The 144,179-nt window shown below is 38.1% G+C and overlaps 1 protein-coding gene and 1 long non-coding RNA gene across 5 annotated transcripts; one reads left to right on the top strand and one right to left on the bottom strand.

Moving 5' to 3' along the window:
- Positions 1 to 4,404: 4,404 nt before the first annotated feature.
- MAP3K7 (mitogen-activated protein kinase kinase kinase 7) lies at positions 4,405 to 50,405 on the bottom strand. 4 transcript variants are annotated; one of them, XM_017824874.1, is made up of 17 exons: positions 49,913 to 50,405; positions 38,547 to 38,657; positions 36,844 to 36,909; positions 35,884 to 35,929; positions 35,094 to 35,232; positions 33,860 to 33,984; positions 31,504 to 31,632; positions 29,503 to 29,633; positions 29,031 to 29,112; positions 27,771 to 27,922; positions 26,970 to 27,129; positions 24,344 to 24,424; positions 18,018 to 18,085; positions 11,829 to 11,937; positions 8,995 to 9,056; positions 8,333 to 8,448; positions 4,405 to 6,297 (listed from the first exon to the last, which is right to left on the bottom strand). In XM_017824874.1, the coding sequence occupies exons 1-17, from the start codon at positions 50,000 to 50,002 to the stop codon at positions 6,117 to 6,119; spliced, it is 1,848 nt and encodes a 615-aa protein (XP_017680363.1). In that variant the 5' UTR covers positions 50,003 to 50,405; the 3' UTR covers positions 4,405 to 6,116. The 4 variants fall into 4 exon arrangements, with proteins under 4 accessions (XP_017680363.1, XP_017680371.1, XP_017680389.1 ...); XM_017824882.1 differs by having other exon boundaries at positions 18,018 to 18,082; positions 49,913 to 50,095; XM_017824900.1 differs by lacking the exon at positions 24,344 to 24,424 and having other exon boundaries at positions 18,018 to 18,082; positions 49,913 to 50,095.
- Positions 49,640 to 101,292, top strand: LOC108502217. The gene is made up of 4 exons (XR_001876377.1): positions 49,640 to 49,750; positions 87,753 to 87,816; positions 99,761 to 99,850; positions 101,251 to 101,292. It is a non-coding gene; the product is annotated as an uncharacterized LOC108502217 (long non-coding RNA).
- Positions 101,293 to 144,179: the final 42,887 nt, after the last annotated feature.

Consider the following 144,179-nt stretch of genomic DNA (forward strand, 5'->3'; position numbering starts at 1 on the left):
GCTTGGCAGCCCCGTGGACCCCAGGCAGCCCTCAGAGGACAAGCTAAATTAGCTTCACCTCCTACCTCATGAACAATTCCTGGCTATGCCCTACCCACATTGCTAATGATGATGACAACGATGATGTAAGAAACTTTAATAAGAATCTGATTTGCACATACCAGGTTTAACTTTTTGGAGACATCTGCTTGAGGAGTCCTCCAGTGACAGGCACAGGCAGGCTCCTCTGGGACCTTGGAGAACAAAGATGCTCACAGGAATACTTCCACAGCACTGGTTCCACTAATATGGATATTCCCGGATGATAGGATGATTTATTCCCCCTTACAGCCTAATCATCGTAACTTTGCCTGCTTTTGGAAAGGAGTCTCAGAAGTCTTAAACACCTACTGTACAGACACCAGCAAAGCCGCATAAAAGGCTCTCCTTTTCTTAAGCACATTTTTGGCCACCCCCCTTTTCACACTGCAGGAGCTATGAGGACAGTGATGGTGGCTTTGCAGATCAGTCAAAGATGCCCCAACATGTGAAGTCCACATTGCTACTCTTCATGACAAAGGAGAGAAACAGACCTAAATAGAGTTCTCAGGCATATCCACCTCAACAGAGAATGGTTCAGGTCGGAAGGGACCTTAAAGATCATCTAGTTCTAAGAGCAGGTTACTCAGAGCTCCATCCAACTTGGTCTTGAACACTCCTAGAGATGGGGCATGCACAACTCTTCTGGGCAATCTGCTCCAGTGTCTCACCACCCTCCAGGCAGAGATCATATAAGATCATATGATCTTCAATCTGCCTATAACTAGGATTTTTTTTTTCTAATTTTCTGCTATAAACTAAGATTTTGTCCCATCCCATATGTTGAGCCCACAGGTTATAGGAATGCAAGTCACTCCTTAGTCCTTTGCCTAAATATTAGAGGAGAGCAGCCTATATGCAGTTGTCTCATAGCCTCTCCTGTTCAATACTAGTGTGATGGAAAAGCATGGTCAGGAAAAGGGAAGACCCTTACATTTCCACCAGTTGGCATGTGAATGCTCATCCAAGTCACTGATGTGTAAGTTAAAACTGGACACAGTATCAACCCTTGGGAGACAGGGCTAATGACAGCCTCCAACTAGACCAGGTGTCACTAATCATAACCCTCTGATTCATGTTGATACAGGGACCACTCACTGCTTAAGGACAGAAACAGGTCCGAGAGAAGCCAAAACTCGCACATGCAGTCTGCACACTGCTGGGGAGACACAGCCGGGGCTGCATTATCCCCTGCCTCTCCCCCAGCCTTGGCCAGGAGCTGTGGTCTCACACAGAGGAGGTGGGGGTGCTTCCACCTGCTACCCCTTGCTTCACACAAAGCTGAATATGCTTTAAACTTCTTATAATGCAATGATCTCAGGCGGAATTTCTTCACTCAGAGGGTGGTTAAGCATTGGAACGGGCTGCCCAGGGCAGTGGTGGAATCCCTATGCCTGGAGGCATTCAAGAAATGACTGGACGTGGCACTTGGTGCTATGGTTTAGTTGACAGGGTGATGTTCATTCAAAGGTTGGACTCATGATTGTGGAGATCTTTTCCAACCTCAGTGATTCTATGATCTGCTCCTCTTCACCCACCCTTAAAAGGCAACAGTTTCCATGTGTAGGAGTAGGTGGGCTGCCTTTATCCAAGTTAGAAGGCAGGTATCAACAAATCATGTGTAATTATGCAAACACAAGCCCGTCGTATCCCTTGGGGTATCTCAGATTTTTAGCTACTTAGTGTAAAGCACCCAATTATGAATAAAACCCATTTTTTCATGAACGCTTGTTTAAGTTAAAGCCCTAGGATTAGTAGTGGTAGTATTTTAAGACAGTATTTTATAAATAATTAAAAATTTAAACTATTTGGTCTAAATTCAGTTTTGCTCTTTCATTAAGTACCTCTCTCTGACCAGAGTCATGATGTAGGTTCAAAGTGAAAACATTTGTAGCAAATCTCTCCAAGTTCAGTGGAAGATCTGAACTGTCCCTGCAAGAAGCAGAAAACCGCTATAGGGGCATAGAAAATAACTGATGCACTCTCAGATACACACAACTGTATTTATCTGCCTCTAGAGAAGAACTTGATCTTCACAGGTGTAGAGCATAACCCACTTAGTGACATTATTAAAGTAAACGAAAGTTAACTACAGAAAGGTCTGATTTCGGAAAGAAAAAGAAAACTATCAATTCTGATTCAATATGTGTATCTCTCTACACCTACATAGAATCACAGAATCAATTAGTTTGGAAAAGACCTCTGAGATCGAGTCCAACCTATGACCAAGCACTACCACATCAACTAGACCAAGGCACCAAGTGCCACAGCCACTCTTTCGTCAAACACATCCAGGGATGGTGATTCCACCACATCCCTGGGCAGCCCATTACAATCGCTAATCACCCCTTCTGTGAAGAAATCCCTCCTCATGTCCAACCTAAACCTCTCCCGGGGTAGCTTATGACTATGTCCTTTCATCCTGCCTGGGAGAAGAAGACAACCTTCACCTGGATACAACCTCCTTTCAGGTAGGTATGACCGTGCAAGTACATAACTGTGTTGACGTGTGCATATACATGTACACAGGTTTTACTTTCATAAGATCCTCCTCTTCAACCAGTTCACCAGGGATATCTGTATTCTGAGGGCTTGAGTATGCCACACCTTTTTTTTTTTTCCCTTACCCTTTCAAACCTTCCCTGCAGGTTACAAGCAGCGCACCTAAACAGTTGAGTTGTTCAAAACACCTCAGAACAGATCTGAAGAACAATTCTGTGTTCTTCAAAGGCAGTGAAACAGCTAAGGGGATTGTTTCTCTCTCTGGCACAGAGAGAGGCACATAAAATCCATTATGAACAAAATAAAGAAGTTCCAGGGAATCAAATTTGTCTGAACAGAAGAACGGAAGATGAGACCGTATCTCTTTGCAGAACATCCATAAGGAAGATGTGGCATTCTTAAAATATCTTGATACTCACTTACGAGTAGGACTATTCATCCTACACCCTGCTTCTCCACACAGGAAGGGACGAGCTCATAGCAGAAGAATTTTTTTCAGTAGTGGGAACAACTGCACAATGATCATCTTCCACCCAGTGTGGGATTCCATCAGAGAGTACGGATGCCCCAGCAAGTGTTGGGGCATCACTACGTATTTGTGGAAGGCTCTCAGCTTTTACTAATTAATTCCTGATAAAGGAATAAAACCCTGTAGCAGAAAGCCACACTGCTCATTCCTGAATCATATGAAATCATTCACCATTTTATGTACAAGTTTTGAATTACAATCTTCAACTCCTCATCAGAAAAAATAACAAACCAAAAAGCCTAAAAAAGCATTTTGGAAGAACTGCATAGTGTACAGAAGCATACTTTCCATTACAAAATATCTTACAGAACACATACTGCAACAAAAAGCAGAGCCTATTACCTTTTCTGAGAAGGCAATGCCCAGCCAAAACTAGATGTTTCACCTCTATTATTAGAGGAACAGCTTTAACTGGACAGAAGAGTACATGAAAAAAGTCCAGATACTTTAAAGGGAAAAATACAAGTACATTTGTAAACAACTTTAAAACAAGAGCCTTATGAAAACAATAAAGGTCACTGAAAATTAAGCTGTTAAACTCTTAGCCCAAACCACTATGTTCTACCCTTATAAGTTTTTTTGTTATGATACACAAATTTTGCCACATGGAAATCTTCGGTGAGAAATTTGGGCAAATATTTTTTTCTTTTTTGGTGGAATTAAGAAAGGGATAATTTGAAGGCAAAAGGTCAAACTCCAAATTCCCTCTAAAACTTACAAGAGCAATATAACCTAACTATTGAATGGAGCCAACAGTGCACGGTAGCACAGCACTTATTTTATAATCTGAGACCCTTTATAATGTAAACCCTGAAAAGTCATAAGTAACTGCTAGAACAGACTTTTGTATTATGTACCATTACTGAAACCTTGCCATAAAGTGACTTTTCACATACAAAACTGATTTACCCTAAGCGTATCGGTTTTATGACACTGAAATGTAATAACTGTCCTAGTAAATGATTTTGTGTAGGTAATTATCAACCACGCATCTGAAGCTGAGCATCAGTATTTATGCTGTTCTACTTAATGCTTCAGCATATGTTAAGTAAGCTACTGATCACTGAGTGTCTCCATTTTGGTAGATGGACAGATGTATGCGAACAGCAATGCTCTGGATAACTTGTGCTATTCCTAATACTACAGTTATTTTCTCTCCCAATTACATTTTGCTAAAAATATGTGTGCCCTTAAGTTGATCCCAATATCAGTTTCAACTAACTAATCAAATTATCTGCTAAGGTTTTGGAAATGATAACCCTTCCTTTATTTAAATAAAATGAGGGAAGGGTTTCTAACTCCCAAAGGTTTGCCAACAACAGATTTATTTTCAAGACAGGATGACACTGTTTAGTACATTGTTCATCATCTTTGCTGTTCACAGATAAGCACAACAGTACTAATGGTTTTTATGAAGTAGGCAGGAAAGAAAAGAGAAAATACTGTGAAGTTTTTACCCTTAAGGTTTTTTCAAGTTCTGCTCATGGGCTCTTATAAATAACCATTTATTTGAAATAAGTGCAAGTAAAATTTCAGATTACCTTTCTTTTATTTGGAGGGCTCCACAGCTAAACTTCAATTTTCTACTTTTCTTTTGCAAAGGAGTGTTATTAAAGCCCTGCCCACAACTGGGTACCTCAAGAACTTATGCAAGGAGTAACTTATCATTATATTTAGAAGTGCCTCATTTTTGTACCAGTTAATTCATAATCCAAGTAATTAATCTGCAATGTAAAACAAGCAGTTATTTTCTCCCATGTAATAATGGTGAATAACAACACTGAGCATTACATATTCTGCTTGAGTTCGTTAAATGCAACTCTTCAGTCACAAAGGCAGCAGGCATTCTGTAATGGACTTCCTCTGAACTATGTTCAAATGAGTAGAATAACTGAGATTCCTGATGGAGATCTAAGCCATTTCCCTCATGTTCTTAATAGCTTCCGCTATTTGCACACTCAACTCCATTTCATAATTTGCTATTTAAAATAAATTCATTTCCCCAAACCTTTCTGTCCCTATCTAAAACAAACTTATTTACATTTATGGTAAATGCTTTTCAGCGAATAAGTTGTAAGAAAAACAAACAAAAAAATCAATAAGGGAGCAAAAACATAAAAGGAGCAAGTATTTCAAGTTTTGTAATAATTCTCTTTCTGAATTTCCATCCAAAGATGCTACAGGGACAAAAGCTTTAAGGGTTTAAAACATGCTTTCACACATTTTTGATTCTTCCTCTTTACACAAGGGACCAACTCTGCCCAATGAATCACCTTCATAACTTTTGCCCGGTAATTAAGCGAAACTGCATGTCATTCACCCCAAGAAAGTAAACAAAATACAGTCTTTTACTTCAAATATTTTATGAAAGCAAGATTACAAGAAACATATTAGTCAAAATGCAGGGCTATCAAGCACTGAACCAAGGATGCTGGCATCAGTTTGCCTACCATTTTGCATGTGGAAAAAATACACTATGTCTACAGGTAAAAGGCATCACTAATGCATCATGAATTACTGTGGTCAGCCAAGATCACCTCTGCAGCCTGGAGCCTGTTTAAGTCTTGAAAACAATCATCATAATAATAGTATGAGATGAGACACTGGAACAAAACCATTCTTAAACAGGAAAGTTTTGGGTTTTTTTTGCTCTTATCGAGGTAACACCAAAAACTAAAAATAAGATCTTAAAATTTAGCAGCCTCCTTAACACTTGTTAGGCTAGCCTTCACACAAGGAGCATGCAAGCAGCCACTCTTCTTGCTTTAAATTGAGGGCTGTTGGTTAATTCAAGTCATCGTTTTCTCACCTTATTCGATTAACCTGTTGAACTGGATGTCCACCATAGGAAAAAGAAAATTAAATGATGTTAAGTGCAGCAGACAAGTACAGATCACACCAAGAAGCTAACACTCATGAGCTGTCATAATAAGGGATAATAATAACAATTAAAAAAAAATAATCAGTCTTTTCTGTGCATATTTTTCATTTGAAAGGTCCCAGGAAATCATGATGTGCCTGGTCGTTTCTGTTGCTGATTTCTGATTACCTCTAATTGTTTTTTGCATTGCTGATAGTATGTTGAGAGACTTTTGTTTTCATCTAACAGCTTTTTATGTTCTTGTACCAGACGGGATGTGTTTTGCTGGTCTTTTTCATCCTGGTCCAGTTCTGCTATTAGTTCTTGTCTAAAATAATAATAAAAAGAAGTAATTGTCATTTATAATCTATTTCTATTTGTGTGTAGACGATTTCAAATATTTCAAATCAGTAACTGATCATCAATCTGAATTCATAGCTGGTGGTATTTTGCGCAAAAAAAGTCTTATTCTTTAATGTAGTCTGGGGAAAAATTCTCTTCCAAATCAAGTCCACATTTGAACTTTAAACTAGCTGCAAGACATAGCTCCAATCTCTAAAATTGTCCTTTAGATAATGTCTTTCAGACATAGTTCTAAAGGTCACAGCAAAACGTCCAAGGAGCTACATAAAATTTCATATATATATATATTCAACTCTAATTTTGCATATAGGCACATTTTAAATATCTAAAGACAACTTAAAATATAAAATTGCAGTAATTTTTCATAACTTTTTAGTGAAGTGCTATTTTCTATTTGTACTTGAACTTACGAAAGCAGTGGAAAAGCAGAATCAAGGAAAATATTTTTGTAACTGGCATTTCACATAATTTACACCATAAATGTACACTGTTTTTTAGCAGCAATTTTAGAAGAGCAAACACGCTGATAAACTTGCTATAATTTATCCTGCAAAACTGATGTAGCAGTTTGTTTTACTACTTGTTTACAAGGCAACAAGAAGGCAAGCTGCCAGCAATATTTTTCAAACAAAATAGTAAAGGAGAAAGTTCATGTTAATTAATTGTTGCCATATGGTTTGTAATTACAGTTGAAGAAAACTTAATAATTCTTTGAGGGCTGAACTAATAACTACCTTAACAAGCATTAAATTCATCCATCACAACACTATTTTTTGTTTTAACACCCACGGACAACTACATTCTGACTAAGAAAAAACAGTTTGGAAGAAATGTCAATACAAAATTACTACAAAAAACCCTAGTAGGAATCTAAAAGCAGAGAATTAAGAGTTTTGAAACAGAAACACATTTTTATATAAGTTATTGACCCTTAGAAATAACACAAAATCAAAATTAAGATATTCACTCTAGCTTCAGTATCTCCTCATCGAGTCTAAAAATTCTAGTTGCATGTGAAAAAATCAAATTGTTCTCAGGATACTAAGCCAAAGGTGAATACATGATAGGAGTTCCAACTTACAATAACATTTTCCCCCCATTCCGTATGCTATTTCTAATGTACAAACGGTTTACAGAACACATTTTTCTCATTAACTAATCCATAAACTCCAAGGCAAGCCCCTTGTTAACAACTGCTTGCCTGCGGTGGCTCAGACACTGATGGGTAACAAGCTGATAACTTGGTCTAGCGTGGGAGTATAGATGACCTCTCAGAACTGCTCTCCAGCGTCATGAAACAGAAAGGGTAAGTAGAGCACAACAGAACTTATTGTGAACTCAAGTTCTGAATCTGCAGTAATTTTCACCCTAATACAAAAATACATGCAGTTGCTTCACTTATACATGTACATAATGTAAGAGGAAAGAGTTTATTTCTGGTGCACAAGGAGAAGGTACATAAAAAGGTCAAAGTATTAGGTCCTAAACCCCTGGCAGAAAAACATAAGATGTGTGTTGATACTATTGTAAATGCAATGCTTGACAACAGTCAGATAAAGATAAAAACTAACTGCAAAATGAGTAACACTGACATATTACTAAAAATTCTACAATCCATTAACTGATTATCTACAAATTACAACTGAAAACATGTTAATGGACAGCGTTGTAAATAAAATTCCAGGGTTCTTTAGCAGTCCAGATCTTTCCTTTGATATGATACAAACAAACATTACTGTTTTGTTACAAATACAGATGTGCCACACACTTATCTAGGACTTGTCCGGAAGAAGTGTCTTGACATTGATCAAAACTTTCAATTATCTGCTCTATCTCACCTGTACTGAGCAGCTCAGTATTTCTGAGATTAAGGCTGGAAAATAATTATGCTCTATGAAATGTTACTTCATAAAGCCAGATATAACAGTCACAGAGAACAGACTTTGTGTAAAAAAAAACCCACACAGAAGAACAGAAAAAGTAAACCACATTTTACTTACTTCCTCTGCAACAGCAATGCAATTTCTGTCTGAACTTTCATATATTCTTGTGCCATTTTGCAGTGCTGTTCAAACACAGCCATAGATTCTTTGGAGTTTGGGCACGGTGCTAGAGGCTGAAAATAAATCAGACATGTTAAAGACTAATGAACTGATATCTTAGTAAATAGTGTGTTAGAATGTCTCTGCAGTGTATTTATAACATCTTTTAAAAACTGGTAAGCTTTTAAAAATAAGTGTTAAACCATGCCCTGGAAAACGTTACAGCACCAATGTCAAAGATGACTCAAACCTCAAATCTGCGGTTTTTAATCTGACACCTGTTACAAAAATCAAAGTAGTGTCTGATCCCATATACAACAAATAAAGTGTATACAGCAATTTAATTCAGTAACACTCAAGCAAATAATGTCTTATTTTGACAGTCAAACTCAGCTTACATTTGGTTTTAGGAATCATGTTTCCCAGGGCTTGTTTTTAATAGCTTGATCAAATCTGAGTCAACCAATCTCAGATTACATAATATATTTTTTTTAGCCTTGGTCAAAAATTAGACAGAATATAAACCCAGGTAAATATGTGGCACTATATTTTGCAGCCCAAAAGTCACACGTTAGAATGAAATGCAAGCTTAAGAATCTAATAAAGTGTCTATTTTTTACCTGTAACTGATGATCTAATGTAAGATATGCCATTGGGATGGAGTTATCTGACCCATTGGTCTCTGTAACAATACCAAGAAAATTTTAATGTATTTTCAAGAGTTAATTCTATTCTTATAGAACAAAAACAAGAATTCTAAGTAATTTCACAAAACACAATCTGAATGTGGACAGGCAGATGGAAATAGCAGCAATTCAATCCCAAGGCAGATGAGTAATTTTGTTCTTCTGACAGTTAAAAATTCAAAAGTATGGTCTACCATACCAAGAAGAAATAAAGATTATGGTTATCAACCTACATTTCTAGAAGCCATGTAACAGCATACAGATTTTAAAAATACTATTTTTGTACAGTTTGCAATCATTTCTGTTTATAAAAAAATTGCCATTTCATTCTTGTTTATGAAGGATCAGCCAGCCAGCCAGCCCATGCATCTAATCACTTTAAAATTAGAAGCTGTGCAAATCAGCTCTGCCAAAATAAAATAAGCACAACCTCCTGCTCAATTTTGAAACCTGCTCCCAGTGAGGTCTCTAAGTTTCTTCCTCACAACACGCTCTAGGGCATCTTCTCTGTTCTGCAGAGGTACTTTGTGGGTAGCATGGAACCCAACCTGTCTCCTGGGCCAGGCTGCTCTCTTCTTACGCTGCAGTTACTCCAGATTTCTCTAGTACTTTCATTCCAGATTTCACATGTTTCTGAATTCTTACAGATCCTATCTTTTAGTAGCCCACAATCTGGGGATCACAAGGTTACTGTTAAGCTTTAAGAGACATAGAGTGAAGACACATGGAGAAACTACTGATTTTACAGCCGCATTATTGCTACTAGAGGATTATATGGAGGAGGGTAGGTGGGAAAAAAAAGGGGCTGCTTACCCATACCCCAAAAGCACCTGCCACAGAGTAGTCGTGGTAGAGAAACTAAGGTGTTGCCCTCAAAGACTATGCTATCTCCAAGAGCAGCTTCAAAAGGAAACAGAAATAAGAGGGTGGGAATGGAGAAAAAGTGGTTAAGTGTATGCTTGTAAGGAAACTGGAAGGTGGTAAAAACAAAAAAAGGAAAAGAAAACAACCTAAAACCAGAGACTTAATCACTACAGTATCTTAAATCTGATCAATATAAAAAATCCTTCCCTACATTAGACTGTTGCCGTAAATGGATACTGCTAAAACCACTGCAATGCTTCAAATACATCAATACATGCAAAATACTTCAGATGACATTTTTGAGCATTTCAACAGTGTCACAGAACTGCAACTTTTCCTGTGACTGACCAGATTCAGCTATATCCTTGTTTTATCATTTTGCCTCATTAAATTAAAAATGTACCCTGTTTTAAAGAAAACCAAAATTATTTCTCTCTTTAGAAGCTCAAACAATTCTTTGTTCATGGACTGCATAAACCTAACAAGAAAATATACATATGGCACATTCCGTATTTACCTGAGTGTAAGGTGAGGGATTTCTGTGGGCCAGAAAACAGACCTGACTTTTAGCTCTAGTGCATGCATTTAAGAACAAAGATTTGGCACAAACTGTCCTTGCACTGGCATAGGATTAGCAGCTTTCAGTTCCCAATGAACTACTCACTGGGTAAGACCTTGCTTTCATGTGAGGCAGCAATTCCCATAAGTGCTCACTGCCCAAAGAAACTCAGGATCCATGCTGCACAAGAAGGCACAGGGTGGGCTGTAGCAATGGGCAAGGGCTTTGGGAAATTATGAGTGATAGGGCACAGAATGTGATCAGGCAAAGTAACAATGGACAGAAGGAAGAAAACACAGAAGCTAAATGCAACGGTATGATCTCCTCCTCCCACTAAAGCAGGGGGAAAAACCCCAAAGTACAAGTCTTACAAAATCACCTTATATTTGGTGAAATACAAGTGTGCATATATACATACAAATGTATGTATATATACATATGCCTATGCAAGAGGTAGTCCACATGTGAGTTTCCATTTTGTACTTGGTTAGAGGAAAAGAATAAAAGTGACTGATCAGCCAGATGAAATGGATCACAAGAAAAAGATTTCAGAATCTGACATATTGTGAAGTACCAGCTTGAGTCTAAGTTTAAGATTCAATATGTACAGTTTGGTAACAAAATTGTAATTTTCATTTATATTCTAAAGAGAAATTTGTGGGATCCATTGTTTTCATGCAGTCCAGTATTGGTTCTTTTCATTATGGAATGCATTATGACTTTTAAAATCGAATTCAACTATTCAATTATGTTCATTCTTAATCCTATTTCATAACAAAAGAACAGTGATGCTACAGTAGAGTATTTACAACATTTCTGCAGACACGTGTTAGTTCATCTAAAAACAGTAATTTTATGTACACATGTACATTCTGCATAAGCAAATTACAACAGAGATGATAAACAGAATTAACCTATTCCTGATACTCACCTACACGGCATTTCACTCCAGATGTCAGAGCAACAAAAGTTTTAAATGTACATTCATAATATGAATGCACAAGACTAAAATGTAACAAGATGTCTATTCCTCTAATTTTCCAAAACCACACTATAGTAAAAAACTGGTGCTAACAAGATCTTCATTAAGTATTAGTACCACTGCATATGTACAGTGCTTTCTTACAAGCAAAATACTAACAAGTTTATGTAACTCAATATAATCTATAAAAAAGTGTTCTCAAAGCCTACATGAAAAACAAGTCATAATGTAATGATTTAATTTAAGCAGAACTAAAATGGACCTTGACTTTCATTGCTTACCCTTATTGTCTAAGTAACCACAACCAAATAAATATTTTATATTTTTTACAGGCAAAAATTTAAGTAAGGAACAAAGGATTACCTGCATCATCAGGTGTCCATGGATTACGAGTTGGCTTTTCAGAGGTTGGTCCCGAGGTAGTGATCATTCTCACACTAGGACTAGATGATCTACTGCTGTTTCTACTCTCCTGAAATGACAAAGAAAACAAAATGACAAGTTAACAGAAGATTTTTGAAAAGTTCATTAAAAACAAAAAAAAATGAAAGAAATCTGAACCCATAAACCTCCAAAATACCCTCCTCCCCAGGCTTTTACCCTGAAAGCTGTCCTGACAGTTTGATCAACTTTACATGCAGTGCAGGGATAATTTCATCCCCATTTGTACTCCATCTGTACTGTGTAAAATAAATTGATACAATTTTGCTACTCAGCATAATAAATGCAATGCTGAACAATGTGTTCGAGATCTTTACAGAAAAGCATGACAACATGTCTAGTAATTTTCACACCACCATTCAGTGAAATCTAGCAACTCCATAACATAAGGAAGAAATAGTTTGTTTCCAATGCTTAATCAGCGAATGAAACTACATTCAGCTAAAGGAACATAGCTTAGTAACTGCACTAGACTGCAGTGTATTAATTTACAGTTTTCTTATGGTTCTTTTGTTAACTCAGAGCTTATGTGATTCATCTTCAGAAAACACGAAATAAGTGTTTAATCAAAAAGGATCAATCAATTGAAATAAAACAATCAGAATGAGTACATTGTCCCTCATGAAGCAAAATAAGAATTAAATCAAAATTCTCTAGGATGTTCTTTTATATACCGTTTGACTCCTCCAATCCTTTTGTTTACCGAAGCACAAAAACATAATACAGACTTCATTATTCTACTGAGCTTCTTTTTCAGAATAATTATTTACAATATGTATGCTTGTATTTCACATACCCCCTCACTGACATAAAATTAACATAGTAAAGGACTTAAGACTATAAGCCCCAATGAGTTTTGCAGAAAAAAATGAAGTAAAAAGATGCAACTAAAATACAACTATTTTCAAGATGGTGTATTTATCATGAAATGATTAAATGTCTCCATTTTTCAAAAGAAGCATTCAAATATACATTTCCTGGAAACCATATTTCTTTATGATCCTTTATGATTTCCAAATATCCTACCTTACTTTAGGTTTTAAAAGCCAGGATTTCAGTTAAGTAACAATCCAGAGTAACAAGATTCTACACACCAAAAGATCCATTATTTTGATTGCATAGTGTTTCTTTTGTAATGTTTATTAAGCATTTAGTATGGTGGATTAGTGGGATTTGGGGAGACCTCCAGGCCTTAGGATGCTGGCCCCATAACCTGCGAGGTGAATGCCCTTCCCCCTGCCCCTGCACGTGGCCCAGCAACCCCGCAAAGAACAAAAAAAAAACAAAAAAGGAAGGAACGAAAAAAAAAGAAAGTTAATGGGGGGGTGGGGGTTAAAAAGCCTTTAAGAAGGGCAAAAGGGGCCAAACAAAAAGTCAAGGGCAAAAAAAAAAAAAAAACAAGGAAAAGGGTCAACAGCCAATAGAAAGGGGTTAACAAAGGACCAATGAGAAACACCCCAAGACACCTTCCCAGGACACCTTGTGTGAGACAACAGCTTCACAGGGGGTGTCGGGAAGAAGGAGACAGTGACACTGCAGAAAATACAAAAAGCCATTCTGAAACATGTTTAAACCACAGTAAAAACTTCTGTCTCCATAATGTTTGAGCTGTTTTCCTCACCAATCCATCTCTGACAGGAGTTTTTCCATCCTGCATATGGCAAATCCATTGCCACAATTTAGTGTTTTAAGTTAATGGCCAGACACACTGCAATAAACTACTCTAGAAATAATCTGATGGATATTTCAAGATGATGGCATCAGACATTTTGAAAAAGCTTTTGTGTTGGTGTCTTAGTTGATATTAAGCAAGATTTAAGTTGCTGAGCTTACTGTCAGCATCCTCAGATATGAATGATAAACATCCCCTGCTGATGTGAAAGATCAGAAGACAGATCACTTTTAACAGCATGCAAATCCTCTAAGCAAAAAGAGATCTACAGTTGATAGCAAAGGGCACTTGAGAACTACTCTAGTTACAGTAACTTCTCAACTTGTTTTGGTCCATCAACAACAACAACAACAACAAAAAATTTCCTCGATAACATTATTTAGATGAAATAACTAGAGATAAAAATGAAGGATTCCTATAGGAGGCACATCTAAAAAGTACTACAAAGTCAAAGGGAAGTTCCCAAAACTGAACACCTGTTAAACTGCAGTGTTTCAGTGCGTGTTGAGTGAGATGCTTTAAGCCTCCTGGTCATCAGCCCCTCTGATTGGAAAACCAGTGCCTGTACTTTAGCAATCAGTTTCTGCTACCCCTTCACCAGTATCCTTTCATCCTTGCTTCCTCCAGGTATCTCAGTATGCTTAACAGACTTGTTAGCAGGTTATTCTCAAATCTTCTCTTCCAGGCACTCAAACTCACATGGCATTCCTAGCTTTTAGCTTCCACTTCTCAAAGACTTGCAGCCTGGAAAAGCTCACGTGCTCTGAGGAATAACATCCCGTGTCCCAGTTTAATTTAAGTGGGCAACACAATTTAAAGAAATTATCATTATTAGCTCTGTCTCCTCATCGCCTTATCTGTGAATTTTATCTCAGCATGAGAGAAAAAAAACGAATGCGCATCTGTGACAAATTTCACAATCTCACAGAAAGAATGAGTCATCTGTACAATATCAGATCCCCCAAATTATCCCACTTAGTTTGCATGCATGTGGGCATGTACATTCTGACCTTGCTTCTCAACTGTTCAACACAGTACATGGTTTTCTTTAATACATTTTTTTACACTTCAAAGTAAACTGTAAGAATTATGAAGGCAACTGCTACGACACCTCCCCTCCCTCAAAAACCAACAACCCCAAAACAAAACAAAACAATGTTTAAAAAAGGTAGTAGGTTGTTTTGAAAGATATTCTGTGAAAGATGATGTATCAAAGCAACCAAATCAATACATAGTACACAGGGAAGGAGATGGATACCTTACTAGGTATCTGATCAGTTCTTGCATGATTATGCCAGATGTGTTTCTCAGTATCTGTATAAAACTTCAAGTTCTGTTAAGACTCTATGCAGTGTAAATACCAGTTAGCTGTGTTCCTTCAAGTCCCCAAAAGTATGAATGGCTGCAAAAGTATTAATGTGCAGTTCAGAGTCTGCACATGTGTTTCTGTGTTACAAAGGTGTTTAGGCAAGAGCAGTAGTGCTGGACAGATGACACAATATAATGGTTTAAAATGCATGTACAGGGAAATAGAAAGGCAGAAAAAACAAATCAGTGCAAAAAAAAATTATGTGGAAAAATGAATAAAGCATCACAATATCTGGATGGAAAGAAACAAAAAGGTAGCATTTGACTTTACAGAGACAGTTGTGTCAGTGCCGCTCCTGTCACTTGGAATAACAACCAGTCTAAGGTCACCAAGTACTAGAGAAACTCGTGCAAATTCAGACTTAAACATATATTCTCAATACCAAATCACTCCAACAGCTGATCCCATGATAGAAAACCTTTGACTTACCATATTTGCCTACCTAAACTGTTGATGCTGATTAGTAAAACCATCTGCAAAGCTCTATTACTATCTGCTATTGAGAACACCAGTAGCAGCAATACCAGAAAGTGTCTTAAGTGTCTCAACAACATATATATAGTAATCAGCAGCCATACAAACCACACAAAAAATTCTTATAAGAGTACACAGAAATAAAATATCCATAAAATCATAAAACACAAAAGGTGGTTGAATTAAAACAGACAAGCAGTTAAAAAGGAAGACAAGAGTCTTGGTCTACGTGTTCAGGTAAGCACCCAAAGTTCAGTATATTTATTATTATCAAGCCTGGTGTTTTCCTTCACCTTAAGAGAAAAACCTTAAGAAAACCTTCCTGATTAAAACCCAGTAGTTATAACAGAATCATTTGCTATTAACACAGCACCAATTTTCAGGAAAAATACGTTCAATAAAAAGATTTCTGATCAGCTTTAGTGTATCAGTCAAACAGTTAAAAACCAGAAAAGAGGCACCGTGTCAGTCCTTCAGTTCTGAGTGGGATAGGGACATACACAGCCTGGGTGCAGGACTAGAGGCACGCAGTGCCATGGCTGCTTGGTGAAGAAGGCCGTGCCACAGGGTGGGTGCAAAGGAGAATGCAACGCGGGGAAGAAGGATGTTTGCAATGAAGGGAGGGAGGGGGAAGGGGATTTTCACATTAGAAAGGATACCCTATATATGGTAGGGTGCATGTGGGAAGATAGGATGAACTGACCAGAGCAACGCTATTCAGATGTTTTTTCAGCTTTGATTAGTAGATTGCTATACTGATAGCAGTTCAAGATTGTTAATAAAAATTCAAGGCACTGAGGTCCAGAGCTATAGAAATACATAGAGAATAATCTTAAGTCTTTAGGCATATTACTTCCTTCATTTTCCATTCCTTTTTTTTAACATACAAACCTACATACGTCAAAAGTTAGCATTAGCTTCAGTGGATTTTTCAATCCCTTCTCACACCAAAAAGGGGATAAAAATTCACTATTTGTTTATATGGACAGCGCAAAAATATCTTTGAAAGCGCATTTTTCCTGCCTGTTAAAATATTATGTTTTCCAGATTTACCATAATGTTTCCAAAAACTGCAAGATAGAAACAGATAACGGCAATTCTTCTTCACATATTTCCAATATGTACACTATCAGAAGCAAGAAAGTAAAATGTGATTCTGGTACTTCTACAGACCCACATATAAAATTGGTGAAGTAAACATAAAAAAAAAAAAATGTGTATCCTCCTGGTCACAAGGACAATTTAGCCTGAACATCCATGCAAGCAGTAGAACAACTTTCAAAGAAAGACTGTTATAAGTTATTAAGATATGAAGTAAATGCTGAAATTCTATATTTTTAAATACTAACCATTCATTAAAATGAACGGAATGAAAACTTCTAAATAAAAAAAGCTATAATTAAATATATCCATACCATCAGCACAATTTGGTGTAACTGATGTACTGTCACTTAATTCCCCCCCCCAAGACTTACATAATTTTAGTTCTACAATTAACTGAATAGGCTAATATATTTCTTTCCTCAATTTTGCAGACTCATTTCTTTCCTTTCTAATAAACCTCTCTTCTCTGAAGATAGTAAAATGTATTTAAGACTCATCTGTTATTTTCTGATAGATACACACAGTAAGTTCTACTAATACCTATAGGATTGATGAGGTTTCTGTGGCTATAATACTCCACCGAATTAAGGATCAAATGTTCATCTCCCTGATAACTACACACCCCAAGAATTACCACCTATTTTAGATTATTGCAGTCGGTTGTTTAGTATGCAAACCTGATTAACCTGATGAATATGCTAAGCTTCAGTATCCCACATCCAATTAATAGTAGGGATCTCAAAATTGCCCATTCACACTAAGGACCAAATAGGCCCTGTGAATTATTGAAGCAATTAAAAACACAAAATAAACACATCTGAATGAAGAATTAGCTGTACTTCTCTCATTTAAAATTGAAATTAAACTAAGAGCATGTTATGTAGCATACCACCATTTCTGTTACCATGGCAGTTAGAATACCAGACAAGGAGCTATGTTATTATAAAATATTTTTTTGAAACAGTCTTTTTTTAAAACAAAACTTTGTGACAACATCCTGCTGTAAATCTTTCACAAGAAATGGAGAAATTTTACTGTAAGTTACTATTCAGGATTCAGAGACTGACAATAAATAACATTTATAATAGTGATGCACATGCTTTTTGTTTTCATGCAAAAAATTAGTCTAATGTATGTGTAACTGCTTCAGATAGTAAGTAGTAATTATAATTGTCTTCTACATATAGAGAGAAGAAAAGGCTTTCCTGAGTAATATCTGCCCTCAGACAAATTAAGTGGTACACAAAAACCATGTGTATGTAAAAATGCTAAATACTGCATAAACTACATAGAAAATGCTTCTCATCTAGAGCTCATTCATAGATTACCCTCATGGAATCATTTAAATTCAATACAAGCAATCCTACGGTCTGCCAAGCTTCCACATCATTTCTACAAAAGCATCGAAGGTGAAGATTTCCAGACCAGTTCCCCAGTATGGATTTGGTGCTGACTGTACTGAAACGCAAAGAAGTGATGAGAAGCACATTACCTGACTGGACTCTGTTCCAGCAACACTAAGATCTTGAATGGATCTGCGCCTCTGCTGTCCGTTTCCTGCTGGGAAAAAAACAAAACAAAAACAAACCAGTGAAATATATTCAGAACAAAATAAGAAGGGTGCGACTGTTGCAGAGGAGCTTGGAATTTGTACAAATCCACAGAGACAAAGTGGGAGAGGAGAGAGACAGCTGCAGAATTTTAACTCAAAACATGCTGGCCTGTCAACAAAAAGTATACCCTAATACAATAACCACTCCTACCACATGAATAGCTGCTGCACTCTACTCCACCATCTTCTGTCACATGTATTTGGTCAGGCTTAGTACTTGGGGCAGGAGCTGATGACGACATCTATTTCAAGTGCGTTACGTTATGGGGATTTCTAAAAGCTAAACCGCGAAGATAACAGGCTGCCAGCTTTAACCTGTTGCTCTTTGGCTTGCTCAAGGAACACAGCAAGGACTTCTGCCTGTGTGCTGCTCCCTTCAAGAAGATGAAGAAATGAAAGTGCTTTCTTCTGGTCTTCTGCCTCCTTCAGAGGAACGAAACTATGTCCTATTCTCATGCTCTGAGAAGTGTGAAAAGGGGACTGTTCAGCTAAATCACATCTCACCATCAACCTACGGAGCACAGTGCTGTAATCTTTTCCTCTTCTCCTTCCACCTGTTCACAATTATCCACCAGTGACAGCTACATAAAACAGTTTAAATTTTAACACTGACACGCAATCAAAGGCATTTCCAGGAAACAAAGTCTTCTTAAAAATAAAAGGAGATTATGCAACAGAATCTCCCTGGCTACTTTGATTTTTATTACAGTGATTGTTTATATTATCTCTTGAGAGCAGGTCAGCTGTCCAAAAGGAAACACCAAAACGTCCTGAGTAACAGCTGACAATGCTCAAAATTCTTGCTCTTAGCTCTGCATTACGTAACTTTGCTACTGGAGGGGAGCATCTGAAACATGTACTGCAGCCGTGGCAGCCCCTCGCCCAGCAGTCCTGCACTCAGCAACCAACCCAGCTCACTTAAAGCCCTGGAAAAGGCATCGCATTTTTAACCTTTTAGAGACTTCTCATTCAGCATCATTTCCATATGACTCCACAGCCTATCCTGACACATGTTTTGAATTGCAACAGTTACTACAAAAATGTAAGACTATTTAATACTGATCAATACATTTAATAATCCATTAAATTTTTAAATATAGGTACTATTACATGTAGGAACACACTACCCCAAAACAGCAATAAAAAATTTTCAGTGTCACTCTACCGACTTGTCATGACATTTTATCATCTAACATTTATAGCATAAGAAACAAGCATGTAAGAAAATCAAGCGGTATTTTAGAACAGGAATATATTCTTTGCTCTGCCTACAAATGAATTTGAATTGCAACTGTTCTGTGGTCTTGATCTTTTGCTTCTGAAATTCAGGGAAAGTATATACTTACCTAAGCAACAACAGCTAAGTTATTTTTAATACTTTGATACTAGGGATCATGTGAATGACTATTCTATGTCAAAATGTCTGAACTTGTTCATTTGCAGTGAACTTTTTCACTGTGTAATCGTTTAACAAACAAGATTATACATTTAATAGAATTCTGTGCCATGGATACTTCATCTGGCTGCCACAGCTCATCTCAGTATTCAAGATATGTGCAATCCACCCACAACTGACACAAAATTATGTGCACATTTCATTCAACAACACTGTTATAAAATTAGCTCAGCTGAAATAGGCTTGCAAAAATATCTGAAATTCTCATTTCAGATTAGCAACATTTGTGAATTTAAAGAACCCAGCACATCTGTTGCTGAAATATTAGAACGTGGCTGCCAAAATGTTAAAATAATCAGGGTGGGGTGCAAGAAAGAAAAGAAAATGCCTTGGGTTGAGGGGGAGGGGAGAGAGAAAAAGGGGCCAAAACTACTGTGTTGTAAAAAATGAACACCTTTAAATGAAATATCTTCAATTTAGTAGCATGAGGGAAGAGCAAGCTCTACTAGGCAATGCCATTTTAATTAGTGTAACTACTGCAGACATCTGGCAAATAGCTTAGACAAGGCAGAAACAGACTACAAATCAACAAATACTTATTGCTCCAGATTCAAGAAAAATTTCAATTGAAAAATATACAACACAACATGAAATATTTATTTGAAATGATCATTGCTACTTCTTTATGCTTTCCTCTCACAGTTATGATCTTGTTCTTACTTCTGTGTCCATTTAAAATGGATTTTTCCTCATTATAAAAACTAAGAGATTTGTACATGCACAGAAGTTCATCTACAGTAGCTTGATGCCCAGTGTCAGGCTTTTAGTAGTTCACAGGATTTTAAGATTAAAAAGCAAATGTCACAAACATACTTCCTGGCCACAAAAAAACCCATTTTGCACACTGTTGTTTATTTTCTAAAATTAAATTCTAAAGGAACAGGAAACTTCCATTATGTCCTGCCCCACATACTGCAGGCAAAAATAAATTCTACAACTTATTTGATCACCACCCCCACCCTACCGCCAAACATCCAGACCAGCTATGACCTCTTCTCCCTGCCCTTTAACAGATACTGGCATCTCCTTTTACACTTTCTTATTTACTCACAGTACTCTCTCTTCCTTACACACCTACAAGACTCAAACCTCTCTCACACTGCAGGATGATCAGTAACTGTAACAGTGCTAGAAAACATTCTGAGGAAGTTAAAAAATTGATCTGAACTCCACAACAATTAAATGATTTGGGAAGCCAAGGGTGGGATTTTTGGTATATATTGGTTTTAAAAGTAGATAGCAAAATTACAGACCTAAAGCATCCATAATTCCTATCCCCTTTCTAAAGACCCTCAACAAAATGTGTCTATCTTGAGTAATCACTTATGCAGTGTCAATGCTATAAAAATCATAACGCTGTGGCAGAATTTCAGATGACAAAATTATAAAGCCAAATGCACACATGCTAAATGCACGAGATGTCTAACACTGCCAGTGAAGAAAAGACTGTACTTGAAGGTTTGCTGCTTGACTGGTTTGTATTGAAAAGGTATGCAAACTATAATTCAGATTTTTTTTTGTTTCTTTAAACATAAAGCTACTTAAACCTTTTGCACTTACTAGGGTTTTCATTTTTCATATATATATATATATATATATATATATATATAAAATAAAATGTTGGTGCTTATAAGCTATGCTATATATACATCGTAAATTAAAAAAAAAAAGAATTGATACATCATTTGTCTACCTGATTGTAGGAAACCACCACTGCAAACTCCTGCTATGCTGTTAGACAAAGAAGGAATTATTTGATCCATTTTGCAGTTTCTAAGTTTGTAAGCTAGCAATACAAAATAGCATCTTAAATGAACAAAAAGTTCTAGTCACCCTTATTGTACTAATTTAGAAAGAAGAGCAAATATATATTAGAAACTTCCCCTTCTGCCAATATTTTACCTTTAATTGATAAAAACGTGTATTTTACGACCTTGGTAGCATAATCAGTTCATGGACGAAATGCAGTTGAGGCAACACATTACGAAAACCCCCAATGATAGCAGATGTAGTACTCATACTTCTAAAATAGCCCTGCCCTAAAGCAGCTGACTCACGGTAACATGCCTGCGTCGTGCCTCCCCTCCCTGGGCAGCAGCTGCTTTACCATGTGCTCAGCACAACTCCAGGCAGCAGCACAGACCGGCACTTGTGCTGCTCCAAGGACCTACATGAGCTGCTCGCCCCACCGAGGGACATGCCCAGGGAAGTTCGGAGGAGCAGGGTCCGGGGCAGAAGTGCTATGGAACATAACGGGGTGGGATCGATATGGAGGTGACAGTTTGGGGGAACTGAGAGAGTAAGAAAAGGAAAGCAGTGAGAAACACATTGTTTTTAAAAGAATAACCAAGCAAGGTATTTTTGCATAACTGCTTTAAGTATACAGATGAATATAACTAGTTTACTAGGCAGATAATCATGTCCCTGTCATGTAATGATTAATCTCATTTTTTTCTGGCTTTGGGATTATTACAGGAAAGCTGTTCTGACAACCAGGAAACTTTCAATATACAGCCCAGATGTATTTGCAGACAATTTAAATATTTCTTCTGTAGTGCCAATATTGTCTTTTAGCTTAAGTAGTTCTCTCTTCCTAGTTTTTAGCTGGAGATTCATCTATAGAAGATAATTATTAATTTCTTAGTTTTCATTTTGTGGGCTAAAAAAAGCCATGCTTTCAGATTCTTCTTTATACTCTCCATAACATCCTATTAGCTCTTCTTGATATTATTTCAGAGTGCATGTATGTTTCTTTTATACGACTGACCACAACAGTATATTGAATTCCTGATTAAAATTCAACAAGGGCCTATAAATAGCATCAGTGCTTCTTCATTCTTCCTGGAAATGAACGTTAAGATTTCAGTTTTTCAGAACTGCATTAGATTAGTGGCTTATACTACCTAGGATTCATCTGCACACATCTGCTATGGTCCCATGTCATCTTATTAAAAGAAACAGTTGCTAGTGTGTGAGCCACAATGCATGACCCTGGATTTTACCCCATTCCTTTTCGGTCACAGCAAAATTCACTTTATGTAATACTCTAATCCTCCTCTTTATGAATAGTTGCTTCTGATAAAACATTATCAGTGAATTTCATTATTGTTTATTTGACTTAAATACCTTAAAATTTGACTTAAATTTTGAGAAAATTGATTGATATGCTTGCTCCAACCCTTTAACTTCTTTCATTTCTACAAGTTGCTATTTCTTTCATATGTATTCCAAATAATTCATCTTGGAATTCCCATCTTGTCCAGTTCAATTAATATAGACCAGGTGAAAAATTTCTAATGACTCCTCTGCCTAACGAAGAAACCAATAGACTGGTATAATCTATTTTGTGAAAACAACATGGCATTTCATTTAACTTGACTTCATCATTCCTTAAAAGTTTCAGGGTTTCTTGGAAGCCTCGGTGTTGTTATGTGCAGACTGTGTGCGCAGAAGAGGAACTCATTAGCGTTTAGAGCTTATTTAACAGGCTCTCAGCATGTGGTAACACTGTGAAAATTGACAGATCTCTCCACTTTTGCTTTCCTTGCTCTCTCAGGATTTCATTTATGCCATTGCAGGCCAGGACCCTTTGAAAGTTACAGTGGAAAGCTACCCTAGCAAACTCTTTTGCCAATTTGTTAGACTCAATGCCAAAGTAGTTTTCTTTTCATGGGTTGCTCAATTTTTTCTGTATTTTTATACGTAACCTTCAATAAAGTTATTTGAAAGAAACTTTTGTACAAAATTATCTTCTGCATTCTACTTTAAAATACCAAACAATATCAAGATTTACAAGGTAACTTCCTCAGATGACACCAATTTAGACTGAGAGGTCCACAGTTTCTAATGTATTTCTAAATTAGCAGTAGATACTATCATTTGCATCTCCTGTCTGTGACAAATAATTCTGAAGTGACTTGCATACTGCTAATGGTATACATATCACAGTTTGGGATTGATTATACTTATTTTTAGGCTTTGAGAAGTATGAAATGAAAGAAAGAAATCCACTTTGGTTGCAAAAAAAAAATGGAAAGGGAAAGGAAAACGTTATGCTACTAACTAAAAATAGACCTGGGATACATGAGAATTATTCATTAAAGTCCCAAGTGAAATTATCATCTATGGTGCCTGATTATACTGATTTTCTTCCTGTCAGAAGCCTCTTCTAGTAATTTTAGTTTGCATTTACTTAAACACAACAGAAATACCTCACGCAGACACATTTTAGATCTAGAACAGTGTAGTCAAATATAAGGATTACACAGATTAAGTGTTAATGTTTTAATCACAGATATCACACGGATTTGAAATTCTGTACCTAATGTATTTAAGTTTTTTGTTCTACTAATATTTGATTAAAAAATAGGAGCCCAAACACAACAAAGATCAGGGCAAAATAAATACCTAGACAGGAATTTTTCAACTTAAGTCCATTTTTACCAAATGAGGCGCTGTAATAAAAGACTGTATATATAGATTTCCTCTATAAGAAGATTCTAAACATCAAGATAATAAAGGAAAAAATGCTTTATCAACAGAACTAAGTTTGAACTAGAAGACTGAATCCTTTACTGATAAAAGTAAGCTTGTAATAAAATATTATGCTTCTCTTTACAGAAGCATTACGAAAAATTTTGTGGGATAATTTCTAGTTCTGTCCTACAGCAACTGGAGCAAGAAGTATTTTAGCAGTCTGATCATTATTCCGGCATCTTAACCACTGACCCGTTCACCTGGTCTGCGATACCTGGTATGATGATCTCAGGGACATCCAGAATGTTGCCAAATGAAGCAGTTTTACGATGGCCTCGTTTAGGCTTGGAATAGGCTGAAAAAATACACATATACAATACACATGCAAAACACTAAAATGGCAATAGCAAAATTATTAAATTCCTAATACTGCACTTTTCATATACTTGGTTAAATTAGAGTTCATGCAAAAATGTGTCATGCAGAATAAACTGCATTGCCTTCCACTCATGCTTACACGTAATTAAGCAACGGTTAAAAAGCAAAAAATGCAGAACTAGCCATCATTACAACACGGTGTAATTAGTTACAGTTAGCAACACAAAAGTCAAACACAGAAAGCAGCATGGCAACACGGAAGGGAAAACCAAATGTAATTATCCAAACAGAGAAAAAAATGAAATTATTTCAGTTCACCTGTACATTCAGAATAAATTCTTGACTCTCTGAACTTATATAACCTTTTCTCTTTAGTGTTGAGAACAAACTATTTTATAAACAAGTTTAATAGTTAGATACTTCTTTAAATCACCTCCTTTCAAAGCAAATCTCATCTGTCTCTGAAAAAATGCTTACTCTTACTACATTTGATAATCATTCTTGCTGCTCACTCTTTTGTCCCATTAGTGACAATTTTGGAGCTGGATATCACTACCAACCTTGTAATTTTTGATTGATGTTCAAGAAATGTCATACACTATGAATTAAAATCTAATCATACTTTTTTTTTATTTTGCTACTTTTGTAGTTTAAGATAAATAGTTCCTATTTAGAGAAAAACTGAATGCATCTCCCAAAACCAGAACATTGTAGCATATTCATCTCAGTAAGTAATGGTGATGTGTACTACATGATTTACTCTTACACTTAATCTAATGAAAGCTGGAACAAGATTAACTAATTCTTGACTTGATTTAACAACAGCCCAATTCTCACCCAGCCACACAATTTTTTTTCAGGTTCACAGCATATTACTTCTGTCACGCAGTTAACAAGATTGAAAAAACAAACCAAAACCAACACAGTGCTGTTTCAGCTCTTTCTGAAAAAGTTATGGTCAGATGGGTTTGACCCTCATTTCTAGTAGTCTTCTACAGCCTTAAGAGATTTTTTAAAAAAATACCCAAAGAACCCCAAACCAAAAATATATATATACTTTTGTTTCAAGAAAAAGAAACCCTACAGTGCTAACAAAAAAAATTATTAGAATATTCTGAATAGTAATTATTATTGTCTTCCTTAATGTATTTAAGGAAGACAAAATAGAAAAACTAAAAACTTGCAAAAAGAGGAGGGCCAGATTATCTCCACTAATGTAAAATACTTACATTAATAGTGTCAGTGACCAAAGTGAGTCCTGACATATTTTAAAATAAAACCAGCATGGTGTTATTACTAGGTAAGTACACAGATGCCTTCTGTGTTAAGAAACCTTTAGAGATATTCAGGGTGAGATGTGCTACACAATCATCCAGTCAAAGACTGACAATACAAAAGACAAATTTTGGAATAAAGCTTTAAAATAAGAACATGAAAGTAAAATGTGTTTAGGGCAAAGTAAATATTATGTCATGAGTAACTTCAGTATTTAGTAAAACAAGATCTTGGAGTAACCATAATACAATGAAGAACAAAATGAAATAGTCATGGAGCACAAGAAAGCCAGAATTTTGATACATAATTCCTTATTAATTGCATCTACTCAATTACCCTAATTTTCAGATTGGTAGAAAAATACTTAAACGGCTAAATAACCCTGAACTAACTAAAGTAATTTTGTTTTATTATTTAAATGTGTGGTTATATACCATAACAAACCAAAACTTTCACATATAGAACTTAAAACCTGAAGCTTACATAAATTAACAAACAATATCTTTGATGAAGAAAAGAGACAAGAAAGTGTTTGCCAAGTATACACATGTTTATTAATTCACTCTTCTGGGAAGAATAGATATTGCTTTCACCATAAAATTATGTACTTATACTTACAGATAAATTCCAATTCTCTCAAAGATTTAATGTTTAGAAATAACAGTTTATAGCTGAAGCAAACCTGGCAAAACACCTGTAGCTTTTTTTTTTAAACAGAAGACACCAATGCTTTGTTAATCTCGTGAATAAAATCTAACTATGCTCCTCTTTCTGAAATCTGCCGAAGTGGATTTTAAAACTTATTTGGGAACATGCTGAACTTTAAACCTACCTCTTAATTTCAAAAATATTATAGAAATAACCTTGAAGAAAATGTTATTATATAAATAATTATGCTAGCAGAGATAAAATAACACTATTTCAGATGCAAAAGTGAAAGTTGTGCATTTGGAATAGGATTGACACTTAAAAGTCTTATAATGTGTTTTTAAAAAAAGTAAAAATCTAATTCAACAAAATCTCTTCTACCACCTTTAAAATACTGAATTACAATACTCAACATTGCTGACTGTACAACCATAAATAAAGCCATTTCCCTCCCACAATTAATAAAAGACAATAAAGACTACATGTAAAGTCAAAGTATTTTCATACAGCTACTGGTATTAACCTTTTGTAAGACTATGCACATTTCACATTTTCCTTCCAATTCCTTAATCTACGCCCCAAACATCCTTTAATTTTACCTGTGATGGAAGCTATTCTTGCTTCTATTTCAGACATATCAGCACTCATCCTTTTGGCTTCTCCTGAAACAAGGGCTGACGGTGGTCGTGCGCGAACATCTGACAAGCTCTCCACGCTGCTCCCACGAGATGGGGGCAAACTCAAACGGCCGGGATCACCCTGTTGCAACAGTCACATTTTTAAAAAGAAAATTCTGCACAAGCCCCTCCCTGATATGCACCAGTATGTAGGTTAAAATACATTTTTATAATGTGCATTTTAAAAGTGAGAAGATTTAAAATTTGTAACAATAAATGGTAATAATTGAGCTATTTGGCATATAAAACTGAAATATCTGCAACTTTGAAAATAATCTAACTATACACAGATAAAAAAATCAGTAGAACTAGGTCAATATTATCAGAATAGAATCTTTGTATTTTTGCATTCTACTTGAAATAAAACACAGTATTTTCAAAATTCACATAAATGTTTAATCCTTTTATATCATACTACCATTTTAGACTTAAATTAAGGCAGCAATTTTCAAACACATCTTTTTTTTAATCTAATAAATACCTTTGAATAGAACGAACTATTTTTTACATTTCATTGGAGATCTTAATAGAGCCTTCCAGTTTACATTTTTGGAATTATTCAATATATTTCCATCCCTTTTCATGTTCTTCTCCTATAAATAGCTGGGTCCAATTTTGTATGATTTTTGAAGGAGGACACAAATGTTTCAGAGCAGATACAACACTTTTGTCTGCCCATGTCCACTTCATTATTATGGTTCAAAATTGCACAATTCAGCTTACCGGCTGCTTGGTTGTGTTTTTGATTTGTTGTGCCAATTTTGACTCTAAACGTTTAATAGTGTCATTGGTAGAAGCTCCTTGGAAGTCACTTGGTTCCATGTTAGCATCACTCTTGTTACTCGTGTTTGTAGAAGTGATATCCATGAATGAACCTAGAAACCAGTTACAAAGAAAAACATTTGGGAATGTCCACTGAAAATACTGAAGCGCATCTCTTCACTACAGCATTCTCAGAAGTCTAACTTGGCTTTAAAACAACACTTTTCAAAACTTTTAATGAAAGGCAAGTTGCAAGACTGCAACAGATCCATTACTGTAAGAAGTAAGAGGAGTGAAAAAGAATACACAACTACCTACTACGGTAACATTCAGAAGTCAATCTTTAGCTTTCTTTGAAATTGTTAGGGTAATGTCATATTAAAAATACGACCAGCAATCTCATTCACAATTAATGACAAAGACCATCATTAACCACAGAAGAGCACAAATACCTGATAAATAACAGTCAATATATATTCACAGTTTAAAATGATAAATTATGTCTTAAAATCATGTGCTGAGAGGTGGAGAACAACTAGTAAAGTCAGTGCAATGCTAGAGCTGCAAAGATTTTGTTAATATACAGGTCACTAAATTGTAAAGTAGCCAATGAAACTTTATCCAAAATACCAGCAATTTCTTCGGAGATAGAAAATAAACCAACCAAGCAGAGGAAGTTGAAGGCACCTAAGATTAAAAATTACTTAAATGGAAAACCTGTACTCTAAAAAATGAGGAGACCAAATGATCTTCATTTTCTATTATTAAAAGGATTTATTGGAGAGCAAGACTACCTGAAAGTCTAGCCCACATTTTGTTCCATCCACCTTTCTGGTTATTTTCTTGCACGTAATTTAAATTACTGTATTTAATGCCTCTTAACATAAAACAAATGCAAGTTTAAATTCCGGATATTGTAACTGAAAGAGGTGCAGCTTTCAAAAGTAGTGAAAAATTTTAAATTGACAACTCCTACATATTACATATTAGTGAAAAGGTGTTAATTGTTAGCAACATTCATGGGAAAAAAAAAGGAGACTTTAAACCTGGACATTTGGAGACAGCTTTTACCATAAACTTGTTGTCCATTACATGTAAACTTCATCAAAACCATTTGACTGAGAACACTGAATATGATGTGGTAAGAAGTATTAACAAAAAAAATAGATCCCTGTCAATGCTTATGTCGCTATTCTTTTTCTCTAACTTACACAAATGTACCTGTACTAGTGGCAGAGTTGCTTTGGCCTTCATCTGAATACTGGCAAGGATACTGCAGAGGTTCATCAGCTCCTGGAAAGTACTGTGAAAAAAGAGTTGATAAAAAAACCTAATTAACCATTGGTTTAAAATTATTTTAATAGTATCTCATAATTTAGAAATACAATTTATATATTTATAATAATTTATTTTGAAGACACGTAAATGCAAATATTTTTAGTCATACATTAAAATACACCTATGAGTATTTTTTTAATTTTCTCAAATCTGTTATGAGTTGGTATAGCCCCCCATAAAGAGATTAATTACTTCCCTTCTCCACCATAATCGATAATTTTTATCAAAAAGAAAGAGGAGAAAGAAAACATGTAAGCCCATCTTTAGAGTGTGATGAAAGGCATACCTTTTGTAATTCAATTTCCTAGCTTAACAGATTAAGAACTGATTAAGATACTAAAATAAATTTTTATACCCGCATCAAGTGTGTCATTATTTTAACAATTTCCTCCATGGATGGTCGTTGAGAAGGATCCTTGGACCAACAACGGGTCATTAAACTCTCTATTGGTTTAGGTAAGTTTTTGATCAGTGGTGGTCGAGTACCTGTAATTGAAATTAGAAAAAATCCTTAATTTTTTAAACAGACTATAATAAACAACTGACAGTGATTGATCTCTCTCCAGTATTTTGCTAAATAAATATAGGGAAAGGTAGAGTTAATCGTAGGCTGAAAGAACTGGCTTGTACTTAATTTTCTCTCTTACAAACAAAAATTGATCAAAAGAAAAGTTACTTTGCACTACATAGAGGCTACAATTACATACAAACAAGTAGAAAAAAATTACACTTCTCCTTCAGTAGAGGCCTGAATAAATACAGCACATTACAATGGCTAATGTTACTTGTCGCTGAAGAATAAAGCTCTAGAACAAACTAGGAAGCAAGTAGTAACAGTCTTTGGTTCCTAATGCTGTATTCACAAGAAAAAAATAATGAAAAAACCAAAACACCTGAAGTATTTTTGAGAGCTGATTTTGCCCTTATAAACTTCCTTAAAAACTACAGGCACTGGAAGTACCAATTCTGTGCAACTTTCTCATGCCTACACACATTTGTAATAACATATTTTACTTCAACTATTGTATAACTATTCAGCTGTTTTTTGGTTCAAGGTTCTCCTCTTTTTATGATTTCAACAAGGAATACAATTAATGGACAACCGCTTGTGTCTGATATATGAGGAACAGTGACAGTTTGCAAAGCAATCAGCAAGTATTTAAAAATATATTAAACAGACCGAGTAATACATGAGTGCCACAACAGTTTTAAGTGAGATGAAGTGTACTAATATTTCCTCTTAAGAAGGAAAAAGAAAATGGAAGAAGATAAAAAGGATAAGTTTTTAAAGCAAAAGTAGCTACAGATGGGGAATTTTTCTGTCCCTAAAGGATATGCCCGCACCTTATTGAGGTTTTATGACTATTAGATTTACACTTAGTTTCACAGTTAATGCTTTTATGCAAGGCACTCTTTACTCCTAACTTTAAATGACCTGTGTATTTGAAAAAACAGCCTTCATTGCTTGTTTGTTATTTTTTTCTTCCAAACAAGTTTGTGCTTGCTTTGATGTTGTCTCTCACAAATGGCAGAAATTCTTTGCAGTCACTGAACTACTTCACTATCATTACTTAATTGTTTGTAAAACTGTTTTGCCATGGTACTTAAAAACACAGCAGTAAAAAAGTTACACCACTAGCATGAAGATACTACAATCTACTATCCTGACCAACATTATACCACTGCTTTAAAGAAAAAGTCCATTTGAATACAACCATTGTGCCCTGTTTATAGTCTAAGCTCACAAAACTCTGTTCTATATAATACCTAGCACAGCAGAGTGCTGCCCCATGAGTGCAGGTGCCTAGGTAAAAAGGTAAAACCATTCCAACAGCAGAACAAAAAAAACAAAACCCAAAACACCACAGATGAAAAACAAAGTGACATTTTTAATGCTTAATGGTCCTGCAGGAGTCTGACAGTTTCCAGCATTTCTAAACACAGGTCAAGTTACTTCAAGTTACACATTTATTGTAGACATTTAACTACAAAGAGTAAAAAAAATAAAAGAGACAACTTGGCTAACAAAAATCACTATTCATCCGGATAGAGGGGTTGTGGGTTTTTCTATAGCACCTCTCAGACCACTTTTAAAATGGAGTGTCATAACAAAGAAGACATGGCTCTTTACCCTTCTTTATTCATATGCCAGTTACACATAGCAGCCAAATAACACAAAACCCACACTGACACAGAAGTGGCAGTGTTTAACTATGTAGTCTTTGTGACAAAAGTGTATATTTAATGAAGCATAAAATGGAAACACTAGTAATTTAAAGCTGCATGGTTAAGAGTGTTTAGCAAATTTATAGGTCAAATACACAACTTCAAATGGAATAAAGTATTTTCAACTCACCATTGTGAACTGCCCACATTATTCGGAAAGCTGGACCACCAATCTCATCAAAAGGTTTCCTACGGGTGATTACCTCCCAGAGAATAATACCCCAACTGAAAACGTCACATTTTTCACTGTAATTGCTACCTGGAAGAAAGTCATCAATATAATTTGTGTCTTTTCTATGTAACACATTAAAAAGAAGTACAGTTTGAGTTGATCATAGAATTATTAAGGTTGGAAAAGATCTCCAACCTATGTAAACAATGGCAGATCACTAAGGGAAGCAAAACAGTCTCATCTATGCAGTCACAGCACTTCTGTGACACTAAGCCTATGAAAGGAAAGGAGCCCTATTCTCCTGTTGGCACAAGGAAATTCTGTTTTGAGGCCGAGAAGTCTTGGACTAATTCTGAAAACAGAGTCTAAAGAAAGTGAGAGAATATTCTCTATTATTTTAGTATGTGATAGACCAAGATTGGATAGACACAATCATTCCTCAATCATTCCACAGCAATTTTAAAATGGTTTCTTCTAATGAGAGTTCTGATATTAGAATTGCTCTCTCTAACTTTATCCCGATCTAAATCATGTTATTTTCATTTAGACTATTTGATCTGTACAAGGCTTTAGGTGCCCTAATGTTTAAAATGGGAAGAAAATCTTAATATTAGGGCAACTGCTTCAATAGGTAGTTGTCTTCTACAACAGATACTTCTCATGTCTTTATTGTTCTAATCTAAAAACATTAGTACTAGAACAGTAACAGAATAATATTAGCATCTTTTACATTGTTGAATTCTGATTCGGTAGCTTAGGCAAACAAGTTTTTAACAATTCTGACATTTGACGTGGTTGTTTTAGTAGCTTAATAACTGTTTCTGGAGTAATTTGATATGCTGCATCATAGAAGCTACTAGATTTCTTCCTTTCCTTGATACTTGTCCATTTATAATAATTTGTCTCTTTATCAATAAACACTTTCAGTTAAAAGTACATAAAAACAACTGTAGACTGAAGATTTTTGCTGCTGTCCAAAAGTACAACTGCAATACAAGATTTCTTTGTTCTGCCTTGCTGAATTCATACACCAGAGGAACTAGGATATGCACTGCAAATCCCTACCATAATATACTTATTTGTATTCATTTTAGATTAACATTTTTCACTCAAAAAAAGAAAATCTATCTGTAACACTAATTGTCCAACTGATTATTTCTAAAAGAAAAAAATCTCTATTTGTACAATTTAATTTAATAATAAACAAACATTAAGAAAAGAAGCACTCCTAGCTAGAGTTAAAGAAATAAAGTAGGTATCTGGAAAATTTTCAGGCACCAGAGTGAAACACATAACCCTTTGGTTGGTACTTTAAGCAATATGTGGAAGAAAATGGTACCTTCAAAACAAAAGCTCCAAAGGTGATGTTTGTGAGGAAACACCTCCTAAAACTGTATGGGAACAGTCTCTGGAATAAGGACATTAAAAGAAAAAGAGGCCACTTGGATCCAGAATCGGGGAAACCACTGCTCCACAGAGGCACTTCCTAAAGCAGGAAGATGACTTTTTCCAGACCACTGCTAAATCACTTTGATAATTTAAGGTACTGACTGCCTAAACGGTGTTTAATTTGCAATTTAATATAGACTGGATTATTTCTGTGATAATCATGCAGCAATTATACCTATCTAATTATCAAGTGTCATCAGTCTTTCCCAGTTACACTCCAAGAAATAGCTTATTTTCCTACTTAACTAAATTAACTGGTAATAACAAGTTCCTTGGTACGTAGGAAAGAGGAAGTACATCAAATCTCTAGATTACACAAAAAGCAGACAAAGATGGAGTTACAAGAAAGTGGGGGATTGAAAATGAAGGCAATTATGTTTAATTTAGAGACACTAACAGGGAAACTCTCAAGTTAAAAGCCGATCAGAATAGTGAATGAAAGTAATGACAGTGTATTTAAATGTCAGAAAAGTTTGAAATAATTTAAGAATCTTGGAAACATTAAAATTGTGGGGCAAGAGCCCTCTGTCTGTATTTGATGTAGTTACAAAATAAGAAACAGCAGCTGTCTAGAGTTACTCCTTACGTAAATCTTAGCCATGACACAAATAAATATCTAATACTAATGTGAGAGAGTTGGTTCAGTGCTGTTCTTTAAACCTCTGCATAATTATTTGACAATATATAATTGTACAGATTTTTAAATAAATGTTAAGAGTTCTGCCAAGACTCTTTCAGTTGTTACCTCAAACTTTTATACACATTGAAATAAAGATTATATGATCCTCTGTTTCCTAAACCACATTAATTCACAGTTGTATCCCTAAAAAGAACACAAAATACTGACACTGTGAATTTTTATTACCTTCAAAAACTTCAGGTGCCATCCAAGCAGCACTTCCTTTATTGTTGGTCATGTGTGTTTGAATATCACAGGCTGTACCAAAGTCACAGATTTTTAGAACTGTCCCCCCAGCTACCAGGAGCAAACTGTCAAAGAAAAAAAAAGATATTAAAATTGTGTGATGAAATAGTCTGGCAATAAACCACTGATTTTTTTTTTTATCCCAACAACTATCGTTGTAATATAGTTGAATGTCTTAGGCTTTGATTCTCAGTGCTTTAGTTTTATAATCTGGGAAATCAGTAAGGTCACTTGTTTCTAATGTGAACATATTAAATATTTTAAAATACCCCAATATATATTGTAATTTATTCCTATACGCTAAATTTAATTAAGTATCTTTAGCCATAGTAAATCACTAAGCATATATTGACAAAATTAGTCCTTCAGATTCCAGAGGCTGAAAAACTAGTGCTGTAACAATTTTAGCAAAAGAAGAATGGTCAAGACACCCGCTAATATCTGTCAACACAGATATTTATTTAAACGAAAGCACTGAAGTTACATGTTAGCAGCTCTCTAGATTAAAACTGGGGATACAAGAAAGAACTAAAGATTTAAAGTGTGGCTTCATATTAGGATTTTACCTGGTAATAACTGCAGGCTACTATAAAAAAGGGATGATTCTGCTCATACTCAAATATCTGTTTCTACTTAATCTGTACAGCCAGATCTGAAGCTGTAAAGTGAGTCAGATAGCAAGCAGTGGATAGGAAACTACTAAATTTTGTTTCAGTGGAAAGCGATGGGAGCTTCTGGCAGGGGTAGTAGAACTGGCAGAAGGAGGGGATAAAAAAGGATGGCCATGTGGTGAAAGAGATCTAATATAATAAATATGACATCAGAACCAATCAACCAAACAACCTCACCACGATGTTCTCTTACTGAACAACAAAACCATTTCAAAACTGGAGGATTTTAAGTTCCTCTGATTAGAAACCTTATTTCTAACAAAATCCTCTTCCATGATGAAGGGCAGGAGCAGGACATTTTTCCAGTTTGACAGAATGTAACTGAATACAGTTCATTTTCTGTATCATACACCATCATTCTGTAACTGAAGTTTCAAATGCACAGCTTTCATTTGGAATACAGTACACTCAAAAGTATCAATTAAAGGTTCTTTTCAAATGCAATAAATATTTAAAAATTATTTTAAATTCCAATTGTAAGAAAATATAAAATATGAACCTACTTTGGTGGTTTCAGGTCTCTGTGAATTAGAGCCTTTGGTTTCATGCTGTGGAGATATGCCACTCCTTGGGAACACTGTAAACACCAACTCATGGCATGTGCAGCAGTATAATGAGGCAGAGGTTCAGCACCATGTAGCACTGCAAAACAAAGGCACAAACTAAAAAGAACTTTATTGCATATTACAACACATACGATGGAGTTAACAAAATACCAGTTAGAAAGCTCTATGGAATCTAAGTAATTATCAACACCTCATGACTGCAACTGAAAATATCCTTCTGGAGACTTTTTTAAAATAAATGACAAAATATTTTCTGCTTTTTAGTATGCTTTCCATAATTTTTAATGTCAAAATTCAATATGAAAGGTGTTGCTTGTTCTCAGCTATCCTTGGTAAAGTCTGTCTTAAATAAATGGTCAGGGAATTTACAAATCTTTTCAGATGTTCCACTGGAAAACCTTAAATGGCTTGTATAAAATATAAGAAACTGATACCAAGAACAAACCAATGGACTGAAAACTGGTTTTAAAAAGCAAACTCCTTTCTCCTTAAAACTATTTGAAAAATTTCAAAGAACCAGAGAATGGCTGGAAGGGACCTCCAGAGGTCTATCAAGCAGGGTCAAGCAGGCCACCTCCAGCTGGTTGCCCAGGACTTTGGTGAGGTGGCTTCTGAGTATCTCCAAGGATGGAGACATACATATGAAACAGCTTTATAGTTTAGATCACATTTGCCCTAATACTAGTGCTTTAGGTCCAGCAAGACACTATGTTGAAGTGATACTCACCATTGTATAGAGAACCTCCTTCAGCATACTCCATAACAAGACACACCTTTGCAGGGGAGGGAACAAAAAACAGGGATGTGTTAAATGTAGGGGCAGAAAACAGCTTCTGTAAACTAAAGGAACAGTCTTTGAGAGCAACTGCAAAGCCTCTGTGCCTAAACTAATGGAAAACATATCTATGAAGTAAAAGGTCAGTTTGAAGTGTACATGTTTATGTGTAAGAAACAGAAATGAGTTTTATACTTAGTTCACACTGTAAGTTACAAAAGAAGAGAATGACCTCCCCCTGCCTCAGTCTTAAAAAGCAAATCCTGTCTTCAAACTGCAATTCACTTGTTCTTACTTTTTTCCTTTAGCAATTTACAAAAAAAAAAAAATCAAATACCACATCAAAATAATTTTACTAGTACTTAAAAAAAAAGGGATGCAGCATTATTTTAAACAATTAGATAGCCCATAAAAGAATTAGCTAAGGATATATCAATCCAGTCATTGTACTTGCTTTCCTGCTTTGAGAATTTGTGGGACTGTTTGCAGCTGTGGTAAATCCTGAAAATTGCATATATGAGAATAGGAACTGATTTACAAGGTACAATTGCGTGTTGCTAATGTATTTGCTTTTTGTATTGCTAATTTGCAATTAGTAAGACTGTAAATATGAATGTAACTACATATGTAATACACCAGATGCCGTTCTGACAAACTGAAGTATAATCTGTGCTTAGAAATGGCTTTGGGGTTTCCTTGAAAGAACTTATTTTTCATAGCAGTGGAAAGAAAAAACCCTAAAACCTGAAAACATCAAGCAACCTACATATCTGTACATTTTCTTATTATGACCAAAACATAAAAAATATATATAAAATATACATTTTTAGTATAAAATACATGTTTTGTGCATTGATGCTTGCATATGCTAAGCTAGTCACTTGCTGTTATACTGACAAAGCTATAACTTACTGGGTTTAGACAGGCTCCATATAACTTGACAATGTTGGGATGGTTCACTCGTGACAGCTGTCGAAGCTGCAATACAAATCACACAATTTCAAACCATGGGGAAAAAAGGCTAATGCTTTATTTTCACAGCCACAATTAATACACCACAACAGCAAGTACAGTTTTATATGTCTGAATAACTCTAGATAGTGATTTTAGAAATTACAAGACTGATGTCCCTCTTTGCATTTTAATTTATGTAATTAGGTTTGAGTCTAACTGAACCGTATTTTAAAAGAAATTTTTAAGAAGTTAAATTTAAAGAAAATATTTTGATAGGTTGTAGTAAAATCACTCAAGCCACAAGCACTCTGCAACTGAGACCTCTGTAGGTTCGATGTTCTTCCAGGAGCCTGCAATTTTGGAATCCCAGTTGACTGACTACATAAAAAAATCAGAATCATTTTGGCTTTATTCACAATATAGAATATTACTGTTCAAAAAAACCCCAAGCCCACAACCCTAGAAATTAAGCCAAACAGTTTAATATTGAAGCGACATAGTTCCAAGAACCTAGTCCTGCTTGTACTGACAATTACACTATTTTGGACTAAGTATTTTTTTTCCCAGTACGTAACAGAAGAGAAGGAAACAAGAAATTTTTTTCCCTTTACACAGACTTCTGAAGTAGTTTATGCTGTTCACTGCCTCTGGAACAAATGATACTTTTTCTGTACACTTTAGAAGACCTAAAAAATCAGAACAGAATATTACAACTGATGCTGGCACTGTGTAGGGTTTCCAGAATACCAATAATTATTTAAGCATTTTTAGGATTATCTACTCAGATCTCTTTAGAACACAAAAAATGCTAAGAGATCAATCAGATTTACTGAGTATTAAATTGGACTCAGATTAATAACCTTAAAAACTTACCATGGTAATGAACAAAATATATATATTTACACAGAGGCCTATAACAAACATGCTTCTTTCAACCCTTCAGTGTGTTACATTTTAGTACATTTAGTTCCAAATTTAAGAGATTTATTTTTAACATATTTTGCATATCTTGAATATACTAAATGATAACTGAATAAATATTAAGCAACATGTCACAATATATCCCATTTAAATTACACGGCAAACTTTTGATTCTAATAAATGTTATGTATCTTGGGAAGTTTATCATTATATCTGAACTACTCAAGGTATTTCTGAAGAAGTAGACACGAATGAAAACAGTGACTGCCTTTAAATGAGTTACAGGTAGCAATATATGTAAGAAAAAATAACGAAATTATTAGAACTGCTGATAAAACTCAGAAACAGTTTCAAGTATGGACCTGATTGTATTGAAGAACCTATGCTGTAGCCCCTGAAGTGTTAATTAGCTTCAAGACTTTGGTGGGTATTTCAGTTGCACCCTGATTCCAGACTGGGACAGAATCTAGGAACTGGCATTTCCCCAATTGTGTGCCCTTCTCTCTCTCCTCCTTGCCTTCCAGTTTTTTATGAGAAGCAAAGTAAAGAAGCTGCAATGTTCTCTCACAGGTCTCCTGTTCTGCAAGACAAGGGGTCCAGGCCTGAACTGCGTACCACAGGCTGCATTTATCTTTTAATAGACTTTAGTACTTTAAATAGCTTTTAGTACACTAAATGCATCCATGAATTTAAGAAAACAAGCTCTACCAAACCCGGTATTTCCATCAAACTTACTGTACCTCTACAATGAAGGCTTTTCTTTCAGATTCACTTTCTATTTGTTTAATGGCTACATCTTTAGCTCGCCATTTTGCCTTGCAGACCACACCAAAGGCTCCTCTTCCAACAACCTAGAACAAAATATGAAACACGAGTTAAAACTTGAAATGGTTTGCTGCGCAGGACTTTGCAAATGAAAAGAAATTTAACTTTGAAAACTGAAGACACACAGGCTCAAGTTGTGCCAGTGATTGAATACTATGGCATCAAAGCATAACTGGTGCTTAGCTAAGCTTCCTCCAAAGATCATTTATAGAAGAATTGGAAAACACACAATTTACAAAAAATTGCAAACAAAACAATTTATTATTAACATTCAGTACCAGTATTTCAGAAAAATATGATCTCCATTATTTCAAACAAGATTTGCTCAGAAGAAAATTAGAGGAACGACAGAAAACTTATTTATTTAGATTTGACCAGTGAAGTTATATCTATTTGCTGCATTCCTTTATTCTTGTTAGGAACAGGAATGTAAAGTTCTGAATTTCAAATGCATACATAAACAACACATACATACTCATGGCTATGATGAAGTCGGGATGAGGTGTTCAGTGTGCTCAAAGTTATGCTTTCATTTTCCCCAGAGATGACTCAATAGTGTGAGAACAGTAAATTCTCCTGCAAGTCCTCCAAAGAAGCACAGTGTCTGTATAAACTAAGCTTTCTCTATTTCTGTTGCTTTCTAGCTTATTTGGAATTAATATTGCCCAAAAATATAAAAAAACCAGACAAGAGTCATAACTCTTCATTGTAACTTCACAGAAGCAGTAGTAGCAGCTTCTGCATACCATGTTATTCAAGAAACCTTTACCCTTTGCTGTGAAGGAGCTCCAATGCCACCATTGTTTAGAGCAGCTCTTTGAAACCAAGCATAGAAACGAGAGCAAGATAGAGAGAAGTGTCCTTTTTTCTATGATGTCACTTTTAGTAACTGCTGAGTTACAAACGACAGTAAACTTAACTTTTACTTCCTTTAATCGTGTTCTTCAGGGGAAAAATGGCAACACACAGAAAAAAAGACATGCACGTGAGATGTAAAGTTGAAATGAGAGCATCATCAAAACTGTGACTCCAACTGCTAAGGGAAAGCACGGACAAGCAAGTTGTTACAAAAGAAAGGTGGTGAGAAGGAGAAAATGTAAGGCACACAAAGGCACAGAAGCAGTTAAGGAAAAGCAGCTCATCCAAATCTAAAAAATTCAAGGCAGGGCATATGAAAAGGAGGGGAGGGAAGAAGAGACAAGGGGCTAAGTCAGCTGGTCTTGGATTCCTATTTGGCCCTCGCAACCTTTCTTCACTGTTGGTTTTAACAGCACTCTGTGCTTGTGTTCCTAGTCCTTGATTGCAAGTAATATCATATGTATCCTAAGGAACAAAGCAGATGCTTTTAATGAAACAAACATGTTTCTGAGAGGTGAATGGGAAGGGATGGGAAAGGAAGGGAAATAGGGACAGGGTGAAGTGCAAGCATTGACAAATATGATTATCATAGCAGTTTATTATGGCAGAATTTAACTTGACTGTCTTCCTTAAATGGGCAAAGCACAAACAAGAATATTCTTTTCAATGGAAAAACACACTGCCTAAAATTACAAAGCTCTTCACTAGAAAGTCATAGTTATTTATAATTTTACCCAATAAAAAATGTGAAATATTCTTGATGGGGGGGTATTAAAAATGTATACAATAGATTAGAGGATCTACAAAATTTTCAAACATAATATTGCATCCACATTATAAACACTACACCAATTCTTATGGGTTCACTGGTAAATTCACTTTTTCTTAACAGGATGGTTTCTTTAAAGAAAAGCGTGATTTGTAGGAGATTAGTGAATAACCACATATTCCCAGTGCTGAAACAATGCAAACTGCCTGCTGCCCATAGACTTATCCTCTGAGGAAACTACATTCAACCTTTCTTTTTTTCGAGATGCCCTTCAATACAGCAGCAATTCAGATCATAAATTAAGAGTGCTGATAGAGAGAAGGTAACTCAGTAGCCAGGAATGTACGAGCACCAGACTACTTGTCAAGGCTTCATATGAGAGTAAACTAACTACCGCTTACATAAACTGTGCTTGGGCTAGGTTCTTACTAAATGCTTTCCTAATAAATAAATAAATAGATAAATAAATAAATAGTGAAACTGATTTCCCTTGGGAATGGGGTGGAAAAGGCTGCAGGTGCATAACTCAAGACCTGATAAACTATCATGATGAATACAAGGAAGTCTCAATCAAGACCTCAATTTGAAGAGAGTAAAAATATAAATAATAAAAAAAAATCAAGATCTTGCATTAAGAAAGATGAGAAAAGGGAAATTATGCTCAATCTTTTTGAAAGGTTACACATGGATATGAGAGATGGCTGCCCAGAAATGGTGAGCAATGGCGTTTTCTTCTTCTGGTTTCCTTATTACACAAAATACTATTCTTCTATTATACATTGCAGTACATACTTAGCCTTCAAGGAGTTCCTGCCTTCTCACCTTTACACTCCACAACAGTGGCTCACAGACTGAGTCTGCCACAAGATATTCGCAGGAGATAGACAGGACATGCCCCATTCTGTCCCATGTCAAAAAGGGACCAGTTGATTGTAACCTCCTCCCCTAGCTACAGGGCCTTGACTCTTCTCCTGATGTAACACACACCAACTATTTTCTTACAGTCCACAACTGAGGTCTGAAACACCAGGCCATGCAAATGATAGTTGAGCAGCCTACGAAAATAGTACATATAAACAAATTGGAAATAATGAGTCACTGGAAGACACACAAGTCCCAAATAGTCTCCCTTGGTATTTCCTTTTCTCTCTCAGACCACTTTTTGAACAAAACTGCCTAAATAAAATAAAATTTGAATAGAATTTCTTGGCAGTGGCGGGCCCCCCACCTTCTACTGGCACAAGAGAGTTGTGCATTACAACCTCTTTACCCACCTCACGCAGTGTGTGACCAGATCTGTGGTAAAAGAAAAATCAGTTGGTGTGTGTGCCATAAGTCTACACTTCACAGAAATGCTGATTTAGTGAGCACGTAAAAGTCCATCGTGCAAGCACACGTAGCTCAGCAGCCTGCTCACACCTGGGAAGTACTAGGGACAGTTAAGGAGAGAAGGATGCCACAGAGCAGCTTGGGCAGGATGAAGCATACTGGCAGCAACAACACAGTACATTATGAATGAATCCAAACTAGGTTACCCAAGTAATTGGAAAGAACTCTCCCCTCCATATAACGCATATAAGGAATTCTCCTAAGTGGGTACAGTTGGCCTGTGAGACTTCTTTCAGAAGGTTCCTTTTCTTAACGTACCTTTTCCCATACTTTCAGTTTTCAACTACGACTCTGTAACATTTAATCCAGTGACAGAGACAAAAAAATGCTATTTGAAAACAGTACATATATGTCAGTTAAAAGACTGGTCTTGGATACATATGATATAATTTAATGAAGCAATTTAACTTTTTTTTACTTAGCCTGAATCATTTACAATAGTTTGTGATTTATCAGGCTTATTATTTACTACATAAATTTTTATAAACAAAATATATATTTATTTTTCACATGAATAACAAAAAAAAAGCCCAACTATATCTTGCATTTGATTCCATGTGGTTAAATTCAGTTCATAAGTCAATATAAATCCATGATTGCCAGTTTAATCCTGAGAATTGTTATAAGTATTTCCAGTTAATATACTAAAGAAATCATTACTTTTCAATGTTGATGTATTTTTTAATAACATTTCTACTAAATGAAGAAACTAACAACATCAAGTACATGTCATGTTTTACACTGTGCCATGAATGTCACAATACTTGGGCTTTAATTGAAAAGTGGAATAAATTCCAAGGATCAGATGCATTTTAAGAAGTCCCACTGATAACTGGAAAAAAATAATTAAAAAAAAAATCAGTGTCTAGCACCAAGAGGAAGAGTTTACCAGGCAATCTAAATCTTAATTACATAACAGAAAGCTGCGAGAGACCATCAGGTATGTAAATTTTATGGTTGGTGAAAACAGGTTGATAAATGACTGTGCAGTCAAGGTTTCATAACAATTTATCAGTGACTTGGTGCCTGCTTAGGCAGAGGGTTGAACTTGAGAAGAGGACACGAATGCAGTGAGTATTTACCTAGGATACAGGGAAAACAGAAGAGCCAATCCTCCATTAAAACAGCTCAGCCTCTTGGACAGCAGATGAAAGGAGTAACTGTCAGAAGCAATGACAGATCTGATACAAACTGAAGCTTGCCATATGTGAAAGCCCAGTATATTTTTCCTAATTAATCTGGAAAAAGTACCTTACGCATAGTAAAAAACCCCTTTATAATCAACAGAATGCAGCTTGTGGTGGATTCCATTTACTTATCATTTTCTTCCCTTAAGTTTACGCTGAACTTATTCTTTAAAGGAGTGAGTCTTAGGTTTTGTCAGAACTGTTTAAACACCACCTAGTTTCCTTCAACACCGTGTGCTGGAACTAAGTAACTTAATAGCACAGGAGGGAGGCGCTGCCTGAACTTCAGTTTCTTCATGCTCATTCCTTCTTGTCCCCTGCTGTTGGTGCCACACCATATGTTTGGGCACTAGTGCATATTCGGAATTATATGAAGCACAGTTAATGGAATTATTGACACAACAAATCAATAAACAGCAGTTGATCTGTAGCACCGCGTATGTTTGGAAAATGATCTAAAAATAAACACATTCTTTTGGTAAAAGGTTTTGTCCCTCTAAATATCTTCTGGGAGAAAAAAGGAAAATATAGGGCAGATGACTTGTTTAGAAATAGAACAAGAGTGCTTCTACTTTTCCCACAGAAGAGAACCAAGTTTGTTGAGAACCGCTGAGTACATGACACAAACACATTTTAAAACGGAAGAAATTCTTAAAGAGCTTTAAAGATTGAAAAGTATATCTATTCTTCTCCCTATAAAATTTATACCACTGGAAAGTTATGTTTTCCTGTACGGCAAAGTGACATGGTGAAGTACAGTGCCACTTGCATGTTTTCCAGATAATGTATTTAGAGTCTTATTTAAAGAATATGAACCATACAAGAGCCCTGGAATAAGCATTACCTCTGTCTCTGTGTACAAATAGTATCAAATGCTGTACATAAACAAAGATACATGATACTGACTTCGAAGTATGTAGACTATACTGATTGCTAAGTTATGTAGACTAGAAATCATGCAGGAAATAGAGACTGAAGATATGTTAAGACCTTAAGGATGTATTTTGTCCTCAGGGATGTGACCAATAATTTCCCCTCCCCCAGTAAAGCAAGAAAAATGCATCTCTCTTTACTCAGATGCACCATAATCTCCTATCAAATGCCAAAACTTTGGAAGAATTAATTTCAATTTTGCATTAACTTCAGAGGTTTCTGAAAAACATAAAGATGCAAAGTTTTTGTCTCTGTCCATGAAGTTTCCATGTAAGGTAGCTTTGCATGCTGGATACCTAGTGCTTTTCTTTCTAAAAAAAACTTGCGGGATATATAACACTGCAATAAAATATAATAGCTCCCTGGTTAGCAGATGTAGTATTCTTTGGAGAACTGACTTCATAATTTGCGGTATCTATGGTGTGACATATTTGTTTATGATTTTGGGAGGCAAGACAAGCAGTTAAAAAAACCCAACAACAGAAAGTCAACCTGCTTCCAAACAGACAGCAGGTTCTAAATTATCTTTAATATCTATGTTGCTTTCCTTACTGGTATATTTGCAAATGAAAGGCTTATGAAAACTGAACTTTTGGATCCCTAAAGCTTCAGACACTACGCAAGACAGAGTGGAAAAAAAAGAAATGTTCTACAATGCATTGTAAAAACAGAATCACATTTTTAAATTCAGTTGCTTCTATTCTTTCTAAGAGAGCTCCAGCAGTACCAATACAGCATACTAATATTTTCAGTTTTTCACACATCTGCCCATATGATACAGGGAACATAGAATAAAAAAAAAATACCAAAAGAAGCCATGAACAACAGTTTACAGCTCCTAAAAATATATGCCTACACTTTCTATCATTCATTCAACCAGCCTCAAATTCCAACTTTTGTTCCTCTGACTGTCCTATGCTTTATTAAGTAGGTTGAAGCAAAGCGGCCCTGTGCCACAAATGACTGTGGCCAATACCAAGTGACTGGCAGCACTTTTAGGAAGGAGTTCACATCTGCCAATTCTTACAACTATGTTCTTTGATTTATTAAGTTTATTTGGAGTAATGCTGACCCAATTCTAAATGTTGCCTTCCCTTTCTTGGATTCACATAGCAACGAAAAAAAACCCAAATTCCCTCTGCTTCCCCACCCCCAAAACCCCTGTAAGCAATCCTTCCAATTTTAAGTAAACTAAGTCATTTAGTTTAGATTTAGTTTCCAAGTTTCAACTTTTAAGTTACGCAAAACACTATAGGAAAAATATATCCCTTAATGATGTTTTAGCATGAATCAATTTGTTCTGTTACAGCAGCCCAGACAGCAGATTCTAGTTTTAGACATAAAATGTTGAGTACTCAGGGTGAAGGACTCCAACAGGAGCTGGGCTTGCTGAGCTGGCGCCGTCTAAAATTACTGGTCTTTGAAAAACAAATAATCATTCTACAGTCGGTCAAATACTGCTAGAATCCACTGGGTGCGATAAACAAGGGACATGTGAAACTTGTTCTGTTTTAGTTTTTTCCTTGGGGAAAGGCATTGGACAGGGAACTTCATTATTATCTCATAAATACACATCTCGCGTTCATCACTGAAATAGAAAAGCCTGTGAAGTTTCTTTCCCATGTGCTCTTTAGGAGGGTAAAATATAAGTTTATTTTACAGGACAGACACAAACTGATTCATTGAATATATCTGCTATATATCTGCATGTGTAGAAATAAATGTAAAGTCTCACATTAACAGTCTCACTAGCTTTTCAGCCATCCTCTGACTCACTGCACACTGAATTTCATTCACATGAAATCGGTGTTGTGTAACTTCAGGTATAAATTCACACCCCAGAATGAAGAGAATCTTCCACTGGTGTAACAAAACGAAATTTAAATATTGACTTGAATTAAATCAGGAATTTATTTAGAGTAAAATCAGAGAAAATATTGGCATGTTTTCACCATGTACTAATTTTTTGCCTTTGCTTTTAGGATACTCATCTTAGCACCTTGAAGTCTTATTTACTGAATAAGGTTGAGAAACATGATTGACTTCAAATGAATTCTTAACTACCACCCTTGGCTCTTGAGCACCAATCCTTTTGTACTCATGAAATACCCAAGAACACTGTTCAGATCTCAAATTGCACCTGCAGTTCTTGTCCAAACTTCTTACAATTTTGCAGATCAGTATTCTACAACTACCTGTCTATCTCACATTGGTCTTTTTAGCCACCAGAGCGCTTGTAGCAAATGTGGGTAGAGCCCTTCCCAAATCTTCGTTTGCGAAGCCTAGCCATGAATCATGATTCTACAACTGGACGTGATCTCCCAGGACATAAAAACAACGGAGGTAGAAACAACTCCATGTTCAGCAGCAGCTTATGCATATCAGCTTTTCCTTGTAGTGTAATGGACATAACCAGTCACCACACCTCATGAACTTCTGAAAGTTAAGTGCTATAAAAGGGAGCAAAACCTAGTTGTCTCACTGTATTGCTCATTCTCTTGCCTCTGAATGGCTTTGCTCCATAATTGTAAGGAACACATGCAGTTCTCAGCACACTACTCAGTTAATGAAATTATTCAACTGTGTGAATGTGTCATAAATTGCATCTCCTTAGTTGCTGGGACCTTAAGCAGGTTTTCTAAAATAAATACTTACAAGTTTAGCTTTCCATCTTTAAGAAAACATTACCATAATTCCCTTAGAATTAACTACTGTTGCCCTAGCATATTGTTGAAAATAAATATCAGTGTAGACTGCAATATACCAGCAGTATTCAAATGACAGTTTTCAAATAATTTACACTTCCATGCTGTTCAAAAGTAACTTGCAACTGCACAAATATAGCAATGGTTTTCAACCTGGCTAAATCAGCCAGTGGCTGGGCAGAACCACAGCATACATGACCAGACATGTACCTTTGGCTGTGCGATCCAAGGCATACACAACATCATGTGATGAAGTCGACATTTTGGTCATGTATGGCACTGTTATCCAGTGACATAATGGAGGAAGGGCTGTGGAATTTTCAGGAAAGACTAGCAGGGAGCAGGTTGCCAGAACAATTCAAAACCAAAGTCTGTTGCCTAGATGTGGAAGCTCCTCTGGGAAGAAGAGACAGGAGTATTTAGGCTAGATTTAAACATGAGATTTTAAAATAAGGCTATTAGGCTTGTTATTGTTACCTTGATTTCAGTTATATTAGGTTTTATTTGTTCCGTTTCTAATGATTTGTCTATCTAATACCTAAAAACTTGCAAGGACATTCCCACAGACAAAAACTTGCATGGTAAAATAGGGAACATTTCGGCTGAACGCAATTGTTATGTTGTTTATACCCTTCTTGTTTTGAAGATGCTCCTACTGTGCCATATCAATTTTTATTTGACTCCAACTCATTCATAATTGTCTCTACATTTTACTTCATTTTAAGAACTTGAAAAAACAAAAAGGCAGCCTGAAGCTGGAGACACGTTTAACAGGGGGGAAGTAACACAGACTATATGTGCATGGTAGCTAATGCAAAATATGGTATATTTTTTTATATTATCCAGTAGAGTTCAGGCAAATCTAAATAAAAGTGCACTTACAGATCTCACATTTATTAGCAAGGACTCAGGGCCTGCAAGTATTCCAGAACTTCAATATCTATTAATAAACCAGTGGCAGAGTGGGACTGCTATCTGCTGACAAGACAGACTCGATAATACAACAGCAAAGCTATGATTATAAAAGCATTTGAGTTTCCAGTGTAGATCTCTTGACACTCCATTTTGAAACACCTGAAGTTTGCCAAGCATAAATCTGACCATTTTGAGTCACTACAGCCATTTAGAAATCCTTGAAAACTTCCGAGCCTGAAGTGAGAGCACAGAAAATCCTCAGAAAGGATGTATGTTTTGTTATGACTGCAAAGTTGACTACTTCCACTGAAACTGCATCTTGAGTAAGAGGTGAACACCCACACCTGAGAAAAGCAAGGTCTAAGTATGCTCTCCAATTCATCTGTTTTACAGTAAAGTAGGTCTTATTTCTTCCTCTGTGCAATGACATTTAGACTGTTCAGCACAAGGAATCTCTACTGCCTGTAAGAACTTCTGGTAGGACAGGTATACTGAATGTAACTTAAAATGCTATGCCAGCTGTCATCAGATTTTTCACAGAGACAACACATTATCAGAGTTCTCCTGCTTATGCCACGAGTTTTGTCATTTCCAACAGAGATACTACTTTGAGAATAATGCAACAGTCACATTAAAGAAATTCTTACTTAGGCATCATCTGTACATACATTTTTGTGCATAGTCCTGTCTCTGCAGGTGCTAGGCATGTGTGTGAGATGCAGACAAGCTCCCAATGCCAAACCTTAGAATGATAAAACTCGAGCCACACACTGTGCAAGTCCACACTTCCTATACGTAAAACAGCAGTATAATCCTTGTTAACAACCTTCCCAAGGGTGTTGTGAGGAGTAACGATTTGTATAGTTCTTTACTAATTCCAAGTGCTATGTCTAAGATAGCAGATGTGCTGCTCACCTCTGTGAGCCATCCCTGGGCACCGTTTTATGATGGATAAATTCTTACCCACTGAAATTTTCTTCTTTGGGTGAGAAAAGCCATTTCTCCCAAAACATGTGATTTGATCACTGTCTATCAGTAAGTGTTGCAAAAAGGTTGGCAAAAATACAGAACAGTTAAATGCATAAAGGGAAGCGGACCAATTAGACTTAAAGAGACAAAAGTCTTTATGATTGCCATATTCATAGAAAGGGATAAAGGTAATCTTTTGGAAGATATTGTATTCAGAGAACTTCCAGTGCCTACTATGGTGAAAGCCAAAATTACCATAAAACACTAATACAGCTCAAAGTGCCCTGCTGTTCTATGGAAACATTATAGATTTTATGTTCTGTGAACTCTCCCCAGCCCATGTGAGCCCAGCATGATAATTATGAACAAACCAGGATCTAGCAAACTACTTTAAAAATGTGAGACACAGGTCGTCATACCTCTAACAGCTACTACACAAAACTAAATTCACTTCCACATAAACTTGTTTAGAAAATGAGGGCAATTATTACTGAAAGGGAGAGATGTTAATCTACAAATAAAAGCACAGAGACTGTTTCAGCAGTCTTCAATGCCTGTTAGGTCCAGACTCTACAAGCTGACCTCACCAAATTCATTATAGGTCCACATGAGGCAACTTTTCTTGCAGAGAACTTAGCAGTGGAGGAAGGAAAAAAAAATCAATAGCAGCAATATTTTTGTGTGATTTTAAGCGTTAAACGAACATTGTAATATACATACATACTACTGAGCCCTTTAGTAAAGCATGCAAACTATTCCAGATCACACACATCCTAATTTCACAGGAAACCCAGACAGACAACAGGTACATCTGAAATTCTGTACTTTATCCATTCCATTTAAGCCCCAAAGAATTTAAGGCAACAGTTTTACTGTGAAACTTTCTACAGAAGAAAAACTTGCTTTCAACTGTGTTATACATTAAGTGAATGTCACTTCCCGGGTCACATATCCAGGTCAGAAATGAAATGTTACATATTCATGAGTGCAACATCATTAGCCTGCGTTAAGAAAAAAAACCCTGTTCATCCTTGCAGCTTATAGAGCTGTAAATTTAGGAAACCATTAACAGTGGTATGATGATTATACGTGCAATGGTGGCAGAAGGCAAAAGAAGGGGCATACAGAAATAGAGATCCGAAAGAAACATCAGAATTAAGAGTTCCCTCTTGTGACAGCGCCTGACAACAGTGTTTGCCACCCATACTAAAGTGGGTGGCAAAATGGGCGGCGAAATTTTAACTCTCGAATAAATCTATCTCGCTTAAATAAAACCCCACAGTAAAACCCCAGGGCTGGCAGAAGTAAGTTGGCACGTCCAATCCCAGCCAGACCGCCTTTGTTCGCCGGTGCCAGCCGCTGCAGCATCCAGGGGAGCACAGAACCCCGGCCAGGTACACGGGGGGGTCCCAGGAAGCACCCGGGGAGCCCCCGCGACCCCTCCCGCGGCTGTGGGACGGCGCCGAGCAGGGGAACACCGGGGGCGCTCGGAGGGGCCAGGCTGGCCGCGCCCGGAGAGCGAGGGGTGTGCGAGGGGCGGCGGGGCCCTCACTCACCTCTTCCACCTCGATCTCTTTGTAGTCGATTTCTTCGAAGTTGAGGACCGGGGGGGTTTCAATCATTTCAGCGGAGGCGGCAGCGGACATGCCTCCTCTTTCACCGCGGGGAGGAGAGGCCCGGGCCGGGCCTACGCGAGGATCTGCCACCGGGCAGCCGAGGGCCGGGGCTACGCGGGGCGCGGCGGCGGCTCCGGGCGCAGGTGGGGGCGGGCCTGGCCGAGGCGCCGCCGGGGCCGCATCCGCGTTGGCCGCGGGGCTCAGTGGCGGCAGGCAGAGGCCCCGGCGCCGCCGCTGCGCATCCCGCGCCTGCCCGCACCCCCGCGGGGCGCCGCGCCGGCGGCCCTAGGCCACGGCCTCTGCTCGGGAGCCGCCTCGGCCGCGCGTCCCCGGCGGAGAGAAGGCGGCGCCCCCGGGGCCGCAGCCGGGCGCCTCCGCCAGCCCCAGCGGCGGCAGCGGGCGAGGGGGCCGCGGCGGGGTGGGAGAGCCGCTCACAGCAGCGCCGCGGCCGCCGCTGACATCAGAGCCGCTTCCTGCTGCCCGGCCGGGGAGGGTGGGACGGAGGGAGGGAGCGCCGGGTGGGGGCGGGCAGGGAAGCGCCAGCCCCGGCGGCTCCTCGGGCGGCCGCGGCGGGGCCACGGCCTGGCGGCGGCACCGCCCCCGCCCTGCCGCCCGCCGCCGCCAGGGGGAGCAGCCGCGGCCCGGGCCCGCTTCCTTTGCCTGCCGCCTGCCGGGAGCCGCCGGAGAGTCGGGGGCGCGGCGACGGGGCGGCGGGCGGCCCATCCCCGAGGCGGCCCGGACGTGGCCGTCTGGGGGGCGGGTTTCGTCTGGCGCTGGGGAGCAGAGTCTGGCCAGGCTCCCCAGGCTGCGGGGTTACTGCCGTGCGAGTGCGGAGCCTCACGCCTTTTCTCTGTATATACACCGTTTCCCTATATATACACCTTTTCCCTATATATACACACCTTTTCCTATCTATATATACCTTTTCCCTACACACACAGAGACACACGCACACACATATACATGTACGCATACGCATATTTCTCCAAGGGAAGAGATATCCTGTGGGGCACACGAACCTTGGGACCAGCGCAGCCTTGGGCAGCATGTGCTCTTCAGCGGCGCTTTCCAAGGGGAAGTCTTGTGTGTGGGATGGTGGCTGTGGAGCGCGAGGTGATTAAGCAATTGATGTAAACACATAGCAATAAAGGGATGAATGTGTGCGTTAGCCGCGCCATCTCTATTCTACAACTAAAGGGATTTTCACTCAACCCACTCTTTCCCAGGGCTAGCTCCTGCTTCCCCTTTTGGCTGGAGCAGCGCATCAATGTTTTGGTAGTAAATATCCCAGGCTGACGCTTGAGGCGGTCCCCGGTGTGAAATCAATGCTGGGATGAGTGAACAGAGCTGCTGTGTTCCACTGAAACAGCTGTGCTTCATTTTGATATGTTTAGCCTTGGGGCTATATATAAAAAGTTATGTTATTGTATAATACTATTAATAGTATGAAATTTTAGTAGATCTAGTAAGCTTTCCTAGATCTTCCTCTGCTAGCGTGCTGGCGAATGTCCGTACCTCACAAGGAAATCTCATAAATGTCGATGGATCTGGTTTGCAGAGCTAGCTGGAGAAAGATATTTCAGCAATTAAGTGGGAAAGAAAAGATCAAGGATGAATATGGGCAGTGGCTTAATGTCATGGTGGGTTAATTGCTGTTAGAAAAGCTCAAAGTTAAAGTACCTCTGTCAGAGCTGCTGCACTTTGTGACAGGTTGCCATTACAGGTTGTTTGCTCCCCTCTCGCATTTTTCTGTCAGTTTTTGTAATTGGTCCAGGATTTTCAGATGTGTAGCAATCCAGAAATCCTAGACAAGCAGTCACGGTACAAGAACATGTTGACTGTGTTGCGTGCAAGGTATAACTAGTACGCAAAGCCGGTTAGGTTGGTGCAATTACACTGCCCTAGCGATCTGTGTGTGCGTGGGGAGCAGACTCAGATCCTCAATGTGCTGAGTTCCTGTTGCTTTTTTATTTTCTGATATGGTTTGATGTAGAAAGATCTAAAGAGTTTCCTGTTCTACATGGAAAGTTTCCAGGTACCACAAAATCTGACTAATATCTGCTTCATGTGCCAGTGGGGTTGTTCAGAGCCTCTAGTTTCTCGGGTTGTTTATAGGTTTGGATGTTCATGTTGACTCTGTTGCTCTCTAGATATGTAGTCTCTAGATGATTTGGACCTAGCACCCCCTTATACCCGGAGGTGCATTTGAGTTTCATTTTCTTAAAAGCCACCATTTGTACACATCTTGGTCATGCTGTGACAAAGAGTCATGAAGTACCATGTTTATACCTAGACCTGACAACTTCTTAAAGGAAAGCGTATCGCTTTTGTGTAAGCAGCTGCTACTGTCTCAGCTGCTGAGTGTGCAATATATTGATTTTTGGAAGATGAATATGGATTTCTGAGGTATTGAGAAACTGCAGGTCAGACAAAAACCAGACTGCTCTGAGATAAATTCATACTCCTGGATGAATTGCTTTAGTTCTCTAAACACTTTTAAAAGTGCAGTTCAAGACAACTAACAATCAAGTGAAGCCAAGGAAAAGGCATGAATGAAAAAACAGAAACGGCGTGTGAAAATCTATTACTGCTATTCTTGATACCTAGTTGTGATCATGAGCATGATGTCAGGCAAAAATCTTAAAACTTTGTTTGAACACATGTTATGCATTGGGAAGGTGAACTACTTCAGTGCTTTTTAGAAAGATGGCCAAGTGGGTGGTTGTGCTTTAGTGGGTGGCCTTTGGTGATCTCTAGTAAAAGTAACTGAATATTTGGCTTTTTGTTATGTTTCACAGGCCTCTCTTGAGGATATATATCAAGCAAGTGGCAGTTGCAGTCTTTATATTGCAACTGAGAGATTTTTCTGTCACTTTTGTTATTTTTTGTTGATGAGTATTGAGAGAGCAGAGGATAGCATTCCAATTATAGTTGCTTGTAAGATTCATTTCCTTTCAGAAATTGATGTAGGAATATGTATCTCAAAAATAATGAGCTCTTTCTTTATGAAGACAGAGTTGTCATCATTATCAAAATGTCCATGTTGTGAATATCAGGAGGCATTTTAAGGATGTTGTACTTTTGATATTACTTATCTTTTTTTTCTTTCCTGACTAACACAGTGTTAATTAGCTATGCTGGTGACTGGGTATAAGTTGTACGGCCCCAAACACAGGAAAAAAAGAGAAGAAAAGCTGCATCTGCTGTGTTTATTTTGGCAAAAAGCTGCTCTTGTATTTAGAAGGAAAACCTAGAACCTTGGAAGCCCACATTCTGGGTCTCAGTCAGCTTTCTCTAATATTGGAAAAGGTTCCAATGCCTGGAAGGTGACCACTTAAAGATTATTGGAAATGTCAGGACACCATGGTCAGAGTATGCACAAATGCTTAAACCTGAGACAACTGCTGTGAACCTGTTTGTAGAACCTGTCATAGAGCAGGTTTATGAGCTATGTTTTTCCAGAAGGTGCAGCAGTAGGTCTGTTGCAAAATATAAACAAAGTCTACCTGGCCAATTTAACAGACCTGAGACTTAGCCCTAATTTCTGCATATCTGAACTAAAATTTATCCAACATATGCAGAATTGTACAGTTTAGAATCTGAGCACGAGTACAGACAGAGGTGCAGATACTTTATCCTGGCTACCCTTTGTCCAGCTTCCTTAAAGTTGCTCCATGTGACAGATGTAGGAGTTTTTTTAAGAGGAATGAACCAGCATTATTTTTCACTAAGTTAATTTAGAAAAAAGCTAAGTGATTTCTTTTCTCAAAAAATTTCAACTTGTGTTGTATTTTCAGTATATTTTCAGTTGATTAAAATGTCTCAATTTAAGCGATGGAGGATTGATACTAGAAAGCAGTGATGAAAAGTGTTGGATGTATCTACAACTGGAATACCTACAAGAAGAAAGGTTACCTTCTAGATTTAAATGCAGGAATAATTCATATTTCTGCCAAGACTGACTCTATTTTTAACTTGTAAAATATTGTCCTGTAAATATCTCGTTATGTCATGTCAGTTTGTGGGAACCCTGTGTGATTAAAGATCTTGACACCACCTTTTAGAACTGTTTGAGAGTCATCAGCCTGAACTGACCTGTGCATGGGAAAGTGTCTGGGTGCATTTCTGCTGTTCATAGGAAACCTGCAGGAATTAAAAGGAGAGGAATTAGCCCGGATGACTGAAAGAACTGGTGGATGAACTGTCTTGTGCATTGACTTGCAAGTGTGAGGCCAGAGTAGGTCCCCGGTGACCAGCAATATGGAGCATACTATGAAACACATGTGCCATACAAATTCAGGTCCCAGCTGGGAGGGACTCCAGAGGAGCTCACTGCTTGTTCCAAGGCAGGTACAGTGAAAATATCTCATGAGGACAAATCACTTGATGATATTGAAAGATTTCTTTTGGTCAGCATGGCAAACTCGTTGCCTAATCAACTCTTCTCATGCAACTCCTTTGGCTCTTACATTAAAACTTCCCAAGAGTAGATTGCAATATTTTGTGTGTCAGATTTTGCTATGAGTCTCAATGATTTCTCAAATTCTGTCTTGCATTAAGTGGTTTGGAAATTCTTGCAAAGCAGCACAGGGGCATCTTCTGCCAAATACAGTGAGATAGCAGCCCCAGCACGCTTTATATTTTCTTATTGCTTCTTTCCCTTTCTGGAAAGGATTCCCCATAGTATGTAAATAACTAAAAAAAAAAATAAATCCTCTAAATAGCTATGAATTCCTTCAATTGTGCTGGGCCTTGTCATTTGTGATAAAATGCATACATTAAAAAACAAAACCAAAAAAAACCTTGCAAAATAAATGCATGAGCTGCCTTGCTAAATACCAAACACAGCTGTATGCAAAAAATCATATTCACTTTTGTAAAAGGAAAAAGAAGTTCTCTTGCATGAGTATTATAGAAACTCAAATGGTCACAATTGTTTCTGGACCTTATTTTGCCTTCTAATTTGAGGTCTAAACCACCAAGAGAGCTAGGAAAGAAATGTAATGTGCATAGGGCAAAGTAAAGGTGACAGATTATCTAGATGCCATCCTGAAACCAAACAAACATGTTTCCTCTGTTGCAGCTATGAGCAGCTGGGCTTGGCTAAGTGGCCAGTGGGAAAAAGATAGTACCAAATTTAGCATACAGAAGAAGGAGACAGATGGCAGTAGACCGGCCAGTCTTGAACTGGGAGGTTTGGAAGATATGATACATGAAACTGCTGATAGATGTGTTAGAGAAAGGCATAAATGTTACTAGGGCTTTTATCATACTAGGTAACTGTAAAGTAGTGAAGGTATTTTAGAAAGGTGCGAAAACTAATTCAGATATCTAAGTGTCCGTTGGTCTGCTCTCAAGTAGGCTTTAAAATAAAATGTGAAAGAGAGAATAATAAAGAGCAGGGAGGTAAATGGAATGAAATGTCACATCTTTTTAATCAAAGGTAGATTATCTCAGATTAACAAAAGATCATTTTTGATAAATTCGATGATATTTTTAGGCAAGGGGAATGGATAGAACTTTTCTATCTTGAATGTATTTGATATATTGCCTTGTGGGAAATCGTTAATTAAGCTGGACATGATAAGAATCATTAAAAGAACTGAAAGTGGGTAAGGACAGTAGGGGAGTAGTCAGGAGACAGTGGGGACTATCAAAAGGGAAGTATTGGAATGAAGTTACTAATAGATTTTTTTTTTAAAAAAGATTGAATTTTGAGAGGAACCTTCCTAATAATTTCATTAACAATGTTGATAAGAGAATTAGGAAGGTGACAGTGATTCTGAAGACATAAGTTTAGACAGCATAGTTAATGGAGAGAAGGATAAGAATATCAAAAGGGGAAAATTAGATGACTCCAAAGACAAGAGAAATAAAGCAGTTAATATTTAAAATATTAAGTTCATGAATTAATTTTAGAACTCGTAACATCTTGTTATCCTGTAAGAGACTTCTTAGGAAGAGATGAAGAAGATTACACCTTGCATATTTTAACTCATTTTAGGAGGACTGAATCTTGTAGATAATGCACCTAGAAAATGTGCAAGCTTTTATATCCTATATGATATATCCAGTAAAGCTATACAAATTTGTGCAGACCTCATCTGAAAGACTCTGCAATGTTGGTTATCTGCTTTCCAAGAAAAATGAATTGAGACCTAACTAGTTGCAGAGAACAGCTATAAGGATGGTCAAGATAAGAGAGGGCTTACCACAGAAGGGAATATAAAACAACTTGACATGTTTAATCTTGTGAAACAAAAGACAGAGAGGATATACATTGCCTCTGTTTAAACAGATTGGAAAGAGAAAGATACTGTGCAGTAAACAGTACTGTTGGAAAGTGATGTTCAAGTAAAAGGAAACTTCTTTTTGCACAAAAATCTTGTTAATGCATGCAGATTAGAGACCTGCAAAGACTCCTTGCAACTGGGGCAAGTTGCTTCACTGGATGGTACCTCACTAATGAAATCATGTATTTGTCATAACTATCTGTGAGAGCAGAGTACTGTATTTGTTGGCTAAGGAGGTCTGTTCCAATCATATGTTGACCAAATGTGCTAATAAATGCAAATAAGTGTAAATAATGTAATGAAGTCTTATAATGGTATTTCTTTAGCTGCGTATACATTGATACAAACTGGTATGTTCTTAAGATTAAGTAAAAATTACGTTGAAGTATGTGAATAAGGCCTTGTTCTGAAGTAGAAAGTGAAATTTGGAGACAGGGGAGATTTTTATTTTTTTATTTCTTGGAGAAGGAATATCATTCCCCTTCATATTTTAAAGCTTCTAATTCATGAACCAGAGCAAGTGAAGAGAATTCTTGCAGGTATGATTTTGAAATAATATTAGGAAAGGGAGATGACAGCTTTGTATGTTTTATGCAAGACACCCAAGTGGGTGGAATATCACACAGCATGGGAGCAGTGGATTGGAAGTAGGAGGGGAAACTGTTCGTGACCATCACATGATGAGGATAAAGACTAACATAGTTTGAGTGCATGTACAGTGATGCTTCTGTGTATGAGGAACTTGTCTTCAAAATTTTTCTTCTAGAAGATCCATTCTGCTATTTAAATGAGAAACAAGAATAGATACTCTGTGTACTTACCAGCTGGTTTCATACCAGCTAGAAGTGACAGAAACAAGGAATATACAGAGCTCTAAGTCCAATGGAGAGGACCTATGAGGAAAGTCTGAAGCGGTTTGTGTGGGTGTAATTTTGGCCTGGCTCTCTTGCCAAGTCCAAGCTGTCTCCTCCCCCCTCCCGCTCTCTCAAGCAAGGGGAAAAAAAAAAAAAAAACCCACAGAAAAACCAAAGAAGTCCAAACGAAAATGGGATTATATAAAAATATATATATTTACATATATTTACAATGATATATATAATTTGAATATATTATACACACAATAGGGAACTCCCAAGGGGAAAAAAGGGAAAAGGGAGGGGGAAACAGGGATAAAAAAACCTAAAAACAAATACCCTCCAAATATACACCGCTAATAGAGACCTAGAAAACAAACAAATAAAAAAAAAAAGAATTAAATACTTCCATGCACGAGACAGCAGAACCGTGTGAAGCACCAACCAACTCCCTACGCCTCCCAGAGGGGCTGGAGATAAGGGCGGGTCTGAGCAGGCAGGCCTTGGCAAAGACCATCTGTGGAGAGACCTGTTGCCTTCAGCCACCGGAAGAGAGAAGAGCACGAGGTCTCTTATCTACACCTTATTTATATGTTGTGTTATGTTAAAGGATGATATGGAATACTTCCTTAGATTTCTGACCCCCGTTGCTAAGGAAGGCCTAAAAAAATCCAAAAGCCAACCCACTACACAGTTTTTTCTTTTCTTCCTAGAGAAGGCCCAAGAGAACCTCATCACAAGTATTCTAGTACTTAAAGGGTGTCTGCAGAGAGAATGGAGTCTCTCTTCTCACATGGAAGAAAAAGTACTAATTGTGCCAGGAGAGGTTTCATATTGATACAAGAAAGAAATTTTTTACCATGAATAACTATTGAGTAGAACAGTGTACCTAGTGTCATGGCAAAGTCTCTGTCGCTGAAAGTTTTCAAGACATGACTGGACAGGGTGCTAGATAATTTCATCTAGCCTCCTTTACCCACGCAAGGTTGGACCAGATAATCTTTCAAGGTCCCTTCCAACCTGGGCTGTTCTACGTTCCTAGGAGATATGGTAGCAGGCTAGAAACACCTCCACAGAAGGCACCCTGATTCTTATGTGGTTTGCAATAACCAACGGCACAAGTGTGAAACATGGACCTGCAGCTCCAGCCTGGCTGGGTGCATAGGAATGCCCTGTGTGTGGCTCTGCCTTCTGGTTCCTTGTGGATGTGTGTTTGCCAAACAGCACATGGAGGACCCAAAAATGCTGCCAGGTAATCATATTTCTAATTGATATGTGATTCACATGTTATATACACTGAAAGTCAGTGTTCTGTAATGTAAAATAAAAATCACAAAGATCTGGTTCTTTTAAAGAAGTACTTGTTAGTATGCTTTGCCATGAGTCATTAGGATGGTATTTCTTTCTAGAAGGTATCTTAAAAAATGATCTGTCAAAATCATCTGTAATCAAGGTAACATATTCCTAACAGTGGAAGAATAAAGCAAATACAATCACAGGTGAAGGAAGTAAGTGGTTTATACCATTGTATACCATTGTATCATTGTTTGGTAATGAAATACGGACATTGTCTTCTGTTTTACCAGGAGCGTGAGACACATTATGCTCCCAATTGAATGAGATGACACAGGAGCAAAAGTCACAGTAAAACTGGAAGTGCTAAATCACCAGAAATTTTCCTATTTCCTCTAGAAACTTCCAGTCAGGTGGTACTTGACCACTGTCAGTAACCTAGTGTTTCATACAGGCAGTTTTCTTCGGGCCATTACTGTAGCCATTGCTTCAACAGATCAATGTAATAGAAGCGCTGAGCCAGGTAACTTGTTAAAGGTGTAAGTTAATTTTTGGCCTAACCCCAGCAAGTTCTAGTATTGAAGCAATAATTCTTCAGTGAGCATAAATATCTCTATCTCTTGGTATCAGACCAGTAGGTTAGATGTTAATGACCCTTGTGAGAATTTCTTCTCAGTGAAGGTCAAGCTGCTGAATGGAAAACCATTATTCTCTTTTATACCTAGTAATTAATAAATTTACTTCCTGCAACAAGGCTCAATTTCTTTAAAATTTGAGAGACTTTTAACCCACATGTGTTGCCTTCTAGCAGAGAATCTGGCCCGAGATGCTGAGTGTTTTACATGGGACGTGCTCTTAGTCGTTCCACTTGGTACTGTTCCGCTTCATGTGATCTGCCATTTATTGAAGCAAAGGAAGGAATCCAGTCCTTGATTGAATTTTCAGGGTTTCATGCAAAGCAGAACAAATGAGGATGGAGAACATTCAATTCTTGTTGTCCTAAAAATGGTATTTAATGACATCTTTGGGAGATAAATGTATGATGAATTTTTGCATCCCCACAGGCAGAGCTTTTGAAAAGCGGTCTGTTGCACAGTGACTGAACTATTAGATAAGAAGGGCTTGTAACAGTGATACTTACTTCACTTCCATCTCCTGTTTGTCAGTCCAACACAGAATTTGGTTTGGTTTTCTTGCAAAAAACCCTAAACCATAACATTAAAGCTGAGCAATAAAAAGCTGAAAGTAAGACACAGTGCAAATAATTCAGATCAGAATCTAATTTGTCAAGCCGAGAAGCTTGTACTTCCTCTTGTTGTGTGATGGAGGAGTCCAGAGGCAACTGCAAAGGCCCTTCGCCACTGCTATGATTACATGGTGCGCTGCAGCTTGCATTTCGGAAAAGTCTGCACTGAAAAGCAAAGAGAGGCCATTGCCCATATATCTTCTTTCTGTGGTCAGATAGATCAAGTTTTCAAAGGCATTTCATTGTCTAATTCATTTACGTTGATAAGACTTGGAGGCCTGTGCTCTCTTGGAAATGCAAATCTGTGTCCATTGGCCCCTACTCATGAAGAGGAAGGAATATGAACTTTTGTAAAAAAAAATTAAAGATGTAGATCTCATGACTGTGGGGGAAAACTCCAAACATAACTTCAAAGCCAGCCTGAAATGGTAACTTTGAGACTTGCACATTTTTTATCTGAGAAATTCCCAGGCTGAGGGGCATATATGGCCAGTGACACAGCATGCACTCTAAGGTCAGTGTGCTGGGTGGTGGCAGCATCTTCTAGAAAGATATCTACCCTGATGGAGGCTGGGGATGTGGAGATTGAATTTAGGGAATGTGGGGAACACCATGACTTCAGAGTGTTAGTTTGTGGAGGTAGAGAACATGCTGAGGAGGCGGCATTGGTTTTGATGTCTTTCTGGCAGATGAAATGTGGATTTGGAGAAGAGAGGTACTGCCTATGTTGGGAAGAGAGCATGGGATCCTAAAAGAGCAGCTGGATGCAGAGGCACTGTTCATGCATATGAACAGTCCCTGGCAATCAGACCTCAGTTGCTGCTACTGCTGCTGATTAAGGCAGGACTCACTGTCACCACTAGTGATGGTGTCTGAGCTGACTGGTAGCCTAGAATAATGTATACATTATAGTTCAGATCACACTGTACAAATCAGATGTACAATGCGCAACTCAGATCGTATTGTCAGGATGCAAAAATAGGGACAAAAATCTATAATCTGTTATATATTAACTTTCAGTTTAATCTCAACAGAATGTTATCACCTGAAGGTTAGCTGGTTTCAAAGTGCCTTCTTTGATCAGCAGGGAGAGACAGGCACCTTCAGAGGGTATTTCTTCCCAGCTGTCATAGACATACGTGTTAGGACATGATGAATTACTCTTTCGAGATGTCTCTTTCTCTACTGAATGTAAATAGAGCCCATATGACAGACTTCAGTTAGACACCTAGGGCTTCATTCAGCTTCCCATTCATAGCCATCTAGTGACTTTGGAGGCCCCAAGGATTCTGTGACCTCTGCTGGTAAATGTAATGCAGGCTATGAACTGAAAGTCCAGGAAGCCTGGGGAATATGAAATGATGCTAGAGAGGTATGTATGGGCAACTGAACTGCTTACCTAAATTCTAGTTATTTAAAGTGAGGTGAGTGGAATCCCACAATTGGGATTTTCCCCTAGCCCAGCGAAAGCTGGTGTCAGTCTCAGTAGAAAACCTGCAGGTGGATGAGTCTCCAGACTCTAGCAGGTTTAATCTTTGGTTTTGTATTGGAAAAAAAACCCAAAACAACCCAATCAAATCCCCAAAAGAATATTGCCCCCTTACATACCTCTCGGTCAACACTCAAACAACCTGGGAAAGAAAGAACTAGTTCCTCTGCTTTATTGGGGACATTAAATTCAGAGATGCCTATAAGAAGATATATTTGAAAGTGTGAAAATTGCACTTAATAGAGCTCTTAAAATATGATGGCTGGGCAACTATTTTTTCTGACAACCAGTAATTACTTAATCATACAAATTTCTTTCACTATGTGAAAGAAATGGAGAAAAGCAGGTGATAATTCCCTTTGGGCATCTGAGGATTTAATAACCTTATTTCTTCAGATGTGCTCAGGAATATTAGTCTCTAATATCTACATCAGTTACAGAAAAACAATAAAAACAATAAAAGTAATTTCAAAGATCCTGGCATTAGTTTGTTTGTGTCAAAGCCTTTAACTTTATGAAATATTTTGTGGGGGTGGAATTTGACATGCCTTATGCAATTGTTCTCCTGATTCAGTGTAACTAGAGAAATAAATTTGCGGCAAATGGAAGCCAAGTAAGGAATGCAAGCAAATGTAAAAGGAGACATTTTTCTTTCAGGAAGCTTTTACAGTACCCTTCTGAAAGATTTTATCTGGAACATAGATTCTTCAAAAAAAGTAATTTGACACTGACAGAAATCATGCATCACATACATTGTTGATGTCTGAGTCTGTTTCATTTGTCTTAGTTACAATTTTATGTTTATATGATGGGTATCTCCTGCAGCTGTGCAGTGGAAGAAGTCAATAGTGAAGCCATTTTTATTTCCCCACCAGGTGGTACTGTTGTACTGACTATAGAACTCTTATTTTGGCTATGGTTGATTTATATCTGTACTCTCTTCTGCACATGTTTTAAGGACAGATTTTTGTCTGTAGAGAAGAGAGTTTCAGTGTTAGAATTAAATTTCTTAGCGGAATACTCTTAAGACTCTTTTTTGGGTCCTTTTTTTCCTAACTTTTCATCTCATTAAAAATAGATTTTACTGCAAGTTGTGATTGTCAGAAAAATCTCCATTATTGTTGTTTGGACTTTTTCACCTTTTATTGCATTTTTAAAAATCTAATCAGTCTATTTCAGACTCCCTTGTCTTTCAAAATACAACAATAGCTCTTTAAGTTTATCTGGAAATTCATCTCTTTTTTTCTCCCCTTTAGTTACGCGTAAGTAAAGAGGCACCTACAATTAATTACAGAAGAGAAAATAAATAAAAAACATTTAATATTTAGGAGCATGCAGGTTTTTTTCCCTCTGAAAACAGACCTAACCACTATCAAGTACAGAAGCAAAACATGATTAATCGTTTTAATCAATCTCTTTTGCAGTACATAGGGTTCTTCCAGTTGCTTGCAGAGGTCTATAAGATCTATTGTGAACATCTGTGTTTGCTGACCCACCATCACATTTGACACTTGCATCATTTCTGTGGTCATGTGGTCATACTACTATACTACTGTAGTTTATAGCTTATATTAGAAAATAGAATAAGGCTAGGGGAGAAGCCTGAGCCCTAGTCTGGGGGTCTGCATGCTGTTAAATGGTCAACATAGTCTTTGACAGGGCTGGGGACTCCTCCAGATGGAGTTTATCAGAGTTTGGCCATAGCCTGTACTTTACATAGAAGAGAGTTAAGCTGTATTGATATACACTGTGCAGGGATTATTGGTCTCAAGACTGCAGCACAGGCCCTGGTCCATTTCATTCACCAGCATCAATGTAGCCACTGGGACCCACTGAGTCATCCTTATGCTCAAAGCTAAGGATGGCCTCAGGTTTACTCAATTTTAGAAACATGAACTTCTATTTTTGACCTAGCCTTTTCATCCATTATGTTTCTCTTTTGGCTGTTTCTATTCAACCCACGTACATGGATATACCATGGACAGCTTGATAAAGCAGTTACCCCACAGATGCTGGTCGTACAAGCTATCAAGTGTCATGCACAATCTATAGTTAAAAGCGGTAGGAAACATCAAAATAGGCTCCAGTATATAAACTAAAAAGTTTTTTAATGCGTGTGGAGGCTTACATTTAACTGTTATTAAAAAAAATATTCAAAACCAGTGGTCTATGCCTTTTTTAGTGATATCTAATAGTTTTTTTGAAAAGTAAGTTATTTAGTTTTCTATAGATTTTCTCTATATTCTTCATGAACAGGATAAATACATTGAAGAGCTGAGTGTGACTATTACCTTTCAAACCTTCCCTTCAAACAGCTTCCCACTTGAGGTTCTTGTGCTTTATGGCAGGCAGGGGCTACAACGTAGTGATAGAGACCCCAAGTGAGTCTTAGTGAAACCATGTGGCACAATGCAGTCCTGTAGGCAGAATGAATGCCTTGAGTCCAATGTCCACAGCATGCCCTTCATGGCCTCTAGGTCAGAGGATAGGTCCTGCTGGGGTGAAAAATGGGACAGAAGATACTCCTCTTTTTAGGAACATATAACTTCCCAACACTGAGGTGAGGATGTGGGAGGCATGGGAACAGCAGATAGGGGCTAAAACAAGAACTGAAGGGACATTAGTATCTTGGCAAGTAGTGCTTGCAAAGCAGATCTGTGGGGTCTGTTGCCTGTATTGTGGTCATATTATTGTGCCGGAGGTAACATGAGAGCAGGATAGGAAGAGCTAGATAAGACACTTCTGCTCAGACATTCTGTACGCTCTACAAATGGGAACCCTTTCTTTAAGCATCAGATCCCAGGCAAAAAACCTCTCTGTGATTATATCTTCTCAAAGCATAAAGTTATGGTCTATTAAATATCTGTACACCCTACCTAGAAAATGATCTATCAGCATCTTCAGCTTTTGGCTCTGCTTTTGAACAATATCCATCTATTATTGTTGACAAAGGCTTATTTCTTCCTACTATTTTCCCTCATCACAAAGAAGTCCCCTGAATCCTGGGACTTTCCTACAAATGTGCATGCTTAAAATAACACTTTCTGTGGGCTTTTTTTAGATTTCGATTTTTTTCTTGATGGCAATAATAATATTAATTCTACATGACAAAAATTATATCCAATGTCCTGGCAAAAGCGTTCTGGATCTGGGAGCAATGTCTCAAATGTACTTGAATGAGATCTAACAAGAATAAGCATGTGTCTTAGGCAGGCTCTTGAGACTGCAGGATGGGAGAAATATGCTTGAAGGAATCACACTGAAGTGGTTTGCCAGTAGTACATAGATAGGATTGCTGGTAGGGATATTTAATAACATGGGTATGGTTCTTGTTTCCAGGACTTAGAGTTCATAAAGAACAGGTGAAAAGAGATTAAATGCTTCTCCGACATAATTTTTCTATGTCAGAATTTGTTGTTGGTGCCACAGGTCATCTTTGCAGGGGGAAAAGTGAGCTACATAGCTACAAGCAGGAAAGGGAGTGTGCCCTATAAACTGAGAATCATGTTTCCTATGACACTAGATCCCAGTAACAGTATTTCTTTGTTATAGAAATGCACTTCAGAGATTGAATCAAAGCCATACAAGATGATTTTAAGAATCCTACTTCTGAAAGCAGAGGAATATCACACAAAGAGTAGCAGACGTTGAAAATATTTGCCCTGTGGCTTCCAGCTTTGGTTTCTGTTCCTAAATGCTCCTTTTCTGAAGCCTAGGAAAACCTATTAAGCTGGAGTCTCACCTGCACAGGCCAGACTCAGCTCACATGCACTCTGAAACATCTGCAGACTGATGTAAAGCAACCAGAAACCCCGGTGTTTTATGAGCCATTTTGGGCTTTAGGGAACCTTTACTAAAGCACAGCTTTGGTATTGGAAAGAATATGAAGGGTCAACAATTTGAGATGGCCACCAACAGGGACAGCAGGGTCAAGATTAAAAGAAATCTTTTAAGAATGTATTTAAGAGGGAATAGATCCAATAAAATGACCTTTGGAAAGTCTCTTATTCTCCTGTAATTTCTTTGTTAGTTGCTTTTGCCAGGTCTACATGATGCTTCAGGGTGAAGTAGCTGACCTTCAAAGCTTGGGAGTCCTTGTACTTTCCTCTTCTACTGCTTTTATCATTTTTTGGGAAGAATTGAAACATATATTCTAGTCACCCACTGAAGAATGGATTTTGGTTTATCTAATAAATGATAGAAATTGCTGGTCTGTTCTATCTGGAAATGGAAAAGACCTCAGATAAAAGCCTCTCTTTATTAAGGAGCCAAAGACGTTTTAGATCCCATTTGGCCTTCATGCCTTACTCATTCGTGGTCATTTTATCTAGTGGTGCTTTGTTGATACAGCTATTATCATTCTCAGTTACTCTAAACATATAGTATTTATTCTGCAACTGCCTTTCTACCTTTTTAGCCCTTTTAAAAGGCACTAAAATCCTGTAAGGCTAATTACCCTCTGATCACCCTGCATATTTCTCACCTGAGTGGGCATCCTCTCATTCCCTCTAAATGGCCCATTTGGGCCATCCTCTTCTTGCTCTGTTTATTCCCTTGCCTTCTCCTTTCTTCTTACTTCTTTTTACAATTTACACCCCTTCTCCTGTATCAGGAAAACCTCTTTGTCCTCATTTTCTGATTTTTTTTTTTCCTATTCATTGGGAAGTAAAATAGTCAGAAAGCGGTGAATAGACTTGGAATTGAATTCTACCTAGTCAGAAAGCGGTGAATAGACTTGGAATTGAATTCTACCTGTGAGGTGGGTTCAAGACCTAGGTTGAAATATTTCAGTTACTGTCCATTTTGACATTAGAACCTGCTTTTGGCATCATATAAAATGGTTGTCCTAGACTATTGTAATGGTCATAATCACTGATTTTAAAATCATGGATTCTTCTTTAAAGATTCACTTAACTAACTCACTACTTCAAACAATTGCTTCTCTCTGTCTCTCTTCATTAGTAATCCCCTCACACTCTCTTTGCTACAGTGTTGTTTCATCTTGTGTTTGTTTGTCCTAACTAATTTAGATATTAAGTCCTTGGTGACTGACAATGTGTCTATCTATGCAAAGCACACTTAAATAAATAAATTTAATAATAATTAATAATAAATATGCCAGCTGAAAGCTGTGCATCTGAGCTAGCAAGGACAACACTGACTGATGAATTTGGTTTCAGGAACAGTGCTTTCTGTTCCACTGCTTTGGCTCTTTGAGAAGTGCTGTTGATGGCTGTTGTGTTCTGAGGGCTGTCAGGTCCACCTCTCAGAGCTCTCCCCACTGGAGAGTCACTCTGCCTTGACCCTCATCACTTGACAATTTGAAATCCAGCCTTTCAAGCTACCACTCTCCTAAAGCTGGCCAAAAACCAAGAGGAAAGCATAGAATCTGTTTTAGGGGAGATGATCCTTCAAATTTCTGACATCTCCCAAAAATCCCTGTGCACAACTAGTACCAGTCACATACAGATAGAAAATTCTTTACATCTTTATTCATTCTTCTGTATATGGAAAATTATTTCTCTCTCTTTCTCTCTCTCTCTTCCCCTCTTCCTCAGTTTCGTATATATGAAAGGTTTGCAAAGCAACTCTGCAGTTTTGTGAAACAGGCTCTGTAAACACTCGGACAGAATTATTAAACCTGGCAGGAAAGAATTCTTGTCATGTGTGTTAACAGTCGTCTAAGTTTAAACACTATTTAATCTGTTATTCCTGGTGGGCACTACCTTGTAGGAAAATAATATTATTACAGATCTAATCTTTCAGTTAGTAATAAACCTTGGGAGTGGTCTGGTAGAGAAAGAGGAGAAGTGAGTCCTTTGTAAGCAGAGGTAAACTGGGGAAAATCTGTCCTTTGTGTGTCTGCCTAAGGAATTATGTCTTCTAATAGAATAAGTTAGTCACGGTACATATTGCCTTTTGCCTCTTCATTATTGATAAAAGAGATTATTTGCCTATACCTTCTCTGGTCCGTTCTATAGCTCTAACAGCAATAAAAGTCAGGAAAAGAATAGCTGAATAATATCTAACAGAAGAAGATGAATTATTGTAATTTCTATGATTATTAATCCATCTGAAGATGACACCTTTTATCAGATGTGGCAACGTCTAGAACATGCTCATTGCAGTAGTAGTTTTACTGCCATCAAAATCCTAAACTATTTACTGCCATAAATAACATTTGTTCTCCCAGTTAACCTCTGGGGAAAAGGGATGAATGTGCATGAGCTCTGTTTTTTGTAGAATCTTTATTTTTTTGCATGAGTATAAAGTACACTTTGGAGGAAGTGGTGGGATGTTTGGTGGGATTCAGGAGCTGCAAACTAGACCACGAAGCAGTTATTTCTCAGGCAAATAACTTTGCTTCTTACCCCATAAGGCTACATTGTGACAGAACTTTGTGAGGTCCCAGGAGTACTTTGAATATAAACACTGCAATCTGGAGCTTAATTCAATATTTTGCAGAGTCAGTGGAGAAAGTAATGTAATTTGTTCACTGTAATCAGCTAGTAGGTGTCTCTGAAGGTCTGATTACTTAATGTTCAAATAAAATGTACTGGTACAATCCAGATGGGAGTTGATGATGGCATATATAACTAAGATGGACTTGCTTAGTATGGAGTCTTTTAACCAATCAGAGATAAAAGAAAGCATTATCGATGGATAAAGCTCCTTGGGAGCTTGGTGTGAATGAGAAATCCAAACCTTAACTAAATACTGTGAGCATACAGTGTCAAAGAAAGTTTATTGCACAGTGACAAAAAACTTTTCAAAGTCTGCTGCAGAGCCTCCAACATAATCCTCTGTGTCTCACAGGTTCCAGATTGTCCAGTAATTTTTCAAATACAAGCTATTTTTGGCTTGTGGGGGTGAGAGGCCAGTATATTTGCCCTCAGCTATTCCCCAGCTCTTTCCTTATCAATAGCAGAGGTATGGCCACTCATGGCATCTTTTCTACTTTACAGTGGTGTGTGGCTCCTTAGCAGTTTGGGGATACTGTCAGTGGGCTCAGCATTCACTCACGTGCATCTGTGACTTGAGCAAGGGCGGGGGATAACGAAGGCTGCACTGCGCTGTGTGTTGTTTCTGGATTATTGGCTTTTTGGCACATATAGTCTGACCCCACCATTTCGTGGCTGCAAATAGATGCTGACAAAGTCTTGAGAGAGAATTATTTCCTGCAGAACTATGCTTTTTAAGCAGTCAGTTGAATGACATTAGTACTTGTTAGGTGCTTCTAACCCTGAAATAAGCAACTATTTTTACCTGTTCCTTGTGATGACTTTCTCTTCTAGGCAGGACAGCAATACCTTCAGACCCTTTAACAGGTTACATTTACAGCTTATTCCAGGATCTCATACTTGCCATATTGAAGATCCCCTGAGCTTCATGTGAAGCAGAGAAATGCTACATAATGGTCTTCTAATTTTTGTTGTCTTTGACAGCTAAATACCAAGTCATTGTGAATAAAACTCATTTGCCCAAACACAGCTTTCTGCAGATGAGCTAATCGCCTTACTTCATTAATTAATAAAGAAAACTAGGCACTTCTGGGATGTAATTTGTTTCATACCAAAGTACATACCTCAAATATACAAGAGGTTGTGAGACCTGGTAGTTTCAAAAATTGTGACCTAATTAGGTCACTATAATTAGTTCAGGCGATGGGACAGACTGTTAAGGGTTAGGGGACAACAGATAACGATTTATAGCTTTACTTATTAAGAGGAACCTCGGTAATCAATATTTCCATGTTTTGCAGTGCTTTGCAACAACTGTATTTCTCATAATTTCTGTCTTTTTTTTTTCCTTTGGGAGAGCAGCACCAGGAATCCTTTCTTTCCAGCTCAAATGTGACTTTCATCCATATTTTTGAAAGGCAATTCTACCCAGGGATCCCTCAGAATGAATAAACTGAAACTGAAAGATGTGTGACTCAAACAAATGCAATGGGCTCAAGACAGGACTAGCTGGATGCTATTTTATGAGCAACGCAGGAGATCAGATTAAATGATCCAGTAGTCCCTTCTAGGTTTAAAATCTATTAAAAAACCTGAACAAGTTCAACAAAAATGTAGTAGCATTTTACAGAAATTACTCTAAAACCTTTAAGAATTAATAGTCATTAATAGCCTTTTTATGATGTTTTCGCTATATATTTCTAGAGCAACAAATCCTACAGCGAGGGATTTATTTCTCTTTAAATTGATGACGTGATGGGTAAGAAATGTCCTTATTTGAAAGGTCAGCCCTGGTATAGCAAAAAAGCTTGTTTCCTGGTGTTGATGCCTCATATACATTTGCAATTAGGAAGAACAGTAATTTAGAAATAAGGGGGGGGATCTCCTTTTAACGTGAATTTTCAAAGCATCACTCTGTGTATCATTTAGACAACCCTTGGCTCTGACTGCTGTGTACAAATGCATCAGCCAGTGCATGTGGGCAGTGTAAGTCATCCAATTTTCCTACCATATAATAATAAAAAAACAAATGATGGTGAAGCCAGCATTTAGGTCTAGAGAAGGAAGCTGTGATAATGCCATGAATCCTTGCACTCAGGGATCAACAACGATGGCATACAAAGCAGACACAATGACAGGCAGATTCTTGTTTAGCGGATGTTGATCTGAGCCGCAGGCACATTTATTCAATCTTATTTTTATCTCACAGCTCTTGTACCCTGACTAATACCTTTAATAGAAAGAGTGGTGCTTTAAAAGATGGTAACTCAAGCCTATGGGAATTAAACACATTTGAAAACAAGTTAATTCTTTTGGGTTAATATCACAGATTTCTGGCCTTTCTTCCTTCCCCTTATTCCCCTCAGTTATATCTGCTTTACATTTTAATGTAGTATATTGTACTGTAGAGACTGTAGTTTCAATTCATGCTAGTGAAAAAGAATAGAAACCCAGAGCTGCTGCAATACTATATGCCTTCTGGGGATCCCTGTAGCCAAATGTGTCTGGAGAACTTCCTTTCATAGAATATAACTTCTTCATCATCCCTAGTAAGAGACATGAATAAACATCCCATAATAAAGTTAAATACCTGTTCTGCACACACAAACAAGTTTTTTTTGTGACAGAAAAAATACTTTTTTATTGCTTTTACTAACATTACTGCACAAAGACAGAACTAAGAATTGTTCCTACAAATTTTATTTGTGGTGAGACATGGATATTTTTAGAAGATCAAACATGGAAATAGAAGATTATTTCAATAATTTTTAATAATCAGACCATCACATTCAGGTTTACAAGTTGGTTGCAGACAATGTGATGGTCTAAATTAAGAAAATTAAGAATGAAAACTGTCAGAAATAGAGTATTAAATAGGGAAAGAGTCAAGCCTCTAATCCCATTACAATATTTACAGATACAAGATAGCCAATTCAGTGGCACACGAAACATGGACATGGTGACTCCAGAAAAACTTGTTGAGGCCAGTCACATGAGTAGAATAATAATTCTGATGGTATGAACTCTGTATGTAAAATTGGCTCAAGAAGGATTTTCTGAACTGCTCAAGACTCAGAAAAACATTTCTGTCTGAAGTGCTTTAAAAGTAAAGCATTATTTTTAGGTCTATATAACATCCTTGAACTATGGAGACTCTAAATGCTAGCAAAATTAAAGTATCTTTTAGGAATGTGCTGATGATAATGCTTAGTGATGCAAAGAGAAATGTGATAGTGCTGATAATGATACTCTTGCATAATTTTTTCCTCCATGTGAAAGGATTTGAATCAGAAGTATGGGTATGCTGTAGCAATGCCCACAGTACCTTCCTAGCCCTGCGAGGGTTGGAATACTATCAATATTCCTGTGAGATTTTGGTCCAAAATGGAGGAAAAATTATGGGACTGTTTATTGTTGTCAGAGAAGTAAGATACAAATTAATAAAGAAAGCAGCAGCACCAAAATGCTGCTGATCACAATTTGTGATATAAAATTGAAGTAGACAGCCCAAAGGAGCTAGTGACAATAAGTAAATAACATTTACAAATAGGCTGAAAGAAAAAAAAGGAAAAGTAAGAGAAGCAGTCAGTCTCTTGATAGATGACAAGGGTAACAAAAAACAGGGGGATGAGGCTTTGCACAATTCTCTTACCTTTCTGTCCTTGTTCTCACTCATGCATCCTAAGCTGGAAATGGGATCCTCTCATGTCTAATGAGAAGGGACAGATAGTAAAAAGAAAATAAGAAAAGCAGACATATTCCAGTGCCTTCACTGGTGCTTGTGCGAGCTTATCACCATATGGGGAACACAAAATCTGCAACCCTGTAGCAAAGCTCTAAATGCCTGGTAAGGCTTACAAAACTGCAAGCAAATCCTGCGTTTCCTGCTGGGTCTTGACATCTGGGCCCACTATCTTCCCACAGCACCTGCATCCTGATATAAATGAACACGTCACAGCCCTGCATGGGTGCTCCAGGACTGGACAGGTCAGGAGGCAGCAGCTCTCAAGCTTATTTCTGCCTCTGGTCTGGTTCCTCACCAGAGTTCATCTGCCTTTCTCCTGTAATGTGCTCTGGCACTACTAGTTCTCTAAAACTCTTCCACATCTGCTAGAGATGTGTATCCCATGAAAAGGGTATGACACACTTGAGTGACTTTTTTCGACTTCCCAGATTCCCTTCTAGTGTAGGTGAGACTTTTTCAGGAGAATAAACTACCATTATAATGCTCCAGTCCTTGTGTTTCCTTCCCTACTGAGATCTCTCTGGGTGTCTTGGCATCAGACACCTACCCTAGCAGGCTCTGCCAGGATTGCCATTGCAGCATTGCCACAAAGCTTCCTTGAGCAGTTCACCTTCACCCTTCACTTTCCCAGTAGCTCTCCATTACTGCTTTTCCAGGACTCAGTGCCACTCCTCTCTCCTCCCTCCCCCTTCCCGCCTCAAAATCATTTTGACCCCCATTTTCCCAGCAGCAGCAGTTCCTATCTCCATGTCAGCTTGATGCCTCTGCCTGAGTTCTGTTGTTAACAGAAGTCACTGGTGTAACATACAATGACATGGTTATGGATTATGGAGCTCTATTTAGTAACCAAATCTTTGCTTTTCTCAAGTGGCAGAATATAAGTGAACTCAAAATTTTGCCTTCTGTGGAAATTTAACAGTGGAGGCAGGGAGCCACATATGTGTGGAAAGGAAACTGGAAAGATTTATGGAAGGAAGGTAACGAGATCTTGACAAATAGGGGAATTATCCCATAGAGGCTCTCTTCACTGCTCAGACTGCCTTCCTTCTAGCTGGAAGAGTGCTGGCCTCCAGGGCTGTTCAAAAGGGGTCTGTCTGCAGACCCACAGTGCTGCGGGAGTGTGACAAATGCAGCTAGAAATGTGCTGGCAGCTGGGACCTCCCTGAGCCTGTGAGCTGCTTCCAGCCAGAGAAGAGTGGGATGGAAGGTAAAAGAAAATAATTTGGGAGGCACTTCAGGTGCAGAAGGTGCCTGGGCTGTCTGGACACTGAATGCTGGGTATTGATGGAGCCCAGGAAGGACTCCTCCCCTAGAGGAGTCCCACCTCTAGGAAAGGAGCCAGCCAGTGGCTAGACTTGCGTTGACTCGGGTGGGGCTCAGTGCCCTGGTTGAGTCAGGAGAAAGCAGGTTTGGTGTCCTGTTGCCTGCAGGGACAGCCTCCAGGAGCCTTTGTAAGGGAAGGTATGTGGAGCTGCCCATGGCTCAGTCAGCCTCAGCAGACATAACCACATACTGTGTATGCCATTTGACCCTCACTAGCTGGTGTCAGCCTAACACAGCTATTCTGCTCTTGATAATGTAGCAAATTTATTCAGTACAGATTGCCGTTGTTGTGGTCCAAGTTAGCCCTAGGAGCATACTCAGACCGTGAAATTTAAGAGATCTGTGAGTGATCCCAGCAGCTGGTTGTTCACATCTGCATGGGCTGGTGCTCTGTAGCCTCTGTCACCTTCACTCAGTGCAAAGCTTGGAATAATCAGCAAGTAAAACGTGTAACATACTGAAGTAGATTAACTAATGCAAAGTGCTTTTCCATCCCTGATGCAATTTTGAGCTATTGCTCATTCTTCATTTAAATAAATACATTAAATTTTGTCCCACTAACATGCAATACCTTCATCTGAGTGTATGAAAGCTCCAGTTTGATCACGCATTCCTGTCCCTTGATCATGTGTTTGGAACATGTAGCACTCATGCATTGCTTCTGTCTATAGAAAAACGTAGAGAAAAAATTGTGAAAAGAAGTGAAGAATTTTCTGAAGTGAAATTCCCACCGCTATGTTGCTTAGCAGGACTGAGAACACACACAATATAGAAACCATTACAAAAGAAAAACATGTTATTTGTGTTATGCAATATGATAAAGTTAATACCAGCAATGGAATCTTACATTTTGGATCTCATGATTTCTATGTGTGTAACATTTTCAGAATTTGTACTGTGATAACAATCTTTTCCATTAATTTGCCATCTAGTTGCAAAAACAAAACACTGCTTTTGTTTTATTAGTTTTCCTTTTATTTACAGCATTCCTGCTTCACCAGGGGTGTGTTAAATTATTAACAGGTTATGTCTGTGTTCATAGAAAAGCTAAATTGAATCCAGTACAATGTGGGCTTATTAAAGGACTGGCTAACAGATTTGCTTTGCCCACAAAACTGTGCACTGTGGTTTCAAATATTCTTTTTCCAATTAAAACTATTTATTTATTTTGATTTCTAGCAGTCATGGTGAATTCTTGTCAGTGGTATTTTTTTCCACAGAAATGCTCTGTATTTTTGCAGGAGTAAAACTGCGTGTTTAATTGGTTATTTTAACACCTCTAGTGCAATATCTCCGTGCTTTAATAGGGCTATAATTTTTAAATGTAGGTCCATTATTTTCTATGGCATGAATATTGGCAGACTTCTCAAGTGTCTTGCTTTTCACTGGTATGTTTGATTTCACATTAAAATCCCTCTTTGTCCTTTTTTAGTCCCTGCCAATGACCCTTATTAACCAGAAGGATTTCTGGAGCTGAAAAGCTTATCAGGTTAGAAAGGGGCATGTTACAAAAATGTGTTTTTGTTGGAACTTAAAGTAACTGTCAGGATAAAAAAAGAAAACCTGTTGTGTTGCACGGGGCTGCACTAAGATAAAGATAAGTATGCCATAAGTTGGATGACTTTTTTTCTAAGTATTTTTTCTGCATGATGGGATGAAGTGCTAAGCAGAATCATTTAAGTTTTGCTCCACTAAAGGACATAAACCTGCTTTCCTAGGAATTGACTGAGCCTGCATGTCAACAGGTCAGATCTCCTAGATGGTGACAAGCAGGTAGTCTACCTACTTTCTGAATGTGTTTGGGGGAAACTCAGTTGAACTTTTGTCCTCTTTGAGACCTGGCTCTTTGAGTTGTGCCTCTTTAGATGGCAGTTTCATTCAGAACAACTCGTGTTAGCAAAATTTGGCCAATTGTGGTAAGAAAAATCAAGTGTTATATCCTAAAATGCAGTGTGGCTGAAAAAAGGCTAGGGTTTGTGATACATTTAGCCACTGAATGTGGAACTCAGTGAGAAATGCTAAGGACAGAGGGCAAACATGATGTTTAGGTGTGTAAGAAAGGAATATCAAGTATGAATGGGAAAACTGGTGTTCCACTTTATTCAGTGTTGGGGAGATATTTGCTGGAATAATAATAAATCAGGCCAGAGTATCTTCAAAAAGGATACTGAAAACGAGGGAAATGTTAGGGACGTAATTACAAATCTTTCACCAAAAAAAGTTTTAAGTCTATAATATACCATAAATTTAGAGATGTAAAAAGCTTCATGTATTTTGATGCTCCAAAGAGGGTATGAAGAGGTGAACTGATTATGATTTACACTTATGTAAGGAAGATATTTTTGGAGATAGGTCTTTAGTGCAGTGGAAAGCCATAATTGGATACTATAGCCAGAAAATAAGATGGACAAATAAGATTTGTGGTTTTAGTATTGAGGGTGATTAATCCACAAAACTACTTAACTTAGAATATGATGTCTTTTCAATTGCCTGATATCTTTGAATTAATAGTGAATATTTTTCTCAGATGTAGGCTATAGCTCACTGAGACATTATAGACTTAATATAGGAGTCTATTGTTAAAGTTCTTTGGGGAAAGCTCGAATCACATCATATCATATAAGCTATGATCTATGAATAATCTTGTGATTTATGAATCAGTTATGTGATCTTGGCCAGTTCTACATTTTGATTCCTGTTTTTATATGACCTATGTTTGGGTATAGAATCCTCATGTACAATAGTCTACAAAATCAGGCAGAGTATCAGCAACATTTCTTGGGAAAATATGTGACCTACTAATTTTTCTGATTTTCCAAAGGAGTCAAGCAAATGGAAACAATGTAAGGCAAATGGAAACAATGTAATGAAACCATTAACAATCCCTTCCTGCTGACCTGACCAAGTGGTCAGCTGACATTTGACCCATTGTGGCTGGGTTCAGGGTCGACTGTCTCAGACTACATAGAGATGCAAAGAAGATATTTTTGCTCAGTCTGGACCCCTATGAGAGTAGTTCAGGTTGAGTAGAGTATACAAGAGGATCTGCATTTCTTCCCTCTTTAAACTTCATTCCTTTTAAAGTATATCCTCTTTCAAATAATACTATAGGGGAGGAGTGGAAATAGAAAAAAACTCAGTCCTAGGAGGGTTTTTTCTTTGTATCCACTTAAACTAAGAACATAAGTGAGGATTAAGCTATCTGAACAAATCGAAGGCTGAGTCTCCATAAATTGAAACATGAATAAAAAAAATGAAAATTCCTCCTTTGCAAAAGCATGTCATTATGTTGCTGGTGCTATTGGAAACACTTGTTTTATTCAAAAGCCTTGTTATAAAACCTTCATGAGAGCAAAAAGACGGCTGAGAAGCAGTACCCATAAGCCATAATTGGAGAATCATAAATGTAACAATTATTTTTGTGCTCCTGGATTCTGTGCAATTTCTTTCTCTCATCAAGGATTAGAATAATAAAAAAATTGTAGTAATATTGTCAGAGCATGGTTCATACTTTAATTCAAAGTTTGTGGGCTAATCCTGGCAGTGGCATAACTACAGTGAAGTTTATTGAAGTTACTCCACAGAGGGATTAGATGCTGTTCATCTCCTCTACTTTCCACTCTGATAAGATACCTTTATGTAATCAGTCAGGTTTTTCAACCATGGTTGAAATATTGACTATATTGTTTTTAACATTTGAAGCTGCAACTTAATTTTTATTTTGTTTCAGTAATATTTTTGTCAATTGGCAACACAGAGTGGTGAGCATGTTAAGTTTCTGTTTAGGTTGCAAATGTGCAATGAATGCATACTCCCAGATTAATCAGAAGCTGAACTCTAATAATTATGATTAATACTGTTTGGAAATAAATTGTGTTAATTTTAAGCCTAATGAAATTTAAATAGTCGATTTTACACTAAAAATTATGCTTGCAAGATCTTGAACCAGCCCCTATCTGTGATGAATACAATCATATCACCATGCTCTTATCTGTGAGGAAATCTCAGCTTCATTTTGCTATGGAAAGCAATTTGTGGCATGAAAATGTTATGTCCAAGAACTATGCACTCCTCCTTTCCAAATGACCAATACATGATTTTTGTTTTGCAGGTAATCCATTGGCTAAAATAAGAAGGAAAAACAAAAAAAAAAAAAGAAAAAAAAGAAGTGGGGGTATTTCCAATTCTAAAGGTTTTTATGTATTACCACTGAAGAGTGAGGAGAAGCATTATATTCTTAGACCCTGAGCACAGTAATATCTTCTGTGCCATCATGTTACAGAGGGATTACACGTATTTAGATATCCTTTGTGGAATTTATGGCTTATACTGCTCTTAACCCTAAGATGCAGACACACCTATAGAAGTAAAATTGATAGCTGTGTACATTTATATGTCTTCTGATGCTTAGTCAGCTCTGCAGAAGCACAGCACAGAGAGAGTTTCCTGGAAAACATAACTCCTCTGAACTGTTCCAGTAGCAGCATGGAGTGCTTGTGCATCTTCCAGAGAAGGAATGGCCTTTTCTGAGGCAGATCTACAGGTATTTGCTTACTCTAGGGCAAGTGCACATTAACACACTAGGGTGGGAACAGGGGGAAGAATGAACTGTGTACGGCCACAACACAGGCTATTTACATTTTACCTTCTACAGGCCAGGCCATAGGGTGTCATAGCCTATTTTCTTGTAGCAGCTCTAGAGCTCTAGAGCCTGCCCATCAAGCAGGAAGGGGAGTGTTACCTGACCATGGAGGGATAGCAAGGGATGGTCCCTCGATCTTTTGCAGAAAAATAGGATTGTGGCTCTTCTTTGCCTATGAGGAAGCTGCCAGGCTCTGGTGGTTACTCTAATGCCTATTGAGCATCTTTTCCCACCAGTAGAATTATTTACCTTTCCTGCCCCTATGTCCTCTTTGTCTCGGGCTCTTGACAATGCTGTCAGTTGGTGTGGCAGGTATGTTTACTCTCTTCTGTATTTCACTCTGAAAAGAAGAGAAGGACTTGGAATTGAAGTCATCAAAACCATGATTTTGACAATATGAAAAACTTACTCTAATAAACTATACGTAGAAAAAAAATAAATTCAATGCAGTAAGTGAATTAGTGAAGTTTTGTGTCACTGGGGAAGCGTTCTGTAAAAGCTATGACAGGGATGAGCAATATTTATTTTATCCTCACGTTTCATAGTTTCTCAGACTGCAATGCCAAAAAAGCCTGTTAGGATCATCTAATTTGGACCCCTTTTGCATTAATAGAATTTCGCCCAGTAATTTCTGTGTCAAGCCTGATAATTTCTTTCTCCAAAGATATATTCTTTCAGCAGCTTTGTGCTTCTTAATGGTTATTGATTTAAGAATCCTCCATCCTGCTCTTAAAAATGCATTGTTTAGGGGAAGAAAAAGTACACTTTGTTTCTTGTCTGAACAAAATAAGCTTCTTTACTCAGCTTGGTATTTTTCTTCTTTCTCTATAGCAAGAAACTTCTGCATAGTAGCTCAGGGCATTTCAGGGAATATTCTCAATTGTTAGTGGAAAAACCCGATTGATTTCTGGTAACAACTGGGGGGAAAAAAACCCAGAAAAAAAGAGAAGAGAAAACCTGAATACTTGGCATACGATTAGCAGATTCAGCAGCTTCATTAACTACTCTAATTGTTTATAGACCAAAGGATAGATTGATAGCAATCACTCGCTTTTTCCAAAATAATTATACTGTCCATGTCAGCTTTGCTTATCCTCACAAAACAGTTTGAAGAGGTGACTCCCTAAAATACTTATTCCTCAGTCAAAAAGATGGGAAAAAAGCAGTAATACTGGCATGGCATGAATTTTCAGAAGTGCATTTGTGGAACAAGAAGGATGATCTGGAAGCATCTGTCAGCTCTCAGAGCTATATCATTGGTGTTAGTGAGACTTGATGGAATGAGTCCTATGATTGGAGTGCTGGGATGGAGAGTTATAGGCTGCTCAGGAGGAATAGGCAGGGCAAGTGAGGAGGAGGTGTTACACTGTATGTAAGGGAGAGGTTTGATTGCACAGTCTTTAAAGTTAGTGATAATGTACTGGAGAGCATCTATGTGAGGATTAGGGGGATAGAAAACAAAGGAAATGTTGTAGTGAGTGTCTACTACTGATTGCCCAGCAGAATGAAAGTACTGATGAATTATTTTATAAGCAATTAGGAGAAACTTCTGAATTGGTAGACCTTGTCCTTATGGGAGATTTCAACTTCCCAGACAGCAACTGGAAATATCATACTGCTGTGATGAACAAGTATTAGAAATTGAAGTTTATAGGAGATAACTTCTTGTCAGAGGTATTCAGTGAGCCAACCAGGAAAGATGTGCTCCTAGACTTGCTATTATGAATACAGAAGGACTAATTGAGGAAGTGATGGTAGGTGACTGTCTTGGCCACAGTGATAATGAAATGGTTCAGTTTAAAATTTTCAGAGTGATGAGAAAAAAGGACAGCAGAGTTGCTACACTGGACTTCAGCAGAGCAACTCAGGTAGTTGGACTAGATGATGGTTATAGGTCCCTTTCAACTGGAATAGGCTGTCATATTCTATTTGAATAAATGTGGTTGGGAGGAGGTCATAAAGGACCTCCTGATAGAGGTGGGGAAAGGAAGGATTGAGGACTCCCACATGAGTACCATTGGCTTGGCCTAAGGAGCCACTTAGAACAACTTTTTAGAAGGTTTTATAGGTGCTACAGTCACATTGTTCCTGTGAAGCACCATATGTGCCTGCAAGGCATTAAACACTGTGCATACACTGATCGTGGCAGGAGTGCAAGTTGGAAAACATCCTTCCTAACAAAGTCCCAGGACTGGTAGGATCAAAGTAATATGTTTCAGCAATTTAAATTTTTCAGATCTGAGTTTTGCAATGGCAGTTATTTGTGCTGCTGGTTCCTGTTCCCTTTTAGACTGGAGTCCCTCTGGCAAGAAGATGGAAGAAGCAAGGAGGTCCACAGCTCTACCTAATCAGTCCAAAAGAGAATGTAAGACACAGAAAAGAAATGGAAAATGTCCACTGTGAATACTAGAGGCATTTATAGTAAAAAACATTTTCATACATTTCTTTATATTTCAGCTCTAAAGTGGCATAATATTCCAAGCTAACCCTCTCTGGAGTTAGGGCAAAAAACCCCCCCCAAAAACCTAAAGGAACAGCAAAGTAAACAGTGCATGTGGACAGCTGTGCTGCTTACGTTGACATTTGGTTTTACTCATTCAGTTACAAATGGGAAGAGAAAAGAGCATAAGGGATAGCAGTTGGCATAAGCCATACTGTTTGCCATTCTTCATTGCTTATTTCACATCTGCTGGGAAGGATGCAACAGGCTTGGTTGGACCTGATAAGCATTGTCCAGCAAAGGAGCCTATGATAGATGTCACCACTGCATTTGTGATTGAATATTGGTAAATGTGCTATCATATTACAAGGTGAATGCTGTTCTACAGATTTGTAGCTAACAAACAATATCAGACCAAATAATTGCTGGTAAATACATCTTAAATTTCACCAAATCAATTTGATATAATTTTTACTATTAGAATTTGGTATTATTTATGTAAAGAATTTGATACAAGATTTCATTCCTCTGGAAGTTCTTATTTCTCTTAAGTCATAAACTACAAACTCCTTGTGTTTTTATTTGTTTTCATTATGAGGCCACCTTTTGGTATTTCTAATATATACTTCTTATCTTTCACCTTTGATCTTTGTAATTTCTAGGTTTTTAAACTTCTATTGTTCATTATTATATGTTTTAGTGATGCCAGTGAAAGGATAATATCACTTTCAGTGGCCTAGTGGGAGCTTATTAGTTTACTACCCTGAGAATTGCAAATAAATAAGCCAGTAAATAAGTATTATGGAGCAATGGTTGTGTGTCCATAGCTAGAGGTTGTGACTAACTCTATTCCAAAGTTGATTATAATGTCCTCCTTCACAAGAAACTTCACTAAAACCAAAACAAGGTGCCTAATAAATCACACATGAAGTGTCTTGCTAGAGGTTAATTCACTGTTCAGGCTTTGAGGATACTCAAAACAAGGCTGCACTGGAGTGCAATTGTAGTATTTTATCTCTTCATATACTATTTCTCCTTTTTTTTTTAAAACTGAATCCTCAAAATTATTTTCTTGAGTAGTGCCAAATTTATGTACGTAAACTGAAGCAGAAAGAATGACTCTTACAGTAGTCAGAATCACTCTTACAGTAGTCAATGGGGCATAAAATAATTGGTGGTATAGCACTTAGCACTCAATCTTTTCTTCCCTCTGTCACTTCCCACACTTCATTATAAGCTAGTCATATCCTTGAAATGAAAAACATACTCTCAAGAAAAGGGCAAAGCAAAAGAAAATGTTTTTATCTGTCTTTCACCTTTTCATTGTTTTTTCTTATTCCCAGTCTTCATTAGAGGATATTTCAGTATTCCTTTATCACTAGCGCATATTCTCATTCACATCACTATGCAAACTTAATGCTTCAAATGCTCCTTTTTTATTTTTTTTTTTTACCAAAACCTCCCTTTTAACCAAGCCTAGCCCAAGCCACACCTGCCCAGAAAACCTGCAGCCTAGATGAACCTATGCTGAGAACATCTCCCTTTTTTCTCTAACATCTCCCTGGGTCAAAACAAATTCTAATTCACTGCAGGATGCTCCCTTATATTGCTTCTTCCCACATCTCAGCCCAAGAGGCATGACTCATGTCTACAGGGGGCTACTTCCTAAAAGGATGTTGAGGTGACTGGCTTGGATGTGCATGGCTGCTGTAGGTCACTGGCATATGAACATAAAGCTCTGCAGCTCAGATCCTCCATCGCTCAGAACGAGGCAGAATGCACCATTTTGCTCTTATACCTTTGGTGTGCCCCATTTTTCATCATTGTGAGCATTTCTGGCCCTGTGTCAAGAAAGACATGAGAGAGTTAGAGGAGATGCAGAGAAGGGTGAGTAGAATAACTAATAGTCTGGGGCAGCTGCCTGATGAGGAGGGATTAGAAGATGTGAGATACTTCAGCTGGAGAGGAAAAGGCTGAGGGGGGATAAGAGTGTGGTTTCTGAAGTCACTAAGGTGCTAGGTAAGATAAAGGCAGAACTGCTGGTATTCACCAAATCCTATGCTATTGGATCTAAGGACAGTATCAGAGGCAGGAACGTACCTTCTGGTACACCTACAGCAACAGCTGTGGGTGCTGGGAGTACATGAAGAAAGGGCAGTAGAAGGTAGCCTGGCTTGTGTGTTTTCCTTAGTAGTGTATGTCTTCTTGTACAAGTCAGAAGCATGATACTGGGGTAAATGGGTTACTGGTGAGACCCAGTGGGGCACATCTTAACATTTGCCTCCACTGACTATGTAAGGAATGAAGAATAACTGTGCTCCTAATTTCTATTCCCTGACCCTTAATATTGTTTGGCATCAATTCCAAGTGGGATGCTCTGGAAGCAGCTACCTCTGATGTTGGTCTGACTTTCTGGAATTGCAGGAGTTTGCCAAGAGCTCTGTCTTTACTAGCGAGGTCAGCCTAAATGACCTGGGAGAGAGCAAGTTCTCTCTCCTCCTAATGAAATCAATGAGAATTATGGGCACTGAGTGTATTCCAGCAGGTGTTCAGCATTCCACAAGGTCAGGCACTTGGTTAATAGACTGAAACTGTATAAAATGGTGATGCTATTAGCAGCCAGGGATAAAAATCAAAAGGTAGAGAAGGACATTGGGCAGAGCTGTCAATTACATATTGGAACAGGAAGAGAGAAACTGTCTGTAGCACTCAGAGCAGAAGGGCTTAGACAAAATAGAAAAGGCTGCTAATATTTGCTGCTACCAAATTTATTCTGCCTTTTGGAATACTAAGTATTTTTAGTAGTGAAAAAAAAATTCTGCAGCATCAAATGTATTAAAGAGTCATCGGTGCACAGTCATATTGCTCAGTGATACTGAATACTAACTTGCTTCCAACTTTGCACATATGCAGGCTCAGGTTACCCTTACATATTTAGGTAAAGTTGACTTGTTTTTGAATGCTTACCTGCATGAAATAAGCAAGTCTGAAAAGTCTGTTCAACTCAGGTCAAAAAAACAGTCTATAAAGTTTTTGAAATTACTAAAGCAACTTCATGGAGCTAGTAACCTCCATTTAACCATTTTGTCACACCAATCATATTCGCTAAAGTTAATTTATAGCATCTATACAAGACTGTGTCTCACAGTAGTGTAATTAAATTCATAGAAGCTTGTCATAGTTTTAACTTTGTAGCTGGGTGTAGCATTCAATAAATAATACCAATCTCATACCACAAATTGACTCTAATGTAAACAGATACAAGAATCAAGCCTGTTCAGAAAAGACCATTAGCCATATAATGGAAACAAAAACTGAGTTAGTATTGCTTAGCTAATCAGCACATGTTTTATTATCCCATTCCTTTTTTCTCCAAGTTGTAAGAGACCAAGTCAGAGGTTAAGTTACCAAGTTCAGATTAATTTTTCTTCAAAAACTAAAGCTTCAGCTCTGAAGGGCTGTGGAGAACCATCCCATACCTCATAGCCTGGGGGAGGCTGAGCATCCTCTGCAGGCAGCAATGGGTAGTGCTGAGGTTCTCAGCATCTGACAGCAGCAGTGGAATGCTACTGGCAATATTGCTCTCTGAGAATCAATTAGACAAGAAATATTGGCAATTAGTAACACAAACCCTGTGATATTGCTATAATTGGTTTGCAATATATTAACATCGGTACATTCACAGTTCCTTCATTAAAAGTGGCTGTGAAATACATCTATTTTACATCAGAACTGTAGCGGTGGCACGTTTTTCCACCCATCTCAAACTCTCTGGGCTGAGGAGGATATCCCTCAAATGTCCTTCATTTTAACTCCTCACAGGACTCCTTTCATTGTACTGGGGTAATGTAGCTTTTTAGCTTCCTAGGATCAGGCAGGTATTCCTTTAGGCTCATATTTGATTACTGAGCCTGTGAACACTTCAGGGCATGCAATATCCATTGCTATAGCACAATGGTTTTCTCACTTGTGCTGAAGCTGCTGAGTGCTCCTGCAATAGGAAAAAGATTATATTTTTCCAGTTTCCTAATCATCTGATATTGCATTCTGGTATCAAAACTCCCCTGAAGTAATTGTTCATCTTTCTGATCCCTAATTGCATTTATCAACTCACTATGAAACCTATTGCTACCTGGAGCTTTGTCTTTCTTTATCCGAATATTTTCTCACAGCTATTTTCATAATCTGCAAAAGCACCTACAAAGTATATCCTTACAGGAGGCCCTGTTAGTATTCTTCTTAACAAATGAAGAGAAAAAAAGTCATTGAGTTTTTATGTTACATTCAAAACTACTGTTAATATGAAAGAATGTTTTTTTCAGCATACAAATCCCATGCGGCACTATAGTTTGTGAGATAGAAATTGTTTCTGTATTATTAAGTTCATGCTGTTTTGAACTACAGAATCACTTCAGTAATATTTTTCTTGGAAAATCAATTATATATGAAATTGTGTAGCAATTTAGTAACATAAACCCAGGTAATAATATAATTAAATATTTGCTGCATGAGGTATTTTGTATGCATCTTAATTATGTACCTTTGCTTGCTGACTTGTGTCATGTTTATAACCTTTGGGTAGGTTTACCATCAAGTGGATAGGAAAATAATCAAAACTGAAAACACAGTTAGACTTTAGTTGTAATTTGAAAAATGATTGGTATTTAGACATTTGTTGCCAGTGGCATTGTGAATTGAGGAAACAGAAAAAGTATTCCTCAGCATGTAAATTTTACATAATAATGTGAGCAATAAGACTGTAAGCATCCAAGTAACTATGTTTTAAGTATTTTGGGCCAGATTGGTCTAAGTGTTGTAAATATTTTGACTGTGGCAGAGTCAAATTCTTCATAATATTTCTTTGGTGTGAGTCAGCTCTGAATTAGATCCTTTGCTTTATTGTTCATTTTAGTGAAAAAGACTTTGGGAAATATTCTTCCTAGATAACGTACAATAGTAGACATGTACAGCTAGTGATTCCATTTTTCTTCTTTTATCAGAAATAATTTCTTCAGTTTTTAAACCAGGAAGATCATCTTCATACATCTTGGGCTAGCTGTTTTATTAGGAGCTGTAGATGATGAAATCACCACAGTCATTTTCAGCATCACTGAAGTAAATGAGACAAGACTTAGCCAGCTAGCCAAGTGAAGATCTCAGGCTTATATATCAATATTTGTCAAAGTATTTACAGACTTTTGGAGTCTTTAATTAGCTGTTGTATGTTGAGGATACAGTTCAGTGAAGACAAACACACTGTATTCCCTTCAGTAGTTGGATGAGGTTTACTGCAGTCCTAACTTGAGGATTTGTTCTGTGTTGCAAAACAAATCAAGCGCGCTGTGATTATAGCTCCTCATTAATCACTTTCCGCATTGTTTCCTTACCAGCCTTAACAAATTTTTTTCTCTAAACTTTTAAATTAAGCCTAAAATCCCTCAAGGGGATGTGTCTCCAGTACTCAGTGAGCTTGGGCACTTTTTTAAAGAGGACTGCTTCACTGCTTTTGTCTGATTTTAGGTGGGAACGTTCACCACTGAGTAGGTGTCAAGTTTCCTGTTGTAGTCACTGCTGATCTAACCAAGACCAATCAAGATCAATGGAATTTATTCATCAGACCAAACACAGGCCAAAAAAGTTGCTTTCTGAACTCCTCCAATAAATTCAGACGTACTCATCTATGCTGGTAGACCTAAGTATGACATGAATACCACTTTTGGTGCATAAAATATAGGCAAAAGTCAGATATCTAAGTTAGGTAGAAGTGATCTTTATCATTAGAAGAGGAACCTGTTGTTCAAGGATATATGATGAATGCCTATTGTGGCAAAAATATGTCTCAAGTATTGGTAAAGTTGGTTCTGTGGTCCACATGCCTGTTTACTCATTTTGAACTTGCTGCCTTTTTTAATTATATAAAGTTTATACATTATGGTTTCCTTCCACCCCTAGGGCTGACACGCCCTGCTGCAACCTTGATTTCTTCACCACATTTCTCCAGTCTTACATCCGTATATACACCTCCAAGATAAGAAAAAAACCAGATTTGCTTTATTGTCTCATCCTTCGGGAAAAGAGAAGGAAGAGAGAAGAATTTTTTGTGACCTCCAGCAGCAACACGCTCTCCCCTAGAACTTGTTTTTTCTATAACTAAATTCAACTCATAGTGTCCTTGCTATTAGAGGCCAATGAACTATTCTATACTGATACTCAAATGAAGTCAGTGTCAAATGCTGTACTGGACAACTGCCAGGGATGGCAAGTCCTTGTTTTCTTTGGAGAGTCCCATGTACAATTTCATTTATCAGTATTACAAAAGGTTTCTTCTGCAAGTAATGTTGGATTTCACAGATTCTCAAAAGGACAGCTTCTCCTGTAATAATGAGTAACCTGATTCAGTTTTATCCAGAACATCCTGAATGCACTCTTCTTTTTGCCTACTGCCTTTGTTCAGGCTTTACTTTTTTAATTAGTAATGTTTCTTTTATTTACAAGTATTGTTATCACTCTCTTCTGAGATATTTCGCTGGAATTTATCCTGAAAAAGTTCTACCAGTTTGTTCAAGTTCTTACCACCAATCTCCTCCTAAAAGGTGTTGACTTGAGCTGTGGTCTATATTTTTCTTTAGGCTTTAATATTTGAAAGAACTAAATAGAGCCCAGATGTCCTAGATGCTTTTTCTGATGTAGGTATTGCAAGACATCTCCTTCTTTCCCTACTCATCTCAGTCTTTGATATTTTCTCTTCATTAAGTATAGTGTATCAACCTTAATATCCACCTCCAGCAGTACTATTTAGCTCCTTTTTAAGTGCATAGTATTGAATTTTCTTCCTTTATCTACAGTGCATACTTATGTACTTTCTTCTAGGCATCTTTCTCCTTTTTAAAAATCACATAACTAATGGGTTATTTTTGTTTTCCCCGTTGGGCCTTCTGAGTCAGCATTAAGGTGCTCTTTTAGATTCATAATGGATCTTGACTTGAGTCGGAAGAAAAGAAGACTGGAAGAAAAATAACTCACTACTGCAACATTTTAGATAAGTCAGCTTTCTTCCCTGTGACCTCCTACAATACAACATGTCTCTACTTACTCATGTAGCCCTTTCTAGTAGACAATAAAAATAGTTTGGGATTTGTTAACTAATTGCACATGCTTGATGAAAAAATGAATGACCCTACCTACCATTATGTAAAAAGGAGAGGTACTAAAGAGTAGTTCTTTAAATCTCTGCCTTGATTACACAGCCTATTAGAAAAAGCAGCTATGAACTGACTTTTGGTTAAGATAACCAAGTACACAAAAATCTTCTCTTTGTATCCACAGTCAAAGATTTGTATTTACAGATAATAAAAAGCTCCACACAACAATCTGCAACAACTAAACTTGCTTTTTGGCCAGTAGAAAAGTAATTTATTTTTCTGATCCAGAGGAAAGAAGAAAGAATTAATGCAATCAAGACAGGTATCAGAACATCATCTAAAGTTCCAGGACGTCATTTTAGATCCTGGTAAATCATTCTTCAGATGCCACTGCATAAGAAGCATTTGATACTAATCTGTTTCTCTGACCTAAACCAGAATGCCAACAACGGTAGATGCCCCAATTTTCTGTCTGTTGGAGCAAATAAACATTGAATTGGTTTCGAGCAGTTCTCCAGTTTCAGGCAGTTGGGCAGCCCAATGCAAAATCACAAAAGTAGGTAAACACAATAGATTGATGCTGAGGACGTTTAGGGTGAGTGAGATCTTCTAGTTTGTACATGAGGCAGCCAGGTAAATTAATAAGGGAAACTGACAATCATTTATACATGTCAGCATCAGCAGGCATCTCAGCAAAACTGTCGGTGAGAGGTTAAAGCTCATCTGCCACTGGGACAACCAGAAGCCAAGCTAAAATTATTCATTTTCAGACACTGTTTAGGTACTTTGTTCACTGTGGAGGCAAAAGACCTTCTTTTTCTTCTTCTTTTTAATTTTTTTTTTTTTCTGGAGGCAGAAGCAATAAATCACCCAGGTTAAGAAGACCCAGCTAGCCCAACATAGATCGATTTCATGGGTAAGTCGATGGACTACTAATAGAATTACAACTACCTGTCAAAATAGGGAAAACCTATCTGTGACAGTGACAAAGGGCAAATCAATTGAAGAAGTGTTGTGGGCTCTCTTTACTTTTTTTTTTTTTGAGACATGGATGCAAAGTACAAGTGTGTCTTTCGAAGTCTACAACTGTGACGAAGAGCAATGTTTATCCCTTTATGGGAGCCATCAGTCCTGCAATACTGAATTATGTGGTCACTTTATTTCTACTGCAATCACTAGATTACTCCCATGAAACAATGCTAAAGAGCTGCATCCAAAGCTATTTGAGCAGTTTCTCATGTATTATGAAAGCTATTTAAACAGGTTTTATTAACAGCTGTTATAATGTTCTCCAGGTGAAAAACCTTGGCACATTTTGTTTACCACAAACTGGTGTTTTTTTTCAATTAAGCACGTGAGTTTTCCAGTTTGAGGTGATTTTTAGTGTTTGTACAGCTTAAGCAGAAAATGAGTTACAACAATGTTGTTGGCTCAGAAATGGTGTTATAATTTGCTGTAATTAGATAAAAATTGAGTAAATGAAGAGTAGAAAGTTGCTGCAACACAACTCTACTGCCTGTATAGCATATATATAATATCTTACTTTGGTACTTTACCTATCTATGTTAGAGATTAAAAAAGTTATATGTAGTTGGAAATGTAACTACAGTGTATACATATTGATGCAACAGTTTGTGATGGCTCTGCAGATATCATGGTTGAATACTGAAGTTGTGAGATATTTACCGAGTCATGCCAGCACAGGCTTCTGCTCTGCTGGTAAAGCTCCAAAACAATGAAAAAATAGCACAGGAAAATAAGTAGGGTGGCAGTCCTTATTATCCTCTCACTGCAGACATTCCTGGGTCTAAAGCTACCTCTGACTTTCTATGGAGAAGTCCACATATTTTTATGAACTTTGTATACATGAGCGAATGACAGCTTGGAATAAAACTGTAATCAAAATTAATTATCTGGGAGTCTTATCCCATTGCTTGGGTATATAAACTGAAGAGGTATAAGTCGTGGTTTCATTTCTTAGTGTATACCAGTTTTGACAAAGATCGGGTGCCAGAAAACTGTACTGCCAAAATCAAATAAAACAAACAGTTGCATTCTCCAAAATTCATTCATATAGTTTCTTTCAAATATATGTGTATGTATACACATGCTGACTAAACCGGGAAAGCTTCCTTGAAGTCAATTGAATTTGCATTTAAATAGATGATAAAACTTCCATTGACTCCCAATGAGGGCAGGATTTCATGCAGTGCAATTAAACCAGACTGTAAGAGGAGTCAGGGTTAAAATTCTCAGACCTGAATATATTACTTTTCTTACATTTCTTTGCTAGCTTTACCTATATAAAATCAATGCCCAGCTGTGCCCTTTATCATAGGCTGCAGCTTCTATCGACTTTGTTGGGTCCTTCAAGCTTCCATGAGTATGGCAACAGTGTCTCTGGAGGCAGAACTGTGTTTTAAATTCTTTGGAGCAAGGAATAAATCATAACATTAATCTTTTTGTAGAGCATTCTATGCATTTTTAACACTGTGATTTTTAATAGATAGTAATAATAGCAATTTTGAAGTACCCTGCAGATTCTAGTAAAGGACTTTTCTTCAGAAACACTATCCCCTGCTGCTATTTTGCAAATCTTCTAATTCATTACCACATGGAGTGTCCTATGTGTGCAACATTTTTTTACTTCAAAACAGATAAATCCATATATTTTACCAACAAAGTTTCCCTGACAGCATGTTACCATTTCTTCTGTGTGGGACTACAGCTACTTTAAATCATTTCCAAATAATGTTAGTGGATAATTCAAAGATACTGAATAAGTAATTTATTTAAATTAAGCATTTAGATTAACCATCTGTATTTCTAAGCTTATAGATGCATACTAAGCTAGAACATTTTTCCTGAATAGTGTCTTCATGATATGGCTTATTCAGCGAGTCACAGAATTCCTCAGAAAGCCCCATCATCCTTAAGTTATATAGATGTGAGAAGTGTCTTCCCATGCCCAGCATGACATGGCTGTAGATCTTTGTGCTGTACAGACCTCAGGAGCCCAGCGGACAGCGACTGGACTGGTGGTTCACAGCTCCTATGGCAGGGCAAACAATGGGGAAGCTGTTGCTGAAGCTCTCAGAACAAATGGTATGAAGTTAGATCCAAGCACTGAGTGATGACAGTGAGTGTCTGTCTGCCATAGACCATGGCTCTTTCTGGAACCTCACTCACTTCAAAAGTGGGAAAACTCCAGGAAAGAAGGCAGATGGTCCATTAGTTTCAAACATATATATAAAAAACTAGGTAGCCAAAAGGGGTTTAACAACAGTTTTGTATTGAAACTTGGAAAAGAGCAAGTAATTAGGGCTTTGTCATCATGGCTTCAGAGTGCATCTGGTTTATGCAGCCCAATTTACATTGCATGTGTTACTTCAACTTTGATCTATGTTTTATAAATTAAGGCTTAAAACTCAAATCCTTTCATGGGAGAGTTGCCATGAACTTTTAATGTCTCACAAATAAGAAAGATTGAAGGACAGTTTGTCTCTCTAGAAGTGCCAGAAAATGTAGTTTTACATGTCTGAGGAAAATTATTAGGGAAATAGGTTATCGAAACACTGAATCCTAAAGTATTAGCACAACAAATACCCTGCCACCATGGGTCTGTGCCTCAAAAACTTGGCATCTTTGTGCAGGATTGTACCTGGGAGAGAAAGCTGCTGGGCATAGAATGTGTAAGCACTGCCTTCTGCTCAGTGTTCAATCACTCTTGTGGTTGTGTTTGGCCCATTTTTATAAACTATGTGTTTTAATAGACATTATGAACACTTGACTAACAAAGGTATTCACTTTTATTAAATAGAATTTCAGTGAAATATGTCTTGAGAGGATATATGACCCTTTTAGGACAGGAACAACTATTAGTTACTATAGAAGCCTAGAAAATATTTGTTCAGTGCTCTCTTAAGCACGTAGCCTGAATGCCTCACAAACACAGTGTCACCATTATAAATTAAGCAGAGACAAAGTGCCTGACTATCTTCTATTGTTCTGGTTTGATACACAAAGTCCTGTGAATCTCAGGGCTTTTCAGTAGCATCAAGTCAGCACAACACAGTGGAAAATCAGGTTGGAGGGGTATTCCTGGTATTTATTAGCCCTTTTGAGAAGAGGTCATGCTTCTACTCCTTTGGAGGATTGTGCTTACTAGATCAAGTTTTAAAAACACCAATATTTTAATGTTTTGATTTAGCATGTATAGAATATACTGAAAATATACTAAAATACCAAGGGTAAAAAGCCTGGAATCAGCTTTTAAAAGACATCTTTGGAGGCTATTGCACCATTCAAGTCTCTGAGATATTCAGCACTTGAAGTGTAGTTCTGACCAGAACTGCAGATTTGCACTGCATTTTGAAGGAGCTGAAGAGCTCTGTGTCTCCTCTATGTCAGCATTTGGCAGATGATCTAAAATGACACTAAGCACTAAATAATATCAAGTATATCTGAAGGATTTTAGGCATCTTATCTGCATACTCAGTTTTTTTTGGTCATTTCATTGCAATTTTCAGATGAAAATGAAATTAAAGACAAAACGAGGAAAGCATTATTTTTTTTACTACATTTTTCAGTTGTAGTGCTACTTAGGGAAAAAAAAACCCCGCCACCTCATTCCACTGAAACAAAATTTAAAACAAGAAAAAAAGTATCTACATTTGAGCAAAATTAAAGTCCCCCCAAAAAAACTCCAAAACAAGGCAAAGTCATTCCAATTTATGTAGTTTAAGGTCTACTCACAATATGGAGAATTATTTTCTGCAAGATTTTTACTCTAATTCATTAATTTCTTCATAGACTTATAAACTGCATTAACTCTCCTGTGGAAAAATCAGCACTGTTAAGTAGCTCATGAGCAGATGTGATACAAGAAAGCCTTTGGATTTTTTTTTTAAACTAAAAGAGTAATGACACCGCAATATCATGTGGTGAAGGAGCAATAATTTGATAAACATTGTCTTTCCATTAGATTAGAACAATTAATCTGATTCTAATTTAGCTGAAACATTACCATACTGGAATCCCTAGAGCCCGATGAATAATCTCTAAACACATTGACACACTCAGCAGACAAACATTATCTCCACTCATACTGTTGTTCCATATGGTCTCCTCCCATTCTGATGGAGGGCACCCTGCTGTTTCAATCAAATAAATGTCAATTATCTGAGATAGATTTTTTACTTCACAGCAACAGTGGCTGTGGAACAATTGTCTGCAGTTCTTCCCTGATTGCTGCTGCCTCATTTTTCAGCTGCAGACCTTGCTGGATTGCAAAGCAAACTTTGCTGCATCATACACATTTTCAAAGTCTCTCTCTTGAAAACTGTAGGCACAGAAAATCATTTGTACCTGGGGAGAAAGCAACAAAACATAGAAGAAATGGCAGAAGGGTTTGCCAGGTAGACTTCTTTACCCTATTAGTTGGGATGGTCTTTATTGCCTTTTCAATTTGTTGATCTAGCAGGGTGCCAAAACTCTATGTGACTGAAGGCTTCTTAGAAGATTTGATAGAATCTTACTCTTCTAAGGCAATATCTCACAAGCCTTTTGCTTCAGGGGGTTCTGGGCGCGCTCACCACATCTCATGGGCTGTCTTACACTTTTATTTGAAAAGACTATAAAAGAAGACAGGCTGAAAACTTCAAGCCCTTGCAAGCCACAGTTTTGACCACTGCTACAAGGTTCAAAGCTCATCCAGAATATCTCTTTGGTATGGTGGGGCAGATTTAGATTAGATATTAGGAAGAAATTCTTTACTGTGAGGGTGGTGAGGCACTGGAACAGGTTGCCCAGAGAAGTTGTAAATGCCCCATCCCTGGAAGTGCTCAAGGCCAGGTTGGATAGGGATCTGAACAAGCTGTTTGAGTGGGAGGTGTCCCTGTCCATGGCAGGAGTGTTGGACCCAGATGAACTTTAAGTTTCCTTCCAACCCAAGCCATTATATGATTCCGTGATTCTGTGGTAATAAGACTGCTTAGTATATTTGATGAGTGTAAGCCTTGTGGCTACTCTGGTGTCTAATAATGAGGCAGTGCTGTGCAATTCAGGTTGCTATCAGTAGAGATAAACTATTGCCATCAGCAGAGAAAAACAGTCAGAGAATCTGAGGCAGAACCCTCTCAGTGGTGGTCTGATGCAGCACTTTGCAGGTTGCATTTATTATTATATTACACCATATGTGACCCTGGTTTTCTTCTCTAGATGTGTCAGATAATCCTATTGCACCTACTCCAAGTTATGTGGCATTAGTTAATTACATAATTGTTTATATAGATATGCAGCTTTAGAGAGGATGTCTGTATATATGTGTTGGAAACATAAGTTGGATCACTTGGCAATCTAGCAAGGAGAAAATTTTAAAATTGAAAATTCTGCAATTTTTCAATGATACTTGGCATTTAGCTTGATCTAAATGACATGGCCATTGTGAGAAGAAAAGTTTGTTGAATTTGGCCTTTGATCTGTGTGAGAAACTGCTCCTTTGATCATGTGCATGAGGGCCAGTGCAGCATTCCTCTAGCTGAGGAAACCTGTAGCTTGAATAAGTTCTTTTAGGCCCAGCAGACTGAGATAGTAAGTACAGTGTGAATAGGTTCTGAACAGCTTTAAATAATGACTGTGAAACTGGCCTATTTTGACTTATAGTATACCTGCTCTTCCCAGCTCCCTTCTCTGTTGCCTTCCTCAACAGATTCTCTCTAGCACCTATCACATAGACTTGAAATGATGAGTTACATCATGCAGGGTACATTAGAAGGAGTATGGCAGGTAGACTAATAAAAATTACTCTTCCCCAGTCTACTCTGGTGAGGTTGCACCTAGAACAAGGCAAACTGGTTGAAGGCCAATCACAAAGATGATACAACTGCAGGGCTTCACAGTGGTGGCAGGTCGTACAACCAGGAGCAACAGCCAAAGACTGCACTCACGTTTGTCATTAGGAAAGAGCTTTTGCTCTGAGTGTTGCACTGGAGTAGGTCACTTAGAAAGACTGAGTCATCTCTAATGTTGGATATTTGCCCATAGCTGGGCAAAACTAATCTAGTGTTTGTGGTGGACCTGCTTCAAGTGGAATGTTAGACAAGATGACTTCTGGAGGCCCCTTCCAATCAGCATTATTCTGACTGTAGAATGCTGTGAATCAGACTTCAGTGAGTATTAGGGACTGACACAATAAGTAGATTTGTTAACTAGAACATTTGGCCTGGCCTGGCTTTGTAGAAGGTCACAGGTAGCATAAGCTGTTGCACTCACTGAGGCACCAAAATCTGTAGCAGTTACCTGAGGAGAGTCTCTCCTTGAATCTAAGATTTCTTAGCAAGGAGGGGGGTAAAACTAAGGCAGAGAAAAATAGAGGGAGTGCCTTGGGGAGCCTGATTTATCATTACTGAGAGGAAAAGAGGAATGGTAGTTGCTTCATGAATGAGGGCCGTCATCCTCCCACCTAGAAGTCACTGCTACCCTTCATGTTTCCAGCTGTAGTGACAGCAAAGGCTGAATTCCACCCTGGCAGCCTGCTGCCTGAGGCAGCTGCCTACATCACCTCACCTTGATGACTAGCTCTATTCAGGACATGCAAACTTGCTCCAGGGAACAGAGCAGATGCACTCAAAATACTGAACAGACATCTTCACCTCCACCTCAATACTGAAGGTTTGCCTCTTCCTCCCCATGGGGTGACTCAGTGGTACAGGATAGTAGCAGAGACAGGTGTCAACATGGCCTTAGTGAGACATCTAAATTTTCACAGCTTTACTGAGATACTGGGAGATAAAGCCACAATCTGGCCTCAGAAATGTCACACATATGGAATGGCAACTAGATGTGACCCACAGAGGTATAGCTTAGCAGATGTCTGCTTAAAAAGCAGCTGCCTTGGTGATGGCTTTTCTTCACTGCCTATGTCAGTTTTCTTGTCCAAAGTCAATGGGATCAGTGGCACTGAAATTACTCAGTACAGTGTTTCAGTTCTGATTTTAAAATTAAAAAAAAAGTAATTAAAACTTTTTTCTTTCAAGATAAATTTTTTTCAAAGTTTGACTCTTATTGAGGATGTTTTTTTGTTAACATCACAATTTTGCTTATTTTTCTTAGAAATCAGTGCCTTTTTTGTCATTGAGTTCCTTTCTGAGAGTTTTAGTGAAGCAAAAGAAACTTTCTGTGTTGTGTGACTGGAGAAGCAGGCTCCATTCACAACACAACAGTCTGTTAGCAAATGGTAAATATGTCCTATGGCTGTAAGAGTCTAAATGGATTTTTTCCCCGCGCTCTATTTTCAAGATGTGACAAAATTACTAGGTAGCCTATGTATCCAAAGTTAGAACTATACTGGGAGCCGAATACTGTCAGCAATACCAGAGAAGCCTGATTTTAGCTCCATTGCAACACAGAAGAGTTCTGCTTTCATGGTGCATTAATTCAACACCTGCAGGCGCTCTTTTCCCTCTCTGAAATTACAGGCTGTCTGACGAGTAGTTAAGGCTTGGGACTGAAGTGTAGAGTAAAGTCGTGAGGGCTTTATTGATCAACACAGTGACAGATCCTAATAGCTTGATGTAAGTTACAGATGCTCCCTATTGTTGCCTAAAATGGAGACAAAGGATGAAACAGAGCTGAGATGTTTTACTGGCATATCCAGTTCTTAGAGTTCTTCGCTTTTAAAATAGAAGTTTCTTTAAATTCAAAATTATATGGTGCTCGAAAATGATCAGCATTCAAATCTGTTTGTTAGCTTATCCACTGAAATTGTAACTTTAAAGCCACCTTGGCCTCTCAAAAAGAATTTTGAAGCCCAAGACCACATGAATCAGACAAAAGCCAAACCAAAATATTTGCTTTTGTTGTGTACATTAATATATTAAATTAGAAGCATTAGAGAAGCTTAGTTTAGTTTGAAAATAGGCAATTGGCAGCATTGTTTGGCTATTGGGCTACTGAACCACTCTGGTTCCTGTGCTGGTAGGAAGGGCTGGAAGTAACAGAGAGTCCAGAGAGGATGCCATAAATAAAAAAGACATTTATTTCAGTATCTTGGGTAAATGTTTAACGGTCATAAAGAAACTGCTGTGGGGCACTTTAATATGCTTCAATAAGCAATGTGGTGTTGTTATTTCTTTGGTTTCCATAGCATGGCATTTGAGTTATAAGCTTTCTGCCTGGCAGGGTAGAAAATGGAACTGTTTCTGAACTCAATGGAGAGCAAGAGCTACTACCTCATTCCAAGCGGGGATCCCACTCTTCTCCTGTGTCTGAAGCAATGGTGCTGTGGGGTTCTGCAGTGCCTCATACTACACTGACTTATGTCTCTTGACTGGTTTTCCACCTTCAGGCAGATAGTACCTCTCAAGGCTCTGTGCCTCATCAGAGCTTTGAAAAGGGAGCTGCTACATCACTGGTAGTGGGCGCTTGGTGGTATCAGGTCTCTGTGGTGGAAGATTGTGCCAAATTCCTGCCAGTGTTTGCAGTGAGGCAGTTACCTAAAAGTCTTGATGCTGTTCAGTTGCTCAGTGGAGATGTGCATATAGCTGCATGTACTGTTTCACTCTGAGTGTTAAACAACTTGCACAGAGTTAGTGGGGACTAGTTGTACATTGTAAATTTAGGACATAAAAACTTAGACTATAAGAGCACTGAATGGGGTCGTACCTTATGGCTGTCTAGCTCTCTGTCCTGTCCCTGATAGCCATCAAAAGGAAGTGTGTAAGAAAGAGTATAAAAACAGGATGCACGATATGTGGTACTTCCCTAGGCATTCACCCTGCTTCCAATAATTTGCAGCTCAGAGACTTCTTGGCCTGGAGATGTTTCTTTGAATTTATAGCCTGAAAATATTTCTGATCTGTGAACTTGCCCTACCTCTCCTTGAATCCAAGTAAGCTTTTAGCATCTGCAACATTCTGTGGCATGGTGTTTGTCAAAAGCGCGTGCTTTTCTAAGGTCATAGCCTCAGAGGTCGGGCTGACTTCTTGTGTCAAAAAGATTCAGTCCCCCATTGTCATCACACCAGGATTGGACTCTAGAAACAGCTCTTCTTTAGTACCTTCTCTCTGTACCTGTTATTACGTGTTAATATTGATTAATGCACTCGCCACATATGGTGCAGGCACTTGTCTTACTTCTCATCCACCTGGGATACACATTAATCAACAGTACAGCATGGTATAGTATGTCATGTCTCATTGCTTAAACATTTTCCTATTCCCTTATGTTGTTTTTAAATTGAAGAAAACTGAGTGCTCAAACAGAAGTAATAGATCAGTGTAACTAGATTTGTCTTAATACACCCTAGATGAATTTGCCCAGAAGAGTTTAACAGAAAATCTTTTTCAGCATACAGAAACTTTTGAAGAGTTATATCACTGAGGATTGCTTTCTGCAGGAAAAACAAAGAAGGCCCTTTGTTCTGTTCACGTCTCCCACAAGATAAAGATATTATTTCTCTCCCATTAAAAAAAAAAAAAAAGGTTTACTGGCTTCAGAAAGCCTGCATTTAAGTTTCCCAAACTTTTAGTCTCCAAAATAGTGTTCTGTAATTAGTTATGGACTAAATATAGCTCTACTGTAGCTTAGTTCAGTTGAGCCACCACAGTGATGGTGGCACTCAGTTTCCCCGATGTTAAGATACTAGAAGTCAGGTGCTTGGTCTAAGCAGCCGACTCTGTAATGGGCATAGAGGGATGGGTACCTACTGACACAGATTTATTTCACCCTGTGGTAGGTGTTTAAAATGAGCTTCTAGAGATGTCTTTCCTGCTCTATCGATTAGATGTTATTGATTAATTGAAATCTAGTTTGGACTGCACATTTCCTATAGGAAAAGTTAGACCCGGGGACCTGGAGCTTAGAGCAGAAAGCAGCATGATGGAGAACAATTTCAGTTGTGCTTGGTGTAACAGGCTTCAAATATATAAAAATTTATGCTCAGTAGACATAAAAAAATTGAATAAGCCAAATTTTCATAGAAGCCTAACACACAGAACACAAGACAAAAGAGCTCACAGGGCAAAGAGCAGGTCCTTCCAATGTGAGTGGTTACTGGTGAGAATTGCTCTATTAAAAGTCATATGACCAGTTCATACATCTAACTGATCACTAAATTGCTACTGTTGATGGTCTTAGTGTAAAGTGAGGAGCTACTTACTGAGAGCAGGAAGTCATGGAAACTATCCTGTGACCAATATATTTACTTGGTGTACCAGTGAAAGAGTAAAAGAGCTGAAGATGATAACCAGAGGTTTTGCACTGTGTTCTATGCCATCTGACCTGCCTTTTGGGTACATAAAGTTTCTTTTTATGTTTGTTTTGTAGATTATGGACAGAAATGTATCTTTTATTACTTAAAATATTTCTGAGCTCATACACAACCTAGAAATTATGCAGTATATTTTAACGTGTTTACACAAAATGGCAAGGTTTTTGTTGCTTATGCTATTTTATCCTTTCTGAATGCAAGTTCCATGGCCCATTAATGCAGTTTTTTAAACCTTTTTTTTTTTTTTTAAATTCTGTCAAACAAGCCCACAACTTCTTTGTTGTTTTTTTTTTAAATCTTCTAGATGTCAATATGCCTTGCAGATTGTTGGTACTGTATGAATACCAGATACAAACTATGACTTTCTTACATTGACTGCATATCAGCTAATGTGAGATAAAGAATACAATCAAACCTTCTGAGCATTGCAAATATAGCTTGTGATGCGAAGAGAGAGTCCAGAATAACTTTGATGCAGGAAGTATTTTGATGCATTATCAAGAGCTTTTTCACAGAATGATAGTTTCCAGAATATTTATGCAGTGCCTTCATCTGTAAGCAACTGTATAAACAATAAATAATCCTTCTCATCAGTGTCACTACATCCTACTGAATAAGTCCCCAGGGCACTATAAGTAAAAGTTATCTTGTAACCATTAATAACAAACAGAAGAAGGATTTCCTTAGTGACTTCTATGAAGTTTTTAGTAGTGTTTTGATTTGATTCCACATTTCCAAAAGTGGCATAGTGTTTGCCTGCCTGCCTGTCTGAGATGTTCAAAGGCAAGTAAGTTTGTTAGGTCCATAAATCCCACCAGTGTGTGGAGGACTTCAGATCTTGCCGGGCAGTTTGTTAACATCACTGCAATCTACTGCTCTCCAGGGTACATTTGAAACACTAATTGAATTGCAGCATATCAGGACTGTCCCTAGACATGCCTATTGGTTGAAAACAGGCCAACCTGCTCTTGCTCTAACCAAGGAGTGCTTATTCAGGTTCAGGACAGCTTGGGTGGCTTTTAGCCAGCCCAGGGTATTATAAAATCATAGAACAGTTTGGGTTGAAAGGGACTTTAAACATCATATACTTCCAGCCACACTGCCATGGACCGGGACATCTCCCACTAGACCAGGTTGCTCAGGGCCCCATCCAACCTGGCCTGGAACACTTCCAGGGATGGGGCATTCACAACTTCTCTGGGCAACCTGTTCCAATGTGTCACCTCTCTCACAGTAATGAATTTGTTCCTAATATCTAATCTAAATCTACCCTCTTTCAGTTTATAGTCATTCCCCCTTGTCTTGTCACTATGTGCCCTTGTAAAAATTCCTTTTTGATATACATAGTATACCAGTGAAACTCTTAACATAAGAAATGGACCTAATTTCACTTGAAGGAACCTTTTAGACGATGTCAGGGAATTACCCCTCCTTACTAAAAATCCTGGATCAATTTTATTATCACTTTCTTGCCTTCAGTTTAAATCAATCGAATGAAGGGATGGAAACTTGTTTAGTAAGAAAATAAATGTTAATTATAAATCCATTAGTATGTTTTCTTTTAACTTTTTCATTTTCATTTGGTCTGCAGATGCTTTCTTGCACTTACCAGTGAAAGAGCTGAGAACTGACCATCTTCTGAGACCGCCTTTTGGCTTCAGGGAAGAGAGTGATACAAGAGGTGAGTGCATTTTTCAAGAATGAATAAGGAGCTCTGGGTTTAAGTCACATCGACCCCCGGGTGCCTAAATTGCTTTGGAAATAGGACTTGAGGTACAAGAGTCAATGGAAATGGTTGAGGCTCTGCTCCCTCAGGCCTCTTTCAGAGTTTGCCACATTTGTAACAGTGATTAGTGAATTGCATGTTAAACAACTCTGAACTGCCTTAGTTTTGAGAGCCATATATTTAAATAGACTAAAGTTAGTTGTTTGCTCTGACAAGCCACAGGAGCTTTTCAGCAGTGATCTTGGCAATGGCGATAGCAGCTATCACAAGAAGGGTTATAATCCACCTCTGCAAACAGCACCGCTGGCTCCTGAACTGGCTTCCAGTTACTTTGCAGATCAGTCCTTCTGAAACAGCCTGAGTCTTGTGCAGTTTTTTTGATGTTGAAATTTGACATTTAATAGTGTAAGGGCAGAGAGGCAGTGCCTCCTTCATTCACCAAGAACGGAAGTTCAGAGTGCATGGTGCAGAGACCCATAACAGCAGGATAAGACTCAAATTAAAACTGACCCAATTGGAAAAATTAGTTTGATGTGGGCTAGTGGACAATGCTGACATTTTGAGACCATCAGTTTGCATGCAACAGGAAGCTGCATGCAATGTGATTAAGGTAGAATTTGGGCAAATGTGCACTGCATTTTGAGCACATCTGGCGTTGCAGAGTAACACTCATTGAACCAACCTGAATAACAGATCCTCTGTACATCCGTGGGAACTCTTGTTCCCTTCAGTGTAAGTCCTCTTGTGCAGTTTACGTGACAGGACAGGGTTTTGATGTCACAAATGGGTGTTGGGATGGCTCTTCCTGGTGACTACCCTCTCTTATCCCAATCTGTACACCAGCTGAGCTGCAGCCAGTCAGCAAGAACTCTTCACCCCTTTTCCTTTTTCCACCTCTCTTCCCTAGAAAAGAGTCTTCCTTACCCCTAGTGCTATATACAAGAGGCCTGCCTTTTGTGCCTCTTCAGCAATAAATACAGAGAAGTGAAATTCAAAATTTCTAGAAGACCAAATATTTTATGAAACCTATTTGGAAATATTTTTAACCTGTCCTTATTTCCTTACTTATTCCTCCATATGGTTCACTCACTCACTCACTGATGGTGAAGGCCCTCATTACTTTGGATGTAGATGCTGGTTTGGCTTTTTAGGATCATGGATGCTGGTGATCTCTGCAAAAGGCTTTCCCTGGTCCTACCTGAGCAGTGACTTTGAGGTGCCATCATTCAATCTCCAGCCCCTGCCCAGCATCATGCTTTGAGCAACACTTTCCCATTGCCGTCACTGGGCCATTGTACTTGTTCTGTTTCTTATTTCTTGGTATGTTTCTCATGATGGAGTATTTTGTTTCCCAGCAGTGGTACATGAAAGAGAAACTCAAAGCTCAACCAAAGGAGAAAACTGAAAAAAACACTCTTGTGTTAATCAGACAAGACATAAGTAACTGGAAGAAGAGGTGAGTTGTAGATTTCCACATTCAGAGGACACTGCTTGCCTTGTACCTTTCAAACTTGTTAGTGCCACTGCTGATCCAAGCAATATTTCTGGAAATTCTCGTTAAGATTCTCCTGCCCAAAGTCAATGGACTGCTTATACCATAGAGTACAAGGACTAAATTTACCTTTGAACTGCATATACAAAAAATGTGACTGAAAAGCTACCTCTTCATAAGAGAGCAAAGGAGACAATAAAATAGCTCGTGCAGGACCTAGTCTGATATTAACTCCTTCCATGACCTTTATATCATGAAAATCTGGTACCTCTGAGAGAAATAACCCTTAATGTTTAATAAATATTTTTAGGAATTATATAATATGAGGCCTGACTTTTCAAGGGCTACAAATATCAGTTGATCCCATTGCCTTTTATTAGCTCTAAAGAAGAATTTCATAGTAGGCTTTTACTTCTAAATTGACAATATTTTTTTAACAGAAAACAAAGCAAAATATGAACAGAAACACTATAGGTCTAGAAATGTTCTGATTTGTTTGCACAGCAGAAGCTTCTTGTTCTTCAGTGGAGGCCCATCTTGGGTTGTTATGCCCTGTGCTTTTGTCATGCTTTGTCTTTCCCTGTTTAAATTAAATCCCAAAGCTACTGTTGGATCGATTTTAGGTAAAGTAGATGTGGCATAAAGCCAGTTTTTCTTGGTTGAGAAAATACTTTCCCTCTGTGATAACATCTTTTTAAAAAAGGCGCTATCAATAAAATAATCAGTAAAGTAAGAAACATCAAGGTAGAGCCAACAGTCACACCAGAGAGTTTACTAATGTGTGAGAAACCCGCCTGTTTCTCGTAAGATCACCATAATAGACTGAATGTTTTTTGGTTTTAATTTTATATCAGCATAAGCTCTGCTCTCTCTATACAGTATAGCACTCTTTGTACTGAGAAAGTGGAAGTGACATCTATCCAAATAGACTGGCTCAATGAGTCTTGGTTATGATGACCTTATGCCTTTTTGATCTTTTGGTTTAACTGATATGTTTATTGTTGGCTTTGAAGCAGTTAAAGGTAGTCTGAAAATCTTTTCTTATTTCCTCCTTTTTTTCCCCCTTCCTCTTTCTTCCTTTTCATTGTAGAAAAAAAATACTATGTCAAGGAAAAACACTTAGCTTATGGATTTTTTTCTCTTCTATTACTGTTTTTATTACAAAGCAACCCTGAAGACCTTTTAATTCTCTTGACTGTTTAAAGATGCTTCATGAAAACATGACATCTGAGATGTGAAGACAGGTATAATTGAGTGCAAGATTCTGTTTGCCAGGAGTCTACTACAGTAAGATCCTAAGGAATTCAACAAAATGGAAAGAGTCAGTAAAGGTTTAGTGGAATTTGATAGGAGGCCCCATACAAATATCCAGATGAAACTATAGCCAATTATTCTTTGCTGAATATTATGCCTTGATGAAAATAAAATACCTGAGTTTAATCTTTCATTCAGAGTAAAGATTTGTAGTATAATGACCTGATTTAGCTGAAAAAAGGAAAAAATAAGTAAGTCTGACAGCTGAGAACAGAAGGGGGATTAATCTCAAAAGCTGCTAGTCTTTGTTTCCCATCCTTTCATTATTGTTCAATCAGAGCAAAGAAAGGACTAGCTGCCCTGACACAGCTCAAGTTTCATTGCTTGGAGAAAGGAGGAGGTATGGTGGAGAGAGATATTCCATTATTTACAGACAGAGGAACTGAGAAGAAAACAGAGAAATGGAGCCAGTTGATGCACCTTTGGGTCTGCCTGGTGCTTTGGGCAGAAACAGACTAACAGTGCCTGCACTCATCAGCAGGTGCAGCGAGGGCAGCTGAAGGTATGTATGACAGGATGGGATGGCACACAAGGTGCAGTAAGCCCCCTGAATGCATCATTATCCCACTCTTCAGTGTTACATTTGACCTCCAGTGCGCACAACAAGAGGAGAAAGGAGATGATGCTGTGACATACATTACAGTGCTATCTGCTCTTCTGATCTCTTTGATGGTGCCTCTTCTTGGCATGTGACATGAACCCAACTCTCATTCCACTTGTGAACATTTACAACCACAAGCTCCACTATGCACCCTAAAGGTCAGTGGTTGCTGCAAGTCAGGCAGCTGTGCAGCTACTTGCTTCAGCTGACCAGAATTGCACTTGAAAGTAATACAATTTACCATGTACTTCTTATGCCAGCTGTTTGAATTAATACTTGAGTTACTACATTCTCTTCAATCACCATGTTAAAGTAGCAAGGGACAGAAAGGCTGGCAAGAAAACTTTCTGCAAGTATGTTAGAAGTGAGAAAAAGTCCAGGGAATAAACTGGATTCACTATTAAAATAATAATAAAATAAGATGCCAAAAGTTGAGGTTGAGATGGTTGAAAAGCTTAGTGGTTTTTGTTTCTTGGTGTTTTTTGGCGTGTGTCAGTCTTCTGTAAAGTGGTCAGCTGTGCTCTGAAATTTAATAAGCTAACCTTAGAAGAAAATAATAAGATAGGAGACAGGTCATTTAATAAGATAGGAGATAGGTCATTTAGAGGGTATTTAGCTCTTGGGTATTTTCAGGAACAAAACAGATTTCGTGTCTCAGAAAATTCACTGTGATGTGAAGCCTTACAGAAACAACCTTAGAGCTATTAATGATTATCTTTGATAATTCTTGGAATATGCATGGGCTTCCAGAAGACTGGAAAACGGAAACCATGGCGTCTGCCTTTGAAAAAGAGTGACATGAGGAACTAAAAATGATAGTGTGGTCTGCTTAGCTTTGGTTTCTGGAATAATAGTGGAACAAATGTTCAAAGTATTTTTAAAGACCTGGAAGATGGTGAGGAAATGTGTTAATAAGATTTTCTGTTAAATTTCAGGGTTGTATGATCTGGTTATGAACACTTAGAAAAACTGCTTCATTGGACGACTCTGAGCTCTGTTATTAGGATTGTTGATTTTGGCTGGTAATTGCAATCAAAGTTGAATAATTAATAAAAGCAGCAATGGTTCAAAATGACTGCCAATTGTAACTACAACCTACTGGCACCTTCTGCTTTTTTGTGCTCTCTGTGACTATATTTCACCCATTTCCTCTTCTCATCCAGGATGGGACACTCTGCACTTGCTGCTTGATCCCTTTTCAGGGCGTCAGAGCTGGGATCTTCCAGGGGCCTGTAGCTAGCAGATACCTCCTGTTACAGGCATTCTGCCCACGTATATGGGTTTTGTCATCTCTTCTCCCAAGAACCTGTCATGTGAGAAATGCCTCTTGTTGAAGGAAACATCAGGTAGCCAACACAGTTGATGAAAAAACTTTCATCATTGTTAAACTGACAGCTGGAAAATTGATTCTCAGTTAACAGTTCTAATTTCTATTGCTGTGTATCTATCTCCTTGAAAATAATTCAGGTTTCTCATTTAATAACTTGAATATATTCTTTTTGCCTATGTGTCATGTACTGAATTTGCATAACGAGATTTGAAAGCATGTCCAGAGGTAAAAAACCCCTAAAATAACCTAGATTAGGTTAATGTCTCCTAGACAAGGAGACATTAACATATAGAAGCCAGAAGAGGGTGAAGAATAGCTTTTTCATGGCTGTTAAATATTCTGCAAGTTTACAGTAACATCTAATTTGACATTTCTTCATGAGCTATAGAGGCAAAACAATTATAACATAGGACATTGCAAACAAATGAACCCAAAGCATAAATGCAGAAGAAGCAAAAGGAAAATATTTTTGAATATAGTTATTCACACTGGTCAGGGGCCATAGTGTTACCCCCTTCAGCTGCCCAAGTATCCCATTCCTAGGCTTGTACCTAGTTTTAAGCTCAGTCTCCTGGTTTCTGGGAAAAAAAGGAACTGTACTGGTGTCCTAGTTTTGGCCAGGAGAGGGTTCATTTTTTACAGTAGTCAGGAAGGGAGCATGGCCAGACCCTAATTTTATTTGATTCCATCTCACAGTCACTTACCAGGGGTGGGAGTAAGGGATTTATTTCCAGGTGGGGTGGGGAAGAGACTGTTGGTATTTTGTTGCATTTTTTGCACATAAATAGTTTCTTTGTCTTACACCTTTTGTTATTAACATTGATACCTTACTGTTTGTTATCTTATCTCATTGCTGTTTCCAGTAAATTGTTCTTATCTCAACCCATAATTTTCACCTTTTTGTGCCTCCAATTCTCAGCTTCATCTCTGGAACTGGAAGGGGGAGAGAAAGGTCAAGGGAAGCAAGCAAGCGGCTCTAGTTTGGGAGAGTCTCGTTTGTGGGGGTAGAGGAGGACACTAGATTGGGAATTGCTATTCCTAAATCATGACAAGTGGTTTCCAGTGATTTTTTCACTAATTGGTGACTTAAGAGAAAGCATATACGTCTTATCATGTTTAAATTCTTACATAAATGTTCAAAAGAATGAAGTAACAAGAAAATCACTTGGATTTTCTGACATTCAGATACTTGAATCTCAATACTGCTTATGTAGAAGGCACTCACTAGTCAAGACTTCCCTCTCAGAAAAAAGGCTTGTTCAATTTAATCTATGGAGATACAAAAACCTTACCCATAACCTCTTCAGTTATATAGTGAAGAAGTAGATTACCAGACTTGAGCTGCAAGTCTGCAGGTGATACTGAAAATCAGTTTTTTTCAAGATGAAAGTGAGCTACAGAACTAAGATTTTGTTTGAGGGAAAAGAACATAATCTCCTGTGGTATATAGAATTTAGGTGGCATCTTTTGTAATCATTCATGAAATATCTAACTTTACAATATGATGTCAAGAAGTGGCTGAACAGCAGTCAGGGCATGAATACATCTGTAAATAAACCAGCAGAATTGGTGGATATTTAGTGAACTGAGTTATGTGTATTTCAGCTGTGCCATCTTCCTATTGTGAAAAAAAAAATCCCAGCAAACAATATTTTACTCGGATTAAACATTCTTATTCACTTTCCCTTCTATTTTATGTTAGGAATTGGAACTTAATTCTTAAAATCCAAATAAAGGGAAGAAATAACAGTAATGAGGTTATATTTGATAAATTCATATAAATGATGAACAGGATCCCACAAGCTTTTGAAATAAAACTGATTGAAATTCGTTCTAGTTGGCTCCCATAAATCTTAATTGTAAATCTGCATTTCACTTTAATAAGTTGCTAAATTTTAGGAAGCTGTGTTAGTGTTCATGTATACTTGGTTGGTTTTTAATTCACAAAGTTTATAATTCTGACTTCTGTACAGGAATGTGAACATTGTCATTTTCCATATGGGTGTTTATCTGCCTGGCAATATTTCTCTGATTCAAAGCATCCAGAGGAAATGCAGAAAGTTCTATTTGAGCACAGATTTCTGTACCTGGGATAAATTTGGCTTTTTTTTTTTTTTGTGGTACAACTTGTAAAACAAAAATAAATCATTCTGTCCACAAGGAACAAGGTACTGGTAAAACAAACTAGTATACACACGCATTTGCTTCAGAGAACTGTGCTCACTTTTTTAATGTCCAGAAGGAAGACTTGGCGTTTGTAACACAGTACCTGAGAGGACAAAAATCTCATCCTTTCTTCTTTCGCTGACTTCAAGGAGAATCGAGTGTTCTCCACACCTTGCAGGATTGAATCCTTTGTAAACTTCCTAATGATTAATATATGTTATGAATATCTATTAAATGTTACAGTAGGTTGATAACACCCAGCCATATCACTCATTTATTAAAAGAAACTGTTCAGTCAAAGTCTGAACAGGGGGGCGAGGGAGCAACTCAACTGGAGTTAGATTGATGATACTTCTAAAAATTGTCCAAGCATGTGTGCAAGAACCTGTCAAAGTAAGGGTTTAATAAATGAGAAAGTGAAGGGCAGGTAACTTTCCCAATATACAGAAGTTGTGCACATGCACGTGCATGGTTCATTTATCCTGTGCTTCCTAGCAGGTAAACAATACAAAAAGAGAGTCTGTTTGCTATTTTTGAGCTAGATTGTCTGGAAAAGAAATTTGCCAAGTCAGTCATTACTGGGGTTACAGTAGCATGCTGCATGGTATCACTGAAGACTGCTTTTGCATCAGCAAATTTCCACCAAACTCAGTGTAGCAATTCTTGCCTGTCACTCGAAGCACCTGCTCTGATCTTCTGGGCAGTGTCGGCAATAGTAGGACTGGGAGAACAGGCAGCTTCTGAAGAGAGGATGGGTAAGAGAGGGCAAGGAAGCAGGGAGAGGTGCAGATTAGCAACTGGGGAAGCAACTGATGCTGTGGAGATGCCTACTGCAGTCAGCCTCATCCTTCCTCCACAATGACAGCATCAGTGCCTGATTTTGTAGGAAATTTGCACTTTTCAGATGTCTGTTGCCCAAGTTAATTGCTGATTTTGCCTTTGTTGGAAGTTGGCCCTGTTTACACCAGAACTGGTAAGGTACCATGGTGCTGTGAAACTCTCAAAAGCAAAAGGACATGTGATATATCAAAGCATTTTCCTCCCTACTCATAAATTGGAGGTGTTTGTGGTGAATATTTGGTAAACTAGATGAGGAATATATTTTGAAAAAGAATGCGCCTAGTACAGGGATTGAAAGCTACCTTTAGCTTCTTGCCTAATGTGGAACCATCATCTCAACTCCAGGCTTTGATTGTGTAAGTCTCTGAGAGCAAAATATAAAGCACTTGGAAATGGCACTCAAGCAGAAAAGGACTGTTGGCTGAGCAGTTTTTAGTGCCTGAGCACTCCATAAAGAGAGTCTTTTCTGTGCAGTCATCTGCTCTGATTTCTCCCTCATAGCTACAGATGTTATTCCATTTGTGATTGCAATAAGGGGCTTGACATAGCCCACATTTCTAATAAACTGCTACAATACTTACCAGCTAGTTTTTTTATTACTAACCTCTTGTTTCACAACATAATTCATATGTAACATTCCTGATAGGTTACTGAGTAAAGTCTGGGAGTACTACCTCCTCTGTATTTCACCTTGTCATTTTGACATTATTAGTACTTCTGTGATTGCCGATGAGGTATCTTTGCTTAGTAAGCGGGCTGTGTGTTGTCTATGATAAAATGTTCCTAGGTTTTGGGGATTCAGGCTTTTGTTGGAATAAAATTGCAAAGGCCAAGTGAACTTTCTTTGCCTAAATGTCTGGTTTTGACACTGTGGTTGACATCTGGTATCTGATTTACTGTGATGTGACATGTGGTAGACTGAAGTTGCTAACCTCCAGATGTTTGTGATTACCTGTGTTCTGGTGTCTGTACAATAGGAAAACGTTGTAGAAGCTGGCTGGTTAATCTTGGTATTTACTGTCCTTTGAAAGGGGGAGGATGCTGCCTGGGCCATAAGGACACCCAACTGCCTCTATTGCTATTACCACCCATGCATCCCCTGCCTATGGACAAGGAGTTCCATTTCAGTACAGGTCCCCAGTCCTGGCTGAGAAATATTGAGGGTTGCTCGGTTTCTTTCTTTCTTGGCTTCCTGATGGACTTTCTGGAGGAATTCCAGACCTATACTCCAGTCAGGTCCCAATCCCTGCTTCTCCCTGTTCCCAAAAAGTCTTTCTGGATAGACCCCAGGTCTGACTCATTCACCTTGTCTGATGGTCACCAGCTGTCATAGGTTGGTGGCTGTCACAGTCACTGGGCTCCCTCTTCTCAGATATAGTAGGTCATCACCCTGTTAGGAGAGGACACTGGCTGTTCTGTGTCCCTTCAGCTCCCCTGGGCTCCTCTTCCCTCAGGAACAGCCCTGATCCCCTGGAGGCAGTATTTTCTGCCTCAGTTGGCTCAGGCAGCTGGTCATTATATAACGACCTCTTTGAATTGCCAGCCCCAAGTCTTAGCAGAAGCAGGAACCTTTGATGATTTGATAAATCCGAAATAGATGAAGGTCACTTTGCAGTCATGGTCAGATTGCCTAGAAATATCGTGGTCAGGTTGCCTAGAAATATCTGCTTCATCTAGTGGCATTTGGTGCCTTCTATGGGAAGGTGGATTTGTCCGAGCATGTGACGTATTTAAAGAGTGTGAGTCATCAACATCTGAAAGGACTTTAGTGCCCTCATATTGTGTGCTTGGCATTGGCAGTAAATGTTAGTGAAGACAGTATGCTGAGCCACACTGGAAACACTCACATCATTGTGTCCGCAGAAGCACTGGAATATCTCAGCAATTACTTCTCATGGCTCTGTTTGCCCCTTTGAGAGTGAGGAGTAATAGCTTATTATCAAGTTCTGTGGGATATGAATAGTGTGCAGCTCTTGCCTGTTAATTCCTGCTGAAATTGCACTGTGATTCCTGCTGCACACTGTAATGCAAGGTAAATTAAATGTATTTCTGGGAAAGGGAAAACAACCCCAAACCAAACCAGCAGCCCTTAAACAAACTAAATTAATTGTTTAATAATTTTCCTTGATGGAAGAGGCACGTGGATGGGAAAATTAACCAGTCAGGGAAAATAATATCAGGAGTAAAGAACAGAAATCAGTGTGAAATAATCACCATAGTATCTGGGTGCTTGTTCAAAGTCCAAAATTCTGCATCAAGTCCCAGTCTTCTCCTGGCAGAACAGAGGTTACTTTCTGTCATCTTGGCATAAACTGCTTAATATGATGCAATGTGAAAAAAAAGTCCAGGTTTGGGGTATGTGCCATTTATGAAGAAAATATCCTGTTCAGAAAAATTACTCCTATTCATGAAAGATGTAAACCAATGCCAGACGGATTTTAATGTAGGTTACATAGATGGCTGTACAATATAGTTTCCTCTACTAAACTGAACAAACCTTGCATTTTTCAATATGGGTTTCTTGGCATGCAAGTGGTATTCAGGAGCACACAAAGGAAGGGAAAGGTGGGGCAGAATAGAGATGAAGAATGAGAGGAAGTTGGCACTGACACAAATTATACTGAAAATGCTGTTTTAGGAAGGAAAAATGTAAATCATTTTAGTGTCTTTTGAGGAAATGTGCCCAAGTTAAAGTTGTCTTGAAGGCACATGACCCAGCCTGACGTTTTGGCAGCAGAAGGGTGTGTATGCAGAGATGAAATGCCCACTGATGAAGAGTGCTCACAAACAGCCTTTCTGAGGGTGACAGCAATGCCAGTACCTTTGAAGATCCGGTTACTGCTTCTGTCTCTGGACCAAGGGAATGAGGTACAATTTGTTAACAATGAAGGAAAATGGATTTCATTTTCCATATATGGATGTATTTTATCCCCCTATTTCTTCAAAGTCAGCAGGTAACCTAGCACTGACTCTGAGCATGTAACTGGTTCAAAGCTTTATTTTTTCCTGAAACAGAGAGAGATACCAAACTAAGTTTGAAATCATTGTAGTCAGTTTGGGACTGAACCTGCAAATAGTTACCACTTCAAATGCTGAGTTGGCCATAAAGTAACATCTCTGGTGGGGAGCTATTGAACACTGGGGCTGTCTATCCTCTCGGGTATACAAGGCCACATCACATGGAGTTTTTCTGCTCCTAACCCTCCTCTGATCCTCCACAGCCCTGGATTTTCCCAGTGCGGGCAGGAGAAGCCCTCATTTCTGCACAAGGCCATGATGCTTGGCAGATGGGTGTTTATTAATTCAGGTACTTTTTGTGGTCACTTAGCTCTATTCCTTTGGTCTCTTATTTTGCAAGAGGGAGGAATGCATTTTTTTGCAGCAGAGCCCTTTATACGTCTTTTGAACCTTGGCAATCCTGTGGGGTACATATATAATTGTATAAATGTATATAATTCTGTACATCTGGGATGTAAGCAGATAGCAGAGGTTATTTTTTTCCTCTCTCTTCTGTTTGATTTCTACAGCACAGCAGCACCCACACAGTGCCGCAGTGTCTCTACATCTTCTTAAGCCATATGGGAGAGGTACGAGGACCCTGTGGCACTCTGCTACAAGTGTGAAGAGTGCCTGTGCTGCTGGGGGAGCAAGGACTGTCCCTCTGGCTGAGCTGCACCTGAAAGTTTTGCTTTTGTCACATGTCCATTCCTCTTTTTAAATGCGGCATTTTTCAGTGTTAAATACTCCAAGGAATTGCTGGACCTGATCATGATAATTATGGGCCTGAACTGGGACACAAACTAGAAGGATTTTAGTCCCAGTTTAAACTGAACTAAGATTGGATTGAAAATGTACTGGTTCAGGTCCCATCTGCAGGCTGCTTCAATTACTGAAATCCCTGTTGCACTACACATGCTCAAATCTCCAATGTCTGGAAAGCAGCTGCCAGTGTTGGATGGGTCAGTTATATTCTGCAACTGCAGTTTCAGCCTGAAGAGCTTTAATTTCTCCTGGTGCTCTTTTGTGTAGCTTGATAGCTTTACAGACTATCATCACCACCCACAGCCATGGGAGCAGGAGAATTAGAAATGGGCTCTTTACAGAGGCTACCTGGGTCCTGCTGGGAGAATGGGTTAATTTCAAGGTGGAAGAGATTGCCTTGCTATGTGTGTGTGGGAACTGCTCTGGATCTTTGCAGGTTGCTGTGAAGGTGAAGCGTGGGACTCACAGCAGATGTTCTGAAGGGCAGGACTTTGTTTTCATATTACAAGAATTAGAGGTGTTACCTTCACTAGCTCAGAAAAATCAACACTGCCAAGTTTACCTGTGAGCAAAGAGCTCCCAAGTGACGCTTACACCTGCTACTTGCTGGTGCACTGTTTTGGCTTTTTGGATCCACCCTTTGCAGTTTCTTCGTGTGCTCCATTCTGGGTAAAACTTACCCTTAAGGAGGGAGCCTGAAGTCCATACAAAACTTGCCTCTTTATTTAACCTTGTGCTGACCAGTTAGGAATAAATTGAATCCCTTCTGATTTCTGCTTTCCAATCTGTATATTTTAAAACCTAAATTAACTGAGGCTGTTTCTGTCTCTCAGAAATATTAATAACATCTCATAGCCTCTAAATGCTTGGCTCAGAAATCTATTTTCTTTCTGAAGACTTTTCTGACTTTTAATAAAGAAGGAACTGCCAATCCCAGGCAGAGAAATACAAGAGCACTTTCTTTTTTGGTTATTCTTTAAAAAAGGATATCTTAAAAAAAAGGTTAATAGCTTGTGACCTGGGTATATCAACAAGGACACTTACTAGTATCATTTGCTTAGTCCTAGATGAAAACAATTTCTTTATCTTTATCCTTCAAAACGAAAATTTGTAGAACCTTCCTGGAGATTTAGGGAGATGTTCATTTCTTCATCACCAATTTAACATTACCATTTAATGTACACAGTATGTGGGCTTCTCTTCTGTATTTTGCAATGGATTCAGTGTAAGAGTCATAATATATCACTTTCACAAGCAATTTAGCACAGCACAAGGGAGGAAATGTAGCTGTACTGTCTTGCTACTTATTTTCTAATAAAATTCTAATAGATTTTGGGTTAATGACAGAGAAGATGACATTTATATCCTCTTTTTTTTTTTTTTAATCTGCAGCAGCACAATGAAGGAGGAAGTTGTAAGACCAGATGATAAGATAATGCACTCCTTGCTTGTGCACAATAAAGTACCCTTATAAAATGCTGGCTTGCCTTTGACACTTAACTAAAGTCTCCCTGTGAGACAGTACCTGGCAAGCCAGAGTCAGTAAGTCTAGTTAGGCTTTCCTTCACTAGAGATTGATTTGCTCCTACCGTGAAAGATGATCTGTTTTAACCACACACCCACACACCCCTGCCCAACAAGGACTTTTTTAAAAAGAAAGGCAGGAAAAACAACAATTTTTTTTAATGGTTAATAAAGGAAGAAGATTAAAAAGACTCCCTTGTTGATGAGATATAACCATTTATGTTCTTGTGTGATAAAAGGTGAATACCTATTTAGGATTTGTTTAGCATTTTGTCATCTGTAATGAGTCTAAAGGGCACAACAATTTGTCTTAACATTCCATAATGCAGTGAAGCTCATTTTAACAAATAACTATATAAATAACACATTTACTAAACCCCTTGGTTGACTGATCCTGTGCTTGAGCTGTAAAACATTTTTAATTGATAACAGACTGAATCTGAAGCAACAGAATGGATTCTTTCTATATAGAAAAATAAAATAAAAAAAGGAGTGTAAGACACTTGTATCTATGGCACATGTATCTATAAATCTTGCTGTGCATCTATGCAGGGTCTCACTTCTCATTTTATGCTCTTCAAAGTAACTCTGAATATTATCACTGACTACTTTGGACATGACACTGGACAATATCTACTCCGGAGTTTCCTCAAGTTTTTCAGAATTTAAATGAAGCAAACATCACAGTGTATCTCTGGAATGTCATAGTGTTCTTTGATTTCCAGAGGCAGAAAGAAGAATCCTTGCTTTCTGATAATCTTTTTAATTCTAGCGAATCCTACCACTTGATACAAAAGATGAGCATCTCTGTACAAGAGAAGTAAAAGAATATTGTGTCTGGATTTGGTGTTTATAGAATTGTGCAACCAATCTAAAAAGTTGTGAGACCTTAGTGCTGTCACCCATGACTTTCTTTTCAGTTCTCAATGGCTGTGTTTCAGTTCAATGTATATGATTTTTAAGATGGCTTTTGCCTGGTATTGCGACTCACTCGGCTCATTTTTGGAAAACTGAGAAGCAACAAATCAATAAGAAAATGAGCGTACAGAGTAGAAATAAGCCCAGTGGAAGGACTAGTCAAGCTTCCCATAGAATCACATCAAATTGTCTCTGTTCTGACCTGCACCTACCCGTGAAATAAGTGTAAGAGTAGAAGATCTGAGTTTTACTTTCTGCTGTGGAGGATGTTCTTTCTTCAGCAGTTCAGTTCAACTTCACTGGAGTCTAGAAGGACAGAGCACAGGCACCAGGCTGTCAAATGTATCTTTTCCCTTCCAAGGCAAGCCCTGAACAACTGGAAATGCACCGTTCATATGCCAGTGAGTTTACTCAAGTAAAACAGGTCAGTGTGTTTGTTGCAGGCAGAGTGGGAGCTTCAGACCAAGTTTATTAGAAAAGTCCTTGTGTTGAGTCACGAGGTGCAGAAAGAACCCCCTTGCTTTCGTAACTCCTCTCAGAGATGAACCTAGATGTGACCCGATCCAATCCTATCCCCTCAGTTAACAGTTTATGTCTAAGGTGCAACTGAGCCTTTATACAACTTTGTCCTGCAGGATTAAGGATGGCAACCCAAATATATTTATATAAATAAAATGAATTAAGTTGATTACAATAATGATAATGATTAGACAAAAAGAGCTTAATCAGAATTATTCACTACACAGTAAGGATTGCTGTAACTACTAGTATAGTGCTATTTTTTAAAGCAATATTGAAGCAATTATATTAAAGCTAGCAAATCCTGTTATTAATACTGGGCAAATCTCTTTCACTCAGCCTTGAGAAGTAACTCTGAGGGGTGTCCCCACTCAAGGTATGGATCATCACACACCTTAGGGAGGTATGCTGGGCAAGACTTGAGTAGTTTTTAAGGATGCAATACTGAAATAATTTAGCAACATTCACGTTGGCCCCTGCGGATGGTACTTTTGAAGTATTATCTGATCTCTTTTATTACCTCTTTCTGAAAATGAAAGGAAGTATTTCCATACCTACTTCTCTCAACAGACTATATGAAGTCCAGACAACTAGCTCAGGTGCAGACCTCTAGTTGCTGAGACCTAATGTTAGGTGTCTATATTATAGACTCTACCTAGCAAGTCCAATTTACTGTGACTCACTCCGAATTTGAGCTCATTTAGCATTTCATTTCTGATGAAGCATTCTGAGAAGTAAGATACATGAGGAGGAGCTGGAGCTACAGTGCTGGAGCAGAGGGACTGAGAATCTTCTCAGTGGGACTCCAGAGGGTCCTCTAGGGGTCTTCTGCTCTACTTCTCTCTGTGCTCCCTTGGATTATGTATGTGCATTTTTTAGAAATGACAGGTTGAATGCATTAACCACGACCTTTTAACTCACCTTGTCTGAAATTCTTTGTTCTATAGTGCCAGTCACAGTTCTTTGGATGCATCTGAGTAGTATTTTTTTAAAAGATAAAGAATACAGTCAATGTCCAGCTGAATAAGTACTAAGACTTTGTCATAAGATATGTTGAAAGCTCTTCAGTTGTTTTAAGAAAATAATCAGAATTCAGAGCGTATATTAAATTATCAACTATCTAATAAGCGTGCTACTTCCCAGCTGGGATCCTTCTGGTACATTCATTCATCTTCAACCAGTGTAATTAAAGATGAAAGGTGTAACACTGATGATCCTTCTCTAGAGATCTCATCAGTTTAATTCTAGAACTATCAATGGGAATGGAATATCATATAAATTGTTCAGACTTAATTGGACACCTGCTGGAGGTCAAGCAAAACAACCAAGGTCTACTGAAATAGGGTTTGCCTTCAGTAATTTAGTAATTTGGTAGGAGGGAATTTGGCAAGGTAATGCAATCTTTGTTTCATATTTGTTAAAACCAAGCTGAATTTGTCTAGCAAAGTAAATACTAGGAAAGAAGTAGAAAATAAGAAGAGCAAACAGGAATGTGGTTAAAATCTTACCATGAGAAACTGGTAACCTCATACATGGAGAAAGTGAAGCAAAGATTGCAGTGTCAGGGTTGCTTTTTTAGTAGCTTCCTACTGGTGCAACAGAACTATTTCTGTGTAACACAACTTCTTTATAACCTTCTATTCAGAAAGTGTGCTGTAGTGGATGACTGAAAGAACTGTTTGTTTCTCTCAACAGTGATTTTTAAATCACATCCGTGCATTTCGATTTAGTGACAAAAAAAAGATAATGACTCCTTTTAAAATAATTTTTCATATGGTGGTGTCAAAAATAATTTTTCATTATGGTGATGTCATTAGATCCACTTGATCCATTTATAGTTGCTATTTAAATTGCTTTTTCCATAAATGTATATGACTGCCTTGAGGGTGTCTATATTTGTTACTTGTCTCAGGAATCTTGGAGCAATCTCCCTATCTAATTAAGAGTACTGTAATTACAGCTTAAAGGTCCGTGCTGCTAATACTAAAGGTTCAAAATCAGGAGTCAGGCAGGCCCCATAATTTGGGACTGGCTCCCAAATGTGAATATTTGCTTTTAAAAAGACTATATTATAATCTATAGTGGTTAATTTTTGAACTCTCTCTGCCCCTTGCCATGCATGGCTTGTGTATGTGTGCGTGTGTATATGCATGCATGTATGCTGCTGTAATTCTGCAAATAATGTCACCTCTTCACCGTGTGTTTAGGATAAGGCAGTGCTGGTCCCTAGTCTCATTCCTGTCTACCTGCTTATCTTTAAGCCCCTGCAAGAACTGTTACTCCACAGATTCTCCTGTAGTACCTCACTTTACTTACTCCTTGAGAAGGGGACATATTGCAGTGTCTTTTGCCCTTTTTCTCAGGCCTGGAAGGGAAAGAGGTGGAAAAAAGGAACAGAGGGAGACTTCTCACATGGGGAGCAGAGATAGGTCTTTTTGTCTCTTCCTCTCTTTGCTACTCAGATGAGAAGTTTATCTCCTTGGCTTTCATTTTTCCCAGAGGTTAGGCAGTACATGGAGAATGCAACAAGTTCTGAAACAAGACCAAAGTCTCTGGATTTCTCTAGAGCTTAAGCCAGGATTTTCCTTGTCCTGGCTACAGGACAAAGCTAAGATTTGGTGATAACGGTTTGAGTCCCTTTGTTGCAGGAAACAGGACTTATTATGCAATGTTTTGCTTCTGTCAGCATTGTATTCAAGTTCTCTATGTACAAAAGGTGCTTAGGTAAGGCACTGATGGGTACAATATATGTCAGTCTTCCATACGAAATCTCTGCTTGGGTAGACTAATACACGAGTTAAACTCTGTTTTTCTTACTGGTTTTCTATAGCTTAACTAATCCCTGGAATCATTTATTCAAGTTATCCCCGGAATATCAATTAGTGAATTACCATAGAGCATCACCATGTCTTGCAAGGCAATTTGTATGTTTTGCCTCAGAAATGGCTATGTTACAACTTAGTGTAGGAAGCATTGCCTATGGATGGAAATATTTTTGATTTCCCTCCTCATGGCCATGACATAGGTAAAGAAATCGAACAACATTCCCCTCACAGAGCAGCAGGCAGCTGCCTCACCACAAAATGTTCTTTGCCATGACACTTCAAAGGGTTATTGTACTAATTGAGATGGATTTTTTTAAAAGGATAAGAAGCTTTCAAACATTCTTTTAGAGTGCTATTAATGTTTCCTCGTACTTCAGCCTTTGCCTCATCCTCTGAACCATTGCATATGCTCTTCTACTATTTGCAACTCTCCTTCAATAATTTATTCTTTCTGTATCAGCTGACTTAAGGTCCCTGGGTACTTTTATCCTTTTATGTTTGTAACTTTTTTGCAGAGACAACATTATTTAGGAATGACTAATGGCAGATGCCAGGTTTCACAAGACATTTTCTCATTCTAATAAGCATGTCTGTCACTTGATTTTCTTTCCTCAATTTTGACTCCACTGTTTATATGTTATACATCCTTGTTGACTGGGCCAACCACAAAGGCCACATATCCCCATTCTTAGCTCTTGTTTGCACATCGTCTACATCGCACTTAAGCAGGGAGGTTCTCAAGCAGCCTTCTGTAATTATTAAGGACTATATTTTTAAGTTGGAGAGTTTGGGTGTTTTTCTCTGTTACTCTTGCAGAGTCTTTTGGAAAAATGCAAAACTATGGGGGCTCCTTCAGTACTACTGAATATTTTTCTTGTCATCTAAGCTTCACCTCTAGTCAGCAGACATAGAAACAGGTACCACAGTGGCACATTTTTTCCTAAAAGAAAAGACCAAGCATAAGAAACTGTTCTCTGCAGGTGCCAGTAGTCCTTCCCTTGCATCCAGGTAAACAGTAATGTTCCAGTCGGCACACCCTAATTTTAAAGACACATCAGGCCTAAGCTTTCACTGTTTCCTTTTCTTACACTTCAAGTCTCCACCCACTGGATGTAATGGAGAACTCATAGTGGGATCTCAGCTCCAGGGCCAGCTCCTCCTGTCTCACCAGTGGCATCCACCAGTTACCAGGTTTCTAAGAGGTATAGAGTGCTTTATTGTCTATCTAGACAGTTCTCTGGAGCCTGGACCTTCACCTCATTAAGAGAAAAATACCTTTCATCTGGAAATTTTGCTACTTATGTTTTGCACTTCGTTCAGGTTGCAGGTGTCAAGTGCTAGGAGTATGACTGCATTGTATGGGCCAAACACCACTCCTGTTTCATCAGCCTCCAGGAAGGGCACAGGGATACTACACAATTCCCCCAGGTTCAGCCAACCATAATGCCTCAAAACACAAACCGTGTCCTGATACAAATTCTTTTTTCTAAATTAGAACAGCGAAACCCTGAGAACTACATAATAACACAAGTGGGACAATTGTATTGCTAAGCCTTAACAGTGCATAAGTTCTGATTAAACATTGTTTATTAAAATGTCTCAGTTCCAGAAATTTCCCTTTTGCTGACAGTTTAAGAAAGTGAATTTGTCCTTGGCAGGTTGCAATTCTTCCCTCCAGAACTCACACACTTTCCTAGAACTCCCCTACATTATACTTGGTTATTTCAGTGTTGCAATGTATAGCATGAGCTCAGTTCAGCACAGTTATTGAGCTATTGTACTGGTTAATATAGTGAAATTTATACAAGTTTAATCACATTTATTATCCCTGACAACAATGCAGATGTTCTGAATGCTAAGTGAATTTTTCATAAAGAATATAATTAATTTTTCTGGCCCTGTCCAAAAATGCTTAGTGGTCAGTTCTGCCACTGAAATGTATTTGATAATATGTAAATCTGGCATTTTGGGAAGTAATTAAAAATAAAGTTGCTGTAATTTTAAATTCAGCTAATATCTGTCTCGCTACTTGCTAAAGCGGTACTGGGCTAAGTGCTTGAACTAATCGATTTTTAAAAGGGTTTGGTTAGTGATCTCAGGGGAAATAAGGTAGGTTGTATGAAAACATATTAATTATAAAGCCTTCTTTTTTAATGATGCATGCCCTTTTTGGAGTACAATATATTGATGTAGCAACTTCTTCAACTTAAATCATCCAACCAACCTTTCTAGTTTTGTCTCATCTATCTTGATTGTTAGCTATATTTATTACAGAATGAAAATAAGATTTTAGATTTTTAATTATTAGCTATAAAGGATTCCAGAGTAGCTCAGTGATTTAATTTCTTTGTAAAAAGTATACAACTTCAGAAAATTTTTGCTGACTAGGAAATTTGTCTTTCTCAAAGATTAATATTACTTTCCTGCTCAGTATATAATATTTTGCTCTCAAGTGTGCAGAAAGCTTATTTGTGAAAAAGTTTTTACTTTTTGAATAATATTTTAAATTAGTTTTAGAATGTCTGTTGCAGTTTTGCTTTAAGTGAATCAATATTTTAGAATTTTTATCAAAAAAGAATAAAGGTATTGTGTTTAATGCAGAGCTAATGCTATGCCTAGCCCCTGGATTGCAGTGAAACGTCAAATTATCTGGTGCAGAGAGGCTGGGGTTTTACCTGGAGAAGGCAGGCAAGGGTGGAACTGTTTCTAGGGAATGGGGGCAAAGCTGTTTCTGATGGTCAGGTCCTTTGTTGGAGGAAACTGCTTGCAGGCATGGTGAGACACGGCAGAAGCTGCTCTGCAGAAGGAAGCATGTCAGGATTTAGTACGGAGATAGCACTGGTGGTTAGCAATGGGCAGAGCCTGCTGATCTAAGTAAGACAGAATGCACAATAAGCCAAAGTGCTAGGGCGGAGCTGCCTGCACCTTTCTCCTCCAGCGCATTGAGTATGAAAAAATTCAGTTTACTGGAATGCAGCTTTGAATACATTTGTTTTGAAACTGAGATAATTCGTCTGCTGCACAAGAACAAAAATGAAAAACTTTGAAAAGAACTATTTCTCTTAACCGTTGCTCCTTGAAGGACAAGTCCTTTTCTCCAGCTCTGCTCTCAGTTTTAGTGGCTTCCCAGATTACAGTAAACACTATATAAAAAGCCTGGTCTTTGATCTGAACCCTGGTTGTGTATCTGCTCCTGCTTCTCAGGGTTTTTGCCACCCTGGAATCTAGAAGGTCAGTGTGCTCGGGGGCAGAATTCGCTTCCTACAGAGAGTTTTTTTGACCCAAGGAGCACCTCCTCTCACAAATCAAATGGACAGCTTTCCCCTGTAACTTCTTAATAAACAAAGCATAAAATACGACAGTCAGTGAGCCATGGATCAACAGATAAAGTAGAATCACAGGATTGTTTGGGTTAGAAAAGACCTCTAAGACCATGAAGTCCAGCTGTTAACCCAGCACTGCCAAGTCCACCACTAAATCACGCTCCTAAGTGCCACATCCACACCTTTTTAAATACCTCCAAGGATGGTGATCCAGCACTTCCCTGGAGTTCCTGTTCCAGTGCTTGACAACACTTTCCATGAAGAAATGTTTCCTAATATTCAATCTAAACATCCCCTGGTGCAATTTGAGGCCATTTCCTCTTGTCCTGTTGCTAGTCGCCTGGGAGAAGAGGCTGACCCTCACCTGGCTACAACCTCCTTTCGGGTTGTAGAGAACAATAAAGTCCCCTCCGAGCCTCCTTTTCTCCAGGCTAAACAGCCTCATCTGCCTCAGTCACTCCTCATAAGACTTGTGCTCCAGACCCTTCACCAGCTTCACTGACCTTCTCTGGACACGCTCCAGCACATCTGGATCCTTCTGGTAGTGAGAGGCCCAAAACTGAGCACAGGACTTGATGTGTGGCCTCACATATATAGGGACCAGCTTTTCTGCTTTGTGTCATAGATGCTACAATAAGGATCAGAAGGTGTGTTTTCTTATTACAGTTTCTTTAAATAAGATTTTCTGACTTATTTAGTTTGTGGTTTTTGTGTTTTGTGTTTTTGTTGTTGTTGTTGTTTGATTTTTTTGTCGTTGTTTATTTGTTTGTTTGTGTTTTTTTCTTTTTTTTTTGTGTGTGTGTGGGGCACATGTTTCAGAGGATGTTAATTTATGAATACATCCACTGCTAGGTATGATCCTGTGCTGTCTTTGTGACAAGTGAAACCACTACTTACACAGGTAAGACAATACTAGGCAGATATCTCAAGTATTTTTAATGAACTTTGCAGGTAAGAAACAGGATCGTATGTCACAGGTTTGGTCAAATTCTTCACATGCCATCAGAGAATATAACTTTCAGCTAAAAGAAAATTATTAAGTGAATACTTATATCTGACTATCCTGTCTGAAAGAGAGATGTGAGCATTGTGAGCATTATGATCATTTCAGTTACTGTTTAGGCAATAGAGATTTGTGTGCGTTCAGATAACAAAACTCTTGAGGTGTTTGCCTGAGCTTAACAAGGTGGTGTATGGAGAGTGGATGATCTGATGATACACAAAGTGTCAGTTGCATTTTCAATGCTGGGATGTGGGTGACAAAAAAAATGTGTATTTCAGAAGATGGTTGTGCTAATTTGCCAGCACAGGAGATCCTGTGCCTCTTTTCCCATTGCACTCTGGCTGTGTGATCCTATTCATTTTCTTTTGCTGTCTCTGAAGCCAGTCTGGCCCCTTGATGAGACATGTCATCTTATTCAACAGGCAGAAAATTACCTCCCTTTTTTTGCTTGCTGAGTGAGCTGAATTGAGTCATCAAACTGTTGGAGCTAGCACAAAGGAAGTGGTAAGTACACACAGCTGGGAGGGAGAAAAAGGGAAAGCTGAACCATATTTTTAGTGGTAGGAAGCTGTTAGACTAGCTCAGCACTCTTGTGAAAACTCATTCTCAGTGAAGAACTCCTGTGTCATATTCACTCTGCCTCTGGACTGGTGAAACCTAGATATGTTGGCTGCTAAGGCTGGTGGTTCTGCAGAAGTGTTTGTCAAAAGAAAGGTCATTTGATTTAAGTGGGTCCCTTGGTGGACATGTCATTGGCAACAGATATTGATGGATTGGAGCTAATTACTGAGTCTTAGTGCATAACCTTTTTGTTCTTATATATATTTTTGTAAATGTAAAACTGGCTATAATTTGTCGACTCTTGCAAAAGATTTTACCATTTGCACTTCAAAAACATTCATGGAAGGCCAGAAGTTTTTGTTAAAACTACAGATGTATCCACTTACTGTATCTGTTAGTCTCATGAACATGTGGATGGGAATGCCTCTGAATCTGCAGTGCTAAATAATGTGAGACTTACTGAAGAGAATGCTTGCTGGTAAAATATAAAGCCACACAGAAGTGAGCATATTGGAGAGGTTTTATTTTTGTCACTATAGATGAATGCTAGTGATTATGTCAGGACTTTAAATTTTTGCAGTGTTCAGCAACCACCATAAATAAACTCCCACAAGCAATGCAAAACCCAACAACAACAAAAAAAATCCAGCTTCTCTCTTGGCATTAAAGAAAGGGGCAAATTTTTTAAACTATATTTAATACCCTCACGTATAGGTCTTTTGAGCAGTCTTCGAACATGGTTAATGGTGAGATTTCAAGCTCTTAAGAAAGCTGGCTTAAGCTTTCCATACCATGCTGAACAGCCTCCACATAGTAGGGCAGAACTGACTACTGTCCATCACAACAAAACAAATTATATATCCTGGTGCAGCTGGATATATCCAGGAATGGATCAAAACAATTGAAACCAATAGACTTGAGTGGCACTCAATGAAATGTGCCAAGCAACAGAACAATAGGCAATAGGCAGAAGATAAAGACTGGAAGTTCCACATGAATACGAGGAAGAACTTTACTCTGTGTGTGTGTGGCTGTGCACTGGAACAGATTTCCGAGAGAGGTTTCTGAGTAGGGAGGTTGGGCCAGATGACCCACTGTGGTCCCTTATACCCTTACCCATTCTATGACTCTGATTCTGTCTGTTTAATTTCTCTGAAAGGTGCTCAAAGAATGACAAAGTAACAGAGATCAAATCATGGATCAAAGAAAGGTAGGTGTTTGCAGAACACATTCATAGAAAAATATTTTCTTTGTGGATAGGTTTCACTTGAGCAACTAGGGTACTTAAATTCTGATTTGCAAAAATGATGGAAAGATTTTTGAAACTGTTAAATGACAAAAGGTGGTGACTCTGAGACACTTGTATAATCTTTATACAAGATTATTGTTACTACGATAATTTATTACAAGTTTCTTATATGGATAAATGTATATCAGGAAGTGGGAAAATAAAGAAAACAAAAAGGAGCTCTTAAGTAGGCACTGGGTAGAGGCTGGCCACAAGGGGATATGTGAAATATCAATTCAAGGAGTGTGGACAAAAATGGAGGCATTAGAACTGTTAAGGTACAGAATGAAACTGAATATCACAGAGGGAAGAGAGGTGGCTGTGGCTGGACCAGGGAAATATTAAAAGGGTCTAAACAATAAGAAAAACCAGAATCAAAGCATATAATTTCACTCAGTATTTAGCCATGTGATAAACATAACACTCCCTCCAACCAAACCAAACAACGAATACACTGGATCAAACTATCTTGGAGTCAAAATTACTTTTAGAAAGGTGATAAAAGTAGTAATATTGACAATGGACCATCAGACCTTGATTTAGTGATAACTCTGGATCTGTTATTGATTTCAGAGAATCAGAATCAATAGCACCGCAAATGTATTTATTTAACTAAATATTAAGTTCCCCAGGATAAACTAGAAAACAAATGCTGTAAAGAAGTCTGTCACCTCCTTATTTCTTAAGAGCAATCTTTCTATTTTTTTCCCCCATAGTCACTGAACTAGCAATGCTGATGCTATTTTAAGCTTAATTTTGCATGAAGAGGTTGAGAAAAAAGTATAATACAAAATTATTTTGAATTGAAGGGCCCTGCTGCCTTTCAGTCATAATGAAAGAACAGACAAAGGAAAGTCTACAGAGTTCTCAGTCTGAATGGGAGAGAAGTGCTTTCAAAGGAGGGAGTTTGGCCAGGGAGAGCAGCAGAGTGAGATATTCATAGACTTGTTGGTGGAGGAAACTCTTAAATAAGTCAAACACAGAAAATGATGTTGCGTGGGTCTTTGTATAATAAAGAAATGGAGTCAGCTCTCCGATGAGATGGCAGTCAAAGAGATTTATTCAAACGCGGCGCTCCTTCTTATCCCTTAAAACCATGTGACCTTGTGACCAATGGGGTTGTCTGTTTCGGCGCATGTTCCTTGGGCTTCTCTGTCCTCAGTGCATCCCCTGCACATTTGGACACGCCTCCTACAAAGTGAGTTTAGAATTTCAGTCCCAGGAAAGCAGTGAAAATATGTTGGAAATGCAACTGTGTCAATGTTCACTGTAAGGGGTACCCTAGGAATGTCTAAAGTTAAAGAAATGGATAACTTCGAGGCAACAGATAATGGTTATGGAAGAACTGGGAAAACTCAACCCTTGGAATCACAGATCCAGTATCAATTTTTTCAATAGTTTTCTTGGTTTTGAAGTGGTTCTGTGGTGGATAAAGAGTCTGTTTATGGAGGAAAGTAACCAGAGAAACCTATATCTGTTAGCCAAATACTTTATAAAATTCAGAACATGTTTTGAGAGAAATAATTATTAAGGACATCAGAACAAATGAGAGGCTGGATAAATGTCAAAAAATTTTACCAGGATAGAAATCTGAAAATCCTCTCACCTTTTCTAGTATAATCAATTATTTTCAAGGCAAAGGAAACACATTAACTAATACTTAACTAATTAGAATTGCAATAAAATGGCATATGAATTTCCTATTAGATAAACTTGATAATGAGGATGGTAAAAAAACTCCAATCTGTCAGGAGAGGAACTGTCTAAAAAAGGAGATAACCATATAGGGTAGAGGGAGTTTATTATTAGACTGCCCCAGGAGAAACTATTGGAATATATCTCTAACAATCTTTTCATTAATGTCTGTGTAAAGGCTCAATGTTTAGACCCCAAATTAATTTTGCTGATGGTTTAAATTGGCAAGGCATCATTAATGCAGAAGAGGATCATAATGCCAGTGGCAAGACTGGATGAACTTGAGAACTGTGATCACAGAAATGGGACGGAATTAAAAATTTGAAATACATGGGTCATATGAAGATTTTCTGCTAGGATTTGGGATCTCATCATTAAAACAGACAGAAGAAAAAGCTTGATCAAAGAATGATACAAGTAGCACAAATGATGCAATGCTACAGAAAAAAAATTCAATTCTAGGATGTGTCTGCGGAGGCACCACTACGGAGGGAGGGAAGGGAAGGTGTGACTGGATGAGGAACATCTTCACTATTGTATAACCCCAGTAACCTGTGTTTGTGAAAGATAGCTGAAGCCAGAAAAGCTGCAGAGAAAGGCTAGAGAGATGATGAGGGGAGTAGAGAGAAAACAAAGACATCTTGTCACTTTTAGCCAAGTAATTTGAAGACTGAAAAAGTATTTAGCATACATAGGCCTGTATTGCTTGAACATGTTCTTGTCTAAGACTGCTGGGAATGAGATTCTTCCAGTCGTATATTCCTACATCTGCTGATTTTGGTTCCTTTACTACTCACCATGGAATTTCTCTTAAAATACAGCAGCTCTTCAGAGACTAGGCATAGAGAATTAAAAGAAATTAAGTAAAATAGCATACGCTTAGATGCTTTCATCCTGTCTTGATCTGCCATTAGATGCATTTAAGGGGAAAAAGCTGTGGAAAATGTGCACAGTGAAATTCTGGCTCCAGCAAAGACAATGGTGAAAAGGAATAGTTATGGTTTCCCCCAGCAGTATACTTTGTTTGAAATAAAGTAGCTCTAAGTAGTTCATATTTGTGGTCATCTGATCTTTCCATTGTTCATATTCTTTGTTCAAATTTAGAAGTGTTAACGTAACCATTTTTTAAAGAATAAAACCTGAGATTATAAAAAAACTAATATTCCTGGAATGAGGAAAACAGGACAAGTCCTGTTTTCTTAATCTGAACAAATAATTATTAGGAATTTAAAAAACCCTCACAAATCCTTAAGCACACTTTCTTTGGAATGAAATGATCTTACATTATGGGAGAGAGGAGGGTTGTAATTTTGCTGTCTTTCACTGTCACTCAATAAATTTCAAAAATTATTGGAAGCAGGTTCACCCAAGACTGTTATCTGTCTTTTGAAATACACACAAACTCATAGGACAGTTCATCTAAATCACTTTGAAACACCCAGCAGCCTGGTACTGTAATGCAAACAGAACTATTTTATAAATCAGTCAGGAGAACTCATTCTTTAAAAGATATGCTACATTACTGGAGGCAAAAAGCTCTCTGTTTTGTTATATAACAATGACAATAACTCAATTTAAGTGTATAATGATCCAAGTCAGCAGTCCACAGCAACAAAAATTTAATAGCAGCCTTATCTAGTTTGCTGACACGTTCTTCTCTAGAAGCCATTATAGACTCTTCAGTATACAAAACAATTGGCTCTAATCTTTAATATTGCTAAGCAGTGGGGGGCAAATAGGCATTTTAGCACAGCTTTGCTTTTTATAAACAGCATTTAATATATTCACGTGCTCTTAGACACAGAGCTGTATGTCAAATGTTTCTGAAGTTTGGCCATTAGAACAGACACTCTCAAAGTAGAGAAGCATATCTGCACTCCCATGATGCCCTTTAAAATGGATTGAGTGTCACCTTGTTGCAAAGGCGGGAGATTCCAGTGAGGGCCTCCTTCAGGAACAGCGTGATTTCTGATTATCTCCTGATGTAAATTAAAGCCATGATAAAATTAATGTGCTCCAGAGAACCATTATAAAGAAAATCACTCTATTAAATACAAAACCAAATGTAATTTCCTCCCTATTTCTTTCACTAGTTTTCTATGTACTACATGTAAAGAGTACATAGTAATGCCTATACTGAGTAGGTTGTAATGGCCGCTTAGCTTATGATATGGAATACTTATCGGGGTAGTAGTCCTGGGACAAGGACAGCAACAGAAGAATATGCTGTCAGAAAAAAACCCTCTATCTACATCTCAGTCATGGGTGTACAGAATTCATTCATTGTGTTCATTTAAATGCCACTTTTTTTTACTTTTACAGTTTACAAGACAATCAGAGGACATAAGATATAAATACCTTTTTTTATGGTTTCGATAATGCTGCAGTGCTTTAGCATTACGTATTGGCCCTTCATAACAGAAAGGTGAAAATTAACGTACAAAAACCATACTCTTTGCCTGAAAAACAGGATTTTACAGAGAAGGCACTGCCTGAGTCCCTGAGTCCAGTCACATGTCATCATAGATTAGTGATTTTTAGTTGACGCATTTGAGAAAGGGAAATCTAGAGCTAAGAAGTGGAGAGGGAAGATGTTTGGTGCACATGGAGGTCCAATCTTGACCAAGTCACACCATGTTTGCCATGGGATAATGTCACAGACAATTGTTGCACCTTGCCTGCCACATGGCGGAGGTTTATTTCACTTCAAATGTTAGTGATATAAACCACTACATCTGAGCTAACCAGGCTGATCTCTCTTTATTCTGATGGAGAAAAACAGGCAAATTTAGAACAAGACCAGTTTCCAACATGTACTTTAAATGGAATATGTTGGGTCATAGAAGTACCTAATTCTTGAGTCCTGTGGGATTTTTTTTTGTTTAGTTTTTGCTTTCATTCTGTACATGAGAAATAGATCCTGCTGGTATGGACAATTTCTGCCAGAAATGTTATTACAGGACACATCCTCTGTTTCCCACTAGTATAGGCATAGAGCCATCCTCCCATGCATAATGATATTCTTGCCAGGTAAGTGCTCTCTGTGCTCTCTTGTGATGGCTCTGTTTGCCTCCTCCCTTTCTCTTTATTGTTCAGCTAGCAGAATGAGTTCAAAAGGTTAGTGTTTATGCAGCCAGTGGTGAAGGAAACAGAAAACCAGGAACTTTGCGGAAAATCATACTGCAGAAGGAGGATCTTTAGACCTTCTTTCATTATATTATGGTATTCTTTTCAGTGCTGCTGACAACTTCCTATTTAGTATTGTCAATCTTTTCTAGTGTTTCTTTTCTACAGAGCTTATGGGACCTCCTTTTTATTTTAATTTTTAAGTACCAAATAGTTATGTGACACCTTGTGAATGGGACCTGAGGAATAATGAAATTGAAAGATTGTGCCATGCAAGGATGTTATTTGCCAAGATAACTGTGCTGCTCCAGCAGCTTCCAGCTGCCAAAGAGGGTGGTTTTGCTCTTGTGTTCTCTGCTCCATCCTCACTATCAGTTTTCACTTACTTCAGCACAATGAATGGCCAAAACTGGCTTGGCAAAAGAATTTAAAAAAAGGAAAAAAAAAAGGAAAGAAAGAAAGAAAAAAAGGAGGGGGAAGGAGGCCATAGGGCACCAGTGCTGCTGAAACTGAGAAGACAAGGAAGACAGGACTGTGTGTGCTGAGGGAATGTAGGGAATGTGCTTGCAGAGAGGAGGAAGGAGAAACTCTCCTTTGGGCAACAGCATGTTTCCTGTCCCCTATCTTACCTGGGGACAAATATGATAACTATAGCCAAGCATCTGAAGAAATGAAAAAGAAGTTGCAATGACCTAGGGATGATGACATTTGCTCAGAAGCTGGTCCAGGCAGGTGGGTTTAGCTGGGTAGAGTCCTGAGGTAAGTCTTGCACCACTGCTGATGCTGGTGATTCTGAGGCCTTCCAGGACTTGAAGGGCTGCTCGGGAGGCTTTGTGGTTTTAGACATGTGAGCAGGAGGAGGCTTAGAGGCTCAATCAAGTGTTTTCCATCAGGCTTAACAAAAAGAGGTAAATGTGGGAAAGAAAGAAAATGTTTTGGAAGTTACGTTCATGTTTTTATTAAAGCAGTCCCACTGAGTTTCTTTTGATTGTTTTTCTGATTCCTCACGTGGGGATTCTTACAGGTTAAGTAAAACACACTGGTAAAGCATTTCCACTTCTAAAATAGAGTGTTGGACTGCCATTAGACCCTTGAGTTGGCCTCATGTCCTACTGTCTGTGGTTAGGAAGGAAACTTGTTTTACATGCACTAAAACGCCTCAGGAACAGTTGTTATTCTTCCTCCACTCCCCACCACGAAGCTGGTTTTATTCCAGTTAAAACGTCTTTGGGTTTTTGGAGACATTTAACACTTGCGTTTCTTTTTTTTTTTTATTAAAGTAGCAGGATTCAACACCCCCGGAGAGAAGGTGAGCCATGTTTGATGGAGAGCTATTAGCTGTCGGGTGGTGAAGTGTGAAGTCACCTTGTCTCACTAAGGAAACTGACAGAGGCTACATCTCATTTTCCTCCCTGTGGTGATTGCTGTAAGGCAAAATGATTTTTTGAAGACCTGGGAAAGAAAAATTCCCATTAGAGTAAGTCTTACTGATTTTATCATTGCCAACCTCATAAGTGGCTGCTAACTGACTTTTTAACAGCCAATAAGAACATTCCTAGTTCCTTTAAGAGGAAGTGGACTTAAGAAAATGTCTGTCATGGAGCAAAACCGTAGGCTCAGAGGATTTGACATTGTTTATTTCTCTTAGAACTCATTCATTATGTTTCCCATTCTTTTTGGATTTCAGAGGCTTATTTCAGAAAATGAACAGCTCAATACTGATCTGTACTAAAGCAAACACATGGTACATCTGGTGGATTGTACATCCGTCCTCAGACAATAGAGGAGGATTGGACGATCTCCAGGATGGTATTATGCCATAGGCCGTGCTTTGTCTTGTGTCTTACTAGAGATTTCAGACTCTCATTTTTGTACCAGTGTCTTCATATAAAGATATTTCATTTTTGAACTTTTCCCTTAGCAACCTTCAGGAAGTTTTATCTGTGTTATCATACAAGCACAGACTGTAAAATGAAAATACGGTATAAAGCCAGAATCCTGCAGTTGATTCAAATAGCTGATTAAGGGGTTCCTCCTGCACAGAACCATTTGAAGATTCAGGGCCCAAGTCTACCATATCTATAAAGACAGAGATTGGAGAAGACTAAATGATTATATAATGATGATTAAACACCAAAGCCTTTCTCTAATAAAGAAATGAGGTATGACCTAATTACTCCTGTTTGCTAGTAAAGATTGATCCATTTATCATTTCACTCTCTGTAATGGTTAAAGTATTTTCCCTCAATTTTTAATAAAGTGGAACTTTTGAAATATTTTCAAACTTTTAAGTTTTAAGAAAAAGTCCACATCAGTTATTGGGGCTCAAGTAGTCATAATTAAATGAACTGAGAAATTATTCTGCCACAACTACTTTGTGCTTTTAGCCCACCTCAGTAAAATGTAAAATGCTAAAATTTTCAGGCTAAACCTTAAGCTTGCTAAAGTTCAATCTATTTTTTTGCTGAGAAGTAAGTCAGCAGTTGTGACTGGAATACACCAAAACCAGTCCGATATGGACTAGACTGGCTCAGTTCACAGAGTAACCTATGAAGCCATTGAAATTTGGTCAAGCTTCATCAAGAGCAAGGGTTTCAGCATTTTTGTCTGATATCCTGGGAAGAGGAATGGAAAGCTGTGTTTGACTCCATGGGATGTCCCATGCAAAATAATTTAAATGTAGAGATATATCTGCCTTCCCCTCCAGGTTTTGAAGGTATTATTCAGTAACAGAAGAGCAATAGCATTGTGATTATATGGATAGTGGTTGAATTAGATAGCACACTCTCATTTTTGTTTAAGAGAGGACATTAGTTTTAAAATATGATGCAGAATAAATAGCCATGCCAGAATCCAAGATTTCCTTTCTTGCACCAATGGTCTCATGACCCTAGTGTTTGTGATTCAGGTAGAATCACATTTCAGATAGAATTTGTTTGTGATTCTGAGGTCAGTCTTTGTGATTCTGGGTTCAGTCCCATTCTGGCTGGTCAGAAAGCCTTTCCCCTGGTACTTTGGGGTTTGCACAGTAGTGTTTTACTTGTGTTGGGTTCCTGTGCTGCAAATTAAGTGTTGCCCCAAGGAGAAAAATGAATATCAGCTGTCAGGCTGACAGTGAGCTTTTTGCCATAACCTTGCTCAGCCTCAGACTGTTGATGAACACAGAGTGAAGCATCTTTACTATAAAACCCATGTGAGGCCCTATGTGTGGAAAGGTTAAGGCTTCAGGTGTTTTAAACTTGTAATGCCCAGTGCTGTCCAGAAGAAAGACAAATCCTTAATTACAGTTCCTACTTGAATTTCAGACACTTTCAGAACACCCATTTTCATTTATCCAGGCAGTTATGGGGAAGAGGATCGTAAATCCTAGACCAGAGGATCTAGCTGAAGAGTTTGCTTTCAAGATGGCAAGCAGCACATGTGAAATATGCTTATTGTAATTTCACCAGCATACTCAGAACTTCATCAGTGACACAAACACTGAAGCTAGTTTCCACTGCTTCCATGGAGCTGTAGTATCTGATTGTGTCTGTTAAACTGACCTTTGGAAAAACTTTAACAGAATAAATGACAAACTGATCAAAACTTCTACCTCTTTTCATAGCTTTTGAAACCTTCAGTAAAAATGTTTACTACTGCCACTGATGGTTAAAGAATATATATAAAAGAATTTTTGCAAGTTTCCCTGAGTATTTCTTCTTTTTTTATTTTGAATTCAATTGACTTCAAACAAGGATCGATGTATGGATTTGTCCATAGCAAAAGTATATTGTTCTGTGTATCTACTGTTCCTAGATGACCTGAATTTTTGCTAATAATTGTAGTGAATATAGTAGCTTCAGTTTTCAGGAATGAGAAATGGATGGACTGATAACACATAAAAGCTTAGGTAGGACAAGTGTAAAAGTTATTCAGTTCATTGCAGAGTTGTTTTCCTTGCTAGGCTTGGTATTGTTAGAGCAGAAAAATGAAGGCCATAGGCTTGTGGTTTGTTTCTCTGCTGGTAGCCTGGTCTTTGCTTCACAGGCAAGCCAAGAGATTTCTCTCTCTTGCCTCTTCTTTTGTCTTATATCATTTCTACTCCCTTGACCTTTCCCTCTACTGATGCTAGAGTAGATCAGATGGTGCTTTTGACACTTAGAATTTTAGAAAATGTTCAGTTTAACTTTAGACTTAAATCTTTCAACTTAAACTTCAAATAAAAGATGTTCACTGTTAGGTCTTTGGTCCTCTGGAGAGCTGAAATTCATTACTCCATAAACCTGTACAATTGCAGCCACAATAATATGCTTCCTACTCCTCTCCTCATGCTATAGATTTTATGATTTTGCAATACACTCTTTGTACTGCAGCTGTAGAAACCCCCATTTATTTTCCTTGATTTTGCCAAGAGATCTTGGCAACACATCCTTTACATCCTTAGAGAAGACCTCTAGTTCCAGTGGTTTGCTTGTGTTATTCTTCCTTACCCTGGCATTATATCACATGGGGTCCCAGAGAGTTCCATAGTTCCCAGGTCCAGTTGTGCCTCACGCTGCCAGGGACACCCCTGTCCATTCTGTCTCTCTATTTAAAGAAAACCCAAGAAGGTAGATGCGATCTGTGCTCTATCAAGTCTCCTGGGGTCAATGATTAGAACAGTGAGACTGCAGGGCACATCATGATATGCCTTTTGCCCTCAGTCTAGAAATAGCCTCTGGGCTGAGTCTAAATTTGTGTGTTATTGAAGTGAGTGTACTGTTCCTGTGTTCCCCAAAGAAGATGAGAGAAGGAACGAGGAACATAGCAGGGAGTTCCAGCATTGCAACAGATCAGTTGAGCTACTGTGGGAAAGGTATGTTTCATCCATCACCTGTGAGATAATTATGTGAAAAGACTCTATTTCTATTAAATTAATTGTTAATGCAATTATTTATAGAGTTTCTCCAACTGTAGCTACAATTCCTCATCTCTGGTATGAGAGCAGACTTTCAGAGGCCTCCTGCAGACTATTTATCCTTGCAAGCATATTCTTCTTACCATTTTCCATTTGGACTAAGCACAAGGGAAAAGGCCAAACTTTTGTAGGTGTCTGTGTCTGTCAGACACATGCACAAGGGACAGTGAGGCTATATACTTTGGAATATACAATAAAAAAAATATGGCATCTATTTTTGAGATAATTGATTTTCATACATTTAAAGTATATAGTCTGCAAAGGGATGACTTAGCATTTTATAGAATATTTACCATTTTTCCCAAACTGTCCTCCAGTTCTGATTATATTTTGCATGTAGAATTGAATATTGAGTTATGTGCAAAGCTTTGGAAGCAAATTTCCCTGTTTCTAACTACACTGCTTGCTTCAGTTCCCCTTGTAATAGCATTTAGAGTCAATTGAACATGCAGTTTATCCTCCATGTTTAACTTAAAGTACCCGAAAATTTAGCTCATGTACATATATATATGTATACACACACATGAATATTTGCTGAGTTTTGCAATGATCAGATCCTTGACTTTAAAATGCTGGCAATGATGAAAGAAGTAATTATAAAGTTTATATTTGCTAGCATCTTTGTATGTATTTTATTTTGTAAGAAATCCAAGGCAACGAGCAAGTTAAGGGAAAAAAACATTGCAATAATAGAGAACAGGAGGTCACTGATGAAACCTTAGAATCAAATTTCAAATACAGTAGGGAATATTTCAGATCACTTTCAAAAGCTATCAAGTCAAAGAAGCCTGATACTCACAAATAGTGAAAGGCATTAATACCTGCGTGGGATCTAGAAGTAACCATTGCTTATCAAACACAGTTTTCACTCCGTATAAACCCAATCATTCTAGGAGAAAAATAGTGCTACTAAATAGTGCTATTATTTCATTGTTATGATCCTCAGATTCAGGATAAACCCTGATGGCTACTGTAAAACTGCCTGAAAGGAAGCCTACTAACTCCCAGTACATGTGTAAATTTTCTTGTAATTACTGAGGCTTACTGCTTTTTGTGCTTTCTTCATGAGCAGGGCTGCAGCATAGCTGCTGGCAGGAGCTTGGAGCCTCAGGATGCTGCCACAGCCCGGGCTTCTGGCTCCCTGTTCTCCTCGTCAGGGAAATGTGGCTGCTGCAGCAGAGACGAGAGTTTACAGCTGCTTGTTGTTACCAGGCTGACGTGGGGCAGTCATAGCATTCCTGTGAATCTGGTCAATGCCCTTTTTATAGGGTGAAATCCTATCCTTGTGAAATCAACGGGATATTTGCCATCACAGGGCCAGGGTTTCTCCCAGAATTCCTTCACTGTAATCCGAGATAGACAGGCAGGCATCTCTATGAGATGTGGTGAGAAAAATTTCTCAACTTGCTCTAGTTTGTTCCTGCTAGGTCCAGTTTTCCACTGTCTTGTATATGAAGTTTAATTTTTCACTGTGCCTGAGGCCTGGCAGACTGGGAATTAGTTAGTACTATCTGCTGTCTTTATCCCCACCAGGTACCAGCTAAAATTGCAGGAGGGAGCTTTTGACTCAGGCTGCTCCAGAAGGCTATGCAACAGAGCACATGAACAGTAACCCACACTTCACCTCCTGTTTTTCCTTTCCCAAATCCTTTTCTCCCTACTTGGCTATTTGTTTGCAAGGTGATGGTGATACAAGAGGTCTCTTCCCTCTCTCCTCCTTGGTGCAAGGGAGATGGCTGCAGGGGAGGCTGGTGATAAAGGAAAAGGACAGGGTTTTCAAGCCCAGAGAAGGACATCTGTTGTTTCTCAGATTAGAATTGAACCTGTAGTTGTCTGACAATTTGCAAGTTGGATTTATAAATCTGCCCTTGTAAGAGCTGAGTTATAAATGCACTGTGCAGTTTATAGAACCTGACAGCAAATCTTAACTGCAAACCCTTGATTTATATACCATCTTTTAAAACACTACTTTTTAGTTTGGTTTTTACTGAAGTATTTCAATGCACGGTAAGTCAGAGAAAAAAATTTCCATATCCTAAACAGGATTAACAAATCTTAAATCAGATCTGTAAGTCTTACAACAGATTTACAAATCATACCAATAAATCCAAAATAAAACTATGCCTATTTTTATTCCCTTTGGCTTACAAATCCTGATTTTGCAGATGCTTGGTAAGAAAGTGGTTTATACAGTAAGATAAGCTCAACTGTCAGCATGATCAACTCTGAGAGGTCTGGCTCTCACATCTTATCTGAGTGGTTTGATTTACAAGCTGTAGTCAAGCTTTCTCTGTCAGAGATTTTCTCCTGAAACTTGGAGTTGTTTATTATGAAATCTACAAAAGGTTAAACTCTCTGTATACCACAGTTTGACTGGCCTGGCAGTGTTATAGAAAAGGTGATACCTAATCAGATTGCAGCTGGCCAAAGTGCTCTGCATAACATTTGGTTGTCAGAGAAAACAAATTCTTGAGCAACAAATTCTTGAAATGTTAATAAGCTGAAATCCCTGACCCCTTCTTCTTGCATGTATGGGTAAGGCACAGTGCACACCTTCAACAGCTAAAAGGACATAGGTGTAGGTCCGCAAGCTGCTTTACACTTGTTTAAATCCTGTTAGAGGTAAGATGAAATGTAGGTCGCAGACTTTACCATGTATATATGGATTTAAGCACATGCTTCAGCTTGCATTTTACTACACTGCTGAACAGGATTGTAGCTGATTCTTTTTCAGATTTGAGATTGGATTTTCTTTCTAACTCATGTCAATACCTTTGAAATTCATACAAATAAAAATGCCAGACAATTAAAACTACATAACTACAGAATGCATTCTGGAGGCTGAAATCAATGTAGTAATCTGTCTCCTTCTGATGAAAAAAACCAAACTTCACCAACAATCGAAAACAGCTTCAATGACAAGAGAATATTTAATTTATGGAATATTTATGTGAATTTGTTTTTACTTGACAGATGAGTTCCCACTAATCAGATAAGTAATTTAAAAATCACTTTCTATACTCTAGATTGATCTCTTTAAGTGCCCATTTTTTCTTTGTCGATAGTCAAGCTTTTCTTTATCTCATCTAACATGTTGTCCTTATACCTAGTCCTCACCTCCTCTTTATAGATTTAGTACTAAGAATCCTTTCATATTAAAGAACTCGGCAAGTAGCCTGTGTCCCATCTGCTGTTTGGATTCACTTGCTGAGCTATATATATAACACCTTGTAGTTCAGGGGTTGCTTTTGTTATTGTTTGAGCTACTTGGGAGCTTCTGGGTGTCTGCAGACAGAAGACACAGTGGCAACCACGTTATAACACAACTTACAGACTCATGTTAATATTGTTATGTTCTTAAAATTAATTAGTATTTGCCTAAACTCAAACGCAAATGCTTGGTTGTGCTTTAGGTGTTCAAACCCATAAGTGTTAAAGATAATACATTAGCTGGTAGAAATAAGTGAGCCTATACAAATAAAATTGGAAGCTCTTTTCATAGTATAAAAGGAGATTATTTTAGATTTCTGAATTACCAGCACAATAAGATTGTTTTGCCTAGTTTTGAAGCAGTTACTGCTCCTGTCAAAATTTGATTAAGATCAGCTATTTTAGATGCAGATGTACTTGTATCAAGTAAGCATGTACCTGCCAAAGCCAAATGATACTAACTACAGCTGTCATAAAGGAGTTCTATTTGGGCTCAATTTTGTTGGACTGTTCCTTGATTGGTCTAATATTTCCTCCAAGCACATAATGGGCTGGGGATAGCCAGTAAGTACTGCTCGGTACTCTGGCCTCGTTAGTCCTGGTGCTGCTTAAGATTTGATGCTAAGTTCAAGACGGCCATGTTGCAGCAGAATCCTTGCAAAACCAGAAAGCCCATAATTCTTTTCTAGTGAATTCACTGAAACTCCTTAAAAAGTGAGTGATATGATTCTGGTGCAGCTAAGCAGCTAACTTTTAGTGTGATAAATGGTGTGATTTGACAGGCAGCTACCTGGATTTGAAGAAGTGAGATCCGATGTGCTGGTGCCTACTGATTACACAGTGATTATTTAAATCCTTGTTTGTTGTCGGGAGCTGTTTACTGAACACAGCAGCTCATCAAGAAGAGACTTCCCAATCTGAACAAATAAATCGCGTAATCCTAATAGCAAACAAAATGTTACAGAAATAATGAAAGACTTCAAAGAGGGTGTGGGGGCTGGAGCAGGGTTGAGTAACTTTGTCTGTCAGTGCATACATTCCTCACTAGTGCTTGTCAGTAAATTTTCAGGGACCAAGCAAGTTAATGGCAGGGAGCAGTTGTACCGATAACAAGATATTACATAAAGATAAACATAATTACAACCATGGGTCTGTGTCTTTTTTTTTTTTTAACCCCTAGTTATGATAGTAGTATGGTTTTAATAATGAATGGAGCTGTTCCAGAATAAGCAAGTATCTATTACTGCTCAGGAAAACTGTATTTTACTTTACTTGTGCTTGGTTTTGTCCAAGCATACCGAAACTACCTCAGAAAGAGCTATGGGATTTGGAGAGCCATTTGACCTATGATGAAAAGGAAACCAGGAATCCAAAAATTTGCTTTGTGGCTTTTGTGGCTTTAACAAATCAGATGAAATCTCACATATAAAATGGCATAAAATATATTTACTCTACTACCTTGGAGAAATGGGTACATAAAACTATGCAGACAAAGCTTATGCAGATCTGGGAAATGGTTAAGTAGAAGTCATCTTTGTTTTTATTATTGCAGTTGGCATACATACATACCTAAAGGGGTGTTTGGATTTTCTCAACTACATATCAACATTTCTTCCTTAAAAATCCTTTCCTGGATAAACTGAAAACCCTGGAGACTTTATATGAGCAAGGGCGTAGTAAAGAATTTGAAGTGAAAGGTCTTTTCTGCATTGCCCTGCACTGAGCCGGAGGAGGACTAGAACATCCCAGGGACCTTATGTGAAATGCCAGTGGCAGTTTAGGCTACCACACTAAATTTGAGAATGGACTTTTTATGATCTGAGTATAAAGTGTCACTTCAACAGCCCAAAATTTGGTTTCACAGTTGTATGCTATGTTTAATCTCAATTTGTACCAGAGTGAATGGGTACAAATTCTGGCCCATGATATAAATAGTAGAATTTATCAAAATGTGCCTCTACTCTTGGAAAACTCTATTTTTTCTTTTAAAAACATGAAAATTCTTGATTGAAAACAGAAAGCAAAATATTTATTTCAAGTTGCTCCAATGTGATTTGCAATGTCTCAATTTATTTAAACAAACCAAGAGGTTTTATCTTGGGACAATTTGAAGTTAAAAACTGTAGTTTTAAATTTTTGGTTTTTTTTCTAAACTGTGTTTTCTAGGGCACAACTACGATTTTCCCGTCATTTGAAGTGCAAATAACTCATACCTCATTCACCTCAATGGGTCAGCTTTCCCTGTCGGCACTGTGGCACAGATTACTGCAGGGAATTCTTGCAGTACGAAATGGAAATGTTGTTGGAAAGCAGTTCAGAGGAAGCATGTTGCTTTGACAAAACAGGGATATTTAGCTCCTAAAATACAGTTCTTGTGAAGTGTTCTGACAGCTTACAAGGATCATATTGAACAGTGAACCAAAGTGAAGCATTTGCTTATAGGACTGTTGAGATGTTTTGCTTCAGTTAAAAGACATATGTTCGTATTTCCTTGAAAAAATCTTCAGCCTTTGGCTAAATGTCTTTTGAATTTTTTTGGTTGGTTTTTTGTTTGTTTGTTTGTTTGTTTGTTTGTTTGTTTGTTGTTTTTGTTTTTGTTTTGTTTTGTTTTAGTTTTGGTTTTGTTTTTTTTAATTCTCTTTGCTTTCATTTGTTTCTGTTTTTTTTTAACCAAAGAAATCAAAATTATACACGGAAATAAGATATTACTATTCAAAAAATATATTTCAAGAACATTCCCACATGAACAACTATTTCTGATAAAAAAATTGTTTTGGTCTGTTCTTTCCACAGTTGTAATGGAGTTTTGCAGCAGTATTCATACATAAGCATGTGCAAACATGCACAGCTCTAAGTTGGCTGATATGCTCAAAGAGAATCCAAGCATTAAAGATAAGCTGTTACATTTTACTCTGTTTTATAAAAGACTACAAGCATTTCTCAGCACAATAAAAGGAGAGATGGGGAAATGTGTTTTGTATTTAACTTCTGAGGTTTTCATCTTGTTCTGGACAGCAGATACTTGAACAATAAACTATTACTGTTCCCAGCTCTACACAACCCTACCTCCACACTCTAACTAAGAAAGTAGTGAGGAGAAAGAAGAAAGATCTCTTTCTGCGTAGCTAGAAGGCAGAAAGGCTCCATAGTGAGACAAGAGAATAGCAACCCTCCATACTATCTTCTCTACGTGAGAAGAGCAAAGACTGTTTTCCTGGCCCTTTGCCTTGCCTCCCCCTCTTCTCCCTTGGTGGTGGAAATCATCCAGCTCTCATATCCCAGCAGCCCCAGTAGTGGGGAGGAACTACTCTGTCTTCTTTCTGTGTTAAGTCCCCTGTAAATTAGTTTCAGATTCTCCGTCTCTTGGAAAAAATCCATGTTATTGAAGCAAGTTTGTAAATGTGCTGGTTTACAGAGTTTAAAATTATTGTTAACCTTTCACAGGAAGTCATGAAGAAGAAAGGAAGGTAGCCTTTTATGAACTGATATAGCTCTTAACAGCTCCTTCAATGAGTCCTCAAATCAGAGGAGATTTAAAGTAAAGAAGAGAGAGACTCCTGATGGGACAAACTTTTTCTTACGTCTTTGAATTACAGCTCAGGCTTTGCTTATAACAATGAAAAAGAAGTCGGAGCAGGTATTGACTTCACAATGATGCAGATCAGGTTTGTGTACTCATGCAGACAAAAATGAGAATTCAAAGCCAGACAACATCTCACAGAGGGAAGAAATGAAAAATTAAACCTGTCATTATTGCATTGGAAATTATAGGATTATATCTATCATCCATAGCATATAACAAATGTTGTAGCCAGCTTTGCTGAGTGGATTTGCCATACTCTGGAAACTAGACATTTAGAAATAGTAGTTAAAGAAGGAAATAGTAATTGCAAGCTGTTGTTTATCTTTGTGACATATATATAACTTACAGGTTTCTTTAAAGGAGAAGAATTATCTCTTCAGCCTCATCTGCTTTATAAGATAGATTTCATTGCGGAATAACAGAGCAGCTTAATGAAGACCATATCCTTAAACATCTGCATCCATTTGATCAGTAGATCAGATCACTTCTTCCCTTAGGTGTATTTGACCTGACCCTACTCTTACTGGCTTCACTTGCAGCAGGAATTTAATTCATAGTGTTTAATTTTCAAATCTTAATACTCATCTGTGCTGGCAGTGTATTTGCTAAACATTTAATATTAATCTAATTCAATAGGGTGATGTTTAAAACTGAAAAAGTTCTGCTTTTTTTTCCCCACTGTTATCATAAGTTGTCCTCAACAAAGCACGTTATATAGGAAAGAAAAAAAAAACCAACAGTAACAGTTAGAGTTTAGCAGCGAGCAGCACTCAAGCTGTCAAGTGTTTTTCTTTGACTTCTTGACACAATAAAAACAGACCTAAGATTTTTTTCCACTGGCACTTACAGATATTCTGGAGTTAATGTGTGTGTCTGAGGAAGAGAAGAACTTGACCTAAGTGTTTACTTTTACCATTTTGGATTCTTATCCATTACAAATGTGCTTCCAAACATGATGGGCTATGGAGTACTGCCATGCCAGACAAAATGGGTATTTCAGGTTTCTCAGGCATCCATGTTCAGTGAATGGAAGGAATTGTTAAACTGTACTATATGAGAACAAAAGCCCCAGTGAAGTATTCCCTTACTTAGAAGCAGCTTTCTGTTTCAATCTCCTTATTCACTTACATCATGGGACGATATGCAGGAGACATTGAGCCAGAATCACTTTGCGAGAAATATCTCCGATTAAAATTTTGGAGACGGCCAAATAAAGTGAAACAAAGAACTTTATTAACAGCGTGCTGGGTGCACCGAACTTGTGACCAGGTTCGAGCACACCCCGAATGGGAGCGACGAGCCCTTTTAAGACCCTTTGATTAGCATAACCACTCCCTCGCTTCTCCCATGCCAGGCCTCGCTCTTTTCTCCCTTAAGAGGTGATTTTTGTCTTCTGGTGCAGTCCATTGGTTGTCCTCATCCACCTACCAGGTTGTTTCCCTGCCCTTGGCCGCATGGTTCCCTGGCAGTGAGCCCAGGCTGGTCTCACCACCTTACATTCTTCCCCGCTCGCCTTCGCACTGTAACAGTAAGCAAGCAGAACTGTGAGTAAAAATAAGTTTCAGTAAGCAGGCAGAACTATAAGCAACAGTAGGCAACAATGAGCAGCAATAGGCAACCCTAAGCAGAACTGTATGTAGCAGCAGGTAGGCAGCAGCAATAAGCAACTTCAAGCAGAAGCAATAAGCAACTTCAAGTAGAACCACAAGCAGTCCGCCAGTCCCTGACCACAAAATGGCTCCCCAGTCCTTCAAACAAAATGGCCCCCAGGTGCCCCGGCATGAGATAACCCCTGCTTGTAATAAAACTGTCTTAATTATTTCCCACAACTTTAATCAAATAAAGAAACTAAAAAGCACTTCTCTCAATACTGTTTTATTGAGACTAATATTGTTATTGACTACAGTGTCTGTATCAAAGAATCTGGATTGATTTAATCATTTCAGGCAAGCTTATAGAGTATCCTCAGTACATGTTCTCAGCATATGTTTATGGAGATCAGTGCCCTCATACCGACTCACATCAGCCCAGAGTTTACCTGGTAGCTTCAGCCCCAGCCTTCTTGGTAAACTCCTGGATGAACTCTGGCTGTTTCACTATGCAATAATCATAAAAGGGAGCACCCTAAATTGAAGAGATGTGGTATATACCATTTCCCATGTGACAGCTGGCTGCTTTTTAGCAGGCGAAAGGTGGCAAGAGACTCTCATTGCCCTTGCCCCCCACGGTGGTGTTGGTGCCTTTGCTGCCAGCACAAGACTGGACCTGTTTCTGTGCTCAGAGAGCAAAGAGGGCTGCCAAGAGCTGATGACTGCCAAGGATAAGTGATGACTACGATGCAACGAGGTAAGGAAAAGCTTCTTGGTCTTCCTCCTCCTCTAGTACACCTATATGTGATCAGCCACTGTCTGGACTGAGTACAATGTTTGAATCAAGCCAGAAGCAATAACCCTTACATCAGCCTGTGACGAGGTGAAAGAAGGACTGTTGTTGCTCCAGTTTGGCAGTGCTGGCTTGGTGTTTCCACAAAAAGTGCTGCATTTTTAAAATATGAATGAATTGGTTTAAATTATTGCTGTAATTAGGCCTTTGGTGATCCTAATTAGGGGTTTGTCAGCTAATGCAGTATGGCATTTGAGAATATGTGTGTAAGGTGTGAATGACAAAGCATGGGGGCTTTATTTGCGTGTCTGTGTTAAAAAACTGTGTGAGGGGATTTTTGTCTGCAACTAAGCCTTCTTGGTATGCCATGTGCTCAGTGATAGTGATAAGGAAGATGGCACGAACACAGGTGCTGCTCAGTCTTCTTTTGTTCAAAAGATTTCTGTTGCCACACCAGGGAAGAAATGATAACACACACTTATCAAGCCATTGTGACATATCAACAATAAAGGTGAGATTGAATCTGAGCATTATCTGACCTGAACATCATCAGAAGAGATAGCCAAGGACCTCCATGGTCAATTGTCTGTCAAAGTGTCTGACTGATGACTGTAAATGGCAAATAGGTCCTCTGAAATACATGTCAGTTCTGGAAAAATTTGCTAAGGACAACAGGTCATGAATGACTTAACTATCACTTATGTGATCTGTAATTATTACCTCGTTAGGCTGTGTTCCGTTAAAGCCACCCCCTGAGAGAAGCAGTGAAGTCAAGGGCACATCTTGGGCAGATCTCCCCCTATGGATCTCTCTGTGGGATTACCTTTGTGTTTAGCCTTGCTGTTGAAATAATCAATTACGTTCCTCTTCTAATTAATGAACTAGTATCCGTTTCATAGGACATGCTCATGCTGTAATTACCGCAATTGTGTTACCAGTGGAGCACTCAGGGAATGAACGTGTGTGGAGTGCTGTTGAGTTTGAATTGCATGCTGTGGGGAGGCAAATGGAATGTTTCCTCTGCTGTTGAGTGGACACATTTTTGGTGAGAAAATACAGAAGAATCTGATCAAAATGCCACTAATGAGACAACATATTTTTCTGTGGCTTATAGTGTATTAACCACATCTTTCTCATTTATGATCAGAATTTATCTGGTTTTAGTTGAAGAATTTGTCTTAACTGCAGGAGAAAGTCTGTTCTGTACTGTAGGAAAAGTCTGCAACGCACTGCATGTGGAGAAACAAAAAAGCATTTTGCTTCTTTCTATTTTTTTTATAATATGCTGTCAAACATTTTTGTGTATAAGATTTCAAAATTCCATGGTATCTTGAAAATCTTTAATAAAAAGTGTAACATTAATATTAAACATCTCTGAATAGAGGCTATATGAGGAGTGAACTAGATGGACAGTCCGATCACTTGGAAAGTAGTACTTCCATTTGAAATGAGTTTACCTAATAATATTTTAAACCTTATGTCAATTTAATAAAGTTTTACATACGTATTTTTTTCTTCTGATTGTCAGTATAGAATTTAAGTCAAGTAGAAATGTTGCAGTGAGTTACTGAGGCAGTTCTTTAACTGGTGTAAATTAGCCTGGCTCCACTGAATTACAAAAGAACCTAGCTCTTAAAGTTGTAGTTATAAGAATAGCTTTTCTATGTTCCTCCTGGAATCAGAGAATAATATCCAGATTTATTTCAGTGAATCAAGACATACAGCAATAAAAGGTAGCAAGGAGGGTCAGTAAGAGGCTCTTTGTACGTAAAACCAAATACCTAGACTCTTACTACACTTTTGTCAAACTGTGAAATAAAAAAAAGAAAAAAGCAAAGGATTTATTTTTTATTGATTCAGTTCCCCCCATTTATTTCCTTGTTATC

Source organism: Lepidothrix coronata, unplaced genomic scaffold, assembly GCF_001604755.1.
Source record: "Lepidothrix coronata isolate B3197 unplaced genomic scaffold, Lepidothrix_coronata-1.0 Scaffold4, whole genome shotgun sequence".
NCBI classification, from domain to species: domain Eukaryota; kingdom Metazoa; phylum Chordata; class Aves; order Passeriformes; family Pipridae; genus Lepidothrix; species Lepidothrix coronata.

Bases quoted from the DNA above. Each gene is read 5' to 3' on its own strand.
- MAP3K7 (XM_017824874.1), bottom strand. From the start codon at position 50,002: ATGTCCGCTGCCGCCTCCGCTGAAATGATTGAAACCCCCCCGGTCCTC. The intron at 31,633-33,859 runs GTAATAAAAATT...ACTTTCTTCCAG, and splicing joins GGCACCTGAAGTTTTTGAAG to GTAGCAATTACAGTGAAAAA. The intron at 18,086-24,343 runs GTATCGCAGACC...TTTTTTTCCCAG, and splicing joins CCCTGAGATCATCATACCAG to CAGGAAACGGACAGCAGAGG.